Raw genomic sequence first — 144,179 nt, forward strand, 5'->3', positions numbered from 1 at the left:
GGATGTGAGTAGTTGTTGGGATATCTGTGCAAGGCCTCTAAGTTGATCAACTCTAGAATCTTTAATGGTGGATTGTTGATGTGTGGTTTCTTGAAGCCACTGAGAGATTAAGTGTTATTTTTAAGGTTGTGAGGTTGAGGGTTGATCAGAACCACCCATGACAGAAGTCACAGTTTTACTCACATATTGCTTTGTGGTTATGATAAGTTTTTGTTCCTCACATGTAGTGGGAACCTCTAATTGAATTAGAGAGGATTTGACTGGGTTACTATCATGTACACTAGCCTCAAACCCTTGTGTTTCTTGCAAAGCACTGTCACATGAATGTGATAAACTTGCCTCTCCCATAGCAGGGTCATTGATAATTGTACTCATAGCATCGATTGCTAATGCAATTTCTTCTAGGGTTTTGAGGGGAGTTGTTCCTTGTACAGGAACCTCCAATTGAATTGGAGAGGATTTAGATAGCTCCCCCTCAGGAGTACTACCCTCAAACCTAACATCCTATGAAGGCTGATTTGTACATGAAGGTGCATTTGAGACATCTATGGGGTCTTCAGTAAAAACTGATGAATCCCCCATGATTTAAGGTCTACCCTAGCGAGTAGCCTCTCACCATCTGATTGTAGTGTCTGGGTGGTGAACAAGGTTTCTTGAACCAAGTCACTTGATTTAGTTTGCACTTGAGAATTGGATTCAGGTGTTGTAGGTGGAGAAGAAATTTGTGAGATTAGAAGTTGTTGTTCAGAAGTGAGTGTTGGCAGCTCCCCCTAAATGAATGAGGGAGCTTCAATTGATGTACCCTCACTGTGTGTGCCGTCCTTATTTCTCCTACCATACACTTGAATTTCTTCAGGTGCAGGCTGTGCAGATTCTATACAGGGTGCATTGGGGTGAATGCTTTTTTCAATAGACATATCCTGTTGAGAGGATGTATCTAGAGTCTGTTTAGTCCCTATTGTTACAACTGCATCCTTTTGGGAGGATACAGAGGTGGCTTGAGTGGTCAGCTCAGCTTTCTTACTCTTCTTTGTTCTTTTGACCAATGGTGACTTAGCTTCTATTTGTTCCTCACCACTCTCATTCTTAGCAGTCAAGGTTATCTCCTTTCTCTTCTTTTTACTCACTTCATCCTTTTAAGAGGATGAAGTAGTTGGTTTCCAAGATGCTATTGGTAGAGAAGGAATAGGCTCAACATGGGTAGGTTCTTGTAGGTGTGCCTGTGTGTGCGCTTCCACAGGCTCAAGAACCATTGTTGTACTAGGTTGACTTGCACTAGTTCTCATATCTGGCATAGAATAAGGGTAGTTCTTAAATCTTTCAATCATGAAAGGTGTTAACTTAAGACTTACTGGAACCTTATTCTTAGTTAGAAGTGATCCAAATAGAATTTTAGATACTTGCTTACAATTTCCAGTTAGTGACCTATTTACTCCTTCTAGCATATGTATGTCATTAACTTTATAGTTTAAAGCTGACATAATAAATATAGGTAGAAAGATTTCCTTACCTCTTGACTCCAATGGCATTGTTAGCCTGGTGATCAATTCCTCCAGTATGTAGTGTCCTACATTGATCTGTTTGCTATGGGCCATTAAGTAGACCAGCTTCTGAACAACACTTGATATGTTGTCAACTCCTGATTTCTTGCAGGTGAAAGCTCTTATTACTGAGTCAAAAAGAAAGGACCATTCCCTCCTTAGATGCTTCTTGTTCATGCTAGCCAGGTTGATCTTTTCAAAATAATTGATGAAGTCCATAAATTCATACAGCTCATCCTGAGTTGGAGCCTCCGTCAGCTTGTCAGTAGGGATTCCTAATGCCATATTGACAACATCCTCAAGGATCTCCGCTTGTTTCCCTTTGATTCTGTAGTTTATCACAATTGTTGCAGCCTGATTCTCATGCACAATGTCCTTGTTGTTGTTGTGTTCCAAAAGTCCCCTAACACATCCAAGTACAACACATGGTCAGCAGTAAGAGCTCCTACAAAGTAGGTCTCAGCTAGGAACTTGACAAAATATTGGAAAATTTCAGGTGCATGGTTTGCATTCAGAAATGCAAGGAAGTTAGTGTAACATCTGAGAATTTTCATGAATTAATTATGCGAGTAAAGTGTAATTATGTGAATTATGTGTTATTATGTGAGAATGGAAATATTTAAATAAATATTATATTCCAGTTTGACGTGACATCTGGTATAAAGAGAATGATTGTGAAGCGTAGTTCAAAACGCTCACGTCGGGCCATCAGTCAGGACGCAACCCGTTACGCGAAGAATGAATATTAGTAAAAAGGAAAATTTTATGATTAAGTATATTTCATTATGACACGTGATATGTGAATCTATGTTAAGGTGCATGATTATATGATTATATGCTTGTTTGATATTATTTGGAATTTTAGAAAATAAGAAGTGCATTAATTGCTATTTATATAGGTTATAAATGCATTTTTATTCTTTAAGAATAATAGTTTTAAAATTATTTTTATTTATAAATTTCGAATTTGATTTTATTAAATTCCTAAAATTATAAGCTATTTTATTATGTCACTCTTGTAATTTATAGATTTATGGTTTTATTTATAAAATATATTCTTTGTAATTAATTAGATTAATAATTATTAGATTACCTAATTGCCCTTACATGCATTTCCACTCACAATATAAAAGAAGGGTAGTTGTGTCATTAACCACCCCACTATCGCATTTCAACTTAGCCAAATTACCACTCCACCCTTGCATGCATTTTGTGCTAGTAGTAGGAGAAGGATAGATTGGTAAATTTCAAAATCCACTAACTTTGCACATGGGAGAATCAATTTAAAAGCTTGTCATTTCACTCACCACTTCACTCATCTCATTTCTTTTCCTTCTCTCACCTCTCTCCTTCCTCTCTCTCGGCTATCTCCCTCTCTTCTTCTCTCTCTGACCCGAACTCTCTCTCTCTCTCTCTCTCTCACTCTCTCTCTCTCTCTCTCTCTCTCTCTCTCTCTCTCTCTCTTTCCTACATGCAACACCAAAATCTACTTGGAATTAAAAGATCTTGCCATTAATCTTTATCATTTTCAATTCTCTATCCGTATACCGTTTGCATGTAAGCGTTTAAGAAAGTTTTTGCATCAACATCTTTTGGTTATGTATAAGAAAATACAATTTCTTAGTGTATGACCTTAAGAGAGAGTATAGTACATAAGTTATGTGATTTTCTTGGTTTGTTTTAGAGATAGGTTCGACTTTTGCTATTAAAAAGATTCAGATAGCTGAGGCATTCAAGATTGTAGATTCAAATAGTGGAGACATTCAGGCTAGAAAAGAGAAAGGAAACTTAGGTGGCAATATTTCAGCTTCAGTAGTTCAATTTCAATTTCAGTAAAGCAGGAAAGCGATTTAAGGCAAGTAACTCTGCCTTGTCTTATGAATTGATATTGCTAATGCCATGATAAAGTAGTGATTCTTTTTTTATACTTGTGATACACCTGTTATTGATTTTTGAGAAACCCTAATATTGATTCTTGTGATAACTTGTTCTTAACTCCTGCTCGACCATTTACAACCACTTGATTGATTCATACCGATTACATTGCCTATTTCCTTTGTCACCCTATGATCTCGTAAACCCTAAGAGAACCTTTATGAATTCCCTTGCAAAATGTCATGAGTAACCTGAATTCTTCATTTACATGAATTCCCTGCAATAGTCCTTCAATATATCAAATGAATCCTAAACCCCTCATAAATTTGAATTATTTCTTTTTGGAACCCTAATCTTAATAACATTCCCTTATTTTAGACAACCTGTCACTTGAACCTTGACAATGCATACACTTGTTATCTTGTCCTTGATCAAGAACCCTTTAAATTAAAATGAATTGATTAAAAAGGAATTGGATGGTATTTTTCTATTAAGACTGAGGCACCAGTCACTGTGATGATTTTTAAACCTCAGTAGCGGGGAGCCTGATGGTTTTATATGGCCAATGTGTGCCGAGGATCCTCAAAGGTTGTGAATCACTTGTTATGTGGTTCAGAGCTTTGATGTGGGTTGATCACCCCTCATTGCTCATAGCGCCGTGCAGATTTCCAATTCCATTCACTTATTAAAGACTTGAGCTTTTATTTGAGATTTCATATTGTTGATTTACCTTCTGACATTGTTATCAATCATATAATTGATTTCCATAGTTGAATAGATTCTTGTTTTCCACTTGAAAGATCCTTTGAGACCCAGTTAATGATTGGTGATGAATGTCGGCTTTCACCCTATCTTGAGCCTTGATTCCTGAAAGCCCGAACCTTTCCTCATAACCCTTTCATAGCCCAAAGACAGAAATCTGCCACCTAGAGATTTAAAAGTAGAATTCCTCAGAATTTTGCTATTGTTATTATTATTGCTTTATAGAACTGCTATGTAGTTACTTGCCGAGCTTTTGGCTCATATATATTATCTTTGATCTAACCATGACAGTTAAGCAAGAGATGGCCATACTTAGGCGTTCAGCTCGCATGAGTGTTCCTGGCAGTCCCTACCGTGTCATAGGTTTCTAGATGCCAAAACAGGTAGTAGTGTAAGAGCAAGCGTAGTAGTTGGAAAGATTCTTTAAGTTGGTTCAGATACAGTGGGTTATCTGTCGATTCCATTTCAGAATCGAATAAATTGAATTCATTAATATTTTGGGTTGTAAATTATTTATTTTGGTTGGTAGTTGTAATCTTGTCTCAAACTTAATCCAGTTTAGATCCTGTTAGTATTTAATCGGGGTTTATTATATCTGTTGATATTATTAGTTTACTGGTGCGTGAGTCCTCATTTCCTAACCCCGAGATTGAGGTCGTCACAGGTTTGGTATCAGAGCTACATGATCTAGTCCCTGAGATAAGTTAGGATAAAGGGTATTTAGGAATTTATATTTCGAGAGTGTTCGACTCATATAGAGTTGAGTTAGTCTATGAGGTATAGTCTAAGTGAATAGGATAAGAGCGTGAATAGAGTTAGGGCTTTGAGTCAGTTTGAGTTTTATTTAACCCTAACGTTATTTCGTGGCTGCTATTTTATGTCTTCTCTCAGGACCCTAGTTCAGATGATAACGGTTTTAATTCAGTTTCTGATTGATGTTGATACTTAGGTTATTGTTAAATATCAAAAGTGGTATTAACATAGATGATTGATGTTGACTTCAGTATGGGATATTGAAAGGCATATGTCATAGCCTATTTGTTTATTCGAGGATTTAACTCAACTCAAATAAGAATGTAACAAGTAAATAGTGGATCTACTGTCAAAGAAATCTCTCAAAGTAACATATGTCAAAGGATTCAGAAACAATGTTCATCTACAGACTTGAGGAATTAATTCACTGGAAGAAGTTCAAGAAATTGATCAAGCCTCAGTGATATAAATCAAGATTGTGGATTTAATCAAGTGACAGAGATCTTGTCAGGGTATCAGATAATTACAGGGATTTAATCTGAAGAAAATCAAGTTATCAAAGTCAAGACATGAAGAAACGTCACGAAAGTTAGTCACTCATGAACCAGACAGTACATCGAGTGTCAACATTGAAGTGGTGGAATTAATTCATAATTGACAGTGATTTTCAGAAGATTTTCAGAAGAATGGTTGTTGTTGAAGAGTAGTGTTAATTCTCTATTAATTAATTAAGTCATATAGTTTAATTAAGAAAATAAATTATATCTGCAAAGATTAATTTATTTATTAATTGAATTAATTGATTAATTAATTCTGAATTAATATTATGAATTTTCAGAATTGATTTTGAATTCATATTCAATATTAATTCAGCATGACAATCAATTGAACTGGTATGACAATCAGATTGTCATACCGAAATTCATGCTAGTTCAAATTGATTGTCATACCGAAAGTTCTACTAGTTATGGGATTGTCTTGCTAGTTCAGGAGATAGTCATACTGATTATCATGCTAGTTCAGAAGATAGTCATACCGATTGTCATGCTAGTTCAGGAGATTGTCTCACCGAAAGTCATTCCAATTCACAGATTGTCTTGCCAGTTCATTTCAGTTTTATTGATCAAATTTAAAGATAAGCAGCAGACATTAAACAGAGACAATCAATATCTTCAACCAACCAAGAACACAGCAGCCGCAGAACAAAACATTTCATCTCTCTGCTGAATTCAAGATCATCAATTTCTAGTTTTAAAGTTAAATCCAAACCACTAGAAATCATTCTCTTGTTCTAGTATAACTATCTAGCGGATCAAAATCCCTAGAACTTAATCTCAAATTGCTTTTAGCATTTGATCTTTTTATTGCAAAAATAGAAAAAGTTCATGTCGAATTTATTCTAGATTTGTGATAATTTATTTGAGATTAATCCCTTGTAATCGATACCGTTGTTGTAACACCTTTCAAGTTTAATAGTAGTTTTATTTAACTTGAATTTTGTTTCACTTTTTTATTCCACATTAAATTCGATTAAACGGTATAGTTTGTATTCAACCCCCCTTCTACAAACATATTGGGACCTAATAAATATTGTGAGCATCAAAGTTTATATTGATACCTAATTTGATATGACATCAAAATGAGTATTAATATCAAGAGTTGAGAGCTTTGGTGGATAGATTAGCTCGTGAGTCTAGGCAGCAGACTTCAGTGTTGTACGGCGGGTGGATAGTTCATGTTAAGATGGTGGAGCAGTTTTCCAGAGGAGATTGGACGAGGGACCGTCCACTGGTGATGCAGATGCTGAGGCCCGGAGGGTTTATAAGATCATTCTTTGGATGTAGTCCATATTGAGAGAGATCTTGGATAGTTAGATGGTGATGACCATATAGGACCTTTGGTGGAGCAGTAGTTGTCGATGTTGTTGTATTATGTTTGGTTTTCTATGGTTGTAATCAGTAGAAGCTAGGTAGAAGTTGAGGGTAGGAAGGGGGAAGTTTTCCGGTTTTTCCTCTATTTTATCCTGCTGTATCATTGTACCTTATGCCCGAACTTATTGTACCTAAACTTCTTTATTATGCACTGTTGAAGCCTTATATAAATCTTTCGCCTTGTAAACCCTGGAAACCTTTATCATCTCTTTTACATACCATGTTTCTAAATACCTTGTAAATCATATCTTGTACCATATGAGGACAATAACTGAGGAGCGAATTATGTAGTAATAGGATTGCATGTGCAAGTGGATAAAGCTTAAAACCCACAAATGGTTTCAAAAAGAATCTTTATTGTTATATATGCCATGTTATCGTATTACTAAATAATTGCTCAATCAGGATTGTAAAGAATGGTCACATCACCAAACCACCAATCAAAAACTCAAACCCAATACCAAGAACTAAACCAAGATACTCCTATGATGAACCGACTTGTTCAACTTTTGCAACAACATGTAGCCCCTAAAGTTGGAAATTTCAAATATTTTTAGTCTGTGCATCCCTCATAGTTTGTAGGATTTCCAGAACCGATTAAGGCTCGGTCGTGGTTGAGAGAAATGGAAAAACGTTCGAGTTAGCGGAAGTTAAGGATGAGAAAAAGACGCAGTACGCAAGTTATTACCTTTAGGTTGAGGCAAGTTATAGGTAGAAATCTTCAAAGGCGCTACTTGAAGGAAAAGTTATAATATGGGAGAAGTTTATGGAGATGTTTTAGAGAAGTATTTTCCAAATTATATGCAAGACAAGTTGGAGATGAGGTTTTTAAATCTGAGACAAGAAGACGTGATTTATTTTAAGTACAATCAAGAAGGTCACTATTCGACGGAATGCCCAAGTGAAGCAGGGAAGCTGAAATTAACTTATTTAAAATATGAAAAGGTGGGCCATATGGCAAGAAACTGTAAGGAGCCTGTTCAGAAGGCGAATGTGCTTAGGATTACTGGACCATCGTCCTCTGCAGCACCAGCAGCTCAACCAAGGGCAAGAATGTTCAACATGACAATGAAAGATGTTGTGCAGAATGTGGATGTGATGGCAGGTATGCTTGATATAAACTTAGTAGAAGTTAAAGTGTTAATGGATTATGGAGCAACTAGATCCTTTATTGCTGAAAGTGTTATTGCTAGATTAAAATGTGTTGCATACCCTCTCGAACCTAATTTGATTAGAGAAGTAGTGAATCAAGAAAGAGTTACTGCTAAGAGAATCTGTCCCATGTGCGATAGGATTATAGAAGGTCGGCACTTTTCCGCTGACTTAATTCTTTTTAAGTTAGGAGAATTCGACGTTCTATTAGGGATGTATTGGTTTTCAAACCACTATGTGCAAATCGAATGTAGAAGCAAAAAAGTGAAATTAGAGACCAAGGATGATATTGAAGTGATATTCAAAGGAAAGAAGCAAGAGAAAAAGTTTCTAATGGCTATCCAAACGAAGAGACTGTTATGATATGGGTTTGAAGCGTATTTAGAACATCTGAAGGATGTAGAAAAGGAGTCCTTAAGGATTGAAGATATTCCAGTAGTTAAAGATTTTCCCGATATGTTTCCAGATGAATTACCTGGACTACCTCCAGATCAAGAGGTCGAGTTTACGATTGATTTGGCTCCTGGAATGGAATCAATATCCAAAGCTCCGTAACGAACGGCGCCTGTCGAGATAAAAGAGTTAGCGACGTAGTTGCAGGAATTGCTGGACAAAGGAGTTATTTGCCTGAGTGTATCCTTGAGGGATGCTCCAGTGCTATTTGTAAATAAGAAAGATGAAAGTATGAGTCTGTGTATCAATTATCGCGAATTGAATGAGTTGAGGAATAAGAATAAGTATCCTCTACCGTGAATCAACGAATGGCTTTGATAAATTTGAAGGAGCTACTTGTTTCTCAAATATTGACTTAAGATCTGGGTATCATCAGCTGAAGATTAAGCGGACGATATACCCAAGACGGCGTTTCGAACAAGATATGGACACTATGAGTTCTTGCAATGGCGTTTGGATTGACAAATACACCAGCTGCATTTATGGATCTCAGGAATAGAGTATTCAAGGAATATTTGGATAAGTTCGTGATCGTATTATTTATTGACGATATCTTGATATACTCCAAGACGGAGGAAGAATACATGGAATATTTGAGGATTTCTTTGGAGATTTTGAGGAAAGAGAAGTTATATGCAAAGTTTCGAAGCGTGAGTTTTGGTTAAAGGAAGTTCAATTTCTTGGACATGTAGTTAATAGTGAAGGTATTAAAAGTAGATCCAACCAAAATAGAAGCTGTGACGAATTGGGATAGGCCTAAGACTCCTATTGAAGTCATAAGCTCTCTTGGATTAGCAGGGTATTACAGGAGATTTGTACAAGATTTTTCTAAGATTGTTGTCCCATTGACTAAGTTGACAAGGAAGAATGAAAAGTTTGTTTGGACGGATAAGTACGAAGGAAGCTTTCAAAAGTTAAAATAAAGGTTGGTAACCGCATCAGTGTAGGTTTCACCCGATGAAAAGGTAAGTTTGTGATCTAAAACGATCCCTTGTATAAAGGGCTAGGTTGTGTCTTGATGCAACACGGGAAAGTGATAGTATCTGTGACAAGAAAATTAAATCCACACGAGCAGAAATATCTTACGCATGATCTAGAATTAGTAGCGATTATATTTGCCCTTAAGATTTGGAGGCATTATTCGTATGGTGTAAAGTGTGAGATTTATACGGACCACAAAAGCTTAAAGTATATTATTACGTAGAAACAATTGACTATATGGCGAAGGAGATGGTTGGAATTGATCAAAGATTATGACGGTATTATTAGTTATCCTCCCGGAAAGGTGAATGTTGTAGCAGATGAGCTAAGCCGTAAAGAAGGGTTGAATGTGTTAAACTTCATCTGAGGAATTAATCAAGGATTTTAGGAAGTTGGAAATAGAAGTGTGAATTCCAGAAATGGGAAGTGAGGTAATATATGCAATGACTTTTCAGCCGGAAATTTTAGAAAAGATTCGACGTCATCAAGAACAAATGATGAACCACGAGAAGGATAAGTTGTCTCGAAAAGAAATTAAGGCTCAAAAGGATAATAAAGGAATATACCAAGTTGCTCGCGTATCTAAAATTTTTAGTGTTATGGACTGAAACACGAGATTCTTCATGAAGCGCATAACTTAAGATTATCGATTCACCATGGAAGTACAAAACTGTAAAAGGACTTAAAAGAAAGTTATTGGTGGCAAAAAAAAGGAAGATTGCGAAATTGATAAGTAAATGCTATATGTGCCAGAAAGTAAAAGTGGAACATCAGCGACCGAGCGGATTGCTTCAACCACTATATAAACCTGAACGGAAATGGGAGTTTATCGCGATGAATTTCGTGGTAAGATTACCAAAGACCAAGTACAATCATGACGCAATATGGGTAATAATTGATCGATTAACAAAGTCAGCACGTTTCTTGCATATCAGTGAAATATTCTCAATGGAAAATTTTAGTTAAGATATATGTGGATGAAATCGTGATACGTCACGGAGTTCCAGTGTCTATCATATCTGGTAGAGATCCGAAATTTAACTCGAGAGCTTGGCGATAATTTCATGATCATTTGGAAGCTAAATTGAAAAATGAGTACGGGATATCATCCACAGAATATCGGACAAAGCGAAAGGAGTATTCAAACAATCGAAGGTATGTTGCAAACTTGTGCATTGGATTTCAAAGGGAATTGAGACGACCTTTTTCCTTTGATTGAATTCTCTTATAACAATAGTTATCACACAATTATCGACATGCCACCTTACGAGGCATTGTATGGAAGAAAGTGCAGATCCCCTACCCACTGGGACGAAGTTGGAGAATGCAAATTATTAGCCCATAGTTGATGCAACAGACTAAAAAGAAAATGGATGTGATTCACAAAAGGCTGATTGCTGCTCAAGATCGACAGAAGAAAGATGCAGATCAAAACAAGAAAGGATGTGATGTTCACACCCGCAATCAAAGTATTGTTAAAGATCCCTCCAAGGTAAGGTCTATCCAGATTCGGGAAGAACGGTAAGCTGAGTCCTAAATATACTGGACCATTCGAAGTGCTAAGGCAAATTGGAAAAGTAGCATATAAGTTAGCGTTACCTCTGCAGATGCAACATCATCATAATGTGTTTCACGTTTCTCTTCTGAAGAAGTATAATGCTGATGCTAGTCATGTGATTGAGCTAGGACCTGTGGAAATTCAATGAGATCTATCATATGTGGAGCATCCGGTATGAATTCTAGATCGTAAAGAAAAAGCGCTTAGAAATAAAGTGGTGCCTCTAGTTAGAGTTTTGTGGAGAAATTCCAGGATAGAAGAGTCAACTTGGAAATTAGAAAGTGAATTACGGGAGAAATATCCCCATTCTATTTGTTTAGATTAGATTCTGAGGACAAAATCCTTTTAAGGGGGGTAGAATGTAATGACTGGGAATTTTCGTGAACTAATTATGCGAGTAAAGTGTAATTATGTGAATTATGTGTTATTATGTGAGAATGGAAATATTTAAATAAATATTATATTCTAGTTTGACGTGACAGCTGGTATAAAGAAAATGATTGTGAAGCGTAGTTGAAAACGCTCAGCGTCGGGCCGTCAGTCAGGACGCGACCCGTTACGCAAAGAATGAATATTAGTAAAAAGAAAAATTTTATGATTAAGTATATTTCATTACGATACGTGATATGTGAATCTATGTTAAGGTGCATGATTATGTGATTATATTCTTGTATGATATTATTTGGAATTTTAGAAAATAAGAAGTGCATTAATTGTTATTTATATAGGTTATAAATGCATTTTTATTCTTTAAGAAAAATAGTTTTTAAAATTATTTTTATTTATAAATTTCGAATTTGATTTTATTAAATTCCTGAAATTCTAAGCTATTTTATGATATCACTCTTGTAATTTATAGATTTATGGTTTTATTTATAAAATGTATTATTTGTAATTAATTAGATTAATAATTATTAGAATATCTAATTGCCCTTGCATGCATTTCCTCTCACAATATAAGAGAAGGGTAGTTATGTCATTAACCACCCCACTATCGCATTTCAACTTAGCCAAATTACCACTCTAGCCTTGCATGCATTTTGTGCTAGTAGTAGGAGAAGGATAGATTGGTAAATTCCAAAATCCACTAACTTTGCACATGGGAGAATCAATTTAAAAGCTTGTCATTTCACTCACCACTTCACCCATCTCCTTTCTTTTCCTTCTCTCCCCTGTCTCCTTCCTCTCTCTCTCGGCTCTCTCCCTCTCTTCTTTTCTCTCTCACCCGAACTCTCTCTCTCTTTCTCTATCCTACATGCAACACCAAAATCTACTTAGTATTCAAAGAACTTGCCATTAATCTTTATCATTTTCAATTCTCTATCCATATACTCTTTGCATGTAAGCGTTTAAGGAAGTTTTTGCATCAAAATCTCTTGGTTATATATAAGAAAACACAATTTCTTAGTGTATGACCTTAAGAGAGAGTATAGTACATAAGTTATGTGATTTTCTTGGTTTGTTTTGGAGATAGGTTCGACTTTTGCTATTAAAAAGATTCAGATAGCGGAGGCATTCAAGATTGTAGATTCAAATAGTGGAGGCATTCAGGCTAGAAAAGGGAAAGGAAACTTAGGTGTCAATAGTTCAGCTTCAGTAGTTCAGTTTCAATTTCAGTAAAGCATGAAAGCGATTTAAGGCAAGTAACTCTGCCTTGTCTTATGAAATGATATTGCTAATGCCATGATAAAGTAGTGATTATTTTTTATACTTGTGGTACACCTGTTATTGATTTTTGAGAAACCCTAATATTGATTCTTGTGATAACTTGTTTTTGAATCCTGCTCGACCGTGTACAACCACTTGATTGACTCATACCCGATTACATTGCCTATATCCTTTGTCACCCTATGATCTCATAAACCCTAAGAGAACCTTTATGAATTCTCTTGCGAAATGTCTTGAGTAACCTGAGTTCTTCATTAATATGAATTCTCTGCAATAGTCCCTTAATATATCAAATGAATCCTAAACCCCTCATAAATTTGAATTATTTCTTTTGGGAACCCTAATCTTAATAACATTCCCTCATTTTAGACAACCTGTCACTTGAACCTTGACAATGCATACACTTGTTATCTTGTCCTTGATTAAGAACCCTTTGAATTAAAATGAATTGATTAAAAAGGAATTGGATGGTATTTTTCTAATAAGACTGAGGCGCTATAACTATGATGATTTTTAAACCTCAGTAGCGGGGAGCCTGATGGTTTTATATGACCAATGTGTGCCGATGATCCTCAAAGGTTGTGAATCACTTGTTGTGTGGTTCAGAGCTTTGATAGGGGCTGATCACCCCTCATTGCTCATAGCGCCGTGCAGATTTCCAATTCCATTCACTTATTAAAGACTTGAGCTTTTATTTGAGATTTCATATTATTGATTTACCTTCTGGCATTGTTATCAATCATATAATTAATTCCCAGGGTTGAATAGATTCTTATTTTCCACTTGAAAGATCCTTTGAGACCTAGTTAATGATTTGTGATGAATTTCGGCTTTCACCCTATCTTGAGCCTTGATTCCTGAAAGCCCAAACCTTTCCTCATAACCCTTTCATAGCCCAAAGACAGAAATCTGCCACCTAGTGATTTAAAAGTAGAATGCCTCAGATTTTTGCTATTGTTATTATTATTGCTTTATAGAACTGCTATGTAGTTACTTGCTGAGCTTTTGGCTCATATATATTTGCTTTGTTCTAACCATGGCAGTTAAGCAAGAGATGGCCAGACTTAGGCGTTCAGCTCACATGAGTGTTCCTGGAAGTCCCTAGCGTGTCATAGGTTTCCAGATGCCAAAACAAGTAGTGAAGGGTTTTTAGCACATAAACGCAATGAAAACGTAAATTTAAATCTTAAAAAACCGAAACCCTCCGCAGGATCCATGCAAAAAATAATATTTAATTCGTAGTTCAGTATGTTTACCTTAAGAAGCCTTGCGTTAATGTAAAGATGGCGGTCTTTAATAGCGATCCAAGAACGACGAACGGAGATCCCTAGCAGCTGTTCCTCAAGTGTGAAGCACTCCACCGGTATCCACCAAGAAAATGATGTAATGTAGGAGGAGGAGGTGGAGAGAATTAGGCTTTTGTAAATCTTTGGGTTTAGGGAAAAATATGGTTTATAATAGTATATTTATAGGCAAAATTTTCAGCTGAAAATTTTCCCATAAAATATTATTATTATTAACCCTTTATTAGTCTCATTAATAATTAAAACACCTTTTAATTATTAATCATTTTTCTAAACTCTTTAGAAATAATTCTCTCACTTGATTTAATTTCCAAAAATTAAATTCTTAATTAATAATATTAAGAACTTTTCTTAATTAATTTATAATCAATTAAATCTCATTTAATCAATTATTAAATTTTCCAATTAATTATTTATTTCATAAATAAATAATTATCAGCCATTATTAATTAATTCCTCCACCATTAAATCATTCTCTTTTATGGCGTGACCCTGTAGGTTCAATATTAAGCCGGTAGTAGAAATAAATAATAATAAAACTATTTTATCATTATTTATATAAATTCTCTAATTCATTAAATATGATTAATTAATTAATCATATTTATTCTATATCGTGAGGGATACTTCTCAGCATATCGCGACTATCCGGATAATACGAATTCACTGCTTAGAATACCAAGAACCTATTCAGTGAATAGTTACCGTACAATTAATTCCTTCTACCCTGCAATGTCACGATTAAATACAAGGCATGGAACTTGTGTCAAGCCTATCTTATTTAATCACTTGCTTTCCCATTCACTATGCTTAGTTCTATTTAATGTAAATTAGAAACTCCTTTCTAATTTCATTCACTCTGGCCAGAGATTCCTGAACTAGCATAAGTGGATCAGCATTGAACATTCTTTTCCTTCACTGGAAGGGGTAGATCCTCTATTGATCATACACTATCTTCGTGTACAAATTCCTATACCCAGTAGAGCCCTTATAATTGTCCCTGGAGACTAAGAACTAAACCAAAGCATAGTTCAGTGCACACAAGATGACTATGAAGACCTCAAGTCTAAGGATACTTGTACAACTATCACTATGTGAACAACTGTTGACACGTGAGTGAACTCCATCAGTTGTTGAGCTGTGTGAGTCATGTTCAGTGAACTTATTCTATAATAAGCACCTACATACTAGCTATAGTGTCAGCACACAAATGTCTATGAGAACAGACATCCTTCAGAATGAAGCAAGCATAATATGTACCGATCTTTGCGGATTATTAATTACCAGTTAGTAATCCTACGACCAGAAACTATTTAAGTTTAGAGTTATCATCTTTTAGGTCTCATTATTATGATCTCATCACAATCCATAAAAAGCTTTACTCTAAACTGTGGTATATCTTATTTAAACATTTAAATAGATAGAGCCCGCAATAAAAACAAAAAAAGTCTTTATTAATATCAATGAAATCAAAACACATTACATAAAAGTTATTCCTAAATCCTCATACATGATTGGACGTACGACATATCTCTTTCAATCTCCCATTTGTACTAAAGCCAATCACTCTGGTATCTAATACCCATCTTATCTTTATGACGATCAAAGTGACTCTGAGAAAGTGGCTTTGTGAGTGGGTCTGCTACGTTATTATGTGTGTCAACTCTCTCGATGTTGACATCTCCTCTTTCAACAATCGCACCACCATTCAGAGTAAACACGTACCCTGACATGGATTTGCTATCACTTTCTGATTGAAAATTAGAGTCAGTATAACCCTCTATTTTCAACTCAGATTCACCACCAAAAACAAGAAAAATGTCTGGAGTCCTTCGCAAGTACTTAAGGATGTTTTTCACTGCTTTCCAGTGGTCTTCACCTGGATTGGACTGATATCTGCTCGTCACACTAATTGAATAAGCAACATCAGGCCTTGTATACAACATCGCGTACATGATAGATCCTATTGCTAAAGCATAAGGAATCTTACTCATACGCTCTCTTTACTCAGGTTTCTTAGGAGACATTTTTTCGGAAAGGGACACTCCATGGCTTATCGGTATGAGACCTCTTTTGGAGTTTTCCATGCTAAACCTTTTAAGCACTTTCTGGATGTATGTACCCTGGGTAAGACCTATCATTCTTCTAGATCTATCTCTATAGATCTTCATACCGAGAATGTAGGATGCTTCTCCCAATTCCTTCATGGTGAAGTTCTTTGATAGCCATACTTTGACTGATTGTAGCATCGGTATATCATTTCCTATAAGAAGTATGTCATCTACAAACAATACAAAAAATGTTACCACGCTCCCACTAACCTTCTTGTAGACACATGGTTCATCTATGTTTTTGATAAAACCAAACTCTTTGATTGTCTCATCAAAACGGATGTTCCATCTACGAGAAGCTTGCCTTAAACCATATATGGTTCGCAGCAGCTTACACACTAGGTGTTCATTTCCCCTGGAAAGAAAACCCTCTGGCTATGTCATATACACTTCCTCCTCAAGTTCCCCAATGAGGAAGTCCGTTTTCACGTCCATTTTCCAGATCTCATAGTCGTAGTAAGCAGCAATCGCAAGCAAAATCCAAATTATTTTTTAGGGCTACAGGCGAAAAAGTTTCATCAAAGTCAATCCCTTGCCTTTGTTTGAATCCTTTTGCCACGAGCCTGGCCTTATAAGTCTCCACCTGGCCATCTACTCCAATCTTTCTCTTGTATACCCACTTGCACCCAATAGGCTTAACACCTTCAGGCGCCTCAACCAGAGTCCATACTTGGTTGGTATTCATATATTCCATTTCGGATTTCATGGCACTATGCCATTTCTCTGAGTCAACACTACTCATAGCCTCATTATAGGTCACAGGGTCGTCATCATCAATGATTGACAACTCATTGCCATTCTCAATGATAAGGCCATAATACCTCTCAGGTTGGCGAGATACTCTCTCTGTCCTACGAATGGGCTGTTCCACAGAAGGTTGTTCAGTCTGAACAGGTGTTTCCACTTGATCCGTAGTAGTTTGTGTTTCTTGAACTTCATCAAGTTCAATTTTGCTCCCATTGTTTCCTTCAAGGATAAACTCCTTTTCCAAGAAGGTAGCAAGTGTGGAGACAAACACCCGATGATCAGTGTAAAAGTAATACCCCAAAATCTCTTTAGGATATCCCACAAAATTACATTTTATGGATCGAGATTCCAGCTTATCTGGGTCAACTTTCTTGACATAAGCTGGACATCCCCAAATCTTAACGTGTTTAAGACTCGGTTTCCTTTCTTTCCATATCTCATATGGAGTTTGAGGAACAGATTTGGAAGGCACCGTATTCAGTAAATATGCTGAGGTTTCCAATGCATAACCCCATAGGAATACTGGAAGATTCGTATAGCTTATCATGGACCGAACCATGTCTAACAAAGTTCGATTTCTCATTTCAGATACCCCATTCAACTGTGGAGTATATGGAGGAGTCCAGTGGGAGACTATACCATTTTCTTTGAGATAATCTAGAAACTCTCCATTCAAGTATTCACCACCTCGATCTGATCGAAGAGTTATAATACTATGTTTGGTTTATTTCTCCACTTCATGTTTATATTCTTTGAACTTTTCAAAGGCTTCAGACTTGTGTTTCATCAAATACACATATCCGAATCTAGATTTATCATCTATGAAAGTAATGAAGTATGAAAATCCGCCCATGGCTTGCGTAGACATTGGTCCACATACATCTGTGTGTACCAATCCTAGCAAATCTGCAGCCCTCTCTCCATGTCCACTAAATGGAGATTTGGTCATTTTACCCAATAGACAAGACTCGTATGTAGGATATGATTCAAAATCAAAAGGGTCAAGTAACCCTTCCTTATGCAATGTCCGCAGTCTATTTTCACTAATATGACCTAGCCTACAGTGCCATAAATAGGTCAGATTTTCATCATTTCGTTTTCTTTTATTAGTTTGTTCAATCTGAAGTAAATCATGCTCTACGGCACATACATACAGACCATTATTTAAAATGCCACGTCCATAAAGAACATTATCTCTAAGGATAGAACATTCATTATTCTTAATAATAAATGAAAAACCATCCAAATCCAACATAGGAATAGAAACAATATTCCTCACAATAGAGGGAACGTAATAACAATTATTCAAAATAATAGTCTTGCCCGTAGGCATATGTAAACTAAATGATCCTACAGATATGGCCGCAACCCTTGCTCCATTACCATACGTAGAATCACCTCATCTTTTTCAAGATTCCTACTTCGCTTTAGTCCTTGCAACGAATTGCAAATATGAGAACCACAGGCGGTATCTAATACCCAAGTATAAATTTGACCTAGTGACATATTAACTTCGATCATGAACATGCCTGAATCAGAAGCGGTAGTCTTACTACCCTTCTTCTTCTTCAATTCTGCAAGGTAAACCTTGCAGTTCCTCTTCCAGTGCCCCAACTTGTTATAGTGAAAACAAACAACTAAATTAGGACCAGTCAACTTGTGAGCATCTAGTATGCTCCGGAGTGATAGTGCAGAAGACATGAAGAATATAGTAAATCTGTAAATGACAAACACATAACAACACTTAGCAAATATTCAATTTCATTTCAAAACACTATATGAATCGGGTCTTTATTCATAAGTGTCTCCCACTAGTTTATCTAATTTATTCAACCCCCTAAGTGAAAATTAAGCATTCATAATGCTAGTGGGAATATGGATCCTACATTCCATCACACAACCTCGGCCGTGGCACGAAACGTCATGTGATGTTCAATAGGCAGACAACTTTTGTCAATTACATCTTATGTTATTCCCTAATATAACTTTAGCCTCTTAAATAATTGAGTCACGGCTGTGACACGACAAACTCAATATTTTAAGTCAAGTCTAACCCAACATTTCGTACAATTGAATCAGTCTCCAACGGCCCACGGCTGTGGCACGTACCGACCTTTAGATTCTAATTTAATGTACACATCTCTATGTAATAGACAAGTATTTCTTATTTCAAAATCAAAGCCCTCGGCTGTAGCACGAAACGACAATGATTCAAAAAATAAGAAGTACTTTCTACCATGTTGGAAGGCTTTGACCGACACAAGCCCGTTGTGTCATTGGCCAATTACTACTTGATATTATTTAATTTTAGAGGGACTATATTACGTTACAATCATAATCATATTATAAAGAGATTCTTCCTTTTAAATTAAATATTTCAAATCAATAATCGATAATCAGATGATTCCCAGATCGGGTGGAGCATTGTCAAGAGGCGTCACTTAATAACCCTTTCTTACAGATAGAAATATGTTATTAACAGAATCATCCTTTCTCTCAATATTGAAAATTCATATTTAATTACGTGTTTCATAAACACAAGAATCTCATGATTGTATTCATAATATTATTGTTAAGGCAAGAAACGATTCCTATTCTAGATTTTCTAGAGCACGCCTAATATTGATTTAAGTTCACCTAAATCTATCATCGCATGGTAAACATAGGCATATATCTCATATATAAAATTAAATAAATAAGTAAATGTAAAGTGCAATAAAGTAAATGTGTTTGGTTATGGCCCCATCCTATGTGATCTTTATCAAGCTCATGATAAAGATCAAGGTCAATCTAATATGGTGATGGAAATAAATACAATTACTTATTACATAAATCTTCTTCTTTGTTTAGACTTCTTGTATGCCTCATCTTCTTCTTTGTATCACCTCCATTGGATAGCCTTCTTGAGTCTTCAATTACATTACATGATTGAAAGTAAAACTAATCTAATGAACTTACAAGAATAACTCGAGTTACATTCGATATTTATGATTACAAAGATTGATGACATGCAAGTCGTATTTAAAACCAAAACCAAAACCAAAACCATTACACTAAGGTCGAAAGGCCATAACCATCCACCATGCTCATACAACACATAAAAGCATGTTAAAACACATAATCTGATTTTACCATATCATATTATCCATGATCTAATCATAAAAAAATATGACAAAAATCAGAAAAATCAGAATCAAATCAGAAAAACAAGAATCACTGTTTACGGGCAGTAAACGACGTGAAATGCCTTACAGACGAGTCGTTGATAGCTTTGTCTATCAGTTTTGTTCAGACGCTTGTTTACCTATGAAATAGGGTATTCGTTTGCGTAAATAGGACACCAGACCCAGATTTCAGCAAATCTGCAGCAGCCAATTCAGAATCCGTATCTAATATGATTCTCATAATTAGAACAAACATAAATCATGTATATATCAGTATATATACAGATTACATAATCATCTTATGATTATACAACTCAAATGAATATCATATATTCAAAACCATACATATATAAACATATTATATCAACATCAAATCATGGCGAATCACTTACATGCTAATATATCGAAAACAGTTAAACACATAAACGAATTAAAAACTTTTCGCAAGTAGCTCTGATGAATTGAAGGGTTTTTAGCACATAAATGCAACGAAAACGTAAATTTAAATCTTAAAAAACCGAAACCCTCCGCAGGATCCATGCGAAAAATAATATTTAATTCGTAGTTCAGTATGTTTACCTTAAGAAGCTTTACGTTAATGGAAAGATGGAGGTCTTTAATAGCGATCCAAGAATGACGAGCGGAGATCCCTAGCAGCTGCTCCTCAAGTGTGAAGCACTCCACCGGTATCCACCAAGAAAACGATGTAATGTAGGAGGAGGAGGTGGAGAGAATTAGGCTTTTGTAAATCTTTGGGTTTAGGCAAAAATAGGGTTTATAATAGTATATTTATAGGCAAAATTTTCAGCTGAAAATTTTCCCATAAAATATTATTATTATTAACCCTTTATTATTCTCATTAATAATTAAAACACCTTTTAATTATTAATCATTTTTCTAAACTCTTTAGAAATAATTCTCTCACTTGATTTAATTTCCAAAAATTAAATTCTTAATTAATAATATTAAGAACTTTTCTTAATTAATTTATAATCAATTAAATCTCATTTAATCAATTATTAAATTTGCCAATTAATTATTTATTTCATAAATAAATAATTATCAGCCATTATTAATTAATTTCTCCACCATTAAATCATTCTCTTTTATGGTGTGACCCTGTAGGTTCAATATTAAGCCGGTAGTACAAATAAATAATAATAAAACTATTTTATCATTATTTATATAAATTCTCTAATTCATTAAATATGATTAATTAATTAATCATATTTATTCTACATCGTGAGGGATACTTCTCAGCATATCGCGACTATTCGGATAATACGAATTCACTGCTTAGAATACCAAGAACCTATTCAGTGAATAGTTACCGTACAATTAATTCCTTCTACCCTGCAATGGCACGATTAAATACAAGGCATGAAACTTGTGTCAAGCCTATCTTATTTAATCACTTGCTTTCCCATTCACTATGCTTAATTCTATTTAATGTAAATTAGAAACTCCTTTCTAATTTCATTCACTCTGGCCAGAGATTCCTGAACTAGCATAAGTGGATCAGCATTGAACATTCTCTTCCTTCACTGGAAGGGGTAGATCCTCTATTGATCATACACTATCTTCGTGTACAAATTCCTATACCCAGTAGAGCCCTTATAATTGTCCCTGGAGACTAAGAACTAAACCATAGCATAGTTTAGTGCACACAAGATGACTATGATGACCTCAAGTCTAAGGATACTTGTACAACTATCACTATGTGAACAACTGCTGATACATGAGCGAACTCCATCAGTTGTTCCGCTGTGTGAGTCATGTTCAGTGAACTTATTCTATAATAAGCACCTACATACTAGCTATAGTGTCACCACACAAATGTCTATGAGAACAGACATCCTTCATAATGAAGCAAGCATAGTATGTACCGATTTTTGCGGATTATTAATCACCAGTTAGTAATTCTATGACCAGGAACTATTTAATTTTAGAGTTATCATCTTTTAGGTCTCATTATTATGATCTCATCACAATCCATAAAAAGCTTTACTTTAAACTGTGGTATATCTTATTTAAACATTTAAATAGATAGAGCCCGCAATAAAAACAAAACAAGTCTTTTATTAATATTAATGAAATCAAAACAGATTACATAAAAGTTATTCCTAAATCCTCATACATGATTGGACTTAGGACATATCTCTTTCAGGTAGCAGTGTGTGTGTGAGCAAGCGTAGTAGTTGGAAATATACTTTAAGTTGGTTCAGATACAATGGGTTATTTGTCGATTCCATTTCGGAATCGAATAAATTGAATTTATTAATATTTTGGGTTGTAAATTATTTATTTTGGTTGGTAGTTATAATCTTGTCTCAAATTTAATCCAGTTTAGATCCTGTTAGTATTTAATCGGGGTTTATTATATCTGTTGATATTATTAATTTACTGGTGCGTGAGTCCTCATTTCCTAACCCCGAGATTGAGGTCGTCACAGTTAATCTCCTTTGGGATGAAGGGTACAATATTGTTGGCTGCCATTGATATGAGTATGAAGTTTAGTGGGTAAGAAAAATTAGTGAGAAATGAGTGAAAACGAGAGAGAAACATGTTTTGGATTGAAAGCTAGGTCACTTGAGTTCTCGAAAATGTAAGTATGTATATGTATCGAGATGTCTGGTTATTTATGGTAAAAGTAAATGACTTATCGAGAAGTCAAAAATAGACGTTCGGGTTATACTTATCGAGAAGTCAGTTTGAGAAGGTGAATTACATATCGAGAAGTCATTTTAAATTACTCTTATAGAGAACTAAAAATTGACTTATCGAGATGTCAAATAAATACCCAGTTTGTCCAAAAATGGACTGAATTTGATTCCAATTTTTATTTGAATAAATTAAAAATAAAATCAGAATAATTTTGCCAAAAGTATTTCTCCAAAATAATTTATTAAATTAAATTATTTTAGTTTTGAGTTATCTATAATTCTAAAAGAATACTTGTAGAGAACTCTGTAAGTTTAAACTTATAGAGAACTCAACAATGACTTATCGATAAGTCATAATAATGCCTATCGAGAAGTCACTCGAGAAGTCTGTAAATTGACTTATCGAGAACTCACTCAAGAAGTCTTAAAATGACTTGTCGATAAGTCAGTTAGACTTATCGAGAACTCAGTTCTCTATATACATTTTTGATCAATTTAACTCTGCCTTGTGTTAATTTTATATATTAAAGATGTAAATTAACAACTTAGCAGTTTACTTAGAATTTGAAAAATTCCAAGTTAAATTTTTGTTTTTGAAATATAGATATGCAGAGATTTTTGAAATATTTATAATTCATATTTAAATCAATTTTTAATTAAATCAAATTAATTTTGATTTACTAGAAATTAATCTACTGCAACACATTAGCTGAGTTCCTGCCTTAGGATGAAGAATTAAGCATTCCAATTTCACCTACAAGTCTATTGAAAGTTGCTCCATCCAAAGGTTTAGTAAAAATGTCAGCTAATTATTTTTCTGTTGGAACAAAGATAAGCTCGATGGTACCATTTGTAGCATGTTCTCTAATAAAATGGTACCTTACATCAATGTGCTTTGTTCTAGATTGATTAACTGGATTAGCCACTATAGATATGGCACTAGTATTGTCACACATAATTGGAATTTTGTGTAACACTAGGCCATAGTCCATTAGCTGATTTCTAGTCCAAAGCACTTGAGCCCAACAACTTCCTGCAACTATATATTCATCATCTGCTGTAGAAGTGTTGTACAAGTTGACACATATTATTTTTTCTTGCTATACCAGGATACAAGTCTTTGTCCAAGAAACTGACAGCTTCCACTTGTGCTCTTTCTATCAATCCTGCATCCAACAAAATATGCATCTGTGTAGCCAACAGCTTCAAAACCAGTTCCCTTAGGATACCATAATCCAAAGTTTGGAGTCCCCTTCAAGTATCTAAAAATCCTCTTTACAGCCATCAAATGTGATTCTTTTGGATATGCTTGAAATCTTGCACACAAACATGTAGCATACATTATGTCTGGTCTACTTGCAGTTAAGTAAAATAATGATCCAATAATCCCTCTATAGCTTGAAATATCTACACTTTTACCCTTCTTATCTCCATCTAACTTTGTTGTTGTAGACATAGGTGTAGATGCAGGTGAACAATCAACCATATCAAACTTCTTCAATAAATCCTTGACATACTTGGTTTGGCTGATGAAGATTCCATCACTTCTTTGACTGACTTGTAGTCCAAGAAACTAACATAATTCCCCCATCATACTCATTTCATATTCACCCTGCATAAGCTTGGAGAATCTTTGGCAAAGCTTTTCATTTGTAGAGCCAAAGATGATATCATCCATATAAATTTGAACTAGGATAATATCATCACCTTTTTTATTTGTAGAAGAGAGTTTTGTTTATAGTTCCTCTAGTAAAACCATGTTTAAATAGGAATTCTGAAAATGTATCATACCAAGCTCTAGGTGTCTGCTTTAGTCCATATAGAGCCTTGAGTAACTTATACACAAAATCTGGAAATTCTGGATCTTCAAAGCCAGGTGGCTGTTTCACATAAACCTCTTCTTCTAGCTCACCATTTAGGAAGGTACTCTTGACATCCATTTGATACACTTTAAAATTTGAATGTGCAGCAAATGCTAGAAAAACCCTTATTGCTTCAAGTCTTGCAACTGGAGCAAAGATTTCATCATAATCAATTCCTTCTTCCTGTGAGTAGCCTTTATCAACCAACCTTGCCTTGTTTCTGGTAACTATACCATTTTCATCCATCTTGTTCCTGAACACCCATTTTGTTCCAATAATACTTCTGTTTTTTGGTACAGGAACTAACTCCCAAACTTTGTTCCTTTCAAACTAATTAAACTCTTCCTATATGGCAGATATCCAATCAGGATCCTTTAGAGCTTCTTCAGTTTTCTTAGGCTCTACTTGAGACAGAAAGCATGCATGTAGGCACTCATTAGCAGTTGCACTTATAGTTCTCACACCAACAGTAGGATCACCAATAATTGCTTCTCCAGTGTGACTTCTATCCCACTTCCTTGTGTGAGTTTGTTGACTTGTTCCTTCATCACTTTCTTCATCATTGGTATGATTTGTAGATCCTTCTTCTCTTTCTCCCCCTGAGTTTGTGCTATCAAAATTAGGTGTTTGAGATGAGCTTCCATTCCCATGATTTTCTTGTTCAGTAGTCTCTTCATTCATCATCTGTTGTGCAGTAGCTTCATCTTCTTCATCAGAATCACTATTAATGTTGAGGTTTTCTAATGCAAGGGCTTCAGCTTCAGTTTGCTCAAGTCATTCCAAGCCTGGACATTTTTCATCATCAAAAGTCACATCTGTGTTTTCCATAATCTTCTTCTGATCAATCACATAGACCTTGTAGGAAGTTCTCTCCAATGAATATCCCAGAAATATTGCTTCAAAAACCTTTGAGTCAAATTTTTCCACATATTCAGAGTTGTCTTTTAAAATGTAACACTTGTTTCCAAACACATGAAGATGCTTTATAGTAGGCTTTCTCTTAAACATGATTGGGTAAGGTGATTTGCCATGGGCCTTGTTAATAAGATATCTGTTTTGAGTATAACATGCAGTGTTAAAAGCTTCCTCCCAGAAACTTATTGGCAACTTGGTATCTTGCACCATTGTTCTAGAAGCTTCAACTAATGTTCTGTTCTTTATTTCAACTGCTCCATTTTGTTGAGGTGTTCTAGCAACTGAGAATTCTTGAACAATGCCTTTGCTTTTGCAGAATTCACTCATTATTGCATTCTTGAATTCTGTTCCATTATCACTTCTAAATCTCTTTACACAATTATGATCTTCAGCCTGTTTTTCTATCTTTATGATGTGCTCAATTATGATGTGTGGAGTCTCATCTTTAAAGTGAATGAATTCTACCCAATTTTATCTTGAGAAATCATCCACCATCACAAGTGCATATTTGTTCCTTGAAATTGATAAGACATTTACTGGCCCAAACAAGTCCACGTGAATAAGCTGCAATGGTGCACTTATAGAGTTCACAGTTTTTGACTTGTGACTTGTGACTTGATCTTTTCATTTTTCCTTTCTGACAAGCTTCACAGACTTCAACTTGAGCAAACTCCAGATTAGGCATGTCTCTTACTAACTCCTTTTTGACCAAGGTGTTAATTGCTTTAAAATTCATGTGAGACAACTTTTTATGCCATAGCTTGCTTTGTTCTTCTGATGCCCTATTATAGAAGCAATAAATACCATCCTTATTTGTTGAGTCCAAGTCTGCAACAAACAAGCTTCCTTTTCTTGTTCCTTTCAGAGCAACTTCACCAGTTTTCTTGCTGATAAAAGTCTATTCTTCTTTGTTGAATAAAACTTCTAAACCTTTGTCTACAAATTGGCTAACACTGTAAAGATTCACTTCAAGACCAGCTACCAGTGCTACATCATCAATGACAATATTTCTGGAAACAATCTTGCTATATCCCATTGTGAATCCTTTGATGTTGTCTCCAAAGGTCACCAAAGGCCCAACTTTCTTCTCAAATTGTGATAGCAGGGCCTTATCATCTGTCATATATCTAGAGCATCCACTGCCTATGATCCATATAACCTTCTTCATTTTGCCCTGCACATAATAAGTTTTAAGTGTGTTTAGCAACCCAAGCAGTGTTGGGCACTTTCTTCTTGTTAACTGATTTAGCAGAAGTAGAATGAGTTGTTTCATAAAATAGAATTCATTGACTGTTGTGCATTTTTCCTATCTGTTGTAGACCCAATTTTTGTTTCTTTAAGATCTACTCTCAGTTTGTTGCAACTTTTCATCACTTTCAAGTTGCAAGGAATGTAATCAAACTTGTCACAGAATGAGTATGGATCATTTGTATCAGCTTCATTGTATTTGCAAGCTCCTTCAACTGGCTTGCTAACAACCTTTTTACAAAGGTGATTTAGGTGATTCACATAGCCACGTTTTTCACATTTCTTTCTTGGAGCGTCTGCAGCATAAGCAAAATTGTTATTGTTCTTTATCCCAATTTTCCCATTTTTATTTTTCTTTTTCTTTCTTGCATCTTCAGTTTTGGAACCTTGGTTGTCTATGAGCTTCTCTTTAGCTTTGGAAGATTGAGTTGCTTCTGTATTTTTCTTCTCATTGTCTTCATCAGCAATTTTTTGCTTGATAATCAACTCTTCTTCACTGAAGTTAACTTCACATACCTTGAACATAGGTGAACCAACCTTTTTCAGGATTTGGAACATTTTCATTTTCAGTTGCTTTTTCTTTATCACCTATAGTTTTCTTCTTGTTGTTCAAGACATCATAATCAAGACCAATACCAAGATGCCCTTAACCAGTTCTTAATGATTTCCTTTGAATCATCTCTAATTTATATGTTTTGAAGATTCCATATGGAACTCCTAGTGTTATTCTGCTCAAGTCTCTCCCTTCTCTGATTGCTGAAATTTTTTGTTCCAAATGGTCAGGGAGTGTAAGAAAAAACTTCAAGTTCACTTCTTCAGCTTCATAGTATTTGTCATGCAGCTGCAAGTCATTTATCAGCTTGTTAAACCTTTCAAACACATCAGTGATACTTTCTTTTGGCTTAGCCATGAAACCCTCATACTGTAAAATTAGTATCCTTCTTTGATTAGATCTAACTTCCTCAGTTCCTTCACAGAGTATTTCAATCTTTTCCTAGATCTGCTTAGCAGTGTCACATTTGACAATGTTGTTGTATATTACATTGTCAAGTGATTCTATCAATATCAACTGTAAGCCACTATCCAAGGAAACTTTTTCTTTCTCAGGCTCAGTATACTCAGAAGGATCTTTTGGAGCATACTGAGCTGGAATGACCATATCACCATCTTTAGAATCCTCAACTCTAATCATAGGAGTGAAGGGCCCATTCTTGAGAATCTGAATGTAGAGTGGATTGGCCATCCTGATAAACAACAACTTTTTTTCCAAAGAGTGTAGTTATCTTTGTCAAAAGTAGGAATTTTGATGCTATTGATTTTCTGTGTATTTATTCTTCCAAGATCTTAAATCTGTTTACTTACAGATTTTGCTTTGATACCACATGTTAGGTAATGAATTACACGGGGGGGAGGGGTGAATGTGTTTTTGTTTTTTATGCTTTTCTTGAAGTATTTATGGTTAAAACAAAGTAAATGTAAATCTTGCTGTAATATGTGTTAATACTGAAATTAAACAAGCAATAATAGTGAACACAGATCTTTCAAAACTCACTTATTTTTATATTAAAATTAAGAATGTTTTTCTACAAAATTTCTAGGCTCTTTGTTGATAAAGAGCTTAGCTTCTTCCTTGAGAGAAATACAAGATTTTCTTATCTAAATTGTTACTGGTAACAAAGGACCAGTGTTAACTTTATATCATAGTTAACTACTGGTTTACATGGTATATAATAAGATATGATATTCACTTTAGTAAACTGTCACTTATCATTTCTATTTTAGGAAAAGCATATCTTCCATTTCTGGCTTAGCATATCTTTGTATACTGTATTAACTTTGATCTTCCGTTGTCAGTTAATCATCACCCTTGATGTTGCACATTCTTCAAGCTGCTTTTTGTAAAATTGTCAATCCAACTGGTTGGATTGTTTATTAATTGTTAATCTTGGATATTGAACTGGTCTGCAATTTATACTTTGAGATTTTACCTCGAGATCTCCAGTTAGGCATATAGAGAACTTGACATCTCGATAAGTATATTGGCTTATCGAGATCTCTAATCACTCTATTGTTGATTTGACTTGTAGAGGTCTCGGAGTTCTCTATAAGAGAATTTGACTTGTCGAGATCTCTCAATTCATGTCTTCACTTTGGCTTATAGACATCTCTGAGTTCTCTAGTGATATTTGAATTATTGATATCTCGGAGTTCTCTAGTGAAATTTTACTTATCGATAACTCAGAGTTTTCTAGTGAATTTTGACTTGTCGATATCTCTGAGTTCTCTAGTGAAATTTTACTTGTCGATAACTCAGAGTTCTCTAGTGAATTTTGACTTGTCGATAACTCTGAGTTCTCTAGTGAAGAAATGACTTGTTGATATCTCCAATCTTCATGTCTTCAAATTGGCTTGTCGATATCTCTAAGTTCTCTAGTAGCTTTCCTGAGTTCTCTATAAGTCATTCTGGAGTTCTCGAATGATTTCTCTAAAATACCAAATATGTGACTTGTAGACATCTTGACTTAGAACATTTTTTTCAAAACAGATTTATTCAACTTCAAGCTTCTTCATAATTCTTCTGAGGCGTGATCTTCTTGATCTTCTTCCAAATAGAATTTTTAGGCTTGATACTGTTTAAAGAAAAAGACTTCAGTCTGCTCTTTTGACATTTTTACAGACTTTAAATGTTACAAATACAAAATGAAAACTAAGATTACAATACAACTTACTTAGGGTTGTCAATTTGACTTAGTCTTGTTATTGTACAGGCATGACTTGCACAACAGTGGGCTAGATGGATTTTAGAGGAGATTGGAGGACCATAGTTTCCCTGGAGCTAGATGACAGAGTTGTCGTGGCAGTTGTTATATGTATATTAGTTGGTGTAATGTGTATAAGCAGACTTTTATTTTGTAAAGACTTGTTGATTAGTGGGTAGGCATGTTGTACCTTTTGTTTTTGCTAAAGCGTTTTACGCTTGTACTACCAAACTTTGACATATATATATCAGTACCTTTCTTTTTCCAGCATTGTCATTGACATTACTACATCTATTTTATCTTACTTTATTTACTGCACCAGTTATAAACTCTTGTGATAACATGTACCCTTTCCCTTGACTGTTTACATTTTGTAAAGAAGCATGCAATTTACTTAGTTCAACAATTGAAAATGTTTTCGAAAAGAAATACTTATGTTTTTTAAAAACTTTTTGTAAAAAGGATTTGATTTAAAGGCTAAATAAGTATTTTGATTCTTTACAGAAGATGCCTCCCAGAATAAATACCCGTTCCACCACCCAGAATGAAGAAACAAACAATAATCGGAATGCAAATCTAGGTCCCATAGACCCCCAATTGTAGCCCAGATTCTTCAGATCTTGACTTAACAAACAATCAACCTGACTCAACAACAACAGAGACAGGCCAATTCCCAGGTAACTTTTAAGACTTTTCAGGCGGTGAATCCACCGGAATTCAAAGGTTCTTAAGATCCAATTGAAGCAAGAGTTTGGTTAAAGGATATGAAGAAGTCATTTGCTTTAGTCAAGGTAAGAAAGGAACGGAAAATGGAGTTTTCGAGTTACTATCTGAAGAATGAAGCCACCCATTGGTGAGAAACCATTAAGACATTGGAAGGCACAGATGTTATTGCTTGGGATAGATTCAAGGAGTTATTTTTAGAGAAGTATTTTCCTTGGTTTGTTTAGGATCAAATGGAATTGAAGTTTCTAGAGTTAAAGCAGGGGAGTATGTTAGTAGCAGATTATGAAAGGAAGTTTAAAGAATTGTCTAGGTTTGTACCATCATATGTAAACACAAACATGAAGAAAGCCAAGAGATTTTAACAAGGTCTTAAGCCATGGATCAGAGGGAAAGTAGCCATATTTGAGTTGGACTCATATGCAACAATAATATAGAAAGCTATGATTATAGAAGCAGAGAGTGAAATATCACAGAAGGAGAAGGAGAGTAAGAAAAGGAAGTTTGAGGGAAGTGAAGGACAGTCACAAGCATGGAAGTTTCCGAATATTGGTAATCAGAAGAAAGGAAAGTTTTAGCTAGGAAGGAATTTTAATTTCAGGAAGCAAAATATAGGCGACGGAGTACAAGGCAACCGTCCAGCCATTGGAAATCAGCCAAACCAGCAAAGGCTAGCTTTACCAGAATGCCAGGTATGTGGAAAGAAATATGGAGGAGTTTGTAATAAGTTGAGTGTGGTATGTTATAGATGTAACCAGAAGGGGCACAATTCGAGGGAGTGCCAAAATTAACCAGCCAGAGAGCCAGTAAATAAGGGCCAACCTTCCGGGAATCAGGCATGCAAGGTTCCAGCGATTGAATTTACATGCTTCAAATGTGGAAATCCAGGACTTATAGCAAATGATTGTAAAAAACCAGCTCCAGTCAGTAATGCACTGAGAATTATGATATCTACTACAGTAGTGAATGTAATATATACGTGATGATGTCAAAGATTACTGAAAGATAACAATATCATTAATGTTCTTGATCACAGTATGAAGCAAAGGTAAATGGACATCTGATCTAAGGAGAATAATGAACTGTTACTTTACATAATCTGTTAAGCTTGGGGTTAGTCTTGTTAACATGCATGAATGTGTGTTAGGTAATATTCTCACAAATTGGGGGAGATTGTTGTGCAAGACATGCCTGTATCTCAACAAGACTAAGTCATATTGACAATCCTAAGTAAGTTTTATTGTTATCTCAGTTTGTATTTGTACTTGTAATACTTTAAAGTCTTTAAAAATGCAAAGGAGCAGACTGGAGTCTTTTTCCTGAAACAGTATCAAGCCTAAGGATTCTATCTGGAAGAATATCAAGAAGATCATGCCTCAGAAGAATTTTGAAGAAGCTTGGAGTTGAATAAATCTGTTTGGATAAAAATATTTTAAGTCAGGATCTCTACAAGTCACAGATTTAGTGTTATAGAGAAGTCATTCGAGAACTCCAAATGACTTATCGAGAAGTCAGGAAAGCTACTAGAGAACTTAGAGAGATATCGACAAGTCAAGAAGACATGAAGGTTGGATATATCGACAAGTCATTTCTTCACTAGAGAACTCAGAGTTATCGACAAGTCTACATTCATTAGAGAACTCTGAGTTATTGATAAGGCTAAGTCACTAGAGAACTCAAAGATATCGATAAGTCAAAATTTACTAGAGAACTCTAAGTTGTCGACAAGACAAAGTGAAGACATGATGCTGAGAGATATCGACAAGCTAAAGTTTCATTCGAGAACTCAGAGACCTCTATAAGTCAGATTCACTAGAGCATTACAGATCTCGATAAGTCATTATACTTATCGAGAATGTCAAGATCTCTACATGCCTAATTGGAGATCTCGAGTAAAATTCTAAAAGTACAAAATCACAGACCAGTTCAATATTCAAGATAAACAATCAACAAACAATCCAATCAGCTGGATTGACAAGTCTACAAAAAGCAGCTTGAAGAATGTGCATGATCAATGGTGAAGATGAACTGACAGATGAAGATTAAAATTATCATAGGATGCTAAAGATATGTTAAGCCATAAATGGAAGATCTATTTTTCTATAAATAAGAATGACAAGTGACAGTTTAGAAAAGCTAATAGCATGTCTTATTGTACACTGTGTAAACCAGCAGTTAACTGAATTATAAAGTTAACACTGGTCCTTTAGATAGTGGTAACAATTTAGATCAAATTTCTTGTAACACTCTCAAGGAGAAGCTAAGCTCTTTATCAACAAAGAGCCTAGAAATTTTATAGCAAAATAGTCTTAATTTTGATATAAAATTAAGTGAGTTTTAAAGATCTGTGTTCTTTATTTTCTGCAAGCTTAATTTCTGCATGAACACATTTTACTACAAGATTTAATTTACTTTGTTCAACCATAAACATTTAAGAAAAGCCCAAAAACAGTAAAACACATTCACCCCCCCCCCCCCCCCGTGTGTTGTTCATTTCCTAACAAGTGGTATCAGAGCAAAATCTGAAAGTAAACAAAATCAAGATCTTGGAAGAATGAATACACAGAAAATCAGTAGCATCAAGATTCCTACATTTGACAAAGCTAACTACACTCTTTGGAAAAAGAAAATGATACTGTTTATCAGGATGGCCAATCCACTCTACATTTAGATCCTCAAGAATGGGCCCTTCACTCCTGTGGTTAGAGTTGAGGAATCTACAGATGGAGACATGGTTATTCCAGCTCATTATGCTCCAAAAGATCCTTCTGAGTATATTGAGCCTGAAAAGGAGAAAGTTTCCCTGGATAGTAGCTTGTAATTAATATTGATTGAGTCACTTTATAATGTGATGTACAACAACATTGTCAACTGTAATACTGCCAAGCAAATATGGGAAAAGATTGAGATACTCTGTGAGGGAACTGAAGAAGTTAGGTCAAACCAAAGAAGAATATTGATTTCACAGTATGGGGGTTTTATGGAAAATCCAAAGGAAAGTATTACTGATGTGTTTAAAGATTTAAAAAGCTGATAAATGACTTGAAGCTTCATGACAAATATTATGAAGTTAAAGAAGTGAACCTGAAGTTCTTGCTTACTCTCCCTGAACATTTGGAACAGAAAATCTCAGCAATCAGGGAAGGGAGAGACTTGAGTAGAATAACACTGGAAGTTCTGTATGGAATTCTTAAAACATATGAACTTGAAATGATTTAGAGAAAATTATTGAGATCTGGCCACTGACATGTTGTAGAGGGCTTTAGTGCTTTAATTGTCAATGAAAGCCAAATATCTACTGATGAGCCAAGATCTCAAATTCCAGTTGCCTCAATAAGTGAGCAAAGAACAAATGATTCACATGAACAAGTCATTCTGGAATTGGAAAAAGATGAGTTCTACACTCTTGAAGAACTGGATGAACTAGATCAGTCAATGGCCTATTTGACTAGAAAATTCTCTAACATTAGAGTAAAGAAGCCAAGATACTTCAAGAGTAAAGGACAGTCTTTCAACAAAGACGGCAGCTAGAAAGAAAAAGGGAAGTACAATTCTGATAGCAAGAATGGCTAAAAAACTGGATCTGTTAACAGATCTAAGTTAAAGTGCTTCAATTGTGATGAACTAGGCCACTTTGCTACAGAATGCAGGAAACCCAAGAAGGCAAAGAAAGATAAAGCTTATCTTGAACTTGAAGCAAAGTATGAAGCTATTCTGAAGAAACAGCAAAGCAAAGCTTAGATTGCAGAAGGTAAAAGTTGGGATGACTCTGAAAATGATGAAGATGAAGAATTTGGAAACTATACACTCATGGCCTTGGAGCAAGGAGAATCATCCTCATCTAAATCACAAGTACCAACTCTTACCACCATTTTTATATGTGAATCAATATAAGGAAACTGTTGAAAAGATGAGCACAGAAATGTTTCACATTCATACAAGCATGGTGGTTGTAAATGAAGAAGTGAGAAGACTGACAAAAATGAATGAGAAGCTTGAAAATGAAAAACAAGGAACTAAATTATTGATAGTGGAGCTTGAAGCTTTGAAATAAGAAAATGGTTATCTGAAGAACAAGCTCAAGTGTGCAAATGAGATTGAAGTTGTGCTAAGGGAAAAACTGGAGAAAAATGAAGTAAAGTTGAAGTCCTTCAGGAATGTATCTGTTTTTTTTCTCGACAAGTCATCTGCTTTTACTATAAATACCCAGACTTCTCGATACATATTTTAACTTGGAATTTCTCAAAATTCTAAGTAAACTGCATATTTATTAATTCATATCCTAAATATATGAAGTTAATAAATAACAGATCAAAAGAAGCAAAAAGTATGAAAAACTGAAATAATTTAATTCATAAATTATGTTCAGCAAAATACTTTTGACATAAAATTTGTTCTAATTTTATATTGATTAAAATTCAGAACTTATCAGTCCTTTTGACAAATTGAGTTTTTATCAAACATGTCGATAAACATATTTTACTTCTCTAATGAAGAACCTAAAATAACTTCTCGTGTATACGTACAATGTTTAAAATGACTTCTCGAATAAATCCTAATGCGTATTTCAGATTTTTCATTAAGTCATTTGCTTTGTCTATAATTACTCAAACTTATTGACACATTTACGTGCTTATGTGCATATTTTTGATCAAATGTGGAATATGTTAGTCTAATATAAGTAGACTAGTATATTATATGTGATGTTTTGAGAATACTGATAATAGTTAAATTTATTTGACTATGTGTTAATTATGTGTTTTTGAATTTATTCAAAATAAATCTTTCTCAGTACGGAGTATTTGATTTGATTAGTGAGCTAGTGTAATATCTTTTGCTGCTAGGAAGGGTTACCTTTTGTGTAAGTGTTCTTGAGTACTTGCATGGGGAATAGTTAAACCTTTTGTGTAAGTATTCTTGAGTACTTTCATGGGGAATAGTTAAAGTAGAAAGTTAAGTCACTTTTTAATTGCCTAGATATGCGTAGTGTGTGTGTGTGGTTAAAACACTTATTCACCGGGCAACTCAAGTGTCTCTTCGGTTTCTTTTCTCCCTCTATAAATTCAAATCCTTCTCTCTTCATTATTCATCACTATTTCTTTTTCTCAACAAACATCCTAACTTCAAACCCTCATCTTGTTCAAATCTCTCCAATGGCTGCTCCTGTATTCTACAAGCTAAACAATGACGTTTATCTACCAGCCCTTCATTTGGCTGATAACAAGGTCTACTATAACCCTTTTGGGCTTCGTGTCCACATCAGAGGGATAGTTTGCAGTTTATTTGATGTTCCCCTTGAAGTTTTTGACGAACTCTCTTGGGACGATCAAATAAATTTTCTATTTTTCGAGGGTGAAGTCTCGCTCGAGCAGGAGAGACGTGCTTTGAAGGCTGAGCAAGAACGCCTTGCTACTCTGGAGCTGCAAGAGAGAATCATCTCTCTTGCACACTCCATGTCTAGATCGTACCAATGCAGGGCAAGGAGGATCAAAGCAGAGAAGAAGCAGAAACTAGAGTAGTTAGGATTAGGGTTTAATTGTTGGAACCTAAATCATCTTGTACTATGTTTCTATATTAATGAAAATCTTTCATCTTCTCTATTTCAAAGATGTTTGTGTCTTGTTTGCTATGTGTTTATAATTAAACTGATTATCATCTTTCTTGTAATACTGCATGCAACTGCAAATCTTACACTGCATATGTCAAACTAAACATCATAAAGTTACATATGTTCAATGCAGTACAGGTTAAACACAATCTCTTCAAGACAACAACAGGAAACTCAGACAAATTACTCAAAACAGAGATACCACATTTGATTTCAACTGATGCATCAGACATATCAACAGATAAGTAAAGTAGAATATTACACAAAATCATTATTGATTTCTGTTTAAATTTCTTAACTTTTATATCTAAACATCTTTGAAAATCAAATTTTTGCAAAATTCTCTGAATTTGACTATAATTGCAAGAAACTTATTAATTACAAGATTTCTGAGATCTATGGATCACTCAACAGGCATTTGTGCTAAGCTGCAGATAATACATCTTTCACAACCCAACTGCAGTTCACCCAAGCACAACAACACAAACACAAACTCAAACAAAAACCCACTCAGGTGACTCTCAAAAGGAACCTGTTTTATAAAAGGACAGAAACCTCACAAAATGTTCTTCCTTTGTTCTGTGGTTTGAGAAGAGAAGGATGTAATAAGCCAAGATCATCATGCTTATCTAAAACCTTCAGAATTCATGAAGGGGATACTTGTGCTCACTAAATCAGAACTGCTACATAAATAGAACAACCTTTCCTGTCCAAGATGCCCACAAAGGCTACTCTGATTCTTCTCCAAAGAAAGCACCAGAACTTCATCTAATACTGGTCTTCACAGAAGCTCATCAACCCTGTTATGTTAGACTTAAGGAAGATCTACTAAGGAAAATTGTCAGAAGTTCCTACAACAACAAAGCTAGAAGAGAGTAAAGGAGATTACTCTTGGACATGTAGATGAGACTATCAAAAGATTTTCACTTCCTGGATCATGCACACAAGAACCTATGTCTTAACGAGGCATAGCAGCAACATCATTCCCTGATCCATGTTCCACAAGAACCTATACTTCACATAGTATAGAAGACAAAGAAGAATCTCTTAAAAAACATGACACAACTTCACAACAAATAATGTTAACAGAAGCTCATAATTTAGACAATAGAGTAGAGTACACAAGAACCTAGATGTCAAAGTCATACAGCAAATCTTGAATCTCCAGCCACACAAGAACCATTACCTCAAAATGGTGATGAAGGCAGAATCACTGAGAACACTGTGAGAACAGTTGAAACTGATGAAAGATGCAGCTGTATACTAATGTTAAATTAATCAGTTGCTTCTTCAGAATCTCACAAGGTATGAAATGAATACCTACTCTTCTAATGACATGAGTATTATTAGACCTATATGGATCATCCCTAATCATATGATCACATACAACTCTTCTCAGCCACCTCTTATTTTTGTAGGTCAAACAACATTTGATCCTTTCATGTGAGGATGAGAGAAAAGATTGAGAGAAAAATAGAAAATAAGAGAGGCAGGATCCTTCCTGGAAAAAGGAGAGGTAGATGAGTGTCTGGATTTAGTAATCCTTGTGAGGAAACTCTGACTCTTAAAAGTCATGAGACTGGTGCAGTGAGAAGTAGTGAGACTACTTTACAAGAACAGAGAATTTAGGACTTTTGTTACTGAAAGACTTTTTCTGCAGGTCTAAGTAAAGTCTCTTATCCCACCTGTTGCATTCATCACTACAGAAATCACTGAAGCTTGAAGCTGCAAATATTGTTCTACATGGACAATGACAAAAGCTTGAACAACATGCATCCAACTGAATCTTTCCACCTAGAGATAATGTCAAAAAGGGGAGAATATATCTAAATACAAAAATAGCTGTTGGATGTTGCCAGACACTAATACTCTCTTTTTGATAGGGGGAGAGAAGAGAGAATCTAAATGTACTGGTGGTACAAACTTTACAAGGGAAAATTGAGTAAATCTTCATGCAATGTTGATGTAGATAGTATTGAAGACATGTATAGAAGTAAAGTTTATTAAAATCACAGAAGAAGACAAAATGGGGAGATTGACTTCTGCATTTAGTTAGAGTTTTGACATCATAAATCAGAACTTGTGCATATTTCATAATGAACAAGTTGGGGGAGATTGTAATATATAAGTGATGATGTCAAAGATTACTAAAAGATAACAATATCATTAATGTTCCTGATCAAAGTATGAAGCAAAGCTAAATGGACATCTTATCTAAGGAGAATAATGAACTGTTACTTTTCATAATCTGTTAAGCTTGGGGTTAGTCTTGTTAACATGCATGAATATGTCTTAGGCAATATTCTCACAAATTGATGGAGATTGTTGTACAAGACATGCCTGTATCTCAACAAGACTAAGTCATATTGACAATCGTAAGTAAGTTGTATTGTTATCTTAGTTTGTATTTGTACTTGTAACACTTTAAAGTCTATAAAAATGCAAAAGAGAAGACTGGAGTCTTTTTCCTGAAACAGTATCAAGCCTAAGGATTCTATCTGGAAGAAGATCAAGAAGATCATGCCTCAGAAAAATTTTGAAGAAGCTTGGAGTTGAATAAATCTGTTTGGATAAAAATATTCTAAGTCAGGATCTCTACAAGTCACAGATTTAGTGTTATAGAGAAGTCATTCGAGAACTCCAAATGACTTATCGAGAAGTCAGGAAAGCTACTAGAGAACTTAGAGAGATATCGACAAGTCAAGAAGACATGAAGGTTGGAGATATCGACAAGTCATTTCTTCACTAGAGAACTCAGAGTTATCGACAAGTCTATATTCATTAGAGAACTCTGAGTTATCGATAAGTCTAAGTCACTAGAGAACTCAGAGATATTGATAAGTCAAAATTCACTACAGAACTTTAAGTTGTCGACAAGACAAAGTGAAGACATGATGTTGAGAGATCTCAACAAGCTAAAGTTTCATTCGAGAACTCAGAGACCTCTATAAGTCAGATTCACTAGAGCATTAGAGATCTCGATAAGTCATTATACTTATCGAGAATGTCAAGATCTCTACATGCCTAATTGGAAATCTCGATTAAAATTCTAAAAGTACAAAATCACATACCAGCTCCATATTCAAGATAAACAATCAACAAACAATCCAATCAGCTGGATTGACAAGTCTACAAAAAGCAGCTTGAAGAATGTGAAAGATCAATGGTAAAGATTAACTGACGGAAGAAGATTAAAATTATCACAGGATGCTAAGGATATGCTAAGCCAGAAATGGAAGATCTACTTTTATATAAATAAAAATGACAAGTGACAGTTTAGAAAAGTTAATAGCATGTCTTATTATACACTGTATAAATTAGAAGTTAACTGAATTATAATGTTAACACTGGTCCTTTAGATAGTGGTAACAATTTAGATCAAATTTCTTGTAACACTCTCAAGAAGAAGCTAAGCTCTTTATCAACAAAGAGCCTAGAAATTTTGTAGCAAAATAGTCTTAATTTTAATATAAAATTAAGTGAGTTTTGAAGATCTGTGTTCTTTATTTTCTGCAAGCTTAATTTCTCCATGAACACATTTTACTACAAGATTTAATTTACTTTGTTCAACCATAAACATTCAAGAAAAGCCCAAAAATAGTAAAACACATTCACCCCCCCCCTTTTGTGTGTTGTTCATTTCCTAACAATAAATGAGCCTCCCAAAGCTAGAGTTTATGATATGTCTGTGAAGGATGCTATTCAGGACACGGATGTTGTGGCAAGTATGCTTACTCTGAACTTTTTATGCGCTAAAGAGTTAGTAGATTTGGGGGCAACTCAATCATTTATTTCTCAATATTTTGTTGATAAGTTGAACTGCCCAGTTGAACTGTTAAATGAGATTATGACTGTAGAATTAGCAAATCAAGTGCGTGTATTTGTTAACCAAGTGTGTACTGATTGTGAGATTGAGATTTCTGGAAATAAGTTTTGCACTGATTTGATACCATTTAAGTTAGTGGAATTTGACGTTATTCTAGGAATGGACTGGCTATCTAAACATGATGCTCAAATATATTTTCGTAACAAGAAGGTAATTTTGAAGACGCCGGATGAGAAAGTGGTAACGTTTAGAGGTCAGAGGCAAGTAAAGAAGTTCTTGACGATGATTCAAGCTAAAAAGTTACTGCGACAAGGGTGCGAGAATTATATGGCATATATAATAGATAGAAGTCAGGAGCTAGAAAAACTTGAAGATATTTCAGTGGTCAATGAATTTCCAGACGTGTTCCCAGACGATTTACCAGGACTTCCTCTAGATAGAGAAATTGAGTTTGCGATCGACTTAATACCTTGAACGGAACTAGTGTCCAAGGACCCGTACAGAATGGGCCAGTTGAGATGAAGGAGTTAGCAAAGCAATTACAAGGGTTATTGGAGAAAGGAGTGAATAGACCCAGTGTGTCCCCATGGGGTGCACCAGTACTATTTATCAAGAAGAAGGATGGAAGCATGAGATTATATATCGACTATCGGGAACTCAATAAGTTTACTATCAAGAATAAGTATCCATTACCTTGAATCAACGATTTGTTTGACCAGTTGAAGGGAGAAAAGTACTTTTCTAAGATTGATTTGAGATCCGGGTATCACCAACTGAAGATTAAACTTGAAGACGTACCGAAGACAGCTTTCAGAATAAGGTACGGTCATTATGAATTCTTAGTGGTGTCTTTTGGATTGACTAATGCCCCAACATCATTTATGGATTTGATGAACAAAATTTTCAAGGATATCTGGACAAGTTTGTCATTGTGTTTATAGATGATATTTTGATTTACTCGAAGTCAACGGAAGACCATGCATAGCATTTAAGGATATCTTTAGAAATTTTGAAAAGGGAGAAGTTATATGCTAAATTTTCAAAGTGTGAGTTTTGGTTGCAGGAAGTTCAATTCTTAGGACACATCGTCAGTAAGGAAGGGAACAAAGTGGACCCAGCAAAGATTGAAGCTATTATGAAATGGGAAAGGCCAAATACACCAACAAAAGTGAGAAGTTTCTTAGGATTGGCAGGATATTATCGAAGATTTGTTTAAGATTTCTCGAAGATTGCGACACCTCTGACAAAGTTTACCATGAAAAATGAGAAGTTTATATGGAACGAGAAATGTGAAGAAAGTTTTCAGGATTTGAAGAGATTGATCATGACACCTATTTTATCACTTCTAGATGATCAAGGAGAGTTTGTAATCTATAGTGATGCTTCTCATAAGGAATTAGGTTATGTTTTGATGCAACACGATAAGGTTATTGCATATGCATCTGGACAACTGAAACCTCATGAGAATAAGTATCCTACTCATGAATTGGAACTAGCAACAATAGTATTCTCCCCGAAGATTTGGAGACATTATATATATGGAGAAAGATGTGAGATTTATACGGATCATAAGAGTTTGAAATAGATATTCACACATAAGGAACTTAATATGAGACAACGAAGATGGTTGGAGTTGATCAAGGACTATGACTGCACGATTAACTATCACCCGAGAAAAGAAATCTAGTGGAAGATGTGCTAAGAAGAAAGGAGAGATTGAATGTATTGATAGTACCATAAGAGTTATATAAGGAATTTCAGAAATTGAAATTGGAGATCAGTATCGGCAAGCCTAATGAAGCAAAGATATACAGTATGACCTTTCAGCCAGAGTTGTTAGAGAAGATAAAGAAATGTCAAGAGGAAATGATGGATCAGGATATCAATCATTTGGTAGGAGAAGATTTATGCACTCAGAAAGATGATCAAGGTATTCTCAGATTTTCTACCAGAATTTGGATTCCACCGGTGACAGAGTTGAAGAATGAAATTCTACATGAAGCTCACAATTCAAAGTATTTAATCCATCCAGGGAGTACCAAGATGTACAGAGATTTAAAATAGAATTATTGGTGGCCAGATACGAAGAGAGAGATTGCGGAATGGGTTAGCAGATGTTATACGTGTCAAAGATTTAAGGCGGAGCATCAGAGACCAAGTGGATTATTGAAACCGTTGGAGATTCTGGAGTGGAAGTGGGAGCACATTGCTATGGATTTTATAGTCGGCTTACCAAGGATGAAAGCGAATCACGATGCCATTTGGGTTATAGTGGACAGACTAACCAAGTCAACTAATTTTTCGCCTATTAATGCAAGATTTTCACTGGACAAGTTCATTCACATGTATTTGAAAGAGATAGTAGTTCTTCATGGAGTCCCTGTGTCGATTGTATCTGACCAGGATCCACGATTCAATTCAAGATTTTGGAGAAGTTTTCAGGAATGTTTAGGTACCAGGTTGAATATGAGTACAGCTTATTATCCACAGACTGACAGCCAAAGCGAAAGAATGATTCAGAAAATTGAAGATATGTTACGTGTATATGCCATTGATTTTAAAGAAAATTGGGATGAGCATTTGCCCTTAGTAGAATTTGCTTATAAAAACAGTTATCACGCCAGTATCGGAATGCCTCCCTATGAAGCTCTTTATGGACGCAAGTGTCGATAACTTGTATATTGAGATGAAGTTGGAGAACGTAAGATACTTGGGCCACAGTTAGTGTAACAAACAAAAGAAGTTGTCGAGGTTATTCAAAAAAGATTAATTGTAGCGCACGATCGTCAAAGGAAATATGCAGATCAAGCAAGAAAGGACATGGAGTTTGAAGAAGGAGATTTGGTATTGTTAGATTTCGGAGGAAGGGAAAACTGAATCCTGGATACGTTGGACCTTTTGAAATTTTAAAGCGTGTCGGCAAGGTACCATACGAATTGGCGTTACCCCTGCTTATGGAACACATTCATAATATCTTGCACGTGTTAATGCATAAGAAGTATAATCCAGATTCTAGGCATGTAATCAATTATGAGCCGATAGAACTTCAGGAAGATTTGTCATACATTGAGAATCCAATAGAGATTTTAGAAACGAGAGAGAAAGTGTTAAGGAATAAAGTTATAAATTTAGTAATAGTATTATGGAGAAACCCAAGGGTTGAAGAGTCAACCTGGGAGTTAAAAAGTGATATGCGTGAAAAGTGTCCTCATTTGTTTGCTTAGGAGATTCTGAGGACAGGATACTTTTAAGGGGGGAGGATGTAATATTCGGGATATAACGTGTAATTATTTTGTCAATAAATAAATATTATGTGATTATTATATAAATGTTGGTGAATTATCTGTTAATTGGTGTCTATATTTGGGTGTTTATATGTGGTAAATTGAGAATTTTAATTTTTAAATGTCTAAAATAAAGTATAGATAATGTTGATATTTTTCCAATTAATTTATATGTTGTTATATAATTTTTTATAAATGATTTATAGATTTAATAAATTATTTTTCAAATTAATTATAAATCATTTGGAATAATCGGCAATCATCCAACTTCAACCGTTTTTACGTTTTTACTACTCGGAAGTCTCGGGAAAACTCATTTTTAACCTAATTTGATTATTCCGAACATTTTCCATGTTTTGACTTTTTCGATCCGGAGTACGGTTTTACCTGTACAGTTCCCAGTACAAATTTTATGATACAATTTTCGTTTCGGTAAATCGATAAAACCCGTACTTTCGAGAAACATGATATTTTGATTAAATTATTATATTATCTTCTCGTAATTCATGTAACCAAAGCACTGAGACCAGGACTGTATTTACAAAAAGCCTGGTTTTGATAATTATCTTAAAATCGGTACCGAATTGGATCAGTTTTATTAATACTTAACGATTAAGTATTCTATTTTAATATCCGATGTGATCCAACGGGGTACCAATATTCCGTATATATAAATAGCCCTTACCGTATTTTATTTTGTACAGATAAACATAACTAAACAGTAATTATTCAGGGTATTCTTCATAATCAAACCATCAAACGAAGGCGTTAGCGAACTCAGATTGGAGCGTACGAGTAACCGAAATGAAGGCCTTGTCGAGTAGAATCCATTTCCAGAACCCATACCACTGCAGAAATCACAGGGTAATTTCTAAGAGTTTATTTAAATTCGAATTAATTTGAATTAAATGAGGAATTTTTTAGTTTAATATTGTTTGTATGATTTGATGTTTGCATGTTAGAGAGGATTGAATTCTGAACATTTTGGTATATTATAATAGTAATTTGGAGTTCAATAACATGTTCAAAATTGGTTTTGATTCTTGATAATTGAAATTAGGGTTTATATTTAGTTTGAATGTTCTTAATTGAATTTGGGCGTTTTTGATTCAAGGGTTATTAGTTGAATTGATTTATACCAGTATATAGATCGATTAAAGAGGAATTGATTGGCATTAGTTTGGAGACCGAAGGATAACGGGTTCGAGCTCGCCGGAGTTTTGAAACTCGTCGACGGTGGAATTTTAATCAGATTTTCCGGTCAAAATTCGTGTTGTTTGTCGAAGATAATTGTGCAGATGTGTTTTTGGTATCGAAAAGAACATGTCCTGCTAATTTGGTGTGATTATGTGCAGTATTACAGGTGGCCAGAAAAGCTCGGGGTCGCTGTTAATGGCGACCGCCGGCGAGAGGAATGGGGGGTGGTAAATTACCATTTTGCTCCTGTATTTGTAAAACATTACAAACAGATCCCTGTAGTTTGCAAACTTTGCAAAAAGAGGATTCCTGTTTCCAAAATTTTCAAAAATAATATTTTCTATTTATTTTAATTTTATATATTTTTTTAATATTTAAAAAATTCCAAAATCAGTATTTTAATTTTGAAAATTATTTTAAATTTAAAAATAAATATGAATTATTTATTTAATTAATTTTAATTAATAATTAATTATTTAATTGGTCAATTAATTTAAATATTAATTGATTAATTGATTTAATTAGTTATTAATTATTTTAATTGATTATTTAATTAGATTTAATTATCTCTTTTGATTTAATAATTCTAAAAAAATAGTTTCGAGCTTTAAAATATTATTTTAAATTATTTTCAAGGCTCAATAATTGTTAATAAATGATTTTAAAGTCAGATTCGGGTATTCAAACCCTGTTGTTTATTTATAAAATGATTTTGTTAATCGTTTTAATTCCGAAAAATGTTCAAAAATTTGTATTAAATACCCGAAAAATTATTTTAACCCCGAACCTTCTTTGAAAAGTTATTTTTATCGAATACCTTATGTGTTATGTGCTATGTATGACCTAATTGATGTGTAATATGCTTGTATATATATCGTTTGACGATTTTCGTTATAACTTTCAATCTGTCATCGGATTTTAGTGAAATGAATGGTAGATAGAAGCTTGTAACGAATAGAATAAGATAGGAATAAGTATTGATAGATACTTGTAATGTCTAGTAGAGGAAGCGAGGTATAGAAAGGGAAAATAAGTGTTCAGTGTATAAGAATCGATAGACGTTAGCAGGTAAAGTGGAAGTCAATTGAGATGAGGCAGGTATCTCTGAACTTTCTTGTGATACGTATTCAGAATAGTCCTGTTTTATATTGCAAGTGATTTGAATTACTTACCCTTGAACCCTGATCGCCTCAATTGATCTTTGAGCTGTAAGCTTTATTCTTTGTAAACCATTGATTTTTGGATTCCCAGATATGAACTGTATACATACGATACTACTCCACAAATACATACATTCCATACACCGATTACTATAATGGATTTGCTTAACGTACAAACATTCATACCTTCTACATCAGATAACTAATCCTTGTGTAACCACTAAACCATTGTTCTTCTATTATCTGATTCTCTTATAGACTGGAAGCCAATCTTCATACCCACCATGTTATACCTTTATGGTGCTCATGAATTACCCTATGCTTTGAGACAAATATCTCGTCACTGTTGTTTATGATTCTGTTTATTGAATTAGATTGTTTATTATGTTGTTATTATAGAATTGGATGGTTTTCTAAAGATGGACCAGATTCGTGGTCAGACAAGATTCATGGTCATATTAGGTTAATATGTGTCTTGGATCCATTATATAGAGCAGAGTTGTGTGCCTTACTCGGGGTTAGTGCGTGACTGATCAACAACCTAACCTTGGTTTTTAAAATAAAAGTGAATATCCAATTCTAATCATTGCTTAACAAGAAACTTGATTCCTTAAATCATTTCATTTGATCATTGTTTAATCTCAGTATTGTCAATGTGACTTGCTGAGCTAGTTAGCTCACTCTTGCGAATCTGTTTATGTTCTTTTTCAGTTAAGAAAGAAGTTATGGGTAGCAAGGATCCCCAGACCAGTGTGTGAGCTAGGATTCCAGGTTGAGTTAGATCAAGCTAGCTAGAGACTTTTGCTTTGGTTTTTAGTTTGAAAGTTTGTAATAATGTTTGTTAATCAGATGTAAGCTAAACTAGTTGGGATTTGGTACGATGTAATGTAATTAGGGTAGTGGCTTGTGTTCATACTTTAACTTGTTGCGATCCATGGTTGTGTAAGGTAGGGCCATTGCATATATTATTTCATATACAGGTTTATATATGATGTGTGTGTGTGTTGTGAACCCCAAACTTCTTACTCGGGTTTGGAGGGCATCACATTTAGTGTAAGGTTAACATCAGTCGACCAGTTTACAAACATACAGATAATATCTAGTATAAGTGTTGTTATCTTCATTATACAAGTATAATTCCTAAAAATCTTCATATTTATAATTGTCCAGTGTATAAATAAGGCAGGGAAATTAGTTACGTATAAGTTCAAGGCTATTCATGTGTCAAGATACTTAGAAGAAGGTTGAAAATAAAGGAGTTGCGGATATGAAAAAATATTCAAGGCAAAGATCGAGAAGTCTTAATATCGAGAAGTTTGGATTATTTGTTTTATATGATTAATTATTTAATAGTAAGATTTTCTTTAAGTCAATCTAAATATTACAATTTTTGTACAGACTGCTACTTGTCTGATTTCATTTGGATGCTTTATTTTGCCGGTAGTCTCAATGCATGAAGGAGGCTTGATGGTATGCTCTACTCTATTATTTATTTTTCTTGGATTTTAACATTTATAATAGAGGCTAATTTTAATTTTAGTAGAAGTTTATAACTTGCTACTGGAAGTTTCGGAACTAACTACTTATTAGCCTTTTTATTTTCTAAATTTGTTAGTATATGTATTGTGAAATCAATGTAAATTTAGTAAGCACAGGAGTAGAGAAGACAAAACTTAACTATTAAAATTTTGCGAGTTCTGTATTTGGTTATATGCTAATAAATGATAATACATCTTGTTATTTATTTAGAGAAAAATGTGTTTTTTTAAACGAGTTCGGGTTCGAGTCGAGCCACACTTTCAAGTTTCGAGCCGAGTTTAATCGAGTTTCGAGTATACTTGGATCGACTCAGGTAAATTAACGGGTAAAATTTTTTGTTTGAGCGCAACTTTTATCCACTCTCGAGCCGAGCCGAGTCTTAATAAACGAGCTCGACTTGAATAACAACACTACTAATCAAATTAAAATGTTGAAAAGTAAAGATATGAACAAGTCCAAATACCATATGGTAAACTAAAGTTCACGATATTATATAACACTGTATTGTGAAGTCTCAAAATTTATGGATGAACTATGTCGATGAGTTTAACAACTCCATAAAGTTCAATATATAGGGACTTAGCCGAATTTTAAGCTTGATAAAAGATAAATTTCTGCAAATTTTCAAGGGATAAAACTTTGGAACGTGTTCACATGTAGTGGCATAAATTCTACAGTGTACACATGGCAAGACTACAATAAAATTTGGAAGAAATTCAAGAAGAAAAATGACTAAGGGAATATTGAAAGAACAGTACGAAAGATGAATGGGCCTTTATTATAAGTTACTCAATTTAATATAAGCAACTTCTGTTGGTCATTTTTGGGTATTGTTAATAAGTGTAATTCCTGTAAAATATGTGTGCACAAACCTCAATATAATATGTACAAACCTCCCTTAGTTAAGTTTTGGAGCTGTTATTTTTTAGGAACTCTCTCTCTCTCTAGAAAAAAAAAAGCCGGGTTGGATCTTACAAACACAACTTGTAGCATTTTTTAATCTAATATAAATAGTAGACTAGAAATTAATTTATGTGTTTACTTTGCAAAGTTTCGAAGATACAAATCAATCAGCCGCAAATTGATAATTAGAGTTCTTAGAATTGAAAATACACGAAAACATTCACCCCCGGTTTTCATAAGCTTATATGTTACATTAAACTTTTATTTTTATAATTCCGTTTAATCTTGGCCACTCATATTTCTTCCCCTCTCTCCTTTCACGTGCCTCTCTATTCTCTCTCACATGCCACACTTTCCTGGCCATCATATTCTCTCTTTTCTCCATATCTCTTTTCTACCTCTTTCACTTTCTCACACATACAAATATATAGATTTGTATGTGTACATATATATATAGATACATATCTTCAGAGTAATTGAATTGTGTAACCGCATCTATTACTCTACCATCACCAGACTTTTTACCATCACTACTAAACTTGTTACCTTACATCTACTTCGCCTCCACTGGATCATCCACGACCACATATCGGACACTTTGTCGTTACATTGATATCCAAAATCAAAACATTAATCGACGATTTCCACCATCTTAGATCGGTTAGTTACGTATTAAGATTTGTAAAATGTCCTGTTAATAATTTTGGTGTATACTTTTAATATGAAATTCTTAATTTTCACACCATAAATCTCACTTTATACAATCAATTTCGTGCAGTTATCTCTCTATAACTCTGGAAATAGCGTATTATCGCGACGGATGCCCTTTGTTTTCCAATAAATCAAACGGTAGGAGTGTTAAAAGTTATATTTGGGAAGTTGGTAACTTTTGCACTTGGTTAGTATTTATCTTCTTCCTATTGAATACACTCATCATCAAATATTGCAATCCTATATATATGCTTCCTCTATGGAATTTTTCTTTGATACCTTCTATTTTATCTTATAAGATAGATTTGAAATCTTGTATGGAGAGAGTTACATCGTATTGGGTATAAATCTCGGTCAATTTGATGTCTTGTACAAGTCTCAAATTGCTATAAACGGCGAAACTTTTACCATAAAAAATTTGTATTCTAATCTTTGTTCTCATTTAAGTACAACTATAACTAAAATCTAGTATTAAAAGAAAAAGTTTGTAATAATAAAAAATGTAAAAAATCAATTAAAATATTATTTCACTTGAAGTATAGTATATAGGCAACAATTCAATTGAGTCTTGATTATATCATGGTCTTAGACAACCATTATGATATATAACGTAGCCTAAATACTTAAATTTAATTTACAAAAAAATTAGTAAAAGAATATATATCTACATGGTTTACTCGCAAACCAAATAAGTCGAGTTTAAATGAGTCGAATCGGGTGTGCTCAAGAGCTCAATTTTTAATAACATTAAAATATTTTAAAAGATTAACTAATAATGGTTTATTTAAAATTATAAACGGGTTTGAGCTTGAGTCGAGCTGAGTTATCGAGTTTCAAGTCGAGCTTGGTCGAGCTTGGCACATACTCGACTCGACTCGTTTAACAAAACGAGCTCAAACTTGTGCTCGAGTGCGGCTCATATACGTGTTTGGGTTGAGTCAAGTCTTGTTAAATGAGTTCGAACTTTTGGCGAACAACCCGGCTAGAATCACAACCTTACTTAAGTGAAGCACTAATTGGAGTACTACATGTCAAAAAATATTATTTGCAAAAATTTTTAATATCTTGTAAGTAGAACATACTGCAAAATATACAGTACTTCAATTAGTACTTTATTTTAAGAGTACTTCACTAAATTTTTGCCTATATATGCAAATATAAATTAATTTATATATTTTCGCATGTGTTTTGCACGTGATATGTATGTGTTTTGCACGTGAAATAATTACACACATTAATAGTAATAATGATTTTTGTATATATATATATATGTGTGTGTGTGTGTGCAAATATAATTTAAATTTTATATATTTACACATATATTTTGCATGTGATATACATGTGTTTTGCACGTGAAATAATTACACACATTAATAATAATAATAATAATAATAATGATATTCTAAAAAATTGCTATAGTTCAAATATTATAATTTAGCAAGAAATTTATTTTGTGCAAATAAAATTATAATTATTCTTATATTATTTAATTCCTTACCAAAATTATGATTTATATTTGACATTAAATTTACCATAATTATTTTTAAATTTGACAATAAATCTTTCATCCCCATATCTCTACTTCCCCCCACCTACATCCGCCCTCCTTTACCTTTCACCCTTCCCCCACCACATTACCTCTCTCTTATATCTTATTACACCCATAGGCACACACACATAAATATAGATTCATATACATTTAGTGCAAAATAGGCGTGTATCGAGCTAATAAAACTCCTTCACCACCACCACCACTCTACTATTGCATCTACCCCCCCTTTCCTGCGCCAATCGTCTATAACCATTTAACCAACTATCTTTCAGTGTTACTTTGATTCCTAACTGTTGAGCAAGATTGAAGTTATATGGATAACTCAACAATGCTGGTTTAGATAACTCAACATAGAACGGGGACTTGCAAATAATCTGTGTTTCACTTGAATCAATACAGAAAGAAGATTTGGCATATGCACATAAGGTTTTGAGAATTGCAGTGATGAAGTGGTCAAACGAAGTCCGGGTGAAATTCATTAATATGTTCATGCCTCAGAGTAATAAAGTTGAAGATATTCGAAACAATTTTTAGGATTAGTGTTAAGATCTCAAGGGTTTAAGTGAAGTTTATTGAAGACTATAGAAGACTTAACAATACAATTAAAAGATTATAATACAAAGGTCTGAGAGCCTGCTAGTGGCTTGTAAACCAGACCAATAATCTGAATGTAGATTGTTAATTAAGGATTCATATTGAAGCACAATGTCATATGAATAGTATGGAGACTTGAAGATCTGAAGATTGGAAGAGGAACAATTCTAAAGATTACGAAGACCAAGTTTAAGGGTTTAAGGACACGAAGACTTCAGTGGATCATAATTACAATAGCATTACTTATGATTCTTGTTGACTCCAAGACTTCAATTGAAAATTAAAAACTTTCTTATAGATTTTTATACCCTGGTTGACATCAAGAACTCAAGTAATATAAGTCAAAATGCCATGTCGCCATGATTCTTGTTTCCCGCCGCCCTATGGCTGCACATGTGGCTCCAGTACCATTTGTAATAGATTTTGTTGGCTCCAAGTCTTAAATTTCAGATTAAACTCTATTTTGAAGATGTTTAACCTTCGATCTCCATCAAGATCTCAATGAATACAAGATGAAATGCCCAGTTGCCATGGTTCTTGGTTCCTGTCACATCTTGGCTCCCTAGCTTGGTTCATGTCGACACTTGGAGGGTTAAAGGCCATAAATCTCATCAAAGACAAGAATGTGTCGACACATTATATTACTTGGTCGCATAGCTTTAATAGGTTGACACTTTCAAAAAAAAATGAAAAAAAATCAAAGAATATTTAGGGAATATGCTTGTTGACACTTTCTTGTGATTGGTTGACAAATTAGCTTCCTTGGATGCATTGGTCGACACTTTAGCTTAAAAAAGTCCCTTCTTCGATACATGACAAGATTAAGATCCCTAGGTCAACACTTTCACTTGATTGGTTGATAAATTAGCTCACCTTCTCTCTCCCATCGACGCTGAGTCATCTAGAGCTTATTTGTCTAAAGCCGTAAAATGGAATAAATCCCATCATATAGATCAAATCATTGGTGATGTCGAGGCAAGAGTTCATACTAGAAGAGCTATTGCAAATGAATGTCTTTATTTTGGTTTTCTTTCTCATATGGAACCATAGAAAGTAGATGAAGTTCTAGGAGATACAGATTGGATGATTGCTATGCAAAAGGAGCTCAATCAGTTCAAAAGACAGAAAATGTGGAAGCTTGTATCCAGGCCTAGGGATAAATTTGTGATTGACACTAAGTAGGTGTTTAGAAATAAGCTTGATGAAGATGGGATTATTACAAGAAACAAGGCAAGACTGATTGTCAAGGGATATTCTCAAGAAGAAAGGATTGACTAAGATGAAACATTTGCACCAGTTACTAGACTTGAAGCCATCATGATGTTTTTAGCATTTGCAATATATTCAAACTTCAAGGTATATTAAATGAATGTGAAAAGTGCTTTCATGAATGGTGATCTTGAAGAAGAGGTCTACAAGGAGCACCCCTGGCTTCGTAGATCCCGAGTTTGAAGATTTTTTTCTATTTACTCTTCAAGGCTCTTTATGGTCTTAGTAAGCGCCAAGACCATTGTATTACACTCTCTCGAAATATTTTCTTAAAAATGGTTACACTAGAGGTGTCATAGATAAGACTATATTTCGTAAACCGCATAAAAATGATATCATACTTGTGCAAGTCTATGTTAATGACATTATATTTGGGTCTACGAATGATGTATTTTGTGCAAGGTTTACTAAGCTTATGCATAGTAGGTATGAGATGAGTATGATGGGCGAGTTAAATTTCTTCCTTGGACTTCAAATGAGCCATAAGCCAGATGGTATCTTCATTTGTCAAACGTACATCAGGGATCTTCTGAAGAAATATAATATGGAAGATTCATCACCTTCAAGGACTCCGATGGCATTTTTCACAAAACTTGATCAAGACAAGTCTGGTAAGAAGGTAGATATCACTCCCTACCGAGGCATGATTTGATCATTGCTCTACCTAACTGCTAGTCATCCAGATATCATGTTTGCAACATGCTTATGTGCCTATTTATAAACTAATCTGAAGGAATTACATCTGATAGCCGTTAAAAGAATTTCTAGATATCTGAAGGGTACACCTAATCTAGGTATCTGGTATCCTAAATATACGTGCTTTGATCTTATCGGCTACACATATTCTGATTATGCTGATTGTAAGATTTATCGGAAGAGTACTTCACGAAGCTGTCAGTTTCTTGGAAGAATATTGGTTTCCTGGTTTAATAAGAAATATCATTCAGTTTCTACATCTACTGTTGAATCTGAATACATTACTGCTGGAAGCTGCTGCTCTCAAATTCTTTGGATGAGAAACCAACTCCGAGTTTATGGACTTAACTTGAAGAATATTCCTATCATTTGGGACAACACAAGTGCCAAAGCAATCTCAAACAATCTTGTTCAGCACTCGAGGACCAAAAACATCGATAAAAGGTATCATTTTATAAGAGAGCATATAATGAATGATACTATTGTGAAACTGTACTATGTTCCCAAAATGGATTAAATTGAAGACACTTTCACGAAGCCACTTGATGAAGCTACCTTCAACAAGTTGGTTAGTGAACTTAGCATGTTGAATTTGTCCAATTAACTGAAAATCAACACATGTAATTTGATGCGGGTAAACTTTACTACCACTATGATGATGCTTTGAGGGGAATGTAAGTTTACATATTTATTATCATTATATTTTTCCATGTTCGTAAACTTTTGAAACTAACTGATTACCATGCTTTACATGTTATATGCTAGTGGGTAAGTAACTTAATGCTTTTGAAATAATATATAAGTTATTTGAATGCTTTCATGATGTACGCTTTATACGATGTCAACACTTTGATATTGATATTTTTTCTAGCACGGGTATCCATTGTTATCTGCTCTGATTTGTATTTTTATTAGTTGAAAATTAATGCCTTGTTAGTATTTAAGGTTCTTTTCGTGAATTTGTGCATTTCTGACCTTCTATATTTATGCTAGAATGAATATGAAACATAACTAGAAATAGTTATGAAAATTTTCATATTAGGAGTATATCACAATTGGTTTAGACTTGTTAATTTCTAATCGTATTGTACTCATTGGATGAATACTTGATCATATGTTACTTTGATCCTGGCATCTTACTTTGTTTTAGCTATGTAATTCCTTTGATCCTAGTAATTATAGTCTCTAATAATGAATTTTATTTTTGGATATCATTCTTTCTGATCAAAAGGAGTTGGAGTGTGCACAGGTCGGTTCAACTGAGTTTTTATGAAAAAGCGTTATCGAACCGTACATGTCGGTTCGATTTCTACCTATTAACCGTAACTGAACCGTCCGATACGTTTTTTTTCGGTTCGATTAACTGTTTATCTGTTTCAAATTTTATCGGTTTTTATTTTAACTAAAAACTATTTTACAAATTTATTAATAATAATTTTGAAAATACCATAACTTAAAAAATAAAATAAAAAATGATACAATTTCTATTATCACAAAATTACATGGTGTTTATATTGAAATTTAAATTTAAAAACTACAACCATACTACTGATTACTGTCATAGTGTCACTGTGTATAGTAGTAATACGGAGGGCATCAGGAGTTGTTACATTAAAAAACTTAAACACGCAAGGCATCAGATTTAAATTAGAGCTTCTGTTCAACAGTAAAGGTATTGAACATCCTTTGTATAGCTAATTATATTAGGTCTTATATATTAAATTATATATTATGTATAATTTTTTTTTTAATTTATATATATTATATAAGCGATTCGGTTTTTCGGTTAGGTTATAGGGATAAAACCGTAACCGTCACCAAACCGTTCCATCGGTTCAGTTTGATTACGATTTTTTCGGTTTTTGTCGGTTTCGGGTTTTTTTGGTATGATTTTTTGGTTTTTCGGTCCGGTTTTAATTTTTCGGTTTTTATTTGCTCACCCCTAAAAAGTAGAAACACGTAATGTATCAGGTATGACCTAAACTTAGTTTTGTATTCCTCATATATTATCTTGTTAGTTTAGAGTAGTTCTCATCTTCTTTGTATATGCCTTACAACATAAACTGTTCTAAGCTAATGAGATTTGAATGGATATAATTGTTAAAAAAACAAAAGGCATAATCATCCGAGACATCACTCATGAATCCTTGTGGTTGTAAGTAACATGCTTTTATCCTAAGGTTATGAGCTCCTGAATCACTCTAATATTGATCTCTAAATTCTCCGATATTGTACTTTAGAAATTTATGATATTCAACCCTCAGTGATTTTAGGAACTAACTATGAGCCTATCAAATCCCATAGGTTCTGACCAAAGTCATAGAACTAAACACTTCTCAAATAGTATCCCTTACCTGAATCTGATATATTCACCATATTTTTCTCTGATATGTCTTATTTTTCTTGAAAATATCAACTTGGTGTCAGACAAATTATCGCTTGGTATTGGAGTTGTGTTAAGACTGGAGGAGATGGTGCCAAGCAGCACCACATAAAGAAGGATTGGTAGACCCTACAACTCAGTCTTTCACAAAGTAGTAAAGTATCCAGACCTCGAGACAACTATAAGCCCATCTATATTCTCTCAAAAGAATAAAGAGCTGAAAAGTCATATAAACTATTACTAGGTTCATTCTCTCAACAAAATATAATCTATTGAAATTCTCCTGTCATCCAGGGGCGTCTGAATGGGAGTCACTACCTCTTGATTTGAATATTTCTTATATACATTGAGATTCACACAGAAGGAAGGTATTAACGAATCAATTTTTGTTAAACTATATCAAGGTCACTAACAATAATTGGATCTTAATTCTTAGATCCTTCCCTCAAAGCCTTATACTCTAATCTTTGGATTGGATTAAGATTATGGACCCTAATGGTTCACCGAATCTGATAATTCTTCACAGACTTTAAAAAAAATCTTTAATCACTAATGGCATATCATTGATCATTGATTATCATCCCAGTTCAAATCTTGCAATGTTTTTGACCTTAGTCAAAATTACAACTTGTAAATGAGGACTCTAATATTATCTGACGAGTTTATAAGGTATACTTCTTCAGAGAAGTTGAGGAATATCAGGAATTCTGCCACTTAAAATAATCCTAATTTCCCCTCTCAGAAGAAACATTTCTGAATTTCTTGACTGAGAGTTTCCATCCTTGAAGGCGGAAGGCAACTTTTTTAAGAAAAGTATTTTCTTACAAGAACACTTGGATGTTTGGAGCTTTATATGAGTGACACATTGTGAGACTAAGTGAAAAATACTTAAGTGTATTGGAGTGAACACATTATGAGATCACTAAACAATAATCACACACTTGCACTGTGAGATAATGGTTACATAATATAATCTCTTCACTTGGTTTTGTGGTCCTACCCCTCTGATCTGATAAATTTTAAAGGAATACTCAACTAAGGGGGATATATTATATAGATTATAAGATATAATATAAAAATAGTCTTTCTTATACGAAGGAGAAAAGTTTTTGCCTTTGTTGTACTAAGGGGGAGTTTCTTCATATTAGAGGGGAGATTATTGGTTCTGAGTCCAAAATATTTTCTATGTGCCTTATGAGAAAATCTGAAAATTGAAGACAATATTTGAAAGACGTATATATCTGCAACTTTACTTAAGGGAGAGAAGAACCAAATCTCTGCTAAAGTTGAAGGTTTATAGAAGATGCATAAGGTAAATATAGTATTATTTACAAGTCCAAAGCTGAATGTTGAAAGCTTAGTGAAGATCGATTTTTGGAGTTAGTTGAGTTATCCTCCAAATTATTGTCTCTCCATTATTATTTGAACGCCAGGTGTAACAATCAAATAGGGGGAGATTATTGAGCAAGATTGAAGCTATATATATATCTCAACAATGCTGGTTTGGATAACTCAACATAGAATGAGGACTTGCTTATAATATGCATTCGACTTGAATCAATATAGAAAAAATATTTGGTATATGCACATATGGTTCTGAGAATTGCAGTGATGAAGTCGTCAACAGAAGTCCGGGTAAAATTCATTAATATGTTCATGCATCAGAGTAATAAAGTTGAAGATATTTGAAGCAGTTTTTAGGGTTAGTGTGAAGATCTCAAGGGTTCAAGTGAAGTTGATTAAAGACTATAGAATACTTAACAATGTAATGAAAAGATTATAATACAAATGCCTGAGAGCGGAACTAGTCACATGTGAACCAGACCACTGCACTAGGCGTCAATGATCCGTGAAAGAAAACTTAGTATTACTCAAGGAAGATTGTTAAGTGAGGATTTATATTGAAGCATAATGTCATATGAATAGTATGAAGATTCAAAAATCTGAAGATTGGAAAAGGAACAACTTTGAAGACTATGAATACGGAGGTTAAGGGTTTAGGGACAAGAAGGCTTTAGTGGATCACAATTACAAGAACATTCCTTATGATTCTTGTTGGCTCCAGGACTTCAATTGACAAGTAAAATATTTCCATTATATGTTTATACCTCGGTCTCCATCAAGAACTCAACGAATATAAATCAAAATGCCATATCGTCGTGATTCTTATTTCATGTCGCCCTGTGGCTACACCTGTGACTCCATTACCATTCGTACTAGATTTTTTTGGTTCCAAGACTTAAATTTCAAAGCAAACTCTAGCTTAAAGATGTTTATACCTCAGTCGCCATCAAGATCTCAAGGAATACAAGATGAAATGCCCAGTCGCCACGGTTCTTGGTTCCTGTAGCGTCCTGGCAATTCAAATTAGTGGACTACAAGCTACCACATCACCCTATCCCCTTGTCCAACCTACAATAAGATCTAGAGCCTACACAATCAGTCAAATCAACACCTCTCTCTTCATCACTTCTCAATAACTCAACATCGAAGCTCTGGCGAATTAAATTCACGGAGATTATTTCGATTTCATTTATTGAAATTGTAGAGAGAAGTGCTGTCAAAATATATACCGATCAATTAAAGTCTTACATACTGATAACACTCACTAGATATATCTTTATAGCTTGTATTCCTTATCGTTTGGTAAACCTTTATCTCTTTAGAGTGATTCGTAGCATATACTATTGTGTATTCCATGTCATGAGGAAATCTCTGGGTATTTATACTTTGAATAAAAGAATATTTATCCAGAAAATTGTGTGTATTCGTTTGATTTATTTTCCGCTGCATTTAGTCGGTTAAAATTGAAAAACATACATTCACCCCACTCTGTATGTATGCTTTGGACCTAACACTAACATTGATGTACCAATAACACCGCTATTGTCTCAGACTTGTTAGTTATACTTTAAATTTTGTAAAATGATTTTCTAATAATTTTTATAATTTATTATTTTAGTTACTTCTATTTCTCACAATGTGCCTCTCATTTTGTGTAATCAATTTTTTTCTCTCTTTTTTCTTTTGAAGTAGCATCACAATGGTTATCATTTGTCTCACACTTCAAACAAAATATATTTTTCAACAACTTTGAATTCAATTAAATTTGGTATATTGGTAGCTTATACCTTCAGGTGACATCTACGTCTTTTTAAACACCTAAATATACTTCATCTTTTAATATTTCTATACTAAATATACATCCACTTTTGTATTATTTTGCTCGACGCCTTATTTTTGTCTTCGTTTATACAAAATAGATAATATAATTTTGATATAATAGTTAAATCGAATTGGATTATGGAACTCAACCAATTTGATGTTGAGTAAAAGTCTCGGAAAGGTATAAGAGGCTAACATTTTATCATAAAATTAACATATATGGCCAAATTATTGAGTAAAAGTCTCGGAAAGATATAAGAGGCCAACTTCTTATCATAAAATTAACATATTTGGCAAAATTATCATCTCCGCGTCTGGTAACAGGAAATTAAATCTAATAAAATGTAAAAAAGCAATTATATATAATGTAATAAATAAAATGAAGAATCGGTTTATTATATAATGACATATTTATATTTTTGTATCTATACTCGTGCTTTACACGTGACATGCAAGGGCTTGCATATGTATATTATATGTGTATGTATACATATTCAATTTGGGGCTAACATTCGTAATTTTTATCCTGCGGCTATCACTCTGTATTAAAAATTACACACAACTTTCTTTCTCGCTTGAAGTAGCGTTACGGCGATTGCTCTTTTGCTCCCATTAAAATTAAGGAAAGAAGCATATCAAGCAATTCTGAATCTAGTCAGATCTGGTAAGTTCATAACTTATACTCTTACTTGGTATATATATCATCTTTACAAGCTAAGTATTATTCCTCCTCTAATGTTATAATCTTAATATACACCCTCTTTTGATTTTTATTGACACATACTTTTTTTTGTCTTAGATCATGTATGATATATAACTTAAATTAGATATCTAATATGAAATATTTACTGATTGCGTTATGGAGTTAGGCTAATTTGATGTAAATTACGAGTCATGTGATCTTATGAAAGGCCAAGCTCTTACCATGAAATTAAAATGTGCATTCCTACTTTTGTTACCGATTTTGTATAATTAGATTATGAAATTAATTGTGAAAGTGAAACTGTATATATGTCATAAAGAAATGTTCAAATTCAATTTAAATTGTATAAATTTGAAGTATAATTCACATGTCTCTTTATGTGTGTGTATATAAGCAAAAACATTCATTTGTCCTATTTAACTAAATTATATACAGGGATAGACGCAGACTTAAAACATGAGGGGGCCAACAAAATGATCACATAAGATTTAAGAGAAGAAAGACAAAAAATTATATGATCATTAATATTATATAAAAATTGAGATCTTTACTATTTGTGATTGAGCCTACATTGAACGGAGAAGGTTACGTGCTTTAAAGTGCACATAGAGACATAAAAACGAGGTAGATGTGCTTGATTGCTTGTGCTGTTGTTTAATTTTAGTTTTTTTGGGCTTTCAGACCTTTTAAGTACCTTTTAAGTACAATTAAGTTTCTTAATTTCTTTTTCAACTTGTGCCATAGGCTATTTTACGGGTCAGCTTTTAACACATGACAGAGGTTGTTTTACCCTTCAACAAGTTGTTGGTACATAAAATACATAATACACTCATGGTCTGATTGCGGTTCCGCCCCTGACTATATATATAATTCACAATAAAATGTTAAAAAATTTATGATAGAAATAATTTTGCATAATGCTGCAAACATTGGACCACAAAATATCATAAGATTGATATTATGTTTTGTAAACACATTTTCATAGTACATTATAAAGTTTAAGTATTGAGTAATTTTCCTAACTCAATAAACTAGTGGATATATAAAAAATACATGTTATTAACACATATTTAGGGTTTAAAAAACAACATAAGAATGTTTATGTATTTCATTTTTTTGTTGAAATAAGACATTCGTCAGCGAAAACTGTCAAGAAGACAAGTCATTATAAAAATGTAGAAAATAATAATATTTTATTGATTTTATATTTTTGATTTTGAAATACTTTAGCAAAAAATGTTTACTAATTTATTTACTATTAATGATCCAGAGCTTGAATGCAAACATCATACGATGCAGATCGTCTAGAATGGAAGAAAGAGATCGCCAGAATGGGTTGGGGAATTTTTGAGGTAAGCAATCTTTAATTTTTATTTTTAAATTAGTCATTATATATATTATATGGAAAACTCCTATTATATTGCAAACCATTATCAATGATGGATTTGGACTTGGGGAAGAAGATGGAAATGGAATGACCGATCTACTGCTCATTTTTGACTTCTTAACTAATGTTGCGAGTGTATTTTACGGACATGCACGTATTATAACGAAAACAAGATTTTATTATAACAAATGATAGTTTGTGAATTGAAATATTGTAAATGGTAGAGATACACGAAATTATATGTTTATTCATACTTAAATGTTTGGTCTAAAAAATAAACATTTATCATTGATGAGAGTCAAACTCAAATAGTTATATGACTAGAGAATTATTTTCTAAACTAAATCCGAAATTTGTATTAATAAATTACATGATTTTTTTATATAATTATGAAATTTAGTGATTTATTCAATTATAAAATAATTTATCTAATATTCTCATTTTTTATAGGGGTCATGATTCGAGTATTCTCATCGCATATGTTTAACTTAATATCATCTGAATTTGTTTTAATATGTGTAGTATGCCTGATTATATATATATATATTTTCAATTATACTATTGAGTTTGTTAATTTGAAATATGTGATGTATATGTGATTATGTTTGTTTAATTATACATTGTTATTTTGGTATATGTAATATACATCTCACTATATATATTCAACTATATGATTAAGCTTGTTTTTTTATTCAATTATACATTGAGTTTGTCTTTATCTGGTGTATATAATATATAATATATGTTTACTTATGTTTACGATCGAGGGAAACATTAACTATAACAATCATCAATTAAGAAAACTGACACCTTGATTTTACAACAAAAAATAGGACACACATATATATATAAAAGATAGAATTAACTCCACTTATACTATACATATATTCTAATGTGTAAGTGTTTGCGAAAATTTTATACTAAATTTCAAATTTTAACATTTTACTTACTAAATTTTAACAACCTCAAATCATTTGTTTAGTTAATCAATATATGAAAAACAAGTATGTTTATATTTTTCTCCACACAATATATTATTAGCTAAATCAAATCAAATTAAACAATTTTAGGTATAACTTGTTGGTCTAAAAAAGGGTAATATGTTGTGTTCATATGACAAAAAATAGGATTAGTATATCATCATCTTTTCAAAATAAAGTGGTTAAGAACTTAATTTTTGTCATCTTAGTTTGTGAGTTTGTTTTTCGCAGACCCTGTAAATTTAGTAAAATATATATTTAAATATATAGCATATAAGCCTAATTTTTTTTCCAAAGAAAATAATAATGCATTTTACAATCTTGAAATATTTCCATTAAATTCCGGACCACATTTTGCACTCATATATTACCATAGTCCCCTCCCCTTTCTCTCCCTATTCGATCTTCTCCAAAACAAAAATAAAATGATTTAAATAAAACTAGGGTTTGTTTTTACTCTATTCAATTCAATTTCTTCCCCAATTCTCATCAATTTCTCCATTTATTCTCCTCTTTTATTCTCAATTTAAGCCTCTTAGATCCACCCTAGCTCATACACACACACAATTGCACACATTTACACACACATAGATTCAACATGTTCTGGAAACTCACTTCTCTCTCTGCTACATCACCTGTAAGTCCTTTTAATCGTTGTTTAATTCAATTTAATTCATTAATTGTTCATAATTCTATTCTATGTTTTTTTTGCTTTGATTTTAGCTTTTTGTGTTTGTCGTTAGATTGTTTGTTGATGGATTGAGTTTAGCTCAGTTTTGTGTAAATTAGTCGTAAGAGATGTTAGATTTGTGTTGTGGTTGCTTGCTTTGTTTAGAATGCTTGTTATCACTTGTTTTCGTGATTTTAATGTGATTTGGTTATGATGATTGAATTTTGCTTTCGTTTATTTTTACGGAATTTGTGTGGAGTAAGTGTTTTTTTGTAGATTCTGAATTTTGAGAGTGTGTTATTTAACTTGTTTTAATCGTATGAGCTACAAAATAAAATTTGTGATTTTAATGTGATTGGATTATGATGAATGAGTTTTTCCTTTTTAATTAATTTTTACGGAATTTGTGTGGAGTAAGTGTTTTCTTGTTAATTCTGAATATTGAGTGTTTGTTGTTTAGCTTGTTTTAATCGCATGAGGTACAAAAGAAAATTCTTGATTTTAATGTGATTGGATTATGATGTATGAATTTCACGGTTTTAATTATTTTTTACGGAATTTGTGTGGAGTAAGTGTTTTTTGTTAATTCTGAATCTTGAGTGTTTGTTATTTATCTTGTTTTAATCGTTTGAGCTACAATAGAAAATTGTATTTTGTTGAAGTTTACGGAGGTGTATGCCAGTTTATGAGTTATACACATATATTACTTGTGTTAAAGATCAAAGATGTGCTTTTGTTCTCTTTTATTATGTTTGAGTATATCGTGCTACATGTTCTTTTATTTGCATACAATTTGGTGAATTGAGCTGTTACTTTTGGCTCGATTGAATCCAAAAGTTGAGTGTCTTTTATGTTACTTGTTTTAGTTATGTATTTACAGAGGAAATGTATTTTATTGAAGTTTGTAGTGTTTCTGTTCAGATATGTACTGATTTTCAGCTTCACCTAGTTCATCTTGTGTTAATTATGCTTCATAGGAGTTATACCACTTAAACTTGCTTTTTAAGTTATAGATCAAAGATTTTCTTTTGTTCTGACCTTTTTTAGTTGGCGTATTTCATGTTACATGTTTTTACTATTGCATGAAATTTATCGATATCTTGCTATTTTTTCTGGTTTGCATGAGAGGATGATAGTAAAATATCGTACTTGATGTGGTAAGCTGACCATCTTCTCTGCTTAATTTTCTTGCAGTTGGAGACAGTGTTGGACAAGGAGAATTTTACTTTGGAAGAGCTTCTTGACGAGGATGATATAATCCAAGAATGCAAAGCATTGAATAGCCGCCTTATAAATTTGTAATTATCGTTATCTAACTATCTTTGTGCTAGGTTATATCTCTCTGATGTTGGATTTTATACAGATGTAGTTGTATTTAAACTTGTAATGCTTTTCTTTTAGTCTGCGGGAGAGAGCTCAGGTGGAACAGCTACTCCACTATATCGTTGATGAGGCTCCGGAGGATGCTGAGAGCAAACGTAGCTTGAAGTATGAAATTGTGTTTGGAATCTATAGGCCTTCTACTTTATTATGTTTCTGTTATATTAATATTAATTAAAGTAATATTTATTAGCTTGCTCATTATTTTTTTCAATTATAGATATCCCTTCATTGCCTGTGAAGTATTCACATGTGAAATCGATGTTATTCTTAAAACTTTGGTGGAGGAAGAAGGGGTATGCATCGATTGTTCTTATTACCGCTCTCTATAAATGTCTACAGGTTGCTATTTCTGTGACATATGCATGTTCAATCTTAAATTATTTTGTTACAATTGCAGCTAATGGATTTACTGTTCTCCTTTCTGGAACCAACGCGCCCTCATAGTGCTGTTCTGGCAGGGTATTTCAGCAAGGTGAGGGAATCTTGCTGTAATCACTATATCTGGTCTATATCATGGTTAGTTTATGCTGCATGCATGTTTACCCAGTTGTAATTTGCCTGATAAATTTTTGCTTGGCTGCAGGTTGTGGTTTGTCTCATGTTGCGGAAGACAGTCCCGCTAATGACTTATGTTCAGGTAAGTTAAATGCTTGTTTATGTTATCAGAAGTAAGAGTTCTATTCAGTTCTTTCTCTCTAGATCTACTTGGAATTATAGAAACACGATTATGGTGCTCTTGTTCCAAGACTCTCAGTGTTGAGTTCAATGCTCTTGTTTATTCATAACAATACACTGCAGTGCTGCAGAATGTGTTTAAGGTTGCAGCTTCCCTATTTGGTATCATAAACACCTTGATGAAATTATTTTGTGTTTAAACTTTTAAATGCATCAAATTTAATGTATTATTTGTATTTTCATTTGTTTCAAGTCAATCTCCAAGCGATTAAGCTTAAGGGCTTTATAAAGTGTTGTCCGTTTCATGGGTTTGTAGTTTTAGCATTTCAGATGTAATATTGTGTAGTTGCTAGTTTCCAATATCATAACAGTTACTTAGTAAATTTCATATTGCTCTTTCACAGTCCCATCAGGATGTTTTTAGCCAGCTGGTTGATTTGATAGGTATCACATCCATTATGGAGGTTAGTGTCTAATTTGCAATTGTTAACACTTTGCTGATGCTGTTGTGATTTAACAATACTCTGCTTAATGTTCTTTTGCACTCTATACTTTCCACAGATTATGGTGCGCCTTGTAGGTGCTGATGATCACATGTATCCCAATTCTTTGGATGTGATGCAGTGGCTTGCTGATAGTAATCTGCTAGAGATGATTATTGATAAACTGAGTCCATCGGTAAGTAACTAATTTTACTGTAGATTATTAATCTGATTGTAGAAACAACATTTATCTCTGCACTCTATGATAATTGCAAGTAGTGTTCCTCATGACGGCAGATCAAGTACAATTTAGTAAATTGTGAATTGTAACTTCTTTGATATTTTGGCTTAGAATATGTATTTGGAAACGCCCTTATGGTTTCAAATGTTTAAGAGCTTTATTTTGGATGGAAATATAGGGATGCTAAAAATAAATAAATCATATTTAGCTACTAATTTGTGCAAATATATCTTAACTAGTAAAACAAATGTACATACTAGTTGATATTTACTTATTCAGGTTGAGGTTGGATTGAAAGTTGTGGCTGGCTCACGTACACAAAAGGGAGGTCCTTGTTAAGGGATTCCATTACTTGCACACATTTAAGCGTTATATGTTACTAGGATTCACAAGTTTTCATCAGGTTGTCACTTTGTCACTAGGTTTTTAGAGTTTAAAATAGCTGTATGACTTCTTTACTATCAAAAGAATATCAGTTTATGTTCTGCACATTATCGTACATTCTTCAATTGAAATTTTTGAATTTGTTTCTTACAGTAATATTTTAGAGGTAAGAAGGATGTTTGTCTGTTTAAACTAATTAAGGGTCCACAATGTTTTAAAAACATGTAGCTAACTGATTCTTTATTCATCCAGAGTCCTCCTGAAGTACATGTTAATGCAGCTGAAACTTTGTGTGCTGTTACTCGGAATGCAACATCACCTTTGGCTACTAAACTGTCTAGTGCAAGGTTTGGGTTATCTTATTTATCCAATGAAGAATATTTACTGGTGGTTTCCAATTGCAACTCGTATTTGGCTCACTTAGTTTTCTATCCCTTGCAGTTTTGTTTCTAGGATATTTGATCATGCACTGGAGGATTCCCAGTCAAAATCAAGCCTTGTCAATTCATTGTCTGTGTGCATCTCCCTATTGGATGCCAGAAGATCGATGCCTCCCATAATTTATTCCTTCCGGAGTCAACATATGCAGGAGGCATCTGTACAAGTCAGTTCTGAAACTGTTGATGCAATGCTGCCAAAACTTGGTAATTTATGTATATCCTTAGTTCTTTTGGGGTGCAATTCTAATGGAAATATTTGTTCTGCATTTACCAATATCTGTGTTTGGTCTTGTAATTTAAGACTATAAAATTAATTTGATTGATGATGCAGGTGACTTGCTGACGCTATTAAATGTATCATCTGATGAAAAGGTTTTGCCGACAACCTATGGTGAGCTAAAGCCTCCACTTGGCAAGTACCGGTTAAAGGTCAGGAATCGATCATTACTTCAATAATTTTAGACGTAATGTTTGTTTAATTGTCATTTATAAGGTGTTGTTTATCTGTCTAGATAATTCCGTACCTTAACTTGTATGTCATCGCATTGATTAGTTTAGGGTTTTGGCTTCTTATGTGTGACTTGCCATAAAACTAATGTATTTCAATATTTTAGAAAAATGTCATATACTTGAAAATTTAATAAGCAATTTTATCTTTTGAAATGTGCTCGGAGAAGTTTCATCTTCAAAAGCAATATGAAGATGTAGTAGATGCAAACTGGAGTCCTTGTAGCTGTGCATATATATATACTCTACAACAAACGGTCTTTGTTTGGGACCATTGTGCTTTTCTGTTAATGTTGTTTGAGTAATCCCAAATCTGTGATGGAAATCCTCACAGCGTGTTTCGTGTGAAGGGTAATAGGATGTTGGAAAAATAGTGATGGTTCTGTATTGAATTTGGTTGATCATATGGAATGTATGGACAATGTATCTTTTGTGGGGAAGTAGAGAGAATTTATTCATTTCCAAGATGTATGTTTTGAGTATCTCTATGTCTGGACAATCATGTTCTGAGTTTGCACAATAATCTTGACTTCGTGTGATTCCCTTATGATTTATTTTTCAATAAATTCTTTATAGGGACCTGTACTGTATATGGTGTGTCTATTACACCTTGGCATTGGGGTTTGGAGGATCGTTTATAGCCTCAGTAGTCTCTATTTTTTACGTCGCATACGTTTTCTTTAGGTTAATTTTTATAAATTAATTCAGAATAGAGAGCATAACCCAAATTTTTGCCAAGCACAATATGCAAAGGTCATGAGATCATAGTTTAATGAGTTCAAACAAACTCCTAGTCATAGATAAATACAACCAAAGTAGAAGATAATTAATCAATGATTTGGTTCATAGTTTTAAATAGCAAGCTCTTTAACACTTTTTTTTAGTCATGCGGGTTTTCACCAGTGAGGTCTGATTTTTACACCTTTACTGGTTTTTTCTTGATGAGATAATTGTGAGACAACATTTTCAATGGTCCAAATCTTCGATGGAAGAATTTCCGCGTAGCTATCTTCCTGAAGTTGATTGGAGGAAACATTTGTTGACAGACTTCAGTTTTAATTGTCGTTGAAGGTGGATTCACCTTCTTCAATAAGAGTTCTCCCTAAAAACAAAGGGGGGGGGGTTCCAGAAATTGAGACTTCTTCTTTTCTGGTTTAGTGTGAAGAGCATTGCAGGATGTTTCTTCCTTCGTCCTCGAAAGTAACATCCATCGTTTCTTTCATAATTTGATCCGTTGCAGATAAAAAGCACAGAACTACTAGTGATCTGGCTGGGGCATAGCTGTGCGATTAGTAACCGCAATGTCATTAGTAATTTTCATGATCCTCTGGTGTCATATGCTAGTTGATAAGAATCAAAATCCATGACTATTGTGTTGGCAAATGATACTGGGACAGGATTTATAGAAGGTTTGTTAGGTGAGTGGACTTTAGAACCTTCTCCGAAGGATTGCCTAAATGCTTTACAAAACCAACAACAGGGGGTAAGTTGGGGTGTGTTACTTCAACCCTTTAAGTTCGTCAAGGAAATACCATCCTCATTGATAACAGTAACCATAACATCATTTGGTTTGTTAGAGGAAGCCTGAAATTAACTCAAATTCTAAAAGGTGCAACTGTAGCTGTGTTATTGTCAATACAGAGAGGTTTCCCAATGGCATTGTCTATATGACTTACACCATCTCTAGTCCAGTAAATGTGAGGAACATCACATGGGGTAACCTGAGTCCATAGTTTCTTAGTTGCATTCCTAATAAAGTGGGAGTAATCCTGAGGTTGAGTTTCTTGTCACTTGAGAATGCACAATGTTCTTCTTGTTTTCTTTTCCTGCAATATGAAAAAGATATCATGTGAAGATTGAGAGTTTCAGAAGAATGACAAAGATTTAGCCGGTTTCTGAAAAAGTGAGGTTATGAGCTATTGGGCCCTTCATTGTTTGATTTGAGAATGTTATTGATTGTTAATTGAGTGTGGCTGAGGTGAGAGCAGAGTTTGGAGAGGTGATTAGCCATGTTGATTAGTGTAGGAGAGTCTATATCACTCTCTTTCACGATGAAGAAGTAATTCGCTAAAATTCATACTGTATGTGACATGTGTATTTACCTCTGGGTACTCTTTTGTTGGGTATGGTATGTAGGTTTTTTTAATATATTCAAGATATGTGCTTGAAATTGTATATATTTTTAACTGTGATTGTAGGGCATTATTGCTATTCAATGTTATTGTTGTTATCATATTCTAACTTGTGCTGCTACCTGTTTGTAGATTGTGGAGTTTATTGCTCTGCTACTGAAAACTGGAAATGAAGTTGCAGAGAAGGAATTGGTTAGTTCCGGAACAATCAGAAGAGTCATCGATCTCTTCTTCGAGTAAGATTTTACTTTGTACTTAAAAATTAATCTATGAGTAATAGTAGGTCAGTCCTTGCTTTAGAAAAGACTGAGTAGAAGAATGTGAGGAAAGTATTTACTGATGGGGATGGTATGGACTGGTTTCTGATTCATGCTTATCTTATGCAGGTACCCTTTCAACAATGCTTTACATCATCAGGTAGAGAGCATCATATTTTCATGCTTAGAAAGTACAAACTCCACTCTTCTTGACAATCTTCTCCAAGAGTGTAGTTTGGTTTCCAAAATTCTGGAAGCAGATAAAAGTTCCATTGTCTCGAGTGAACCGAACCAGGTACATTCTCTTTAATGCTCTGTCTTATCTCATCCTTGAACAGCCATGCATCTCTATTACATGGCTTTAGCCTGCTATGAAGCAACTTTACTTTGAGTATTGTAACTTTAGAGTTTTGATAAGCAAACATTGTGGTAAGTACATACATAATTGGGAATCACCTTATCTCATTACCTTTATGGAGTTCACTTATTCTTAATAGCATCTGCCACTCTGTAGTCCCATCGTTGTTTCTTACCTAAATGGTCAATGAGTAATGTATGGTATTCCATCGTAAATTCAGCCGACGTTACCTGCTTCTGGTAGACGCGCACCTCGAAGTGGGAACCTGGGTCACATAACTAGAATTTCCAATAAGCTTGTGCAGTTGGGGACCACAGATAGCCGCATTCAGGCGCATCTACAGGTATATTTTATGCTCTACGCTTTCATTGTAACAATTCCGGGACATCAGTAAATTTTGTTAATTCTTATATCATTTCTAGTTAGGATCAATTGCCATAAAAGAATTGTATTTAAAATTCCCTCAAAGCAAGAAATTGTGTGTTATATGGTCTTACTTCCTAACGGTATTTGCATATATTAAGTTACTGTTTGGCCTAGGTCTCCTTGCTTGTTAGATGTCCTTCAGTTACTCCAAAACTAGAACATGTTGCAGGAAAATGCAAAATAAAAATCGAGAATTTGCACAACCGATGATATAATTTGAATTTAGATTTTGTTAAATGTTACGGTCTTAAGTCTTGTGTATGCATGTATTGGCAAGTCTGAAGCTAACTGTTACCTGATAATGAATTAGGAAAGTGAAGCCATTTATAAGCATTGTTGTCACGGAGGTCAACTAGTCGACTAGTCGGTTTGAGAAATTGGACTGGAGAGTTCGACTTGCGAATTGTCACCGACTTGACTAGTGCAAAATCCAATCAAAATATAAAACAAAAAAAATAAAAAGAATTCCAAAAACTTACTCAACATTAGCAACAATCAACATGCTAATTTCAACTTATATATCTTTACGTGGGTGTGTTTATGTATGTATAAATTGATCAAAACTGAATATACATGTAGTAAAATCTGTATATACTATATATAGTCAGCTTATCAATGTGAGCACATAGTAAGGAAATAAGATATGTTTGGGTTTAACATCTATGGGAAAACACGTATATAATACATATATTATTATATATTATTTATTTAATTATTATTATTATTTTGACTAGTCAGTGACTAGTCAACGACCATTCGACTAGTCGACAAGCTGAACCTCCATCGACTCGACTCGACTTATTGATGTGACAACCATGTTTACAAGCAAAGCTACCAGATAATATAGTCTTCTAGGTTTTACCCATGTCTGAAGTGTTACAATGGTTTTATTCGAGAAGTAATTAAACGAGACCCTGTTTGGTTTTATAGGAGAAAGTCTTTTGTGAAGCTCCATTTTGTTTAAATAGTAAAAGTAACTGTGACTTAACATTTATTCATGCTGGACGGTTTCCAGGGAAGCTATGACAGATTAAGAAGAGATAGAATTAGGGTTTTCACATTTAAGAAGAGATAAACAAGGCAAAAGCCTTTGAAATAACAATTGAGTCGTAACATAACAAATCATAATAATTTGGAATGTTAAATTGAAATATGAAAATCATATGTAATTATTTATGGTGGACCTAAACCGGAAATTTGTGTAATGGGCCTAAACTAAACCCAATTAAATTTGATGCTCTTAAATTTATTCCCCACTTGTAATAGCTAGCTACTAATCTAATGATACTGATTGTAATGGAATGTTCCTAATAATAATATACCTAGAATAATAACTGAATACAATTACTCTTAAAAATAGATAAGTAACTAATATAACTTTATATTCTTCTGACTATATTTTCTCAGTTGTCTTTGTCAAAGTGTCCAAATTTCATTTAAAAAGGTCTGACAAATCTGGGGGTTTGGTTTCAGCATTTTATCTTCTTATAATTGACAATCATGCAGGGAAACAGCGAATGGAGTGATTGGCAGGCTACAGCTTTACAGGAGCGTAATATGGTCGAGAATGTTAACCGCTGGGCTTGCGGGTATGCTTCTTTTGACCATTAATATGGTTATGATTGCTATGTCCCGTGGCTTTTACATGGGCTCTCTACTGTGATTTGACTCACCTTTTTTCACTTAGACGAATGTTTGGGTTTTAGGGTGTCAGGAATTGGTGGTTCCTGAACTAGTTTTGTAACTGTTTTTGGTATTTTCTAATTATATAAGAGAGATACCAGCTAGATATAGCAAAGAAACAGAGAGAAACAGCAGATTAGAGGCAGAAATAGAGAGATTGAGTCAGAAAATGCAGAGAGAGAGACAGAATCAGATAGAAACTTGAAAAAGGAGATAGATTTCTAGAGAGAGAAACCCTAGAGAGAGAAGAGAGAGACTTGTGGAACAAGTTCCATTTTCATATATTCATATTGCATAATCTCCATTACAAGACTCTATCAAATATATTTATAGACTCAACTTCCTGTAACTAATTCTTTAAATGGAAAATACACAACTACCTTACTAACACACTCTTATTACTACTTATATAATACTGAGGCAGAGCTATTCCTAACAATCCTTCCCCCTTGAGAAATAACCATGTCCTCATGGTTGATCTTGCTCATGGTCCATTTTATTTTCCAGCAGTTACCAACAATTTGGACCTCATCCAAACAACTTGTACATCCTCCTGGATCAAAAATAGTGATAGTAACCCTTTTTCTTGAGACCTCATAAACTTCAAGTCTCGGTACTTTTCCAGGTTTACCTAGTCTGCCTTGTTTTACATCTGAAATTTCAGTTTGAACCACAACCTTGGGGTATCCCTGCCACTGTCCAGGTTGGCCACCACAAACTGAGTTTATTAGTGTAGCTTTCTGTGTAGCTTTCTCTAGCTTCACTTCTTTACCGCTGATCATGTCTTTGAACATCACATTACCACCTTTTGAATGATCTTTTTGCACAAGACCACCTAGATCAAAGATTATCATGCTCTTCTCAGGAAGATGGCTAAACTTCCTTTCCAGACAAAAAGATTTGCAGCGGTTGGACTATCTCTGCAAGGAACATCGTCAATCAATTCTCCTATCACCTTCATTCCAGCTCTTACCATATCAACATGATGTTGACTGGATTCACCAACTCCATTCTGATGACCAACTCCTTGAATTCCATCTGCATTCGCCATTTGGATCATAAACACCTTCTTCCTTAATTGATGCTCCTTCATAAGTTGGTCTATCGTCAGCTTCCAACAAATAATATCCTCCAATTGCCCCAGCTGACCAAAAACTGAGATTAGTAAAACAACGTCATCTAACTTCTTGGTAACATATTTTGACTTGTCATTTTGCACATAACCACCAGGATCAAAGATGAGCACATTTTTCTCACCAATAATGCTAGACTTCTTACACAAGCTATATGAATTGTAAGCTGTTGGAAAATCTTTGATAGTCGTTTTTCTAAAGAAAGCCTCAGCAACCACTCCCGTGTTGGTAGAAATCCTAGAGGATACTGCATTGTTGGCACCTTGTTTCTTTCCAACTTTGTAACTACCAACAATCTTCGACATGGGTCCAAGTACAAGTCCAGAGAACCTTAACTTCATGTTACTCTCTTCCTTGCATTCCTCTGTTATACTACTCTTGATATACTCTTCATCAGCAGCACCTTGGTAACCCACCAACTTTGGTTTGTAACCATCTTCAAGTACCTTGCTTGGTTTGTGGGCAAAGGATTTTGCAGGTTCCTCTTTTGTCAGTAAAATTAGGCAAGCTTGCTGACACACATATTGTTGATCCTTAAACTCAGGATAGTAAGGAAACAAGCCTTTATTCACTCTATCTTTCAACTGACCTGGTGTACCTCCATATGGTGCCTTGTTATTGCTCCTTTTCTTTTGTAAGCTTTGCAGGTTTGAAAGTTCAACCAGCTCCTTTGATCTTTCGGTTGTACAAATTTCAAATTGTAAGAGTTTAAATAATTTGGAGTTACCTTCTTCTAGTGCTGTTAAGATAAATTCTTGCTCAGGCCAAAACTCCTGGCTAGATCCTGATTCTTCATCATATACAGGTTCTTTATCATAGACAGGTTGACAATTACAAATAGTTTCAACTGCCAACAGTTGCTCCCAGTCCTGTAAAGATTCCTCGTCTCCAGCTTCTTCAACCACCTGACTGTCACTAAACTTGCTAGCATTTTCCTTCCTTCCATTCTGCCAAACAAAAGGATTTGCAGATCCTTCCTCAAGCTCCTGAACCTCCATATGCAAAATTTCTACCATCATTTTCCTGGCTACTTCTATTGTAGCCTCTAGCTTCTGTAATTTCTTACTTGTTTTATCTCTGGTTGACCCAGACGCAGCTTATATTCAGCTATTAGCTGTTGTACCATACACACAGCTTCATCAAACGCCTTATCTTCTGCAGTTCTTATCAATGTCTCCATCTCTGGCATTCTCAACACTAGTAATAGTCACAACACTATCTCAAACTACCACACACTTGTTCTCCAGATCAGTCTCAATACTTCAGCAGTTCAGTAACTTTACTATCCACACAACACTAATTCTCCTTGCAATTTCAACTTCAGTTACTCACAACTTCTTCAAACTAAATTTTTTACAAACACTTGGTGTGCACAATCACTGAACACAAAACTTCACAACAGTTTGCTGATCTTGAATCCAATAACTCTCCTAGTACTACAAGTACTCCACAGATCAATCAAATCCTCAATTTCACTTACTTACCACAACCAGCAATGTTCATCAATCACACCAGACCACAATTGACACACAACAATACTACAATTTTAATCTCAGTAATAAACTTGAGTACCTTTACTTCTAGATACTAAATCAATACACATTCACTTCTATTAGGCAATTACTCAAACAACGGTTACACACTTCAAAACTGCATATCACTCCACAATTGTAACAGTAGTTCAGTTCATTCAGGAGAAATATCAAACACCTCCAGTGCACTACTTAGTTTTGCAGAAAAATTACACCAGTACTTGCACAACAGCAGTACACAATCACAACACCGCCGAAGTACGCCAATACACCATAGATCACACAACAATTCACCTTCTCAACACTTAACAACCAGTATAAGCACTAACAGACTATGCGAATTACTAACAACACGAAACAGAACTTAACCTAATATTTTTGTACTTTTCTTCAATAACAGCTACTAACACTAATTGAGTCTAAATGCAACTGAATAAGCAGTTAACACAATCAGCCTCTTATTTCAACAGATTAAGAACACATCTGAGAACAGAGATTGAAAGAAAGCACCTGAGATGAGAAATACTAAAGTTCTGATCTTTTAACTGCGATTACAATGAACCTAAGCTTGATCGGCTCGGATTTTAGTGCACAACACAGTTGAAGCAGTGGATTGAACAAAATCTGAAGCTCTGATACCAATTTGTCAGGAATTGGTGGTTCCTGAACTAGTTTTGTAACTGTTTTTGGTATTTTCTAGTTATATGAGAGATAACTGCTAGATATAGCAAAGAAACAGAGAGAAACAGCAGATTAGAGGCAGAAAAAGAGAGATTGAGTCAGAAAATGCAGAGAGAGAGATACAGAATCAGATAGTAACTTGAAGAAGAAGATAGATTTCTAGAGAGAAACCCTAGAGAGAGAAGAGAGAGACTTGTGGAACAAGTTCCATTTTCGTATATTCATAATGCATAATCTCCATTACAAGACTCTATCAAATATATTTATAGACTCAACTTCCTGTAACTAATTCTTTAAATGGAGAAGACACAACTACCCTTACTAACACACTCTTATTACTACTTATATAATACTGAGGCAGAGCTATTCCTAACATAGGGTTTCTCAATCGCCATTCGTTCTAGATAAAATATACATTTTTTGAATTCACTAAGTTTTCCTGGTAGATTCATGCATTTACTCTTTACTTTGTTTATTGGATGGACTATTCCTGTTTACTTGAATTGCCTTGTGTGACTTGCACAAGGATATTATTGTTGGCCATTTTATTTCGCCGTAAAATTGCAAAAAAGTCTAAGTTCTAGAGTTACAACATGGAACATTTTCAAGTTCACACATCCTTCTAGTTCTCCATCCAAGTTCGTACAACTTGTATTACTAGACCTCTTCTTGTTGGTTTAAGTAGTTGGCAGACCCCCCTCACTATTTCCCTTCCAAATAACCTAGGAAACGGCATTGTTACATTTGGAAAAATTGATTAGTGCTTTCAATGGTTTCTGTGCATCAGTCATTGAAGACGTAATTTGATGGAAAAACATGAGTAATGCCTGATGATAGTGCTCTTTTTTTAACGTTTTTCTCGTTCATTGGAAACTTGAGATTATCTTTATCAAACTTACAAGTTTGCTGATATGTTCACCATGAATGTTTAAGTTTGATAAAAAAGATTCCACCTTTGGAGTTTAATAATTATCAGAAGGACTTGCCGTTTGTAATTAATATTCTCCATTTCGTACTTTAAAATAAAAATGGATTTTTGAGTGTAGTTAGCTCAAGACCTGACCTTTCTCCAACTAATTGGATTTATCTTAATAAATTCTAATCTGATCATGAGACATTTGGAAAAGAGACGAAAAATCTTTTTATATTTCATGTTGCTCTCTCCTCTCTTTACCATCTTCAAAATTCTTCGTATATGATAATGTTATGTCAACTGTTAACAATGCGCAAACATTTTAGAGAATATTACCTAATTGAGTCGTACTCAAAGTATTAAAATTATGGTGCATTAGTAATCGGGATATTTTTTCTATTGGTTTTTTGCTAAATAATTGTATTTGTTCTGTATATGCAAAACCGATCTTTCACCGCAGCATATGAAAGTATGTTGACAGTGAGGTTACTTTATTTGCACATTAGTATTGATGTCTGTTTTTCTGTTAATTTTTTGCAGCCGGCCTACTGCACTGCATGATAGGACAAGGGATAGTGATGATGAAGATGTTCGTGACAGGGACTATGATGTAGCAGCTCTAGCAAATAACTTAAGTCAAGCATTTAGATATGGCAATTATGATAATGATAATGATGATGCTGAGGATGTATGTAGAAATGGAACATTTTTCTTCTATTATTTATGTTTGTGTAGATGGGTGGGTAATTTTATATTTCTTTTTCCTGTATATTATAATGATATTCTGTCCTGATATGCAGGGCCATGGAACTCTTGATCGCGATGACGAGGTAACATTGTTTTCTAAGAATCTCTTGCTTACGTTTACAGCTGTGAGGTTATATGCGAGCAACACATGAACTGAAAGTTGGTTAATTATACTAATGTTCTTGTTATATCTAATTATGTAGGAGACCTACTTTGATGATGATTCTGGTGAGGTTGTGATATCATCCTTGAGACTGGGTGATGATCAAGGAAGGTACGTCTTATGTTTTCTTTTTTAGGTTATGAACAGTAAGTGCATACTACATTGAGCGTGTTAGTAGGTAGCTAAGTAAGATAATTGTTTCCCTCATGCTGCAGCAGTTTGTTTACAAATTCCAACTGGTTCGCCTTCCAAGATGATAGGGTAGGTGATGCAGCTTTAAGCACCTCACCAAATGAGATCATGGATGACATCAACTTGAAGGGAGCAACATACAGTAGTGGTAATAGTAGTAGCGATGATGAGGTGGTGGTTGGAGAGGATGACGAGTTGGCTGAAAGCACTAACCCTGCTAATACAGCATCTACTTTCAACAACATAAACACCAATGTTAATGAAATTACTTCAGTGAATGCTGCAGACATGGATTTGCAGGAGGAGAAGTCTAATTTTTCTGGTGATACAAACATCTTCCGCTTACAGACATCAGGTAATGATGATCCATTTGGAGATAGGCCACCCGAATGGGTGGGATGGGCGGAGTCGTCTGATTTCTCTGTCGGTGGATCAAGTGTAAACCCTTTTGAAAACTATACCAAATCGAGTGTTGATACTGTCAGTCCAGCTGATGCAGTTCCGGCACCTGTTAGCGGATCTCTACCAAATGGCACCTTGATTCCCACAAATTCTAGTGGAGGATCACTAGGATCTGATTCGAGCCACATGGCTCCCCAGCCCGACGATGCTGAACTTATTGGGGTTGAATTAGAGGGTTCAGAGAAGGCAATGGATCGGGTTCTTAAGGATGGAATTGTTGGTGAAGCAGAGCCATTGAAAAGCAACACTGGCTCAAAACAGCCGGAGAAGGAGAGTGCAGATGAGAAAGGTACTGGACCGGATGAATTTAATGATTCGAACTACTGGAGGGTTGAACAGGGCGTTGCAGTATCAGATTGAGATGGCTAGTTGTCTTAGGTGATTTGAACCCACATGTCCCTGTTGCCTATCTCAGTTAAATTCTTGGCCAATACTAGTTTCGAACCCTGCTGCTGAAAATTTGATAACGTTAATAGATGTTAAATGTTAGACTTTTATGCAATAGTTTGTACAAAGTATAGTCCTTTTTAGTACTAGGTTAACTAGTCCTAGAAAGTAGAAAAGTAATGTGTTTTATCGCGTTTAATATTGTGGCGCGACTTGTTACAGGGAGTTGAAGTTCAGTTTGATACTGATCTAAAAGTTTTTAATATTGGGATTTACCAGTTTAAGACAAGTTATTTTGGTAAAGATGTGACTTTTCTGGAGCTGAGCCCATTGTTTTTAGATAGCTGTTGGTCATTGCTGGTGTATATTATAGTTGCTGGTTTATATTCTTTGTCCAGAAACTGGTCACATATTTTGCATGTAGTTGAATTGAATTTATAAAATTTAATTATTATGGTAATAATAATTAAATTTTATAAATTTTCTTAATGGTAGCTGCTGATTTGATTTACAAAATTAGCATTAGTGTAAATAATTACGAATTCGAGTTGCACAGGTTTCTCTAGAACTTTCTTGTTGCCTCTATATAACATTGAATAGTACATTTTTTCGAGCATCAGGAATTGTTTATAAAAAGTAGTGTTTGTAAATAAACAAAGAAGATGATAGAAGTGATATTGAACGATCGACTGGGGAAGAAAGAGAGAGTGAAGTGTAATTACGAAGACAGAAACTGGGGACGAGGGGCTGAAAAGAGAAGGATACAGAAATGGTACACTCTATTTATAAGGATCACAATACTCTTCAAGATTACGAGATTCATGATGGCATGGGCCTTGAACTTCTCTACAACTGGACCAGATGTTTTCATCATGTAATTTGCATCGTTTCCGTACGTCCTATGATCATCCTGTTCGGCTAAAAAATTGTATTTGATTATGAAAATGTTGTTATGATTTTATTCTTGTGTCTAGTGCTTGAGTATTTAGTTTCAATTGACACTAAACATTGGTATAATTGATCATATTTTTTACAATTTCATCGCCAGCCAACATAGTTTAATATATTAGAGCAGCTCAAACAAACCCCAACAAGTGTTTTATCCGTAGATCGTATTACTGATGCCTTATATTATATTACTAGAGCAACTTCTTAAAGTTTTTTTTAATCATTATGCATGCCTTATTCCATTTATATCAATAAAAAATTAATTTTATTCTTTTTATACCTCTCTCGTCTCTCATTTTTTTCTTTCCCTCCAATTATAATTCAAATATATATTTATTTTAATAATAAAATACAATTGCAAAACATATTGTTGAAATTCATGTACATCAATCATGTTCTAAACCATTAGGATATTGTATTTTAGAGTATTTACAAAAGTTCTACTAGGACACTTGAACTTGCTCCTAGATGTATGAAACTAGTTATGTTTTCCTATCTCACAATTTGAAGATAAATTATTCAAAATATCATAATTCACTAAAATAACCTTTGTTATCACACAAAAAACGCAATAAAATGATGCTTAATCTCTCATTCATAAAATACCGTTATTTTCTTTATTGGGCTATGTAGTTGAGTTTTGAAAAATTTTAAAACACACGTTGTTAATATGTGTTTATGTATCATGAAAGTAACTCTAACATGAGTTTACTATATAAACACATCACTAAGATGCATTTTTAGGGAATTTTTTATTATTTAAAAAAATATAATTGCATTTTTCAAAAACGCATATAAAATGGGCCATATTTCAGAGATTTTAGGCTGCTTTTTTTTTTAAATTGCGATACTAAGTGTCAATATCCCCGTGACTCGGTATACATGCATAATACGTCGTAATGTAGCCTGGTACATGTATCGTGTATCAAAATTTAAATGACAAATTACAGTAACTGTAGAGGGAGTCGGAAGTAATTGATTGTATGCAACTCAATTGTTACTTAGCCATGTTCAGTAGCGTGTTATTGCATAAGTAATCTCAATAGCATGATTACCGAATATGAAATTGTGGAGGCGCAAGCTTTCTGTAGTCGTAATTTCATCATCGCCTGGCAGAAACACAATGAAAAAAATACATGGTAACAATGGAATGAGCTAGCAGACAATCTCGTCGTTCAACATTTTTGACACAAGAGCAGAGAAAGAACAAAAATGACCGAGTTGAATAGACTAGAAATTTAAATGATAGCATCTCATTATCGGACTCTTCTCGTAGAATGGCACCCTTTATCTTTGCCTTGCCAGTTGCCAACTACTTTACAGTACACCAAGGCCTTGCTTCTAAGTTTTTAAATGGGAAGAAAGCAAGTGATTTCATTTTATTTTTGGAATGAAAGTTTTGGAATGAAAATTTGTCAAATTTGCATTCATTAACACTTTCTTTCTTTTAAAAAATTGGAAGCATGGTTACAAAGAAAAGGGAAACTAATTTACTTAACCTTCACTTCATTTCCTTCCTTTGTTTAAAACTCGGGAGAAGGGGGGGGGAAGAAAATGAGCAGGAAACCAAAACAGGAGCCACGATAGCAACAATCACTTTTGATGAAACTCCTCCACTGACATGGTTTGAATTTATTATGATCGATTTCTTACATCTATTCTGTAGCCAAGTTCTTGCAACCACACATGATGGTCTCTTGTATAAGTAATTACGCAAAATATGTAAAACTTATCCTGAGTTTTCTTGCAATAATGAATTAGTTTGCGAGAAAATGAAATTTAATTGACAAAAATAAAAATTGAAATGTCTGGTCACAGTCTTCAGTTATTCTTTCATTTTATTTCCTCATAGATGTGCTAAGCTCCATTCTCTCCTGGTCATTCTTTTCTTTATTCTCATCTCAAATATAATCTCCTTCCGGCTCTAATCTCATTCTAGTTGTCTTCAATTCTTTACAACCCGAAAGTAACATCAGTATTTGAAGAGTATAACATCCTGTTAGGGCTTTTCTCTGCCATCGTAGAATTTTAGACGAACTCCGGTTAAGGAAGGGGCTCGGGTTCGCCTGTCTGCTACGGTTGTGTATATGTTTGAGTTTAACTAAAGCAAGTGTTGGGTAGTTAATTGAAAAGTATAGAGATTACCCGTATGTATGCCTAGGTAAGGATCTTGGAGCAGCCACACAATCTTTTGCGAGAAGATCTCCTTGACAAAAAGCTGTTGACAGGGGAAGAAGGAGTAAGTTGTAACTTAGACACGCTATCATTAGTATTCTGACCAGCGGTGCAGTTATACGTACCCTTCACTCTCTGCTGCATGCATTTGATGTCAGTTTAGATAGGAGGACTTTGCGGTTGGCAAAATTAAGTTGAAAAACCGGAGTAAAATTCACATATTTTTCATCACACGTCACAAGTAACACGTGTAACCAGATCCATATAAAGATGGTCGATCATATGTAGTATATAAAGAGATATCCGTGAAGAATTTGAATCCAGCACCCCATCAACATCAAATCGAAGTTTCTGTGAGTAGCTGAAATACTTGACTTTCAGCCATTCTATTGCTTTCATGGCAGCATGTGTGAATGCATGTTAATAATTTTTCTGTAATGAACGACGAGAGGAAGTTTGAGCTAATGATCTCTCCTTGGACACGTATAATTTTTTCATCTTATTGGACTTGGAAAAGTCTTGGGCAAGTCCATTCCAAGCTTTTGAACCTAAGCCACATCCCTGGATTCTGATTACTCTAGGAAGTGCAGCCACAGACAATTAAACTTTATTCAACTGTCTTTATGATACTAAGCCATAGCGATACGGATTTGAATTTTGAGTGTCACCCTCTGGTTTCTTGATTTATTTTACAAAAAAATCAGTCACCCTTCTAAATTTAAAGCCTGCTAAACAAGACCCCTTTTTTTTTAATATCTTCTTCAAAGAAAAGATTAGATTTTTATCCAGTTTCTTGATTTTTTATCCTACCAATTTTTGATTTTCACACTTTCACTAAAAGGGTACTTGGCATTTTGATTCTTAAGCATTATTAGTGGTGTTTGATGTGGTTTTGTGATTTAAATATATATATATATATATATATAGGGTCCTACTCCAATGATAACCCTACTATTGTGAGATATGAGATCTAATCATATCCACTCAATCAAATACAACATATTCATCTCTCACCGTCGATTTAATATTTAATATTTATGAATTTTAATATTCCTCCATCTTCTATCTAATTCAACCACCCATCAACCACCACCATCTCCGATGATAACCATTTCCGGCCACCATCACCTCCGGCGACCACCAGAAAATCACCACCGTCAAAAAATAAAATCACCACCGTCAAATCAAAAATCACCACCGGATAATGAAAAATTACCACCATAAAATAATAAATCACTGTCGGAAACTAGAAATCACCACATTAATCCACTTTCTTCCCATCAGATCTGGCCACGCGATCACCAACTCCGACCAAAATCACCACCACAATCACCATACTACAACTCTGTCCGACCATGCACCTACCACCATAATAAAAAAAATCACCACCGGAAAACCAAAAATCACCACTCGAAAACCAAAAATCACTGTTGTCAAACGAAAATCACCGCACTCAGCCACTATTTCTCCTCACCCGATCCGTCCACCAACTTCATTCAGCAACTCGAAAACCGACATCATGACAAAATCATCAAAAAACGGACACAAATCAGTAAAAATTAAAAAAAAATCACCAGACTTTCATGAAAATCAACAACGATATTAAGCAACAGATCTGAAAATCGCACATATGAGAACAGTGATTTCTGTGTGAGAGACAGAGAGTGAATGAGAGGGAGGCCGCCGGGGCTGAGGTGTTGACGTTGGGCCTGGTACAACAGCGGCATCATATCTAAATTTGAAGTGTATGTATGTATATGTTTATGAGAGAGAGATAGAGAGATTTGGTAGAGATGGACGGTGGCGGAGCAAAGGCAACGGTAGGGATAAGGCGGCAGCGTGGGGCGAGGAAGGGGGAAGAGAGAGAGCTAGTGGTATTCCGGTGACGGTAGTGACCGGTGGTCAGTGATGGAAGCGACCGGAAGTATTGAGGGAGGAGTTGTGCTGGTGGGCTGAAATATAAAGAATAAAATTTTAAATATAGATTATATGGTTGTAATTTAATTTAGGAATAGAATATGAGTAGCTGGAATTAGATCTCAGTTCTCACATTAATATGTAATCTCATTTGAGCAACTCCCTATATATATATATATATTAAATCCACAAAAGGGAACTCAATTAAATCCCTAGCAAACAACTTGTTCTGATTCACAAAAGTATTTCACCCTGTTGTCATCAATTGGCTACCTGGCGAACCCCTTAAAAGCAATGCATAAACTGTTAAATTTTACCATGAACATCCCTGACAATTATACTTTGAACAAGCAGATTGGCCATATAATTCAAGAGCACGAATACAGTCTCTACACAGTAGCAGGGAACTCAAAAACCTCCACCATTATAAGCATCAGCTCGAGTTTCGCAGACCAATTAATTTTATTTGGCAAAATTAAAAAAAAAAAACAATACTCTTCCAAGCCCCATCATTTTCATACTAATCATTCTCATTCTGTCCAACAGGTATCAACCTAATATTAGCATAAACTTAATTGGTTTCAATATCAGTCATGTACCTAATACCAGAAATCTCATTCAATCTCTGCTAATTGTTGCTTAGCTCCATTGATTTCAATATCAGTCATGTACCTAATCTTTTACAAACCTACATAAAGTTGATTTCATGACTTTGAGCTATCTAATGAAGTTGTTGCTATTATATCTCTATCTTTCTTGTTTGTTTTTGTGGGTCTGAGTCCTGGGTTGGCTAGTAAGCTCTATCTTATCTTACAAGGTATAATGACTTCAGATTCGATATATACAACATAACAGGGGATGCAGAGCACACATCATCTGACAATATAAATGTTCCGGCCTTTCTCAATTCGTTGCTATATAGGATTAGAAACCTAGAACTCTATCTACAGACAACACTGCAGGGTTACCTTCTTTTTCCTTGGTGGCAAATAGATTTCCTACTTCGCTAATGTAGGTTTTTTATGCTGCTCTTAAATAGTTATCTTATTAGATCAAGGAAAGTCTATGAATCTTCACCTGAATCATGCATATGCTTGTAAACTTAAGTTTTTGAGAAACAGTACCGACAATTAGACAAATAAGTAACGGAACACTTGTACACATTACATGTTTTTTTAGGTCCTTTGCTTTTGGTGATTAGGTGCATTACATCCTAGTAAAATGCCAATTAAATGCCTCCACAAGAACCTGTCAAGCTAATTAAAAATCCTGGTTTAGCCACGGCTTCATGTAGTGTCTGATCCAAATCTTAGGACTGGTGGAGAAGCAACAAAACCAAATAGTAGATCCCAGAGCTTTCTCAGAGGTACCCCTAAACATGGCTAGATTCTCCTCTAGCTTTAGACTGAAATGTTGCACAATATTTTTTTTAACCATCCTGTTTTAGGAAATATGGTTCATGAGCAGAATATAGAAGTAAATGCAAATAAGGATTGAAATTTTACCAACTCTTCTCGAAGCTTTGCGCACTCCTCCTCAAGAGCACTGCGGTCCTCTTTTAATTTCTCATATTGAGATTTCTCAATGGATCTCAAGTCTGGTTGGTGCTTGGCCTACAAAAAACAAGATTATAAACCTAAAAGAATAATTCAAACGAGACATATGATAACAAGTTTTTATATATAAGAACCCACCATCCACTGGTCTAAGAACTTTCCCGCAAGGTCAGGTCCACCAAGAAATCGGGTTACGTCGAGGATTCTCCCAATAGAATTAGTTGCAAACCACGAGGCGTATTCTCGATTCTCTTCGGCGAGACTTTCAGCTGATATCCCTTTCCTGGAGCCACCTTTCTTTCCATACATCTTCCGTGGAGGATTACTGGGAACTTGACAAGGGAAACCTAATTGGCGCCGACATCTCTCCCCGAGATAGTACTCCCAGGTGTATATGCTCTGAAATCGTATCCTCATCTTTGCAAGATTAATTGCGTCCTGCATGGCAGTAGACCCATATTTTTGACTGGCCAGGTATGGTTGCCAGGTCACCTGAAAATAGAAAGTAAACTTAGAAGCAACATATTAGAAGTAAAAAACCAGATGAAAAATGGTTGAGTCACCAACCTGGGACTCCTCAACATATTCCAACTGACAGCGGAAAGCAATAAACCGTGGACCGATAAACTGTGGAGACTCATTTTCACTAAAGCTTTTTGGACAGATCCAACGTCTTGCCCTCGGGAACAAATCCTCTTCCTTGTGCTTGGGACGATTTACATCCAAATACTCAAAAGCCCAAAACTGGAGCAAGAAGAAAACATAATTGACATACAATATTAGAGACAAGAAAACCTTCCAAACCCCAAAAATGTAGAAGATGACTAAACTAACACTTTTCACAGAATTCTCCAATATAGATAATAAAAGCTATCCAAAAAACGGACAATTTTTAGTTTTTGACCAGAAATATTCACAGAAAATAGAGGGCAGAGACAACATGTACCGGAAGAAATTGCCAGAAGGCTGTAAAAGCTCCTATTTCTGCAGTCACCTTTCTTCTCATTCCAGAAAGGAAGGTGGCATATGTAACTCCAGCCCAATCATAAGATCCGACTTCGTCTATTCTTTCCAAATACTCCACGAGGCTATGACTAATCACCGAACGGTTGTTGCTAAAGAAACAACTAGCAACAACATAAAGAAATAATCTGCGAAAAATCTCTCCCTTTGCTTCATCAGTTGGCGGGATATTACACACCTCGTCCACTTCAGGCATAATAGCAGTCAAGGAGATTTTACCGTCTTTTTGGGCTCTTGGTTTTCCAAGAAGGTGCAGTGCTCTTTCTATCTTAAAATTGGGGTTGGCTTTTATGCGTCGACCTCCAAAACTTAAGCCAGTGACCATTGTCCAGTCTACAGGAGTTGGACCAATTTCACAGCCGGGTAAGTGGAGGGTATTTGTCTCACAGAACCACCTCTCTGTCAAGGCCAAATTGTATGCTACCGGAACGTCCACTGGTTCGATCTTGAGAAACTCTCCGAAACCAGCATCAGTAAACAGTTGCTTGTATTGATAATGTGCTTTATGATACAGTTTCACTGCAGTATGCCAAGCACCTCGACAGTTAAGATTTTGTGTGGGGGGCCCCTGCACATTACAGCAACAGCAGTTATGTTTCTATTTCAAAAAAGAAAACAGATGAACAAGAAGAATAATGACAGATATCAATATGCCTTACCCGCCCAGCTCTAGCATATGCCGAGAGGTGATACCCTAAATTATGGAGAAGTCCGGTGTCAGGGATGGCCCTCTGTTCAGGTGTAAGGTCATGCTCAAAAACCCGTGACCTCCTTGGCTCTCTAGGTCTATCACTGTCCTCGTCACTGCTAGACTCTCCATCACACACAGAGGGTGTACTCCTTGAGCTTCTATGTGTAGTGTTTCTCTCTCTTATACCTGGTTGTACAGCTACTGTAGGTTGTGTCCTCTGCGTTGTACGCCTAGCATTTTCGGCTCCTGTACCCGGTTGTACAGCTGCTGCAGGTTGTGTCCTCCTTTGCTTTGTACGTATAGCATTTTCCGCACCTGTACCTGGTACAGCTTCTGTAGGTTGTGTGCTCTGCCTTGTACGCGTAGCATGTTCGGAACCTCTGCCCGGTTCTACAGCTGCTTTAGGGAGCGACTTCCTTTGCCTATTACCCCTAGTTTGGGCACCTGTACTTGGTTTTACAGATGCTATAGGGGGTGGCCTTGTTTTCATTGTACGCCTAGCATTCCCCTCATGTGTACCAGGTTCTACAGCTGATGTAAGGGGTGTCCTTTGCCTTTTAAGCATAGAAGCAGCCGGACCATGATCTCCATCAACTGAAGGCGAGCTACTGTTTACAGCTGCTCTAGGAAGTGGCCTCCTTTGCCTTATACCCCCAGTGTCGGCACCTGTACTCGGTTCTACAGCTGCTATAGGGGGTGGCCTCGTTTGTGTTGTACACCTAGCATTCCCCTTGTGTGCACCAGGTTCAACAGCTGATGTAAGGGGTGTACTTTGCCTTTTAAGAATACAAGCAGCCGGACCATGACCACCATGAACTGAAGGCAAGCTACTGTTTACAGCTGCTCTAGGAAGTGGCATTATTTGCCTTCTACCCCTTGTGTCGGCACCTGTACTTGGTTCTGCAGCTGCTATAGGGGGTGTCCTCGTTTGCATTGTACACCTAACATTCCCCTCGTGTGTACTAGGTTCTACAGCAGATGTAAGGGATGTCCTTTGCCTTTTAAGCACAGAAGCAGCCGGACCATGATCTCCATCAACTGAAGGCGATCTAATGTTCACAGCTGCTCTAGGAAGTGGCCTTCTTTGCCATCTATCCCTAGTGTCGGCACCTGTACTCGGTTCTACAGCTGCTATAGGGGCTGGCCTCGTTGGCATTGTACGCCTAGCATTCCCCTCGTGTGTACCAGGTTCTACAGGTGTAAGGGGTGTCCTTTGCCTTTTAAGCATAGAAGCAGCCGGACCATGATGTCCATCAACTGAAGGCGAGCTACTGTTTACAGCTGCTCTAGGAAGTGGCCTCCTTCTACCCCTAGTTCCGGCACCTTTACTCGGTTCTACAGCTGCTATAGGGGGTGACCTCGTTTGCGTTGTACACCTAGCATTCCCCACGTGTGTACCAGGTTTTACAGCTGATGCAAGGGGTGTCCTTTGCCTTCTAAGCATAGAAGCAGCCGTAGAATGATCTCCATCAACTGAAGGCGAGCTACTGTTTACACCGAATTCTCTCCAAGTCCCACAATATCCTCCTGTAGTTTGCTGAACACAGTCACTGTGCTCATGATCATTTCCGACAGTTGCAGAAGAAGACATGATCCTGTAAAAGAGTAGTTCAATATCAGTTGAACACAGCCCAAGAGAAATCACAGAAGACCTTTTCTATATTAAAAATAATCACATTAAAAAGACAGTCAAGGATACAGCTACTTGGCATTACTGTCTACATACATGGATCTTTCTTGTTTATCAAACTTAATTCTCATCTATTTATTTGCAAATATTTTTATTAAATGGAAAGTTGAACATCTGACTTGTCGTTCTTCAACATTTTATATCATATTGTAATAACCACATGCTCACCATGGTTCCTCCTCAGATCCTATATTTCCCTCATTGTTTTTTTACCACAGTAGTCAGTTAAATACTTAAACTGCCATATTTGACAACCAAAAATACATAATCTCACTGCCTATTTTATCATTGACCAATTAATTAACATTAGCAGTCAATTTTGCAAAGAGAATGACATTAAATAAATTTCCGATTTTTCACTGTATTCTCACTCAGTATGTAATGAAAACTCATTTGTTTACAAAAGCAATCAATTATTAGGCAAAAAAAGTAGGTTGACTGGGTGCAAGTATGGTTACGTATTTTGTAATGATATAATATTTTCTTAAGAAATTAAGAGAGCTACTTTACCTTGTGGCTTTTGGCCAATGGTTTCAACCTTCCACTTTACATGGGGATGAGTGCACAAAACATGGGTGGGGGTGAATCTTAATTACAACTATTATAGTTCAACTCTTGTATTGATAACTTCCGGTTTCAAACAGAAAGATTGCATCTTCACACATCTATATATTATGGTTATTCAATCTCAGTACAAGGACTCTGGATTTAAAATAGCAAATTCTGTTGCTTGACAGGGTTTTCAACACATGTATGCTTCACGGTGATACCGAGAAAAGATATGAGTAGATTTAGATCTAGAGTTATGGATCATTGACTACATATCTCATTTCTTGCAGATGGTCTTGAACAAAGATATGATATAAAATCACCAAACACATAAAGTATTATTTCAAACGCTGCATCGGATACCACATATGCAAGATCTAATACAGAAGGAAAGATCTGAAAGCGAAAATCACCTTTAAAGATCTGAAATAAGCAGTGGTGGTAAATTCCTTCAATTCGCTGCCATCTCAGTTCAAGTCGCCTTCGCCGCACTGCAATTTTCTCGTCCTCGCCCTGACTAGTGACTCCAACGATCTATAAAAAAAATTGTGAAAACCCTACTAATATGTCTTAGACACGGAGTTTGCAGAATGACAACACTACCCTTGCCAGTATAAAGATAGCATACTAAAGGAAAAAAAAGGAGCTAATATTTTATTTTTATTTTTTAGCTCCTTTATTTGTTCTTTTTATTTTTTAATAGGGAAAAATACAAAATATCGTTTCTAATTCTCAATCTTCAAAAAAATTTAACCATTGAATCTCGTGAGAAAAAAACTGACATTTGTCGGCGTTTCAAGAATTAATGATGGGATGTTGCGTCACTTTGGAACACAAGTTACAACTCGCTGCACTCTCCATCCCCCAACCATTTTTCCATTCAAAATACAGTAACAGGATCAGTTAGCAGGGCTAGCTCAGTCATTTGCCATCGATAGAAAAAAATGTTAAAAATGATACCCAATTTTTCTTCTCTCTTCTTATACCACCACTCTCTCTAAAATCCTCAATAATTTCCGAAAAGTTATCACATTGATATCAAGAATTTACTACTAGTTTAGATCACTAAAAGATAGAACACTGCTGACAAACTTTTTTAAGATACCAAGCCGAGGTGCTATAAAAGCAGCAGTAACGTTAATGAGTCCAGTCCCATTTTAAGAAAAATCAAATGCCAAATAATGTGCTTTTTTTGAGAAAACTGAAAATGCCATATTATCTTTTTTCTTCCCCTACTGTTTCTGAAGCTCTACTTCGACACCGGCTTATAATATATGGTTCAAAAAAGATTAGCTCCTATAATAAAGCATTTCATATAGTACAAGATTACTAAGATGATCATATTGCAACAAACGAGTAGAGAACTAGAATTAGAACACATAAATAGGATAGATACCTGTAATGAACTGCCTAAAAATAAACATATTGGATATGCTGGGTTCTTGTTCTTGTTCTTGTTAACTACAGATGGTTTAACACCCAATCGCACAAAAGAGTATACTACTTCTTTTGTTAACTTAGTGATTTGGTATTATTTGTGTACAAATACACAAACATGCATTTTAATATAATATATACAACTGTAGTTGGTGCACAGACAGAATAAGTTAGGTACTCTCAAATCTCGACTTTGGAGACTCAAAAACTACAGTTAACCTTGGATTAAAAGAACCTTGTTTTCATTTATAGGGTATTCATTTTCAACTTCCAATATAATAGTCTATAAATTGATATTCATATTTTTAGAAGCTGACACTACTATTAATTATAAGAAACCAACCAGTTTAGTATAAAATGAAAGCAACATTAAGTAGCATCTCATCACGTTACACAAAAAAATTGTAACTTCGTACAGTGATATACTCGTCAAATTTTTACAGGAGTCTAAAAGTTGTGGTACAAACTTTACCAATCTTAGATTAAGGTTCTCGGATTACACACCTTTATGATTTTAAAATTGCAAATAAGAATAAGTCCCGCCTAAAGGGCAAAACATTGAACTACTAACTAAATACAGTTCTCCCAAAAGAATACTAACAATGTAATAAAATGCAAGGTCACTTACCCCCAAAGGCGACAATACCAGACCCTCCGGCATTGTGTCACAAACCTTGTACATAATCATTTCCTGTGGAGTCAGACCTGCACAAAACATACAATTTCACAAAAAGCACGCAAGCAAATTTAAAGGGCAGCGGATGAAGAAAAACAAGATACCACGACAATTCAACCAACACTAGTGATCCGGCCTCCATAGCAACGAGGCTTTCCAGTTTCGCTTTCTGGACAAATTGACCTCACCACACATCAATGCCTACAAATAAGCTACTTATCAATTACGGCCTCAAGTCAAACATTGTTCAATAGTCGCGCCCATTCCCAGATTCCGTCCTTTTCTCCCTGTAAGTACATTACCCTCATAATAGCATACTTAACTTTCAAAATAAACAACTTTCTAACTTGAATAAATCGGGTAGTTTGACAAAACTGCTAATAAGTAATTACAACTATACATTCCAAAAGGAAAAAGGATTCCGGGGTTTTGTCTTTTATATTTATTTAATCAAACACTAATAAGCATACAATATAATTGCATCATTGCTGTTTAAAAAAAAAGAATTAATACACATATAGAGGATAGAGATACCTGTAATAAACTGATTCATTAGATCTGCTGGGTTGTTTTTGTTGACAACTATTGATTTGTCACCCAAATATCACAACACAGTGCATTACATCTTTTTTTAACATATGCATTTAGCATTGCAAATTACAAACTGAGCACGAAGAACATGCAACTTATCGTATAAATAACTATAAATATACAACATACATGCGGCTCTTTACAATTGTAGGACGGCACACAGATGACAGAACTAAAGAGTTAGGTACACACTTGTCTGAAACCTGGACTTCGAACTTTGAAGAGAAGACAACTTAAGGGTAGGATTTAGGTTTTATTTTCTTTATTTTCTTTTTTAAAAAGCAGGGAAACGTTAAATTTTGGGTGAAAAAGCGAAATCATAATTGAGCTACTATTAGGGCTGAAAATGACACCGAGCAACTCGGCCTCGATTCGTGATCGGTTCGAATAAATATAATCGAGACTCGTATTCATTTAAATTTGATCCAAATTTGAGTTAATTTATTTGTTCAAATATTTTTACGATCCGATCTTTATTATCAAATTACTCGATCAAATAAAGTCTCGATCAACTCGGTTATATTATGAGTATTCGATATATATATATTCGATCACATTATTAACGAGTAGTTCGGTGTATTTAGATGGGATTCCATCTTCATTATTATATTAAAAAATTAATGATGGGTGAATTTACATATATATGTTAATGTTTGATAGGGAAAATCAATTATCATGCTAAATCATTCATAACCCCATTTATCAAGGCATGACTTGTGTACAAGATAAAGATAAATAAACTAAAGGGTGTCACTATTTATTAATTCCATTATTTTCTTTTTGGAACATGCAGATGCTGAGATGGAGGAAGTTCAGATTACATATTTTGATAACAAGTCTTCAGCTCATCCTTGGCGTGCTGTAACTTTTCATATTTATAATGATGATTTGTTATCTTTTACTTGAATTTATAGTTTGTAAGAATGTTAAATATTTTATGTAAATAATGGATGTTCAATTATTTTGTAATTATTTAAAGATCAAATTTAGTATAGGTTAAGTTCTATATTTTTTTTAATTGTGTTATATTTGGGTTCGATTTGAAAATTCGAGTATATCGTATATTTGACGAGCAAAACTGAGCTAAAAGCGAGCTTATGAACTCGAACAAGAACTGAGCATGAGCTCTAAAATTTTATAAAATTTGAACATGAGCCGAACTTGACCACTATTAATAATAATCTGAACTGAATATAACCGCATCATAGTTCGAAGGTATTCGACTCGTTTTCACCCCTAGCTACTATCTAACTTGCAGTTGGGTAACTGGACTAAAAAAATTTAGGATCAACTCATTAAATTGATATAAACTTCCTGTTAATATGTACTAACAGAATGACCTAAATCTCAAAATAGTCACTGAAGTGAGGATCTTATATAAAAAATACCATCATAGTTATCGTGGTCTCGATGACACCATTCTTATTATTGAGAGTAATAAATACCCTGTTAGATAAGGTGGTTGACTTGACGGAAGACGTTACAAACTTAATGGCAAATACAAATGGCACCTACATGGCAACATGTGTTAAGTTACGTGGCTTCCAAATAAGCAAAGCTACGTTTATAACAAAAAGAAGAAGTAATATAGACAATCATAATCGATTAAAAACATATCTGAGAGAGAATAGTTCGATTGGAAAATTGGGGGAAAAACGCTAAATGGCGAAATCGACTGAGAGAGTTTAATTGAGGGGCGAATTGGAAGAATATTGTGTCAAGTGAAGATCTATTATTGCAATCGAAGGTATGTTCGATTCCTTTTATTGACGAACCCTAGATGTATTGACTTATATATATCTGTAATTACATTCATATGTGTACATATATATATTTATATGTTATTTTCTATTTTTCCAGCATGTCTACTACTCTGTATCTTCATCACCATGGTGATTTTACCCTTCTTCCTAATATTACTTATGTTGGGGGTAAAACTGAGGTTATTGCAGACTTTGATAGTGATTTGATGTCCTTTCGTGATATAAAAGATTTTGCCCAAATATATGATTATGATGTGAATGCTCTTGTTTACTTTAAGTGTGACGGGTTAGTTTTACTAAAGGTGTTAGGGTAATATATTATGATAGGTCTGTGAGGGATTTGGTTGATTTGTCTAAGCCGTATGGTATGAATGCCTTATATGTAGATCATTTTAACTTTGATGACCTAATTGATGTTCCGAAAACCCCTAAACAATGTAAAACAAAAATTGTACCTGAGGAGAACAATGTCAGTAGAATGATGGAAGAAGAAATAGCTGGGGATAATAGTAAAAATGAGGAGGATTTGGATAATGTAAGTGATGATACAGATGATCCTGATGACCTTGAGTATAGATTTGCTAATAAAAGTGAGTAATCAGATGATGATGATGATGATAGTGTATGCCCTAATAATATATGTGACAGTGATGATGAGTTGCATACCATTAGGCAAATTGCTAAGAAATTTAAAGATAAAATATATAATGCTATGAACATACTAAACAAGTCCCCTAGTGAAGAGTCTGCGTATGATTCACAAATTATGAGGTCTCTCTCATCCTCAAGTGATGATGAGAATGCAAGAATTAGATATGTTGGTCCACCAAATCCCAAGAAAAGAAGAATGTTGAACAAAATGGGTAGTACTGAATGGATTCCAAGGTTTGAAGTTGGACAAAAGTTTATTAACATGGCTGAGTTCATGGATACTGTTAGGAGGTATGGTGTGCTTGATAGAAGAGGGGTCCAATTCATTATTAATGATGGTAGAAGATGCTAAATATCTTGTGAGACAAACTGTCTCTTTTACATCTGGTGTAGTAGGGACAAAGACAGTGAGATTGTAACTGTAAAAACACTGGTTGACACACACTTGTGCACTAAGCCATACAACAATAAAATGGCAAATGTCAAGTATTTGTGTGAAGTGTTTGGTGACAGGATCAGGAAGAACCCTCAATGGTAATGTAAGGAGATGGCTGAAACGATTAAAATGACCTGGAAATTGAGGTACCTAGAATTGAAGTGTTGAGGTTAAGGAAAATGACACTTGAAGTAATTGTTGAGAGTCTTAGGCAACATTATACTAGAGTGAGGGATTTTGGCCAAAAGGTGTTGTTAAGTAATCCTAAAAATAGTATCAAGATATCAACAAATAGATTGAATCCAGAGGATCATGTGAAGTTCAAAAAAATCTATGTCTGTTACTATGCTCTCAAAGCTGGTTAAAAAGCCGGTTGTAGGAAAGTTATTGGGTTCGATGGATGTTTTTTGAAGACTGTCTGTGATGGTCAGCTTCTATCTGCTGTAGATAGAGATGGAAACAACCAAATGTTTCCAATCTGTTATGTTATGGTTGAAACTGAGAATACAGATGTAACACCCCCAAATCCGGGGTCGGGGATCCGAGTTGTCACGAGTTCCATTTCCATTAATCAACACTTAATCTTGAATCAACAACTAACTACTACGTATTGACCCCATAATACACATACACACACACCACACATTATAGTCCCAGAGATGAAACCGGAATAGTACAAGTTATACAATTTACAAATTATAAGTTATTACACCTCAAAAGAATTTCTAAATAAATTTACATGTTCCTTGCCATTATAACCATTCATAGATAAACAAAAGTCTGGTACATTAAAATTTGAAAGCCTAGCCTATTGGTATTTTCTACCTCAACCACAGCGGCATCAACGTCTACTGGAAACTGCGGAATGTTTCCTATCTGTTCACGAATGAGGAGCCTGGTCATGTCCATCTCGCCTAGCTGTTGTTGTGATAGATAAAATAAGTAAGGGTAAGCAACACTTCCCACCAAAATAACATATAACTGTTCAACAATATATGTACATTTTTATAGTATTTATGAAAGTCTTCGTCAAGCAAATATGAACCAAGTTTAATATCTTAACACGACGAAGTCATAAAATATTTAATATATATACTTTTCATAAATCATTGAAATCCTCTGCCATGCATAATATACACAGAGTTCCATTATATAAACTGTATAAAATAACGTTACAAGGTGATCTCATATATCTAACCTTGCCTTAACGTTTTTCTGAAAATCTTTGTCATGCAGAATATAATCATTTACTCGATATAAGTTTAAAAGATGAAGTTACAAGATACTTCAATACACTTATATATCTTTTTAGAAACTATTATTGTTCAAAGTATAATCAGTTTTTTAAAAGTTCATCATAAAGATGAAGTTACAAGGTAAAACTCGCATAACTCATTTTTGTAAAAACTCTTTAGAATTTCTGTGTGAAAAGTAAACACAGAGTTTTATTCAAATACATTTGTAAGAAGGAAACAACTGGAATAACGTGATACCTTTGCTGATCAGGCAATATATCACTCACTATAATTTTATACTAGTAGAAAGACGAATTCCTTTTGGTTCATCACCCTGGCCGTATTAGGGCATTATGCTAGACTATCCCACAACCTCCTACGCATTGATGGACTGTCCCACAACCTCTTACACTTTGATGGACTGTCCCACAGCCTCTTACACTTATTTCGGCACACAAGGTGCCAGACCATTCTAGTTCCTTGAAGAACCCTATCTTTTAAAACTGGAACCGAAATTAATCGTCGTTCCCCGAGCATGTATTAGCTCGTTGATAGGTACAATACTTTTATAAAATCACTTCCAGATATTTGGGAAGTATTTACGAATGTGGGTTGGCTTGAATCCACACCCAAAACTCATTACTGGGAACCTTTCCGTAATTAAACTGGTTTTAAGACTTACTTCTCGAATGTTGGGTAAGTAATAAAATTCACTTTGTTTATTCAGCAACTTCGTTGCAAATGCAAATACAAAACATAACTCTGAGCATGACTCCCTAGGTTTTGAGCAAGTATTTAAATCTCTTTCATAAGCTAAGATTTAAATTTGAAAACGAGTTTTGGGATCCGCTCTAACTTTTAAAACCATTTGTAAAGTTCGAAAATATTTTCGAAAATGTTTAAGGTAGAGATGATTTAAATAATATAAATCGGTTTCAAAATATCAGAAGAATATCTTAATATTATTCTTTAAATAATATTTAATAAAGAATAATTTTTATAAAATAAACAAAGTGTAACACCCCCAGATCCGGGGTCGGGGATCCGGGTTGTCACGGTCTTTCTTTCCACAATATCACTTCACTTAATTAATAATAAATAACCTCATGCTGTGACCCCATACTAACACACACCACAACCCGTTATAGTCTCAGAGATGAAATTGAAATAAGTACAAGTCTTTGAATCCACCATTTAATAGTTATTACAACCCAAAATGATTACTTGATAAATTTACAGTTAATTGCCATTATCTTCCACAAGTTATAATTATACATAATTTGATTCTCAAAAGTAGATGGTCTGAACTACAATGGATCTACCTCTGCAGCTATAGCAGCTACAACATCATCGGGAAGACGCGGGACGCTTCCCACGCGCTTGCGCTGGGTCTGCTGGAGTCTGGCCATCTCTCCTAACTGTTGTTGTGTGATGAAGAAATAAAGCAAGAGTGAGCCTTACAGCTCGCAAGATAATACATGGTGATAACAATAATATAAGTATCTAAATGGATACTTAATAGAATCTCTATCATGTGTAAGATAATTACTTACTAGATATAAGTAAAAACAAGGAATGAAGTTACCAATACTTCACCATACTTATATCATTTATAAAGCTACTTGAACTACCACCGTTCAAAGTATTATAAGTTTTAAGAAAAACATCCCATAGATGAGACCACAAGTTAAGACTTGAATAGATTCAATCTTTGAAATATTATTGAATGAAAAAGTTATGAGATACTTTATTTAGCCCCGATATATATATATATATATCCACATATATATCTCTTTAAACATTTCCTGGAACCTCTGTTATGTAAAGTATGAACAGAGTTTGAAACATCCAATAAATTTTGGAAAGGAAAAGAATTTTGGCATAAACCAGATATCTTGCTGATCAGGCAAAGATACCAATAAGTAACCTTTTCTACTAGTAGATGGATGAATCCCCCACCGGTCATCACCCTGGCCTCATAAGGACCTTGTGCTGGACCGCCACCCGGCCTCTTACGCGTTGATGGACTGCCACCCAGCCACTTACACAATAATAGACCGTACCCCGGCCTGTCGCTTATGCCGACTCAATTAGATGGGCTTACTTCCCGAACATTGGGCAAGTAATCAATTCATTTACCAAAACTGCAACCTCGTTGCGAATATAAAATACACCACAGAGCCGGATTCCCCAGGTTTTGAGCGAGTATTTAAATCCCCTTAAAAAGGAAGATCTTAAATATAAAAATGAGTTTTGGGATCCGCTCTAACTTTAAAAAAATCATTTTGAAGACTCGAAAACACTTTATAGAGTGTTTGGAGTAAAGCTGATTTAATGAAGTAAATCAGTCCCCAGAATATTTAGAAAATGACTGAATATTATTATTTAAATAATATTCCCATAAAGAATAATCTTTATAAAAATAATTGAAGTAGAAGTATTAAACTTATACTTGAAACGAGTATTAAATAACCAAGATATACTTATATGAAAGTATTATCTTTATTTGAATAATAGAAAATAAGTTTGATTATTGACACCTTATTCTTTAATAAAATAAAGAATAAATCTCAGCCAATAATCGGAGTCATAGATCCTCAAATGAATATTCAAAAATATTCATTAAATAATATAAACTGAGTCATAAGCCCTCGAATGAATATTCAAATAATATTCAATAAATAAATAAAAGGAGTCATAAGTCCCCGAATGAATATTCAAAATAATATTCATTAATAAAAAAAGTTAAAGTTATCGAATAAACCTTATTCGATTAATAGTTTTGAAAACTATGACCATATATATATATATAAATATATATATATATATCCATATCCATATATATACAAAATCTACTCGGGATCCTCGACTCCCGGTTTTAGAAAATATTTTCACCTTTGGGTCCCTATACTAAGGGTATATGCAAGTTACCGCTATTCTCTAGCATAGGTATTATCAACTGAACCAACAGATATATATTTCAAGAATATGAAACAGGCATGCATATATACCATATCACATGCTACAATATATCGCAAGAATTTTGCTAAATAACCAATATGCATTTATCGCAAGATCATGCATATACAAAAGTATACATCACAACAACAGTATAACGGATAGAATACTTGCCTGAGCGACTTGGGGTGATAAAAGGCTCGGGACGAGTCTGGTAATCTATAAACAACAAGTAAGTTGGAATTAAACCAAAATCACTTGTAAATCTATACTTTAACTAACTTAGACTCTAACGCTTGATTTGCGCTCACTGATTTGCTTAAGTCACTCGGGTACCCTCGGCTCCACCATTTTTAATAATTTAACCTTTACGAGTTTTAAAGCGATTCCTTCGCGAGTGTCTTACCAACTGCCTAACACACTTACCATAAATGTTTCATACATTAATTAACCCTTTTTGGTCTTTAACCTATGTTTCAAAGTAAGGCGAGGGAAAAAGTTTCGTTCGCGAAACACCGTTACTTGAAACGGTCGTTTCTCCTAAACCGTGCATCGGAATCGAACGAACTACATATCAAAACGAAGCTCGTAACATGAGCTATCTAAACATGGCAGTGGTCATATTCTAGCAGGGGGTTCTCGGGTCCTAATGCTATGCACAAAAACAGTCCAAAGAAAATCGGACGTTACGACGGCTATGTTTACGCGATTTCCAAATTTTAAACAATTCAAAACCAACCACAAACCAACCTCAAATCCAACATACAACCAACACCCATCCTTATCACATCATAAAAATCCCAACCAATTCAATTTAATCATTCATACTTATGCCTAAACTTAACTTTAATCATACTTAAGTTCTTTTAAATCAAAACCACAACAATTACCATTCCATTTCACTACCATTCCAAATCCCAAACTCTAAATCATAACAACAAGCTACAATATCAACCCACTAATCAAAATCATCTTATAATATATAGGAATCTAGGGTTTGGAGATGGTATACCTTCTTTGAAGTGGTGGGAGGAGCTAGGAAGCCTTAAGAAGCTTTGAGAAGTCTTAGGAAAGCTTGGATCTTCAAGAAAACAAGAAAAAGTTCAAGTTAAAAACTTGAAAACACTATTCATTGTCTTCTTCTTTGATTAAATGAAGAAGATTGAGAAGGAATTAATGGCTTAAACTCATGATATAGTCCTAACTAAGCATGAAGATGATTAGGGAATTTACTCACCAATTTAGGAAGCTTGGATCTTGAATTTTTGAAAATTCTTGCCTAATGAATAGTAAAAAGCCGAGAGCTTCAAGAACAAAGCCTTGGTTGCTTTTTGATTTTTGATGAAAAGGATTTTTGCTTGGCTTGGTTGCTTGGTTTTTGTGCTTGCTTTAGTCAATTACCTTCTTGCCCTTGAATTTGTGTGGTTACAAAGCCACCACACCTCCTTCCTTCCCATGTCATGCTTATGTCATCCTCATGATGTCATCCTCCCTTCCTTGTCCTCTTTATATTGGTTGGATGACATCATTCCCACTAATCCCTTTGATTAACTTCCTAATCGTTTGCCTAATGACCGCTGATCTGTTATACGGTTCGCTTAACTTTCGTTCTCGTTTATCGTTTGAAGGATCATACCCGGGATCTTATTACTTAGGTTCCTTTAACCTTTCTCAATATATTATATTCCTTTTTATGATCCTCTATTATAATCCTTTAATTTAAATCCTTTTTATCCTGTTACCTTATACTCAATTCTCTCCGTATCTTGTGGATTTCCGGGAAAAACCAAAGTGTTCGGAATTGGATTCTGACGATCTTTACATACACTTATATACTACATAGAGTACTAATAATATCCATAACAGAACCCCTACATAGTGTGGCGTGAAAAGTTTTCTCATTCAGCTAAAACACTATTCACAAGGGTTACAAAAAGTTGAAAATTTTGGGGTTATTACAGTCTCCCCTCCTTAAAAGGATTCCGTCCCGGAATCAAACAGAAAACAAATGGGGGTACTTTTCTAGCATTGTGCTCTCTAGTTTCCAAGTTGATTCTTCCACGTTGTGATTCTGCCATAGTACTCTGACTAGCTTGATCACTTTGTTCCAAAGCACCTGCTCCTTCTTATCCATAATCCTTACTGGCTTCTCCACGTAAGTTAGATCTGGCTGCATATCCACCTGCTCGTACTCCACTATGTGTCTGGCATCCCGATGATACCTCCTTAGCATTGACACATGGAACACATTATGAACTTGTTGCAAATTAGGGGGTAGGGCTAGCTCGTAAGCTAACTTTCCAATCCGTCTTAATATCTCAAAAGGTCCAATGTATCTTGGGCTTAGTTTTTCTTTCTTTCCGAACCTCATTAATCCCTTCCAAGGGGATACTTTCAACAGTACTAAGTCCCCTACTTCATATTCCTTGTCCTTTCGGGCTAGGTCTGCATATTTCTTCTGTCTGTCTTGGGCTGCCACAAGTCGCCCTCTGATAAGATCCACTATATCTTTGGTCCTTTGGACCACTTCGGGTCCGAGCATCTTCCGCTCTCCTACTTCATCCCAGTATAAGGGAGATCGACACCTTCTTCCGTACAGGGCCTCATAAGGCAGCATTCCGATGCTAGCATGAAAGCTATTGTTATAAGAAAACTCGATCAACGGCAAGTGATCATCCCAACTTCCTTTAAGGTCTATTGCACAGACTCTCAACATATCTTCTAGTGTCTGGATGGTCCTTTCACTCTGTCCATCCGTCTGGGGATGGTACGCGGTACTCATATTTAACTTGGTCCCCGCACATTCCTGAAAGCTCCTCCAAAATCTGGAGTTGAACCTAGGGTCTCGGTCTGAGACAATGGACGCTGGGACTCCATGTCGCGTCACTATTTCCTTAAGGTAAATGTCCACCAGTCTATCGACTGTGTATCTCTCATTGATAGGAATGAAATGAGCTGACTTTGTCAGTCGGTCTATAATTACCCAAATGGCGTCGTGATTGGCTTTCGTCCTTGGCAAGCCTACAACAAAATCCATCGCTATCTGTTCCCATTTCCATTCGGGAATCTCCAGGGGTCGCAAAAGTCCACTGGGTCTCTGGTGCTCTGCCTTTACTCTTTGGCAAGTCAAACACTTATTTACCCATTCTGCTACGTCCCTCTTCATGTTGGGCCACCAGTAATATTCCTTCAAATCCCTATACATCTTGGTACTTCCCGGGTGAATGAAATACCTTGAACTATGGCTTTCATCCAAAATCTCATCTTTAAGTTCTTGAACATTCGGAACCCAAATTCGGTAGGAGTACCTCATTATCCCTTTATCATCTTTCTCAGTATGGATCTCCTCTCCAGTCATTGACTCTCTGCCTTCATTCATTATTTTCTCCTGGCACAATCTGATCTTTTCCAATAACTCTGACTGCATTGAGATCTCAAAAAGCTTTTCAGTTCCGGTTCCGGTTACCTTTACTTCTATTTCCATTCTCTCAAAATCCCTTATCAACTCTTCCGAAGTCGTTATCATTCTGAGTCTTTCCTTTCTACTAAGGGCATCCGCCACCACATTGGCTTTCCCTGGATGATAGAGAATCTCACAATCATAGTCCTTGATTAGTTCTAACCATCTCCTCTGGCGCATGTTGAGCTCTTTCTGCGTAAATATGTACTTGAGGCTCTTATGGTCTGTGAAAATCTCGCACTTCTCTCCATACAAGTAGTGCCTCCAAATTTTTAAAGCAAATACTATTGCCGCGAGCTCAAGGTCATGAGTAGGATATCTAACCTCGTATTCCTTCAGTTGTCTCGACGCATACGCAATAACTTTACCGTACTGCATAAGCACACATCCTAATCCTTTGTGCGACGCGTCACTATATATCACAAAATCTCCTTTTCCGTCCGGTAATGCCAATACCGGAGCCGTTATCAACCTTTTCTTTAATTCCTGAAAACTGTTCTCGCATTTCTCCGTCCATTCAAACTTCTCTGTCTTACGAGTAAGTCGTGTCAAAGGGGCTGCGATCTTCACAAAGTCCTGAACAAATCTACGATAGTAGCCGACCAATCCTATGAAACTCCTTACCTCTGTGGGTGTGGTTGGCCTTTCCCAATTTGAGACCGCCTCTATCTTGGAGGGGTCGACCAATACTCCTTCTTTATTGATCACATGTCCTAAAAACTGTACTTCATTCCGCCAGAATTCACACTTCGAGAATTTGGCATATAACTGCTCCTCTCTGAGTATTCCTAGAGCTATCCTCAAATGCTCTGCATGTTCTGCCTCAGTCCTTGAGTAGATCAAAATATCATCGATAAAAACTATCACACACTTGTCCAAGTACTTCTTAAATACTCTATTCATTAAATCCATGAAAGCCGCTGGGGCGTTGGTTAATCCAAAGGACATTACCAAGAACTCATAATGCCCATACCTGGTACGGAACGCTGTCTTGGAAATATCTTCGGGTTTAATCTTTAGTTGGTGATATCCAGTTCTCAGGTCGATCTTGGAAAAATAAACAGCATCCTTTAGCTGGTCGAACAGATCGTCTATTCTAGGTAATGGGTACCTGTTCTTTATGGTTAGCTTGTTCAACTCTCGATAGTCTATGCACAACCTCATGCTCCCATCTTTCTTCTTAACAAATAAAACCGGTGCTCCCCACGGAGACACACTGGGTCTTATCATACCCTTATCCAAGAGTTCCTGCAATTGGATAGCTAATTCCTTCATTTCTAATGGGGCTAACCGGTAAGGTGCTTTTGAAACTGGCGCCGTCCCTGGGGCCAACTCAATAGCAAATTCAATCACTCTATCGGGTGGTAATCCCGGAAGGTCTTGGGGGAATACATCTTCAAATTCGTTGACTACTGGAATATCTTGTAAGTTGGGCACCTCCTTCTGCGTGTCCACCACATAGGCTACGTAAGCCTCACTTTCTTTTCGTAGCATCCTTTTGGCTTGGGCCATAGTCAAAAATTTCTGCGTCTGCCTCTTTCCTCTAAATATAACTTCTTTCTTCCCGGGGATATTTAACTTAACTTTCTTCCCTTTACAGTCTATCTAAGCATCGTTTCTAGATAGCCAGTCCATTCCCAAAATCACATCGAACTCCCCTAATTTAAAAGGAATCAGATCAACACTGAAAGATTGCTCCCCTATGCCTATCTCACAGGCGGGGTGAATTTGGTTAACAGGAATAGTTTCATGATTGGCTATTTCTACTTGTAAGGGTTCTATCAAGGGTTCAGCCTTAAGTTTTAACTTACGCGCAAGGTCCTTTGATATAAAAGATTTAGTTGCTCCCGAATCAAATAAAACATTTGCACTGACTGAATTTAGAGAAAGGGTACCTGCTATCACATCTGAATCTTTCATAGCATCCTGGACTGTCATGTTGAAAGTCCTCACAGTAGGTGGCTTATTGGAAGCAGCCCTGCTTGCTCCCGAAGCTGCTGGTTTGTTCATTGGGCATTCCCTCTTCCAATGACCTGGGCGTCCGCACTGATGACAAGTGGCGGTTGGAATGACGGCAGGGGTTGATGATGGGCACTTATTTGAGTAGTGGCCTTCCCGACCGCACTTAAAACAAGTTACTGGCTTTCCTTTACACTCCCCAGTGTGATTCCTTCCACATATGTTACAGGCTGGCAATGGGGGTCGAGACTGGTTGGAATAGGACATTCTTGACTTCTGGCCGCCCTGGCTCACACTCACACTCATTGGACGCTTAAACCCAGTGTTCCTTCCTGGTAGGGATACTGCTCCTCGATTAAATCTAGTTGGGAAGCTCCTTCCTGCGGAACCTCCACCCATGCTCATACTTTTCCTCTTTATTCCTTTCTTCTCTCTTTCCTTCTGCATCTGTTCACTTCCAACTTCTACAATCATTGCCTTTTGCACCAGAGTGGCATAGTCCGTAAGCTCAAGGATTGCCACCCTATTCTGAATCCACGGTTTCAGTCCCTGCTGAAACCTCCTAGCTTTCTTTTCCTCGGTGCTCACAAACTCCGGCACAAACCTTGATAACTCAGTAAATTTCGCTTCGTACTCTGCTACAGACAAGTTATTCTGCTTTAGCTCCAAGAACTTGAGCTCCATCTGGTTTTCCATAAACCTCGGGAAATACTTCCCCAGAAACAACTGACTAAATCTCTCCCAGGTTATAATAGCGTCTGTCTCCATATTTTTCTTGGCCTCCCACCAGTAGTTAGCTTCTCCTTTCAGAAGGTAGGTAGCAAATACAGTCTTCTGTGCCTCCTCGGTACTCAAAATCTCAAAAGATTTCTCCATTTCCTTTAACCATGCCCTTGCCTCAACTGGGTCGGCTGATCCGTGGAACTCAGGGGGCTTAAGGGACTTAAAAGCCCTGAAAGAGTTTGCCACAGCATTGTTACTTCCTTGAGGGGGTGGATTGGGTTGACGTTCCAAATTCTGCCTTAGGAGTTGCATGAACTGGCCCATGGGATCCATGCCTGGGTTTGGTACTGGTTGCTCAACCTCGGTTTCTCCTTCTTCAGCCTCTATCTCAAATCCCTCAACATCATATGTTTCCTCTTCCTCTTCATACAGGGAGTCATCCTGTTCCACATAATCCTCATCTTCCTCTTCACTGTGCTCCTGGTTCCTATCATCCTGGTTATGGCTTCCCTGGTCTTCAGATCCAGGGTTCGCCCTAGTTCCAATCTTTCTTGGCGGCATGATTCTGATAATAATAAAAAAATTATTGGGAAAATTTAACGTTAGGTCACAATCGTATACAACATTGTGCCTTGCACAGCTCTTAAAATGGGGAGAACGTATATCGCAATTCTATTATTTTAAGAAAGTTCTAATACAAAGTGCAGTAATAATAACGATAAAAACAGTGATCCCGTCACTATGGAACTGAACCGAAAGGAAACAAATATATACATAATGCGAGAAATACATAGTTTGATCTGGTCAAAAGTACAACAGTGCTACAGTCATCTGTCCCAAAAGTGATACACAAGAGTCTATCTGTCTAGTCAGAAAAAGGGATGCTATATACAAGTCAACTATCCCGGAAAATTGGCTCTTACTAAGGCCTCGGCTAACTAGACAACTAGACTATTCCATCATCCATCCTGAATCACACACCAGAGCGGGTCAGCTCCCAAACCCTTTCCATCGCACGACGGAAGATATAGTCGGCCTGCCGCCTGGAGATCCTACCATGCCTGTCCCCCTGGAGCGATCTGAGCCTTGCTCGGGATGTGAGCTCTATCCTCGTAAGCTCCCTCCTCAAGGATCGGGGTATAGAAGCCCTAGTCTCATAAGCTCGGGTACGCCTACCCGCCCTCTCTGCATCCAACTCCCTCCTGGCCTCATCTAGTCGGCCCTCGGCAACAGCCACTCGGGTCCTCAATACATCCTGAACATATCCATGAGCTAACGAAGACTGCCTGTGGGCAGGGTCAAGAGGTGGTGAATCCGGAGCCGCTGAGGGTGCCTCCTCGGTCTGCCTAGGCTCGGAAGTATGGGTCTCTGAGCTGTCATCATCAGGAATCCAAGATAGTGGTGGAGGGGTAGGGGCTCTGACCACCGGAAGTGTGGGTAATGGGGTACCAGCATACACTACCATAGGTCCAACACGCTCCTCAGCTACTGGGACCTCATCCAGGTCCTCCTCATCTGGAATAGCAATAACCTCTGTCTCTGACTCCTCTGAGGGGTCCTCCTCATCTGAAACAGCAATGACCTCCGTCTCAGGCTCCTCTGAGGGGTCCTCCTCATCCTCCTCCATCTCAGGCTCCTCCTGATCCTCAACATCTAGCAATGCCTCATCATGCTCACGCTCGAACATCTCAGGGTCCTCTATCTCAGGCGTCTACACATTAAACGAGCTAAGTTACTATCATGATACTTATAAGGGTTCCCGTAAGGGTTTTAACTGTCAGCACTACTTTAAGTAGTCCGACCATGAACTTGGCAAGAGTTCTTATTATCTTTGTGAGTTTGTTATTATATCGACGCATCATCTCTGAGGTTTATAACGCTTAGCTCTGATACTATTTCTGTAACACCCCCAGATCCGGGGTCGGGGATCCGGGTTGTCACGGTCTTTCTTTCCACAATATCACTTCACTTAATTAATAATAAATAACCTCATGCTGTGACCCCATACTAACACACACCACAACCCGTTATAGTCTCAGAGATGAAATTAAAATAAGTACAAGTCTTTGAATCCACCATTTAATAGTTATTACAACCCAAAATGATTACTTGATAAATTTACAGTTAATTGCCATTATCTTCCACAAGTTATAATTATACATAATTTGATTCTCAAAAGTAGATGGTCTGAACTACAATGGATCTACCTCTGCAGCTATAGCAGCTACAACATCATCGGGAAGACGCGGGACGCTTCCCACGCGCTTGCGCTGGGTCTGCTGGAGTCTGGCCATCTCTCCTAACTGTTGTTGTGTGATGAAGAAATAAAGCAAGAGTGAGCCTTACAGCTCGCAAGATAATACATGGTGATAACAATAATATAAGTATCTAAATGGATACTTAATAGAATCTCTATCATGTGTAAGATAATTACTTACTAGATATAAGTAAAAACAAGGAATGAAGTTACCAATACTTCACCACACTTATATCATTTATAAAGCTACTTGAACTACCACCGTTCAAAGTATTATAAGTTTTAAGAAAAACATCCCATAGATGAGACCACAAGTTAAGACTTGAATAGATTCAATCTTTGAAATATTATTGAATGAAAAAGTTATGAGATACTTTATTTAGCCCCGATATATATATATCCACATATATATCTCTTTAAACATTTCCTGGAACCTCTGTTATGTAAAGTATGAACAGAGTTTGAAACATCCAATAAATTTTGGAAAGGAAAAGAATTTTGGCATAAACCAGATATCTTGCTGATCAGGCAAAGATACCAATAAGTAACCTTTTCTACTAGTAGATGGATGAATCCCCCACCGGTCATCACCCTGGCCTCATAAGGACCTTGTGCTGGACCGCCACCTGGCCTCTTACGCGTTGATGGACTGCCACCCAGCCACTTACACAATAATAGACCGTACCCCGGCCTGTCGCTTATGCCGACTCAATTAGATGGGCTTACTTCCCGAACATTGGGCAAGTAATCAATTCATTTACCAAAACTGCAACCTCGTTGCGAATATAAAATACACCACAGAGCCGGATTCCCCAGGTTTTGAGCGAGTATTTAAATCCCCTTAAAAAGGAAGATCTTAAATATAAAAATGAGTTTTGGGATCCGCTCTAACTTTAAAAAAATCATTTTGAAGACTCGAAAACACTTTATAGAGTGTTTGGAGTAAAGCTGATTTAATGAAGTAAATCAGTCCCCAGAATATTTAGAAAATGACTGAATATTATTATTTAAATAATATTCCCATAAAGAATAATCTTTATAAAAATAATTGAAGTAGAAGTATTAAACTTATACTTGAAACGAGTATTAAATAACCAAGATATACTTATATGAAAGTATTATCTTTATTTGAATAATCGAAAATAAGTTTGATTATTGACACCTTATTCTTTAATAAAATAAAGAATAAATCTCAGCCAATAATCGGAGTCATAGATCCTCAAATGAATATTCAAAAATATTCATTAAATAATATAAACTGAGTCATAAGCCCTCGAATGAATATTCAAATAATATTCAATAAATAAATAAAAGGAGTCATAAGTCCCCGAATGAATATTCAAAATAATATTCATTAATAAAAAAAGTTAAAGTTATCGAATAAACCTTATTCGATTAATAGTTTTGAAAACTATGACCATATATATATAAATATATATATATATATATCCATATCCATATATATACAAAATCTACTCGGGATCCTCGACTCCCAGTTTTAGAAAATATTTTCACCTTTGGGTCCCTATACTAAGGGTATATGCAAGTTACCGCTATTCTCTAGCATAGGTATTATCAACTGAACCAACAGATATATATTTCAAGAATATGAAACAGGCATGCATATATACCATATCACATGCTACAATATATCGCAAGAATTTTGCTAAATAACCAATATGCATTTATCGCAAGATCATGCATATACAAAAGTATACATCACAACAACAGTATAACGGATAGAATACTTGCCTGAGCGACTTGGGGTGATAAAAGGCTCGGGACGAGTCTGGTAACCTATAAACAACAAGTAAGTTGGAATTAAACCAAAATCACTTGTAAATCTATACTTTAACTAACTTAGACTCTAACGCTTGATTTGCGCTCACTGATTTGCTTAAGTCACTCGGGTACCCTCGGCTCCACCATTTTTAATAATTTAACCTTTACGAGTTTTAAAGCGATTCCTTTGCGAGTGTCTTACCAACTGCCTAACACACTTACCATAAATGTTTCATACATTAATTAACCCTTTTTGGTCTTTAACCTATGTTTCAAAGTAAGGCGAGGGAAAAAGTTTCGTTCGCGAAACACCGTTACTTGAAACGGTCGTTTCTCCTAAACCGTGCATCGGAATCGAACGAACTACATATCAAAACGAAGCTTGTAACATGAGCTATCTAAACATGGCAGTGGTCATATTCTAGCAGGGGGTTCTCGGGTCCTAATGCTATGCACAAAAACAGTCCAAAGAAAATCGGACGTTACGACGGCTATGTTTACGCGATTTCCAAATTTTAAACCATTCAAAACCAACCATAAACCAACCTCAAATCCAACATACAACCAACACCCATCCTTATCACATCATAACAATCCCAACCAATTCAATTTAATCATTCATACTTATGCCTAAACTTAACTTTAATCATACTTAAGTTCTTTTAAATCAAAACCACAACAATTACCATTCCATTTCACTACCATTCCAAATCCCAAACTCTAAATCATAACAACAAGCTACAATATCAACCCACTAATCAAAATCATCTTATAATATATAGGAATCTAGGGTTTGGAGATGGTATACCTTCCTTGAAGTGGTGGGAGGAGCTAGGAAGCCTTAAGAAGCTTTGAGAAGTCTTAGGAAAGCTTGGATCTTCAAGAAAACAAGAAAAAGTTCAAGTTAAAAACTTGAAAACACTATTCATTGTCTTCTTCTTTGATTAAATGAAGAAGATTGAGAAGGAATTAATGGCTTAAACTCATGATATAGTCCTAACTAAGCATGAAGATGATTAGGGAATTTACTCACCAATTTAGGAAGCTTGGATCTTGAATTTTTGAAAATTCTTGCCTAATGAATAGTAAAAAGCCGAGAGCTTCAAGAACAAAGCCTTGGTTGCTTTTTGATTTTTGATGAAAATGATTTTTGCTTGGCTTGGTTGCTTGGTTTTTGTGCTTGCTTTAGTCAATTACCTTCTTGCCCTTGAATTTGTGTTGTTACAAAGCCACCACACCTCCTTCCTTCCCATGTCATGCTTATGTCATCCTCATGATGTCATCCTCCCTTCCTTGTCCTCTTTCTATTGGTTGGATGACATCATTCCCACTAATCCCTTTGATTAACTTCCTAATCGTTTGCCTAATGACCGCTGATCTGTTATACGGTTCGCTTAACTTTCGTTCTCGTTTATCGTTTGAAGGATCATACCCGGGATCTTATTACTTAGGTTCCTTTAACCTTTCTCAATACATTATATTCCTTTTTATGATCCTCTATTATAATCCTTTAATTTAAATCCTTTTTATCCTGTTACCTTATACTCAATTCTCTCCGTATCTTGTGGATTTCCGGGAAAAACCAAAGTGTTCGGAATTGGATTCTGACGATCTTTATATACACTTATATACTACATAGAGTACTAATAATATCCCAGAATATCCATAACAGAACCCCTACATAGTGTGGCGTGAAAAGTTTTCTCATTCAGCTAAAACACTATTCACAAGGGTTACAAAAAGTTGAAAATTTTGGGGTTATTACACAAAGTAAAACTAAAACTTGAAAATAATATTTTAATTAATAAAAGGTATACTTATACGTAAGTAAAATCTTTATTTGAATATTCAAAAATAATACTCGTTTATTATTTAAAACTATCGAATAATCCTTATTCGATTAATAGTTTTTGAAAACTATATATAAATATACTCGGGAATATCGCCTCCCGTTTTAGGTACAATGTTCAACTTTGGGTACCCTATAATAAGGGTATACGAAAAATACTGCTTATCACTAACATAGGTATTAAGCCACTCGTAAGCTCTACTTTTAAAACAATTGAACTTTATTATCGAAAAATCATTATACCAAAGCATGCATGCATATATATCATAAGATTTTAACTTTAAAATCATACATGTATTATATCACAAGATATCATTTTCAAAACATTCATGCATTTATATTGCAAGATAATATTTACATTTATCACAACAACAGTAATAGGTTTTGAAAAATTGCTTGAGCATCCGGGGGTGGTAATGAGCTTAGGGTGGGTCAAGTAACCAATAAAAAATAACATAAGCCGGAATTACTCCTCGGTCGCTTAAGAAACTAGACTTTGCTCATGCATACCCTAACGCTCGCTTTCACGCTTAAAGATTTACATTAGTCGCTCGCGTACCCTCGGCTTCACCATTTTTATAAAATTGATCGTTAAACATTTTAAGGCGAATACTTCGCAAGGACCTTACTAACTGCCTAAGAAATTTTACATAATTGTTTCGTGTTTCGATAAGTCTTTTAGGGTCGTTAAACATGGTCTCAAAGTTACCTGAGGGGTAGGGGTTCTCTCACGAAACGCCGTTACTTAAAATGATCTTTTCTCCTAAACTGTAAATCCGATTAAAGCGATCCACATATCAAAATGAAGCGTAAAACATAATCTATATAAACATGGCAGTGGTGATTTATAGCAGTAGGTTCTTAAGTCCAAAAGTTATGAACAAAAACAATTATTGGAAAATTGGGCATTATGACAACAATAAACTTACGATTTCCGATTTTTAAACTACATCAAAACCAACCCATCAACTCACCATCCACCTTATACTCCCTCCACTCAGTCAAATACTCCTTAAATATTCAAGAAACCCATGGATTAACTTTAAAACACTTAAAACAATTCATCTAATCAATTACAAGCTCAATCCATGCTATATACAACACCTACATGTAATAGTAACCAAGTTCCAAGCAATTTAATTCTCAAAAATACTATTCATCCAGATCTTCAACTCTATAAATGAACAAGAAAGAGTGGGTAGGTAATAGATTTTATGCTATAGATGAATAGCTCTTGCTCCTATAATCGTTTTAAGTGTAAGTATGCAAGATTCGGTGGAGAAATGAGTAGTTTATCACTCCATCTTCTTCTTTCTTCCTTCAAGCTTTTCTTTCTTCAAAAATGGGGGGGGGGCTGATTTGTTGCTTTTGATCTTGATGTTTGTGAAATGAATACTTGGCGGAGATTAATCCTTGCTAACTATCTAGATTTGCTTTAATAAAGTGATGACATCACTTGGATGACCTCACCTCCAAGGCACATGTCCAATTCTGATGGATTGATGATGTCATCCTCCTCTAATCTCTTAGATTAGTGCTTAATTTCTTGGTTAATCCCCTTGTTGTTTGCATAAGCTTGATCCTTGGTCGCTTATTTGTTTAACGGTTCGCTTAACTCTCATTCTCGTTGATTGTTTGAGGGATCATATCCAGGATCTTATCATTTGGGTTTCCCTAGGCCCTTCTTAATATATTTTATTCCTTTAATAATCCTCTGCTATAATCCTTAAATTTAATTACTTTAATCTTATTCCCTTATACTTAATTCCTTCGATATCTGGTGGATTTTCAGGAAAAATCAAAGTGCTCGTAATGGAATTATGACGACCTTTACATACACTCATTTACATTACGGAATACTAATATGAACTTAGAATTTCCCAAATCGATTTTCCACATGGTGGTTCTGCCACAAACCCTGACTAGCTTGATCTCCCTGTTCCGAAGCACTTGTTCATTTTGATCCATAACCCTTACTGGTTGCTCCACATAGGTCAAGTCTTGTTGCATGTCTATATGTTCATATTCCATTATATGCATGCATCCGGATTATACTTCCTTAACATTGACACATGGAACTCATTATGAACTTGCTGCAGGTTCGGGGGTAGGGCTAGCTCATAATCTAACTTCCTCGTACGTCTTAAAATCTCAAATGGTCCAATGTATATTGGGATTAGCTTTCCTTTCTTTCCAAACCTCATCAATCTTTTCCAAGGGAATACCTTTAACCACTAGGTTCCCTACTTCATGCTCATTGCCCTTCCGGGCTAAATCGGTGTACTTCTTCTGTCGATCTTGGGCTGTTACCAACCGTCCTCTGATTAGATCTACTATGTTCTTGGTTCTTTGGATCACTGATATCCCGAGCATCTTGCACTCTCCAACTTCTTCCTGCTACAGGGGAGATCGACATCGTCTTCCCTAAAGGACCTCATAAGGCGTCATCCTAATACCGACATAAAACCTATTGTTGTAAGAAAACTCGATACATGCTAAGTGATCATTCCAAATTCCTTTCAAGTCTATCGCACAGACTCTCATCATAGCTTCTAGCGCTATAGCTTTTGCTTCTCAATACCCACTCTTTTCTAGTCTGTAATTGTTACTATTTTCTATACATAATACTATTCTGGATATACTTTTACTCTCTAGCGTCTTATAACCTTTTAATAATTATGTTACATATTGAATTCTCAATTATCAAGAAGAAGCTCAGGATCTAGCTGTTGGATGTCATCAGGATCTGATGTACCGTCAGGATTTGGTATGTCATCAGGATTTGCATGACATCAGTATTTGAAGACAATCAGCATTAGAATATTTGTTATGTTCCTTATAATGTGGAGCAGATATCTGTTACGTCTGAGAGATAGGACTTTATCTGTTTAGTTTAAGATATGTATCAGTTTCAGTTAGTTTTTGATAATGCATATCTTAGATTAATCTGTTGTAGCTGTGTAGTATATAAACACAGTTTAGGTCATCACTTAGAGAAAAAAAACACTCGAGGATCATTCGACCTAGCAGCTCTCAAGAACATCAGTATTTTTTGAGAGGCTTTTGTAACAGTTTTTATCAGATATATAAAAAGTTGTTATATTTTATTACTTGTTCGAAACATTTATACAATTGTATCCAACCCCCCTTAAACAATTGTATCTTTACTAGGCAACAATTGGTATCCGAGCTCACTGATAAATTTACAATCAGAAACGATCTAAACATGTCTCTGAACAAGTATGAAAGTATTAAAATTCTCATTCTGAAAAGACTGAATATCCAACATGGAAGGTGAAGATGCTCATGTACCTGGAAGCTACAGATCTAGATTATCTAGATGTAATCAATGATGGACCCTTCATGCCAACAAAACTGGTGCCTGCAACTCCTACTATAGCTGAACACTATCAACTGAAGGAGAAGACAGAATGGACACTAGAAGAGAAAGTAGATGTGCTGAAAGATGCAAAGGTAAGAAATATTTTGCATAACAGTCTTGATTCTGGGATGTCCAACAGGGTCATAGCCTACAAGACTACCAAAGAAATCTGGGATGCTCTTGAAACTCAATGTCAAGGAACCATGGACATCAAGAAGAATAGAAGGGCTGTTCTGATTCAAGAATATGAACACTTTGAGGCCAAGCCTGATGAAAGTCTCACTGAAATCTATGACAGATTCCTGACTCTACTCAACAATCTGTCTTTGGTGGGAAAGGTGTATGATCGAGAGGATTCAAACACCAAGTTTTTAAAAGCCTTGAGTGAAGAATGGGAGACTCGGACTTCAATCATACGACATCAGTATGATCTGGACGTAATTACTCTGGATGAAGTCTATGGCATGCTGAGAACTCATGATTTGGAGGTTCACTAAAGGAGAGAGAGGAAAAGCAGCAAAGGGAAATCTGTTGCTTTGAAAGATAATGATAAATCTTTAAAAGAAAAGTCTGTTGGAGCTGTAGGAAAGAAGAGCAATTTTCCAGAATCAGATACTGATGATTCATCATCAAATCCTGATGATGATACTGATTCTGAAACTGATGAGAACATGACAGATTCTGATGTCATGCAAATGGCCGCACTACTGGTTAAGGGCTTCAGGAGAATACAATTCCGGAAGTCTAGGAACAACAGAAGCTTTAGGAAGAAGTCAACTGGGAGAAAAGATGGAAATGACTCCAAAGCTGGGAAGCTAGACAGGACAAAGATCAAGTGCTACAACTGTGATGAACCTGGTCACTTTGCCTCAGAGTGCAAGAAAACAAAGCATGATAAAGGAAAGAGAAAAGCCCTGATCACTTCAAGCAAAAATTTGATGGACTCCTCTGACTCTGAAGATAAAGACACATGATATGCACTGATGACCAGTCTTGATGATCCTGCTGCTTCTGAGCCTAAGGTACAAACTCCTTTCTTCTCTTTTGATACTGAAAATATATCTGAATTGAAATCTATTCTTAAATCTTTGCATGGTAGTTTTAAGAATAAGACTTTAGAAAATGATAAACTTATAACTGAAATTAAGACCTTGAAATCTAGGAATGATCAGTTAGAATCTGACTTAATACATCAGATAGATTTGAAGAAAGAATGTGAGAGAGCTAAACATACAGTTAAGATTCTTGAGGCTAGATACAGTATATTAGAAAATGATCTAGAGAATGAGAGAAAAACCCTTAAAGCCTGGACTGATTCAGGCAAAAAGGTTCATGAGATGATCTAAAAGAAAAACTGGAAAGAATGCCTAGGCTATAAAGATGGAATTAAGGACGTTGACACTGAAAATAAAATTTCCCTTAACACTCCTGTTAAGTTTATTTCATCAAAGCTGATGAACCCAAATCTACTTTTGAAAAGGGTTCAATATCAATATCACAAGAAAAACTGGTAAGTGATAAAACTCTAGGAAAGAAAAGCAAGAAAACCATTAAGTCTGTTAGGAAAGAAAAGAACATAGGACTTTTGTCAGCAAGACAATTAAAAAAGAAAATATCTGAGGTTACTGACAAACCTCAAGCAAAAAGTCCTAAAAGAAACAGGAATGGTAAATAAGGCATTTCTAAGGACTCAAATTACAAGGTTGTTCCCAATGCTCCTAGGAAAACTTGTTTTAACTATGGAAATACTAATCATCTTGCTATTGATTGCAGGAGGAATAAGAAAAAGAAAACTGCTATTCCTGAGTCTGATGTTAGGGGTAGATCAGTATTTTATAAACCACAAAATCCTTGTTTTTATTGTGGTAGTAGTTGGCATTCGATTTATACTTGTAGTTCTTATCACAAGTTGTATCACAATTACTATGAACCTTTACCTAAGTTTAATAAAGTTGCTTGTGTGATTAATTCTGTTGGTTTTACTAAACTTTCTTCTGACAAGACAAATCCTGGCAAAGGAAAGACTGTCAAAAGTACTCCTGACACACAAAGGCTTAAGTTGTCCAAAAAGAGGGCCCAACAAGTGTGGGTCCCTAAAAATCCTTCTAATTAATTATTCTTCTGATTGCAGGGTAACAAGAAAAATACACTTGTCTTGGATAGTGGATGTTCAGGACACATGACTAGAAATAAATCCCTGCTGTCAGAATTTGAGAAGAAGGCTGGCCCAGATGTATCTTATAGAGATGGAAATGTAGGACATACTATGGGATATGGCAACTTGTTAATTGAAAAGGTAGCAATAGAGAATGTAGCTCTGGTGGAAGGACTGAAGCATAATCTTATGAGCATCAGTCAAATCATTGACAGAGGTTATCATGTTGTATTCTATGACTCACACTGTGAAGTTATTCATAACAAGTCAATGAAAATTGTCTTGATAGGATACAGACATGGTAACATTTATGAAGCAAGGCTACATGAATGTCTTGAAAAGGAAGTTACTTTCCTTATCTCTAAGGCATCAGTAGATGAGAGCTGGAAGTGGCATAAGAAGCTCTCACATCTCAATTTCAACTCAATCAATGAACTTGCCAAGAAGGAGCTTGTAAGAGGATTTCCAAACATGTTATACTCAAGTGATGGTCTTTGTGATGCTTGAAAAAAGTCTAAACAAAGAAGAGTATATTTCAAAAGCAAAACAAAATTCTCTATCTCTGAGCCATATCACATGCTGCACCTGGACCTTTTTGGACCAGTGAACATAATGTCCATTAACAAGAAAAGGTACACACTTGTAATTATTGATGATTTCACTAGATATACATGGGTTTATTTTCTACACAGAAAGGATGAAACTCCAGAAATTCTTCTAGACCACATAAGGCAAATTGAAAATGGATCTACTCACAAAGTGAAAATCCTGAGAAGTGATAATGGTATTGAATTCAAGAACTCAAAGATGGAGGAATTCTGCAAGTACAAAGGCATAGAGCAACAATTCTTAGCTCCTGGTACACCTCAGCAAAATGGTATTATTGAGAGGAAGAACGGAACCTTAATTGAAGCTGGAAGAACTCTGCTAGAAGAAGCAAAACTAGCCACTTACATCTGGGCTGAAGCAGTAAACACAACATGTTATACTCAGAATGTCACTCTGATAAATAGACATGGTGTTACTCTTTATCAAATGTTAAAAGAAAAGAAGCCCGGTCTCAAACATCTTCATGTATTTGGATGTAAGTGCTTGGTTCTTAGAACTCATACTGATCAGCTTGGAAAGTTTGAATTAAAGGCTGATGAAGTAATCTTTGTTGGATACTCACCATCAAAAACTTACAGAGTGTTCAACCTAAGAACACACACTGTAGTAGTCTCCATCAATGTATCTTTTGATGATAAGAAGATTCTTGGTTTTGAAGAAGACACTCATGAAAGTTTAATCTTTGCAAATGAAAAGGCATTGTTGGAATCTGGATCAATCTTTAATGAACTGTCAAATCCTGATGATCCAAATTCTGACACTCCTTCAAATACTGAAGATAATCATTGTGCTAATGAGCCTGCACAAGTTGAGGGGGAGCAACAACAAAGGTCAGCTAATGATGCTAACACTGAAGAATCATCTCAAAGTTCTTCACAATCCAATACTGATTCAACATCAGATGAACATGAGTCAAGTCCCAATATTTCATCAGGAAATGACCCAACGGATTTAGGGGGAACCTCAAATGCATTTGATGAGGCATACAATTCAGGGGGAGCATCCAGTTCCAGAAGGATACTTCCCAGTTCCAGAAAATGGACTAAGGATCATACTCCTGATCTGATCATTGGAAATCCTGATGATGGTGTCAAGACAAGAAGTGCAACTCAGAATGAATGTTTATATCATAATCTACTTTCAAAAGAAGAGCCAAAGAAAGTAGAAGATGCACTCAAGGATGTAGATTGGGTCATGGCTATGCAAGAAGAATTGACTGAGTTCGAAAGAAATGCAGTGTGGAAGCTGGTGATTCTGATGAAATAATCATCAGAAACAAGGCAAGATTGGTGGTAAAAGGATATTCTCAACAGGAAGGTATTGACTATGATGAGACATTTGCTCCTGTTGCTAGGTTGGAAGCAATCAGAATCTTCTTGGCATATGCTGCTCACAAGAAGTTCAAAGTCTTCCAGATGGATGTCAAGAGTGCATTTCTCAATGGAGAACTTGAAGAAGAAGTCTATGTTGAACAACCACCAGGATTTGTGGATCCTAAACATCCTGACTATGTTTACAGACTTGATAAAGCACTCTATGGACTGAAGCAAGTACCTAGAGCATGGTATGAAACTCTGCTCAGTTTCTACTTGAAAGTGGATTCAAAAGAGGTACAATAGATAAAACTTCTTTTTATCTGAATAAAGGTAAAGATTTGCTTTTAGTTCAAATTTTTGTTGATGATATCATTTTTGGATCAACTAATCAAACACTGTGTAATAAGTTTTCAAAGTTGATGCAATCAAGATATCAAATGAGTATGATGGGAGAGATGAGTTACTTCTTAGGCTTGCAAATTAAATATACTGATAATGGCATCTATATCAATCAGTCCAAGTACACAAGAAATCTACTGAAGAGGTTTAATATGCAAGAAAGTGCAACTGTAAGTACTCCTATGGCAACTGCTACAAAACTTGATTTAAATGAAGGTACAACAGTTGATATGACAACCTACAGAGGTATGATTGGATCCATATTATATCTAACTGCTAGCAGGCCATACATTATGTTTGCCACTTTTTTGTGTGCAAGATTTCAGGCAAATCTAAGGGAGCCACATCTTATTGCAGTAAAGAGAATTTTCAGATACCTCAAGGGTACTGTCTCACTTGGACTTTGGTATGCAAGAGAAGCTGATTTTGCATTATGTGGTTATTCAGATGCTGATTTTGTTGGATGCAAAATAGACAGGAAAAGTACAACATGAAGCTGTCAGTTCTTGGGAGGCATATTAGTCTCATAGTTCAGCAAGAAGCAGAAATCTATTTCTACTTCAAATGCTGAGGCTGAATATATTGTAGCTGGGAGTTATTGTGCTCAGTTGTTATGGAGAAGAAATCATCTCATGGACTATGGATTATCATTTTCAAACATTCCTATTTATTGTGATAATCAAAGTGCTATTGCTATGACAGGAAATCCGGTGCAACACTCTCTTACAAAGCACATCAGTATCAGATATCACTTCATAAGAGAGCATGTCATGAAAGGAACCATAGAGGTTCATTTTGTTCCTACTGAACAGGAGCTGGCTGATATCTTCACAAAGCCATTACCTGAAGCAACATTTACAAAGCTTGTGAATGATCTTGGTATGATTAACTGGGACAAGTAAATTTTTCTTATTTTATCTATTTGATCAAATCCTGATGTATATTGATCAAATCCTGATATATCCTAAATGCTGTGATTTTTAGATATTAAGTCATAAATATTTGATGTATTCTATTTTATATGCATGGAAAATTAAGTGAATTTATTTGCTAATTGTGCATGTCTGAATAAATATATCACTGTCATCATTATACATCGGTCTAGAGAGACGCGCCTTAAAAAGATATTCTTTAGCTAAAGTTTTAAGAAAACTCTAGAGTTAATCTTCTTTACCGAACCCTAGAGTCCCTCTCTATCATCAACTCTTTGGTTATTTAAACCAACACTCATCAGACTTCTCATTATTCTGAAACACAAACTCTCTAAATCTCTATTCCTTATCATTTTTTTCTATAAAAAACATGAGCTTCTTCAACATGTTCTTTGATTATCCGACATTTAAAGTCGAGTTTTGCTGCGATGAGTGGGAACAGGAGTGGCACATCTCTGCCATTCCTGATAAGATTGGGAGCTGGGTTCCACAAGATATCTATACTGATCTCTTGATTTTCCGGAGGGACTACTATCGCCATCTGGTTCGTATGGAATAAGATCATTTGGAAGCCATCCCTCAGCAAGAACAAATTATTCGTCTTGTTGTGCTCTTTGTTGAAGACAGGAAGAAAAGTATCTGAACATCCATCCCTCCTTTTGTCATCCTGACTTATTTTTAATTCCCCTTTCTCATTATCATCAGCTTTGTCAGGCTTCTTAGACCAAGGCTATTGATGTTCACCATCTTAGACTAGGATTATCTTATAATCTTTTGCATGTAATCTACAAATTTCATAAAATGTACTCTTTTTATATATTAATGAAATTTCTTTTGATTGCAAGATTTAGTCTTTGTTTATCTCGTATTATGTGCATGTGAATGTTTTCATTGAAGCCTGTTAATCTTTACTTCATATATTTGAACTGTATTTCTTGATGAATGTTTTGATTAAACTTGTGGTTACTAATAATTTGTGATGCTTTGACAAACAAATGTTGAATTTGAATTGACATATCCTGAGTTAATCAAATCCTGACATAAGAAAGGTCTCAAATCCTGATGATAGGTCAGCACGTTCTAATTCATATTATTAGTGTTAATCAATCTCTGAGTAAGCTTTATTGTTGCAATTAAGTGTCTCACTTAATTAATGATTAATGGTGGATTATCAGATAAACAAATTTCTACGGTTGTGTCTTGATATACCTGTATGTATTTTATATTTACTTCCCCAATTTTCTCCACCATCAAACTTAATTACTCAGTAATTGTTTCCTGTTCAAAGTCAAATTCTCTAGGTTACCTTCTTCATACAAGTGTGTTAAACATATTTCTGAATAGTGAAGCTATAAAACTAGAAGAAATTCTGCGACACAATTTATCATATACATAGTTTCACTGCACACATCTCACACTTACTCTCTCGCACAAGCTATTCACATCATGACAACTTCTGAAGTTTCTCCAATCTTCAGTCAAACCACGATCATTCATGGAAACACATTTGGCACTAACAATTACTTAGCTCTGCTTACACATCAGCAGCTACCATCATCTTTTCATGATATTCAAGATTTTCTTCTTCTATGTCCAATTGGATATGCTCTCACAAATCCTGTTAAGGTGTCATACAGGGCTGTCATGCAGGTCTGGAACATAGCTGTGGTAAATCCAACACATACTGGCTTTTCCTTTGAGTATAAGGACCAAAGATATGAAGTTGATGTTGATATTCTGCTTCAAGCCTTGAGATTGCCTGCTCTTGATGGTGCTCCTGATACTCACACCAATGAGCAGTTGTTTGATATGCTAAGGTCTTTAGGATATCAAGGAGAAATCACAACCAATGGAAAACTGGTCATGACCAAACTGAAAATAGAGTGGAACTTTTTTTTTGACTACATCAGTAGATGTTTCTTGAATAAGACAACAAATTTTGATGCTCTTCCATCCACTTCTCTGAGAATTGGGAACTCTCTTCTTAACTCTGGTAATTTTGATTATGGTAATACTATATTACAGTTCATAATTGCTAGGATAGCAGATGCTTCAGGAGTAATAGGGTATACTAGATTTTTACAACTGATTTTCACTTATCTATGCCCTAATGTTGATTTTGATAATGATGAATTACTCCCTATTTTTCAAATTTCTGAAAAAGCAATCACTGATCATATCAAAAGGGATGAAAAAGAATAAATTTTCAGGACCACCCTTTCTTCCTAGAGAGGTCAGGCAATTTCTGTTGAGAAATAGACCTACTCCTACACAAGTGCCTGCAAATCCTGATGCTGGCACCTCTGTTACAATTCATGATGCTAAGACTCAAGAAATCACCCATCTTATTTCTAACCCAAGCATTTCTTCTTCCAAATAGCAAATACAACAAGCCTCTAAATTAGCCTCCTCTGCTGTCTCTCAAAAGACATCAGTTGTAACAAAGAAGAGGCTGTTTAAGAAATCTATCACATTTGGACAGATAGCTAAACAAGTCTCACTGAGTGAGAGTGAGAAGAAAGAAGACCGCTTTCCAATCAGGAAAAGAAGACTGGTCATTCATGAAGATTCTGAATCAGATGATCAGATGCCAATAGGGTCCCTATCAAAAATCAAGAAGTCCATTGATCAAAATCCTGATGACTTGATTGAAACTACTGGAATCAAGGAGCCAACTACTGATGCTAGTGCCTGCTTGACAAGCTTCCAAAAATTGAAGCAACTGTTGAACACAAGAAAACTCCAAAGAGTTAGTTGAAAAGAAGAAGTGAAGAAGTAGTTGGATATATCAGAAAAAAAAGAAGACTCAGCCTCTTGACAAGGATGTTAGTACACAAAAACCTAGGTCTCAAAGGGATTTAGCAACTGCAACACATCCAGTCATACAAGAACCATCTTCTCAAAGGGAAGATGCAGACACTGAGGATGCACAAATCATTGTTAATATTGCTCAGAGTGATCTTCTTGCAGACTCTGTTCAACTACTTCAGGAAAAGCAAACTCATCAGGAGATGCTGTCACTAGTGGATGCAATCATTGATGATCCTATTTTTGAGAAGAGCACACAAGAACCTTCACCAAGCATTGCTGAAGCAGCTCACATATCTCAGACTCCACAAGAACCATCAGTTCAAAGTACTGATGCTGGTCTTTCACTTTCTCCTAACAGATCAAATCCTGATGATACAACAGTTTCTACTGAGAATCATCCTTCAACTGCACTAGCTACAATTGATGATCCATTACTAGTTTCTAGTTTGAAAAAGCATCCTGATGTGCTATTTGTTTCTCCACTTTCATCACTTCCACTTGAGGAATCACCTTCAGGTATTGTTAACTTCTAATATATTCTCATGTTTGTATGATTATAAATAGTCTCCTATTTGAGGTTACCTCTATTTATATGATAAGCATACAACTCTTCTTAGCCATCTCTTATTTCTTTGCTATATGTGTGATTGAGCCTTTCTGTGAGACTGTGTGAGAATAAAAAAAATAACGAAAAATATTTTGAGGGCAGTCTCCTGTACTGGCAAAAGGAGAGGTAGTTTTGAGACAAGAACCTTATAAGTTTTTCTTTACTTATAAAGTTTCTTCTGTGAGAACTATATTACTCTTAAAAGTAATATATTGTGTGAGAAGTGCTGAGATCACTTGAAAAGAACAAAGAGATTTAGGTGTTACTATGTTTCTAGGGATCACATCAACCACAGGCATCTCTTGCAAAGAATTTGGATAAAGGCAAGGCAATTCTGTCTGATTCTGCACATTCTTCTGATGGCTTGTCTGACTCTGATAATGATAGTAATGACGATGATCCTGATACTGCTCCGCTTAAGTCTGCAATTGATGCATCTAAGAAGTCCAATGTTGGTTTTTCTTCGCACTTCACTGTAAATCCTTCTTATTACAATCCTGATGCTGAGTATTTCAGACAGACAAAATGGAATTATAAATGGAGACTTGCAAATACTTCTATCTCATCTGCTGTTGGCCTACAACACATTCATCATGCTTATGATGAAATTCAAACTCCTGATTTGAAGTTGGATCTTAAGGCCACAACTATTTCTGTTAAAGGATTTCACTCTGAACTTGATGAAATGAGGAAGTCTCATGCTGGTGTCAAAGAGAAAATTGATGGATTTTTGCTTCACACACCTAACTCAGCTGAAATCAAAAGTGTGAAAAATATTGTCAAAGATGTTGTTAAATCTCAAGACAGCATGGCCTCTAGACTTTCCTCCTTGGAAGACAAGGTTTCTTCTATAAGTGACAAACTGGATGCTCTATTTTCTCTTCTTTTAAATACTGATGCCAAAAATGGGGAGAAGATAGTTGCTACAAAATGTACACCAGATTCTATTCAGACAAAAGATAAAGATATTGATGATGATGGTGATAAGAATAATCCAGTTACAGATGTTCAAATTGCTTATACTGCTCAACAACTTCAACATTCCAAGAAGAATGATCCTTCAGGACAAAGGAAGTCTACTGGTGCTTATAAAGACAAGCACAAGACTACTGCTGGTGCTCCCGAGGATGATGACATTGCAATCTCTAATTTAGCAGAGGCTAAAGGGATGTTCTTTCCTTACATACATAAGGAAACAGGTGAAGAGATTGTCTTGTACTACAAAGATAAGAAATTTGAGCAAAAGAATGCTAGGAGTGCTCTTGGGTATATAACTGAAGAATTTTCTGATCTGACACCTGAAGAAGCAGTTATGCAACAAAAGGAACTTTTGGCTCAAATTGAAGCTGAAGCTAACACTTCTAAAGGTAGAGGAAAAAGAGGTGGTAGATCTGCAAGAGCAAGAGGAAGAGGAAGAGGTGGAAGAACTTCTGGAACAAGTCAAGTGACTGCATTCAACTCTACTTTTCTGAATTTTGTATCCAGAGAAGGTTATGTTCCTGTACAAGGAAATGAAGAAGACAAAGAAGTTCAAAAGACGGAAGAGTTGATTATACCAAGGAAGAAAAGATCAACCACTGACATTGATCAAGTTGATACAACAAGACAGAATGTAACTCCTGATGCAGACATAAATTCTGAAGTAAAAGCAGATCCTAATACGATGAACCTGATAACTAATTTTAACTCTGATGGAAAAGTGATCAAAGTATTAAATGAGTCAGCTCCTTCTTTAGTAATCACTCCTCATAATTCAGAGGCTGATGAAAAAGAAAAGATTGATAGAAGAATAGTTGATCATGCATGCAAAGAATATTTGCAGAGAGTCTTAAAATTAAAGAGAGAGCTATGGTATAAAACAAAAGGGAAGATTAAAGATCTGTCTACAAGTTATGTTCCTCTCAGCAAGAAGGATAGAAGATGGAAAGATATGTATACATTTGACTATCATAAAGGGTTCAAGCATGTTGATTTTGTGTCAGCTGGGTTAAGAGATTCTATCTCAGAACAGGAAGATGTTGATAAGTCCATCAAGAAGCCTTCTTGGGTGGTATACAATGAAAAACTGAAACTTATCAAATCTCGAACCAGAGGAGGCATTGGTCATTCCAGTATAGAGATCTTAGAATCTGATCTGCTGGATACAAATATTCTGACAGAGAATCTTGGTGAAAAAGTTTCTCCTTCACATCTTGAGAAAGTTGAAGCTGTGGAGATCATTCATAGAAAGATAAATGATAATGATGTCAGAGAAGAGATTCTGTACTTTTTCAGGGATAGTAAAGTAAAGAGCTTTACATTGCAGCAACTCTTAATCAAGACTATGATAGAATTAAAATACATTCACTATCTTCTTAGAGTTGAGAATAGTGTCACCAGAAACTGGTCTTCTATGATACTTAAAGTCATCAGAAGAAAAGTTATGACAAAAGATGATAAATACAGTGGTGATTATGTTCCTAAGTACATAACTTATACTGGTCAAGAAATGCAGATAAAAAATGGAGCTGCAGTGCTACAAGTTTTTCTCAACAGTCCTCAGTTATCCTTCAATCCTGATCATGAATATGTCAGTTTAAGCTTCATGTTGATTGGTGATTTTGAGATAAGAAAAAGTTTAATTTCTCAGTTAAGATCAGCTATCTATCAGCTTGGAGAAGACACTGAAGAGAAGAGAGAGTTGAAGAAAAAGCTTGTTAAAGTCCTACGAGACAAGGAGGAAGAAAGATTAAAGAACTTTCTTGGAACAACTGTCAGTTATTTGAAGTTACTGAAGTAAGATTTACTCCTTGCACATTTTGTAGATTGGTTTTGGCATCATTGAGAATGGAATTTATGCATCATTACATTAAGCATAAATTGGGGGAGATTGTTACATATTAAATTCTCAATAATCAAGAAGAAGCTCAGGATCTGATGTACCGTCAGGATTTGGTATCTCATCAGGATTTGCATGACATCAGTATTTGAAGACAATCAGCATTAGAGGATTTGTTCTGTTCCTTATAATGTGGAGCAGATATCTGTTACGTCTGAGAGATAGGACTTTATGTGTTTAGTTTAAGATATGTATCAATTTTAGTTAGTTTTTGATAATGCATATCTTAGATTAATCTGTTGTAGCTGTGTAGTATATAAACACAGTTTAGGTCATCACTTAGAGAAAAAAAAACACTCGAGGATCATTCGACCTAGCAGCTCTCAAGAATATCAGTATTTCTTGAGAGGATTTTGTAACAGTTTTTATTAGATATATAAAAAGTTGTTATATTTTATTACTTGTTCGAAACATTTATACAATTGTATCCAACCCCCCTTAAATAATTGTATCTTTACTGGGCAATAAATTGCGTCAATCTTAGTTTCACGAACGCGTTTTGATTTTGAAGACCAACGCACTTATACTACTCCTTTCCTAGCTGTATCCATCTTTGAAAGCTTGATCAATCATATAGAAGTAAAAGAATTTATTGAGAGACCACTATGATCATGAACACTTGTTACATCCCATAGTTACTACAGAAGGGGGCCAGCCTTTAGTACTTGACAAGCAATTTAACAACATATGGTATCCTACTAGGCTTCTATCACACAGATATATAGTCATTCGAAAATACCTATCCTTCTGGAAGGGTTGTTCTTCTCAGTTTACACGAAATGAAAAGGAGAGAAAAATAATGAATTTAAGAGAATTATATAAAAAAATATATGCTCACAAAATATCTGGCTTGGAATCTAACTCTAAACTATAGAGGTTTATCACATGAGAATGAAACATATATATATATATATATCAAGTATTACTACATCATATTTTCACGTGTCTGAATATTTTTGCTACTCCGTCCACCACTCTATGAACCCATACTCTTACTCAATCTTATTAACAATTACCTTTGAATCTCCCTCAATATTTAAAACTGAATATGGGATTTCATACTCGCATCATCGTTACTAGAATCCTACATTGCACCACAACCTCCTTCGAATAATAATACTACTCTCTGTCGATAAGAAGAAATATATATTCAATAGGTAAATAATAGACTTAGTTAGTCTATCAATTATAACTTAATCATTTTCATGACCCGATTAGTGGTACTCAATCTCAACATCTATTACAATACAGCTCTCACGGTTGTTATCATCTCATTATTCACAGAATTATTGCTGTATTACTATAGTCCATCGCTGATCTACTGCAATTTTTTATCTTTCTCGGGATCTTAATAGCTAATCGTACAGAATCCATATCTGTCATATCGAAATTTTCTAAGGAGGCAACCTAATCACGATTCATGATCCGTGAAGAACATTTCTTAAACTTGACGTAGATAAGATACAAAGCATATAAAATTACAAAAGAGTTTCAATCAAATAAACGATAGTAGGTTAATGCCATTATTAATCATATGCCTTCAATAATAGAACTGAAACTCAAGATTTCATTTAGTCCTTCTTGGAACATGGTCCTGACTTATCTCAAGATAGGACCTTCTAAGATAGGTAGCCTACTAACAACGATAATAGGAATTAAATCTTTACCCAACTACTATCAGGGTTGAGTATTGCATATTCATCAGAAGGAATATAATTCTTCCATACCATAATATAACCTCAATGGCTTCACCCAGTATTACTGTATTCCTTTGGTACGGGCATTTATAATTTCTCCTCATACCTAGAGTATCGGCCACCTCATTGGTCTTTCTTAATAATAATAGTTCTTTACAATTAATGTCTTTGAACCATCTTCAACTAAATTTTCCACCTCGTTCCTAATCACTTCTTATGTGAAGATGTTTTCCTTAAGCTCCGGTAAAAGAAAAAAAATCACCATTTTCCATAAGTTATTGCCCTAGTCCTCAAATGTGAACATTATCACGGCTGACTCCCAATCATACTTAGGACGTCTCTTATCTTGGGTCCTTCTCGCTTTAAAATTTTTTGACCTTCATTGGTTCGATCTATACTTTCTCATGATTTAACATGTGCCCCACTTAGCATCATTATTATTACGTCATATTTCCTTTACCAAAATTTCTATTTGGAAAACTTATATATTACCTTTCCTTTTGTAAAATCTCTAAGGTTATCCTTTAATCATTTCTCCTATATTTCCTAAGTACAGGGCATATCTGAAGGGTTTTTAGCACATAAACGTAACGAAAACGTAAATTTAAATCTTAAAAAACCGAAACCCTCCGCAGGATCCATGCGAAAAATAATATTTAATTCGTAGCTCAGTATGTTTACCTTAAGAAGCTTTACGTTAATGGAAAGATGGAGGTCTTTAATAGCGATCCAAGAACGATGAACGGAAATCCCTAGCAGTTGCTCCTCAAGTGTGAAGCACTCCACCGGTATCCACCAAGAGTACAATGTGATGGAGGAGGAAGAGGTTGAGAGAATTAGTTGCCTCCCTCTTGTTCTACTTTAGAATTAGGGTTAATTATTTGGGTTTTTTTAGGCAAATAGGGTTTATAATGGTATATTTATAGGCAAAATTTTCAGCTGAAAATTTTCCATAAAATATTATTATTATTAACCCTTTAATTGATTATTCTTATTAACCAATTAACTAATAATTAAAACACCTTTTAATCATTAATCCCTTTTCTAAACACTTTAGAAAAATAATTCTCTCACTTGATTTAATTTCCAAAATTAAATTCTTAATTAATAATATTAAGAATTAATTAAATATCATTTAATCAATTATTAAATCTGCTAATTAATTATTTATTTCACAAATAAATAATTACCAGCCATTATTAATTAATTCCTCCACCATTAAATCATTCTCTTTTATGGTGTGACCCTATAGGTTCAATATTAAGCCGGTAGTAGAAATAAATAATAATAAAACTATTTTATCATTATTTATATAAATTCTCTAATTCATTAAATATGATTAATTAATAAATTAATCATATTTATTCTACATCGTGAGGGATACTTCTCACCATATCGCGACTATCCGGATAATACGAATTCACTGCTTAGAATACCAAGAACCTATTCAGTGAGTAGTTACCGTACAATCAATTCCTTTGACCCTGCAATGTCATGATTAAATACAAGGCATGAAACTTGTGTCAAGCCTATCTTATTTAATCATTTGCTTTCCCATTCACTATGCTTAGTTCTATTTAATGTAAATTAGAAACTCCTTTCTAATTTCATTCACTCTGGCCAGAGATTCCTGAACTAGCATAAGTGGATCAGCATTGAACATTCTCTTCCTTCACTGGAAGGGGTAGATCCTTTATTGATCATACACTATCTTTGTGTACAAATTTCTATACCCAATAGAGCCCTTATAATTGTCCCTGGAGACTAAGAACTAAACCAAAGCATAGTTCAGTGTACACAAGATGACTATGATGACCTCAATTCTAAGGATACTTGTACAACTATCACTATGTGAACAACTGCTGACACGTGAGTAAACTCTATCAGCTGTTCAGCTGTGTGAGTCATGTTCAGTGAACTTATTCTATAATAAGCACCTACATACTAGCTATAGTGTCACCACACAAATGTCTATGAGAACATACATCCTTCATAATGAAGCAAACATAGTATGTACCGATCTTTGCGGATTACTAATTACCAGTTAGTAATCCTACGACCAGAAAATATTTAAGTTTAGAGTTATCATCTTTTAGGTCTCATTATTATGATCTCATCATAATCCATAAAAAGCTTTACTCTAAACTATGGTATATCTTATTTAAACACTTAAATAGATAAATCCCGCAATAAAACCAAAATAAGTCTTTTATCAATATCAATAAAATCAAAACAGATTACATAAAAGTTATTCCTAAATCATCATACATGATTGGACTTAGGACACATCTCTTTCAATCTCCCACTTGTACTAAAGCCAATCACTCTGGTATCTAATACCCATCTTGTCTTTATGACGATCAAAGTGACTTTGAGAAAGTGGCTTTGTGAGTGGGTCTGCTATGTTGTTATGTGTGTCAACTCTCTTGACGTCTCCTCTTTCAATACAATACAAGAAATGTTACTGCGCTCCCACTAATCCTTTTGTAGACACATGGTTCATCTATGTTTTTGATAAAATCAAACTCTTTGATTGTCTCATCAAAACGGATGTTCCATCTACGAGAAGCTTGCTTTAAACCATATATGGTTCGCAACAGCTTACACACTAGGTGTTCATTTTCCTTGGAAAGAAAACCCTCTGGCTGTGTCATATACACTTCCTCTTCAAGTTTTCCATTGAGGAAGGCCGTTTTCACGTCCATTTGCCAGATCTCATAGTCGTAGTAAGCAGCAATCGCAAGCAAAATCCGAATTGATTTTAACAGGGCTACATGCAAAAAAGTTTCATCAAAGTCAATCCCTTGCCTTTGTCTGAATCCTTTTGCCACGAGCCTGGCCTTATAGGTCTCCACCTGCCCATCTGCTCCAATCTTTCTTTTGTATACCCACTTGCACTCAATAGGCTTAACACCTTCAGGCGCCTCAACTAGAGTCCATACTTGGTTGGTATACATAGATTCCATTTCGGATTTCATGGCACTATGTCATTTCTCTGAGTCAACACTACTCATAGCCTCATTATAGGTCATAGGGTCGTCATCATCAATGATTGACAACTCATTATCATTCTCAATGACAAGGCCATAATACCTCTCAGGTTGGTGAGACACTCTCCCTGTCCTACGAATGGGCTGTTCCACAGAAGGTTGTTCAGTCTGAACAGGTCTTTCCACTTGATCCGTAGTAGTTTGTGCTTCTTGAACTTCATCAAGTTTAATTTTGCTCCCACTATTTCCTTCAAGGATAAACTGCTTTTCCAAGAAGGTAGCATGTCTGGAGACAAACACCCGATGATCGGTGTAAAAGTAATACCCTAAAGTCTCTTTAGGATATCCCACAAAATTACATTTTACAGATCGAGATTCCAGCTTATTTGGGTCAACTTTCTTGACATAAGCTGGACATCCCCAAATCTTAACGTGTTTAAGACTCAGTTTCCTTTCTTTCCATATCTCATATGGAGTTTGAGGAACAGATTTGGAAGGCACCTTATTCAATAAATATGCTGAGGTTTCCAATGCATAACCTCACAGGAATACTGAAAGATTCGCATAGCTCATCATGGACCGAACCATGTCTAATAAAGTTCGATTTCTCCTTTCAGATACCCCATTCAACTGTGGAGTATATGGAGGAGTCCACTGGGAGACTATACCATTTTCTTTGAGATAAGCTAGAAACTCTCCATTCAAATATTCACCACCTCGATCTGATCGAAGAGTTATAATACTATGTTTGGTTTGTTTCTCCACTTTATACTTATATTCTTTGAACTTTTCAAAGGCTTCAGACTTGTGTTTCATCAAATACACATATCTGAATCTAGATCGATCATCTATGAAAGCAATGAAGTATGAAAATCCACCCATGGCTTGCGTAGACATTGGTCCACATACATCTGTGTGTACCAATCCTAGCAAATCTGCATCCCTCTCTCCATGTCCATTAAATGGAGATTTGGTCATTTTACCCAATAGACAAGACTCACATGTAGGATATGATTCAAAATCAAAGGGGTCAAGTAACCTTTCCTTATGCAACGTCCGCAGTCTATTTTCACTAATATGACCAAGACCGCAGTGCCATGAGAAAGTGAGATTTTCATCATCCCTTTTTCTTTTATAAGTATGTTCAATTTGTAGTAAATTATGCTCTACATCATATACATACAGACCATTGTTTAAAATACCACTTCCATAAAGAACGTTATCTCTAAGAATTAAACATTTATTATTCTGAATAATAAACGAAAATCCAGCCAAGTCTAACATGGAATAGAAATAATATTCCTCACAATCGAGGGAACAAAATAACAATTATTTAGAACAATAGTCTTGCCCGTAGGCATATGTAAATGAAATGATCCTACAGCTTCAGCAGCAACTCTTGCTCCATTTCCCATCCGTAGAATCACCTCCTCTTCTTCAAGAGTCCTACTTCTCCTTAGTCCCTGCAACGAATTGCAAATATGAGAACCACAGGCGGTATCTAATACCCACGTAGAAATTTGACTTAGTGACATATTAACTTCGATCATGAACATACCTGAATCAGAAGCGGTATTCTCACTACCCTTCTTCTTCTTCAATTCTGCAAGGTAAACCTTGTAGTTCCTCTTTCAGTGCCCCACCTTGTTACAGTGAAAGCAAACAGCTTTGCTCTTAGGGTCTTCAGCTTTTGGTGGAACTGGCTTTTTCTCACCTACTTTCTTCTTCTTGGAAGGGTTCTTCTTCCTTTTCTTAGGATTGGAACCTTCACCAATTAGAAGAATAGAACTCTTCTTAGGGGGAAAATTCGATTCCGCAGTCTTCAACATATTGTGGAGTTCAGGCAGGCTGACATCCAGCTTATTCATGTGAAAGTTCACAACAAACTGCGAGAACGAACTCGGAAGTGATTGCAAGACCAAGTCTTGGCTCAGCTCCCCATCCATGGAAAAACAAAGTTGTCCAAGACGTTCAATCAAATTCATCATCTTAAGTACATGGTCATTCACATATGATCCCTCAGACATCCTACAACCGAACAGTTCCTTCGATATCTCATATCGAGCTGTCCTCCCTGCCACATCATACAACTCTTGTAGATGCATAAGGATAGTGTGAGCATCCATATGCTCATGTTGCTTCGGTAGCTCAATGTTCATGGAAGCTAGCATGATGCATTGAGCAACATTTGCATCATCTATCCACTTACGATACACAACATGTTCATCATTATGTGCATCGCTAGCAGGTTCAGTAGGCTTAGGTGAGTCAATCACATATTCCAGCTTCTCAACCCTGAGAACAATTCTCAAGTTTCGAAGCCAGTCAGCAAAATTAGGACCAGTCAACTTGTGAGCATCTAGTATACTCCGGAGTGATAGTGCAGAAGACATAACGAATATAGTAAATCTGTAAATGATGAACACATAACAACACTTAGCAAATATTCAATTTCATTTCAAGACACTATATGAATCGGGTCTTTATTCATAAGTGGCTCCCACTAGTTTATCTAATTTATACAACCCCTAAGTGAAAATTAAGCATTCATAATGCTAGTGGAAATAAGGATCCTACATTCCATCACACAACCTCAGCTGTAGCACGAAACGTCATGTGATGTTCAATAGGCAGACAACTCTTGTCAATTACATCTTATGTTATTCCCTAATAAAACTTTAGCCTCTTGAATAATTGAGTCACGGCTGTACCACGACAAACTCAATATTCTAAGTCAAGTCTAACCCAACATTTCGTACAATTGAATCAGTCTCCAACAGCCCACGGCTGTAGCACGTAACGACCTTTAGATTCTAATTCAATGTACACATCTTTATGTAATAGACAAGTATTTCTTATTTCGAAATCAAAGCCCTCGGCTGTAGCATGAAACGACAATGATTTAAAAATAAGAACCACTTTCTACCATGTTGGAAGGCTATAACCGACACAAGCCCGTTGTGTCATTGGCCAATTACTACTTGATATTATTTAATTTTAGAGAGATTATATTTTGTTACAATCATAATTATATTATAAAGATATTCTTCCTTTTAAATTAAATATTTCAAATCAATAATCGATAATTAGATGATTCCCAGATCGGGGGGAGCATTGTCAAGAGGCGTCACTTAATACCCCTTTCTTACAGATAGAAATCTGCTTTTGACAAAATCATCCTTTCTCTCAATATTGAAAATTCATATTTAATTACGTGTTTCATAAACACAAGAATCTCATGATTGTATTCATAATATTATTGTTAAGGCAAGAAATGATTCCTATTCTAGATTTTCTAGAGCACGCCTTATATAGATTTAAGTTCACCTAAATCTATCATCGCATGGTAAACATAGGCATATATCTCATACATAAAATTAAATAAATAAGTAAATATAAAGTGCAATAAAGTAAATGTGTTTGGTTATGGTCCCATCCAATGTGATCTTTATCAAGCTCATGATAAGGATCAAGGTCAATCTAATATGGTGATGGAAATAAATACAACTACTTATTACATAAGTCTTCTTCTTTGTTTAGACTTCATGTATGCCTCGTCTTCTTCTTTGTATCACCCTCCATTGGATAGCCTTCTTGAGTCTTCAATTACATTACATAGATTGAAAGTAAAACTAATCTAATCAACTTACAAGAATAACTCGAGTTACATTCGAGATTTATGATTACAAAGATTGACGACATGCAAGTCGTATTTAAAACCAAAACCAAAACCATTACACTAAGGTCGAAAGGCCATAACCATCCATCATGCTCATACAACACATAAAAGCACGTTAAAACACATAATCTGACCTTAACATATCATATTATCCATGATCTAATCATAAAAAAATGAAAAAAATCAGAAAAATCAGAATCAAATCAGAAAAACAAGAATCACTGTTTACGGGCAATAAACGACGTCAAACGCCTTACATACAATTCGTTGATAGCTTTTGCTATCAGTTTTGTTAAGACGCTCGTTTACCAATGAAATAGGGTATTTGTTTGCGTAAATCGGACACCAGACCCAGATTTCAGCAAATATGCAGCAGCCAATTCAGAATCCGTATCTAATATGATTCTCATAATTAGAACAAACATAAATCATGTATATATCAGTATATATACAGATTACATAATCATCTTAAGATTATACAACTCACATGAATATCATATATTCAAAACCATACATATATAAGCATATTATATCAACATCAAATCATGGCGAATCATGTACATGCTCATATATCGAAAACAGTTAAAACATAAACGAATTAAAAACTTTTCGCAAGTAGCTCTGATGCTATTGAAGGGTTTTTAGCACATAAATGCAACGAAAACGTAAATTTAAATCTTAAAAAACCGAAACCCTCCGCAGGATCCATGCGAAAAATAATATCTAATTCATAGTTCAGTATGTTTACCTTAAGAAGCTTTACGTTAATGGAAAGATGGAGGTCTTTAATAGCGATCCAAGAACGATGAACGGAAATTCCTAGCAGCTGCTCCTCAAGTGTGAAGCACTCCACCGGTATCCACCAAGAGTACAATGTGATGCAGGAGGAAGAGGTTGAGAGAATTAGTTGCCTCCCTCTTGTTCTACTTTAGAATTAGGGTTAATTATTTGGGTTTTTTTAGCAAATAGGGTTTATAATAGTATATTTATAGGCAAATTTTTCAGCTGAAAATTTTCCATAAAATATTATTATTATTAACCCTTTAATTGATTATTCTTATTAACCAATTAACTAATAATTAAAATACATTTAATCATTAATCCCTTTTCTCAACACTTTAGAAAAATAATTCTCTCACTTGATTTAATTTCCAAAATTAAATTCTTAATTAATAATATTACGAATTAATTAAATCTCATTTAATCAATTATTAAATCTGCTAATTATTTATTTATTTCACAAATAAATAATTACCAGCCATTATTAATTAATTCCTCCACCATTAAATCATTCTCTTTTATGGTGTGACCCTATAGGTTCAATATTAAGCCGGTAGTAGAAATAAATAATAATAAAACTATTTTATCATTATTTATATAAATTCTCTAATTCATTAAATATGATTAATTAATAAATTAATCATATTTATTCAACATCGTGAGGGATACTTCTCACCATATCGCGACTATCCGGATAATACGAATTCACTACTTAGAATACCAAGAACCTATTCAGTGAGTAGTTACCGTACAATCAATTCCTTCTACCCTGCAATGTCACGATTAAATACAAGGCATGGAACTTGTGTCAAGCCTATCTTATTTAATCATTTGCTTTCCCATTTACTATGCTTAGTTCTATTTAATATAAATTAGAAACTCCTTTCTAATTTCATTCACTCTGGCCAGAGATTCCTGAACTAGCATAAGTGGATCAGCATTGAACATTCTCTTCCTTCACTGAAAGGGGTAGATCCTTTATTGATCATACATTATCTTCGTGTATAAATTTCTATACCCAATAGAGCCCTTATAATTTTCCCTGGAGACTAAGAACTAAACCAAAGCATAGTTCAGTGTACACAAGATGACTATGATGACCTCAAGTCTAAGGATACTTGTACAACTATCACTATGTGAACAACTGCTGACACGTGAGTGAACTCCATCAGTTGTTCAGCTGTGTGAGTCATGTTCAGTGAACTTATTCTATAATAAGCACCTACATACTAGCTATAGTGTCACCACACAAATGTCTATGAGAACAAACATCCTTCATAATGAAGCAAGCATAGTATGTACCGATCTTTGCGGATTACTAATTACCAGTTAGTAATCCTACGACCAGGAAATATTTAAGTTTAGAGTTATCATCTTTTAGGTCTCATTATTATGATCTCATCATAATCCATAAAAAGCTTTACTCTAAACTATGATATATCTTATTTAAACACTTAAATAGATAAAGCCCGCAATAAAACCAAAACAAGTCTTTTATTAATATCAATGAAATCAAAACAGATTACATAAAAGTTATTCCTAAATCATCATACATGATGGACTTAGGACACATCTCTTTCAATCTCCCACTTGTACTAAAGCCAATCACTCTGGTATCTAATACCCATCTTGTCTTTATGACGATCAAAGTGACTTTGAGAAAGTGGCTTTGTGAGTGGGTCTGCTATGTTGTTATGTATGTGAACTCTCTTGACATCTCCTCTTTCAATACAATACAAGAAATGTTACCGCGCTCCCACTAACCCTTTTGTAGACACATGGTTCATCTATGTTTTTGATAAAACCAAACTCTTTGATTGTCTCATCAAAACGGATGTTCCACCTACGAGAAGCTTGCTTTAAACCATATATGGTTCGCAGCAGCTTACACACTAGGTGTTCATTTCGCTTGAAAAGAAAACCCTCAGGCTGTGTCATATACACTTCCTCTTCAAGTTTCCCATTGAGGAAGGCCGTTTTCACGTCCATTTGCCAGATCTCATAGTCGTAGTAAGCAGCAATCGCAAGCAAAATCCGAATTGATTTTAACAGGGCTACATGCAAAAAAGTTTGATCAAAGTCAATCCCTTGCCTTTGTCTGAATCCTTTTGCCACGAGCCTGGCCTTATAGGTCTCCACCTGCCCATCTGCTCCAATATTTCTTTTGTATACCCACTTGCACCCAATAGGCTTAACACCTTCAGGCGCCTTAACCAGAGTTCATAGTTGGTATACATAGATTTCATTTCGGATTTCATGGCACTATGCCATTTCTCTGAGTCAACACTACTCATAGCCTCATTATAGGTCACAGGGTCGTCATCATCAATGATTGACAACTCATAGTCATTCTCAATGATAAGGCCATAATACCTCTCAGGTTGGCGAGACACTCTCCCTGTCCTACGAATGGGCTGTTCCACAGAAGGTTGTTCAGTCTGAACAGGTGTTTCCACTTGATCCGTAGTAATAACTCATTTTGTCTATATAGTTATGAAACTTCCTCCACTGCTCCTTAGAAGTTGTTGCTACCTTAATTTCTCCAGTTCATACTGTTAACAAACATAATGTCCTTATTAAGGGCGAAATGCTACCTTTATGCATTCCCCCAGGGTTCATATCAAGTTATCGATGCTTTATCCCTAATTCCATTTTTAAAAAGGTACTTCCATTCTTTCATATGTAAATCAAGTAGTCTATCTGTAATAACCCCAAAATTTTGAACTTTTTGTAACCCTTATGAATAGTGTTTTTGGCTGAATGAGAAAACTTTTCATGCCCCACTATGTAGGGGTTCTGTTATGGATATTCTGAGATTTTATTGGTACTCTATAGGGTATATAAGTGTATGTAAAGATCGTCAGAACCCAAATTCGAACCTTTTGATTTTTCCCGAAAATCCACCAGATATCGAAAGAATTGAGTATAAGGTAATAGGATAAAAAGGATTTAAATTCAAGGATTTTAATAGAGGATCATAAAAAGGAATATAATGTATTAAGAAAGGTTAAGGGAACCTAAGTAATAAGATCCCGGGTATGATCCCTCAAACGATAAACGAAAACGAAAGTTAAGCGAACCGTATAACAGATCAGCGGTCATTAGGCAAACAATTAGGAAGTTAATCAAAGAGATTAGAGGGGATGATGTCATCCAACCAATGAGAAGAGGACAAAGAGGGGAGGATGACATCACATGATGACATAAGCATGACATAAGGGAATGAATTGTTGGATGATTTAAAACCACACAAAGTTCAAGGCTAAAAAGGTAATTAACCAAAACAAAAACAAAACTACATCCACCAAGCCAAAACAAATCATTTCATCAAAACAAAAATTTTATTTCTCTTCACCAAGAACATTTGCTCTCGGCTTTTTCCATTTACAAGAAGAAAAATTTTCAAAATTCAAGTTTCAAGCTTCCTAAATTGGTAAGTTAATTATCTAGTACTCCTTATGCATAGATATGGCTACCCTATGAGTTTAAGCCTCCAATTCATTCTCAATCTTCTCCAAGAAATCAATGAAGAAGATAATGAATAGTGATTTCAAGATTTTTAACTTGATTTTTCTTGTTTTTCCTTTAAGATCCAAGCATCTCTAAGACATCTCAAGGCTTCTTAAGGCTTCCTAGCTACTCACATCACTTCAAGGAAGGTATATCATCTCCAAACCCTAGCTTTACTTTGTATATTAGGATGATTTTGGTTGTTATGGTAATAGAGTAGCTTAATGCTTGTTGGTTTAGAGTTTGGGTTGGAATGGTGGTGAATTGAATGTTGAAATCTTATGGTTTGGTTAAAGGACTTAAGTATAGTTTAAATTCAAGTTTAAGAATAAGTATAATTGTTAATATTGAGTTGATTGGGGCTGTTATTATGTATTGTGTATGGATGTTGGTTGTATGGATGGATTGGGATAGATTGGTGGTTGTATTGGAATGGTATAAAATTTGGAAATCGCGTTAACATAGCCGTCGTAATGTCCGATTTACTTTAGACTGCTTTTGTTCATAACATTAGGACCCAAGAACTCCCTGCTAGATTTTGACCATTGCCATTTTTAGATAGTTCATGTTACGAGCTTCGTTTTGATATGTGGTTCGTTTGATTCCGATGTACGGTTAGGAGAAACGACCGTTTTAAGTAACGACGTTTCGCGAACGAACCATTACCCCTTGCCTTACTTTGAAACATAGGTTAAAGACCTTAAAGGGTTAATTAATGTATGAAACAATTATGTTAAGTGTGTTAGGCAGTTGGTAAGACACTCGCGAAAGAATCTCCTTAAAACTCATAATGGTTAATTTATTAAAAATGGTGGAGCCGAGGGTACTCGAGCGACTTAAGAGAATCATTAAGCGCAAAGCGAGCGTTAGAGTCTAAATTTGGTTAAAGTATAGATTTACAAGTGACTTTGGTTTAATTCCAACTCACATGTTGTTTATAGGTTACCAGACTCGTCCCGAGCCATTTGTAACCCCCAGTCGCTCAGGCAAGTTTTCTACCCGTTATACTGTTGTTGTGATGTATATATGTATATGCATTGTCTTGTGATAAATGCATGTTGGTTAATTAGCAAATTCTTGCGATATATTGTAGCATGTGATATGGTATATATGCATGCTTGGTTCGTAATCTTGATACATATATCTGTTGATTCAGTAGATAATACCTATGCTAGAGATAAGCGGTATTTGAGTTTACCCTTAATATAGGGGATCAAAAGGTGAACATATTTCTAAACCGGGAGTCGATGTTCCCGATTATATTATATATATATATATTTATATATATATGGATATAGTTTTCAAAACTATTGATCGAATAAGGTTTATTCGATAACTTTATTTTATTTAATGAATATTATTTGAATATTCAGTCGAGGACTTATGACTCTGTTTATTCTATTTAATGATTATTAATTGGGTATTCATTTGAGGATGTATGACTCCGTTTATTTTATTTAATGAATATTATTTGTAATATTCATTTGAGGTATTATGACTCCGCTTATTATTTAATAATATTCTTTATTTTATTAAAGAATAATGTTTCGATAATCAAACTTATTTTCGATTATTCAAATAAAGATAGTACTTTCATATAAGTATATCTTTGGCTATTTAATATCCATTTCAAGTATAAGTTTTAAAACTTCTACTTCAATTATTTTTATAAAGATTATTCTTTATGGGAATATTATTTAAATAATAATATTCAGATATTTTCTAATATATTGGGACTGATTTACTTTATTAAATCAGCATTACTCCAAACACTCTTTAAAGTGTTTTCGAGTCTTCAAAATGATTTTTAAAGGTTAGAGCGGATCCCAAAACTCGTTTTCAAATTTAAGATCTTCCTTTTTGAAGGGGACTTGAATACTCGCTCAAAAATCTAAGGGATCCGGCTCTGTGGTGTATTTTATATTCGCAACACGGTTGCTGTTTTGATAAATGAATTGATTACTTACCCAACGTTCGGGAAGTAAGTCCATCTAATTGAGTCGGCATAAGCGACAGGCCGGGGTACGGTCTATCAAAGTGTAAGTGGCTGGGTGGCAGTCCATCAACGCGTAAGAGGCCGGGTGGCGGTCCAGCACAAGGTCCTTATGTGGCCAGGGTGATGACCGGTGGGGGATTCATCCATCTACTAGTAGAAAAGGTTACTTATTGGTATCTTTGCCTGATCAGCAAGATATCGGGTTTATGCCAAAATTCTTTTCCTTTCCAAAATTCATTGGATGTTACAAACTCTGTTCATACTTTACATAACGGAGGTTCCAGGAAATGTTTAAGAGATATATATGTGGATATATATCGGGACTAAATAAAGTATCTCGTAACTTTATTTCATTCAATAATATTTCAAAGATTGAATCCATTCAAGTCTTAACTTGTGGTCTCATCTATGGGATGACCTTTTTTAAACCTATAATTCTTTGAACAGTGGTAGTTCAAGTAGCCTTATAAATGATATAAGTATAGTGAAGTATTTGGTAACTTCATCCCTTATTTTTGCTTATATCCAGTAAGTAATCATCTTACACTTGATAAAGGTTTTCAGTAAGTTATCTATTTAGATACTTGCATTATTGATTACACTATATATTATCTTGCGAGCTGTAATGCTCACTCTTGATTCATTTCTTCATCACACAACAACAGTTAGGAAAGATGGCCAGGCTCAAGCAGACCCAGCGCAAGAGCGTGGGAAGCGCCCCGCGCCTTCCCGTTGAGATCGTAGCTGCTATAGCTGCAGAGGTAGATCTATCTGTAGATCAGACATTCTACTTTTGAGAATCAATTATGTATAATTATAACTTGTGGCATATAATGGCAATTAACTGTAAACTTATCAAGTAATCATTTTGGGTTGTAATAACTTTTAATTGTGGATTCAAGGACTTGTACTTATTTCAATTTCATCTCTGAGACTATGACGTGTTGTGGTGTGTGTTAGTGTGGGGTCACAGCATGAGGTTGTTTATTATTAATTAAGTTAAGAGATAATTGTGGAAAGAAAGACCGTGACGACCCGGATCCCTGACCCCGGATCTGGGGGTGTTACAGAAATGGTATCAGAGCCAAACGTTATAAACCTCAGAGATGATGCGACGATATAATAATAAACTCACAAAGATAATAAGAACTCTTGCCAAGTTCATGGTCGGACTACTTAAAGTAGCACTGACAGTTAAAACCCTTACGGGAACCCTTATAAGTATCATGATAGTAACTTAGCTCGTTTAATGTGTAGGCTCATGAGATAGAGGACCCTGAGATGTTCGAGCGTGAGCATGATGAGGCACTGCTAGATGTCGAGGATCAGGAGGAGCCTGAGATGGAGGAGGATGAGGAGGACCCCTCAGAGGAGTCAGAGATAGAGGTCATTGCTATTTCAGACGAGGAGGACCCGGATGAGGTCCCAGTGGCTGAGGAGCGTGTCGGAGATATGGTGGTATACACTGGTACCCCTTTACCCACACTCCCTGTGGTCAGAGCCCCTACCCCTCCACTACCATCCTGGAGCACCTATGATGACAGCTCAGAGACCCATACTCCCGAGCCTAGGCAGACCGAGGAGGCACCCCCAGCGGCTCCGGATTCACCACCTCTCGACCCTGCCCATAGGCAGTCTTTGCTAGCCCACGGCTATGTTCAGGATGTACTAAGGACCCGAGTGGCTGTTGCTGAGGCCCGACTGGATGAGGCCAGGAGGGAGTTGGATGCGGAGAGGGCGGGTAGGCGTACCCGAGCTTATGAGACCAGGGCTGCTATACCCATATCCTTGAGGAGGGAGCTGACGGGGATATAGCTCACGTCCCGAGCGAGACTCAGATCTCTCCAGGGGGACAGGCATGGTAGGATCTCCAGGCGGCAGGCCGACTATATCTTCCGTCGTGCGATGGAAAGGGTATGGGAGCTGACCCGCTCCGGTGTGTGATTCAGGATTGACGATGGGATATTCTAGTTGTCTAGTTAGTCGAGGCCTTAGTAAGAGCCAATTTTCCGGGATAGTTGACTTGTATATAGCATCCCTTTTTCTGACTAGACAGATAGACTCTTGTGTATCACTTTTGGGACAGATGGCTGTAGCACTGTTGTACTTTTGACCAGATTGAAACTATGTATTTCTCGCATTGTATATATTTGTTTCCTTTCAGTTCAGTTCCTTAGTGACGAGATCACTGTTTTTATCATTATTATTACTGCACTTCTTATTAGAACTGTCATAAAACATTAGAATTGCGAGATACATTCTCCCCATTATAGAGCTGTGCAAGACACAATGTTGTGTATGATTGTGACCTAACGTTGAATTTCCCAATAATTTTTTTTATTATCAGTATCATGCCGCCAAGAAAGATTGGAACTAGGGCGAACCCTGGATCTGAGGACCAGGGAAGCCATAACAGGACGATAGGAGCCAGGAACACAGTGAAGAGGAAGATGAGGATTATGTGGAACAAGATGACTCCCTGTATGAAGAGGAAGAGGAAATATATGATGTTGAGGGATTTGAGATAGAGGCTGAGGAAGGAGAAACTGAGGTTGAGCAACCAGTACCAAACCCAGGCATGGATCCCATGGGCCAGTTCATGCAACTACTAAGGCAGAACTTGGAACGTCAACCCAACCCACCCCTCAAGGAAATAACAATGATGTGGCAAACTCTTTCAGGGCTTTTAAGTCCCTTAAGCCCCCTGAGTTCCACGGATCAGCCGACCCAGTTGAGGCAAGGGCATGGTTAAAGGAAATGGAGAAATCCTTTGAGATTTTGAGTACCGATGAGGCACAGAAGACTGTATTTGCTACCTACCTTCTGAAAGGAGAGGCCAACTACTGGTGGGAGGCCAAGAAAAACATGAAGACATATGCTATTATAACCTGGGAAAGATTCAGTCAGTTGTTTCTGGGAAAATATTTCCCGAGGTTTATGGAAAACCAGATGGAGCTCAAGTTCTTGGAGCTAAAGCAGAATAACTTATCTGTAGCAGAGTACGAAGCGAAATTTACTGAATTATCAAGGTTTGTGCCGGAATTTGTAAGCACCAAGGAAAAGAAAGCAAGGAGGTTTCAGCAGGGACTAAAACCGTGGATTCAGAATAGGGTGGCAATCCTTGAGCTTACGGATTATGCCACTCTGGTGCAAAAGGCAATAATTGTAGAAGCCGGAAGTGAACAGATGCAGAAGGAAAGAGAGAAGAAGGGAATAAAGAGGAAAAGTATGAGCATGGGAGGGGGTTCCGCAGGAAGGAGCTTCCCAACTAGATTTAATCGAGGAGCAGTGTCCCTACCGGGAAAGAACACTGGGTTCAAGCGGCCAATGAGCGTGAATGTGAGCCAGAGCGGCCAGAAGTCAAGAATGTCCTATTCCAACCAGTCTCGACCCCCATTGCCAGCCTGTAACATTTGTGGAAGGATGCATTATGGGGAGTGTAAAGGAAAGCCGATAATCTGCTTCAAGTGTGGTCGAGAGGGCCACTATTCGGACAAGTGCACTTCGCCAACCCCCATACCCGCCCAACCACCACTTGTCATCAGTGTGGACGCCCGGGTCATTGGAAGACGGAATGCCCAATGAACAAACCAGCAGCTTCGGGAGCAAGCAGGGCTGCTTCTAATAAGCCACCTACTGCAAGGAATTTCAACATGACAGTCCAGGATGCTATGAAAGATTCAGATGTTATAGCAGGTACCCTTTCTCTAAATTCAGTCAGTGCAAACGTTTTATTTGATTCAGGAGCAACTAAATCTTTTATATCAAGGGACTTTGCGCGTAAATTAAAACTTAAAGCTGAACCCTTGATAGAGCCCTTACAAGTAGAAATAGCCAACCATGAAGTTATTCTTGTTAATCTGATTCACCCCGCCTGTAAGTTAGGCATAGGGGAACAATCTTTCAGTGTTGATCTGATTCCTTTTAAGTTAGGGGAATTTGATATAATTTTGGGAATGGACTGGCTATCTAGCAATGATGCTCAGATAGACTGTAAGGGGAAGAAAGTTAAGTTGAATATTCCGGGAAAGAAAGAAGTCGTATTTAGGGGAAAGAGGTAGACGCAGAAATTTTTGACCATGGCCCAGGCCAGATGGATGCTACAAAAAGGAAATGAGGCTTACCTAGCCTATGTGGTGGACACGTAAAAGGAGGTGCCCAACTTACCAGATATTCCAGTAGTCAACAAATTTGAAGATGTATTCCCACAAGATCTTCCGGGATTACCACCCGATAGAGTGATTGAATTTGCTATTGAGTTGGCCCCGGGGACGGCGCCAGTTTTAAAGGCACCATACCGGTTAGCCCCGTTAGAAATGAAGGAATTAGCTATCCAATTGCAGGAACTCTTGGATAAGAGTATGATAAGACCCAGTGTATCTCCGTGGGGAGCACCAGTTTTATTTGTTAAGAAGAAAGATGGGAGCATGAGGCTGTGCATCGACTATCGAGAGTTGAACAAGCTAACCATAAAGAACAGGTACCCGTTACCTAGAATAGACGATCTGTTCGACCATCTAAAGGATGCTGTTTATTTTTCCAAGATTGATCTGAGAACTGGGTATCACCAACTAAAGATTAATCCCGAAGATATTCCCAAGACAGCGTTCCGTACCAGGTATGTGCATTATGAATTCTTGGTAATGTCCTTTGGATTAACCAACGCCCCAACAGCTTTCATGGATTTAATGAATAGAGTATTTAAGAAGTACTTGGACAAGTGTGTGATAGTTTTTATCGATGATATTTTAATCTACTCAAGGACTGAGGTAGAACATGCAGAGCATTTGAGGATAGCTCTAGGAATACTCAGAGAGGAACAATTATATGCCAAATTCTCGAAGTGTGAATTCTGGTGGAATGAAGTACAGTTTTTAGGACATGTGATCAATAAAGAAGGAGTATTGGTCGACCCCTCCAAGATAGTGGCGGTCTCAAATTGGGAAAGGCCAACCACACCCACAGAGGTAAGGAGTTTTATAGGATTGGCCGGCTACTATCGTAGATTTGTGCAGGACTTTGCGAAGATCGCAGCCCCTTTGACATGACTTACTCGTAAGACATAGAAGTTTGAATGGACGGAGAAATGCGAGAACAATTTTCAGGAATTAAAGAAAAGGTTGGTAACGGCCCCGGTG

The 144,179-nt window shown here is 35.5% G+C and overlaps 3 protein-coding genes and 1 pseudogene across 8 annotated transcripts; 3 read left to right on the plus strand and 1 right to left on the minus strand.

The window, feature by feature from the left end:
• The first annotated feature begins 7,924 nt into the window (after positions 1 to 7,924).
• LOC141690893 (uncharacterized) lies at positions 7,925 to 8,377 on the plus strand. Its single transcript, XM_074495650.1, has one exon. It carries the CDS (start codon positions 7,925 to 7,927, stop codon positions 8,375 to 8,377), a length of 453 nt encoding a protein of 150 aa, XP_074351751.1.
• A 39,681-nt stretch (positions 8,378 to 48,058) lies between these two features.
• Positions 48,059 to 77,294, plus strand: LOC141689584 (uncharacterized). 5 transcript variants are annotated; one of them, XM_074493927.1, is made up of 22 exons: positions 48,059 to 48,346; positions 48,465 to 48,584; positions 58,641 to 58,720; positions 60,030 to 60,111; positions 62,991 to 63,094; positions 63,198 to 63,284; positions 63,397 to 63,472; positions 63,577 to 63,651; positions 63,763 to 63,816; positions 64,259 to 64,318; positions 64,416 to 64,532; positions 65,214 to 65,308; positions 65,403 to 65,605; positions 65,733 to 65,830; positions 68,173 to 68,276; positions 68,427 to 68,592; positions 68,876 to 68,998; positions 70,588 to 70,670; positions 75,564 to 75,711; positions 75,824 to 75,853; positions 75,974 to 76,044; positions 76,149 to 77,294. In XM_074493927.1, the coding sequence occupies exons 4-22, from the start codon at positions 60,037 to 60,039 to the stop codon at positions 76,945 to 76,947; spliced, it is 2,568 nt and encodes an 855-aa protein (XP_074350028.1). In that variant the 5' UTR covers positions 48,059 to 48,346; positions 48,465 to 48,584; positions 58,641 to 58,720; positions 60,030 to 60,036; the 3' UTR covers positions 76,948 to 77,294. The 5 variants fall into 5 exon arrangements, with proteins under 5 accessions (XP_074350028.1, XP_074350029.1, XP_074350030.1 ...); XM_074493928.1 differs by lacking the exon at positions 58,641 to 58,720; XM_074493929.1 differs by lacking the exons at positions 48,059 to 48,346; positions 48,465 to 48,584 and having other exon boundaries at positions 76,152 to 77,294.
• Positions 77,295 to 77,426: 132 nt separating this feature from the next.
• On the plus strand, positions 77,427 to 77,943 carry LOC141689585 (ubiquitin-like protein 5; annotated as a pseudogene).
• Positions 77,944 to 83,086: 5,143 nt separating this feature from the next.
• LOC141690359 (uncharacterized) lies at positions 83,087 to 90,484 on the minus strand. Of its 2 annotated transcripts, none has more exons than XM_074495160.1 (10): positions 90,171 to 90,484; positions 89,741 to 89,837; positions 89,589 to 89,665; positions 87,937 to 88,057; positions 85,253 to 86,879; positions 84,517 to 85,161; positions 84,138 to 84,314; positions 83,709 to 84,062; positions 83,520 to 83,627; positions 83,087 to 83,419 (listed from the first exon to the last, which is right to left on the minus strand). In XM_074495160.1, exons 5-10 carry the CDS (start codon positions 86,873 to 86,875, stop codon positions 83,387 to 83,389), a joined length of 2,940 nt encoding a protein of 979 aa, XP_074351261.1. In that variant the 5' UTR covers positions 86,876 to 86,879; positions 87,937 to 88,057; positions 89,589 to 89,665; positions 89,741 to 89,837; positions 90,171 to 90,484; the 3' UTR covers positions 83,087 to 83,386. The 2 variants fall into 2 exon arrangements, with proteins under 2 accessions (XP_074351261.1, XP_074351260.1); XM_074495159.1 differs by having other exon boundaries at positions 89,741 to 89,923.
• Between the last annotated feature and the right edge of the window lie 53,695 nt (positions 90,485 to 144,179).

The sequence above is a fragment of the Apium graveolens genome, chromosome 10 (genome assembly GCF_009905375.1).
Source record: "Apium graveolens cultivar Ventura chromosome 10, ASM990537v1, whole genome shotgun sequence".
Lineage (NCBI taxonomy): Eukaryota > Viridiplantae > Streptophyta > Magnoliopsida > Apiales > Apiaceae > Apium > Apium graveolens.

Excerpts from the sequence above, each read along its gene's own strand:
- LOC141690359 (XM_074495160.1), bottom strand. The coding sequence starts at position 86,875 with ATGTCTTCTTCTGCAACTGTCGGAAATGATCATGAGCACAGTGACTGT. Across the intron at positions 84,063-84,137 it reads AATATGTTGAGGAGTCCCAG|GTGACCTGGCAACCATACCT; the intron begins GTTGGTGACTCA and ends TTCTATTTTCAG. Across the intron at positions 83,420-83,519 it reads CAAAGCTTCGAGAAGAGTTG|TCTAAAGCTAGAGGAGAATC; the intron begins GTAAAATTTCAA and ends GCAACATTTCAG.
- LOC141689584 (XM_074493927.1), top strand. The coding sequence starts at position 60,037 with ATGCAAACATCATACGATGCAGATCGTCTAGAATGGAAGAAAGAGATC. Across the intron at positions 63,473-63,576 it reads CTTTGGTGGAGGAAGAAGGG|CTAATGGATTTACTGTTCTC; the intron begins GTATGCATCGAT and ends TTACAATTGCAG. Across the intron at positions 65,606-65,732 it reads TGCAATGCTGCCAAAACTTG|GTGACTTGCTGACGCTATTA; the intron begins GTAATTTATGTA and ends TTGATGATGCAG.
- LOC141690893 (XM_074495650.1), top strand. The coding sequence starts at position 7,925 with ATGACAATGAAAGATGTTGTGCAGAATGTGGATGTGATGGCAGGTATG.